Here is a 138,181-nt window from a genome sequence, read left to right as displayed (position 1 = left end):
AGCCAAAATGTTGCAAAACAGAGTTTTAACACTAGAAAATTGCCAACTCCAGAGCCAGTAGTTTCCCACTCGTATTGATATTCCTAATGAGTAAAGGTCCGATAGGGTTGATGAAACCTTAGAATCTGAGCTTTAATTGGTAAGTGGGAATGGAAATACCAGCCGGTAACTAAAATAGAAGGCAAACTCAGATTTAGTAACTTAGCGAGTAAAGACTACACCAACTGGCAGAATCTGTTCAAGTTTTTTGATTGAGTGGAGGAGATAGTGAGGGCTTGTATACTCCACATATCAGCCAAGTCAGATGGCTTGTTTGAGTTATGATCTTCACAACTTGCAGCAGAAAAACTGGATCATAGGAGCTGTAGCAGTAGCAGCCTTTTGTTGATGATCATGGATGCGTGCTGGCCTTCACAGAGGTAGAACAATGGCAGGTTTACCATTCACGGTGATGGTAGTATCAAAGGATGGACTGGAAGAAGCGGAAATAGAAGGTAAAGGGGGATAAGGAAACCCTCAGCCTACGGGTTTTGGCTCTCAGCAGCAAGGCCTCTCAGCCATTCATCCACACAAGGAATGACCAATCTTATTCATCTCATAAAGTTTTCTTTCCCCGGGGGAGGGGGATTGAGCAGTGTTGTGACCCGGGGAGGGGATTGAACAGTGCGGTGACCTCTTTTTCTTCGTGTAATCCTAAATCACAGAAATATATCCCACATAACTTCAGAACTTGTGCATGGGACATTTTCATTTATGCATTCTCAACTTCTTGGTGTTATTCTATTTGAATCTCTCTATCAATGTATTGATTCATTATCGTCTTTTGATTGCAGAGCAAGTGGCTGGTCACTGCTGTTTTTGGTACTGTCATCCTTGTTAGGCATGATGCTGAAGCCCTGTGGGCTGCAATGGGGAGTATTGTGAATGTTGTGATCTGTGTTGCTCTTAAGCGAATTCTTAACCAAAAGCGACCTGTTCCCACCTTGAAGTCGGACCCCGGGATGCCATCTTCACATGCTCAATCTATCTTCTTTGCTGTCTTTTTTATAATCTTATCATGTCAGTTCTTCTAATCTCTTCTTGCTTTGCCATTTTAATATGACTTGAATGTTGTGCAATGCTTTGGTTATGCAAGTTAGTGAAGTGCCTTTGTTGAATGTCCATGTGCATTGTTTGTATGTAAGTTAATACCTTACGTTTTTATTTTTTTTTGAGTTTACCTTTCTCAAGATGAATGTGGAAATTGATGAAGGATACGTAGGGATTAGGGCATCTTGGCTTTATGAAATAGAAAAAGATTGGGGAGTGAAGACTAGTGCACGGAAAGACATGTCATAAGATTAATGGAAGAGGAAACAATTTATGCAAACCAGCAAGGATATGAAGGGTTTTTCTATCGTCAATAGGATAGGAAAATATACCTATCTCACTATCTGCTTGATGGTGTAAACTTGGTTGATTGAAGGGTAAAAGTAAATAAAGAACAGAATGGAACGCATGAAGAATGACTGAAGAACTAGGCTTCTGCTTTAAATAAATATGCTAAGACATTGCCAAAAACCAGATTTAAAACCATAAAATAAAGGTATAGAATGCAAATAATGGTTCAACAAAATACAAAGGTTAAAAGAAAATTCAAACTTTGATTTTTTTTCACCCTCTTCCTCCACCTTGGTACAAGAATTAGGCTCAAAACAAACTTGGGTGTGCAATTGTATCAAAACAGGACAGCTTACGTGAATTTTTATTGCTATTTAAATGCATGTTCTCTTCGGGGACAACTTAGCCTGTCTTACTTTGGTGGAACTCTTCAAAATCATAAACTAAAGACTTAAGATGGCCAATCCTCCAAATGATTTGTAACACTAATGGATTTTAAAGCCAAAGAGTTATTTGGTAGTATAGGAAAGCATCCAAAGTATTCTAACCACTTAGGACTATTTCCCTTTGATCATGCTGGTCCTTTCCAATAATCCACAGGGTTCCATTATACCACAGTTTATAGTTTATTTGTGGCAGACTGTTGAAAAAAAACCCAGATTCTTAAATATTTGAATTTTGACTCAGCCACAGATTACAGAGAAACCATTTAAGTTTTTCACTTCAGTAAGGACTTATCCTCTTTGGCCGTTGGGGCACTAGGTTCTTCAGAATGCTATCGACCAGTCAATTTATTTCCTTAAATAAGAGTTGAACATTTCATTTAGTAGCTCTTGGGCTCTCATATTGATAATCTGAGTGAATGTTAAACAGATATCTTCATAATACAATCAGCAGATTTATATAGTTTGACATTTCATACCAGAGCTCTTAAGCTCTCGTGCTCACATGCTGCTAATCTGAGATAATGAGAAAAAAGTATACTTCCCAAGAAAATGTTTAGATATGGTTTCATAAAGCTTGTGTATGAGAACTGCTTAAATTTCATTAAATCTTGACGATTTTCAGATATTCCTAGTTAAATATCCTGAAGCTTTATTTTTTCTCCTGGGGTGTTGGGAGTGAGCGACTGTGGAGCCCAATGAGTTCCCACATCCTAATCGGTTAATCTGGGTCACCTATTATAAGTTCGTTTTGCAATGTCACCAGGGCCATGTATTCTATAGATTGTAAGTACTCGTATTTTGTCTCTCTAAATTCAACCTTTGACCCAATTCCTTGAATTATGTTATCATCTTATAATGTCTTATTTAGTTAACTGTAAGAGGTTCCAATGGGTTCTTTATAGTTAATAAGATAGTTGTCAAAGCATTGAAGCGACCTAGGATGATGGAGGGGGTGTGGACGCCAACAAGTCATTTGACAAACATGCTTAATATCTGTTATCCTTGCATTAGGTAGACCAAATGGTTTCAACCTAGTAACAAAACTAACAATCAAATTGGAAATGTTGTAAGGGCTTTAGTATAAAACTTGGAATAAGTTGTTTATTACCCTAGTTGTATTAGTTTTGAATTAATGAATAGAGAGTTCTGAGGTATTCAATGTGTTGATACACCATTTTTTCTTATCATTTTTTATTAGTGCCACAACTTGGCATCATTTACTTCAGCATTTTTGCTACACTATGATATATTGATTCTGGTCATTTCTCTGTATGGTGTTCTTTGAACGTAATATCTTTGATTACTTTGTTTGGTGTTGGAAGGAGAGCTTTGATGCTGTTTTATTAATTAAACATCATTACTGGCAAGTGCACTTCTCAGATTTGATGCTTGGTTCCTACTTTTTCTGTGGCAGTGGTTGAATGGCTGGGGGTCAATGAAGTCTCAATAATAGTTGGAACATTTGTTTTGGCTTGTGGCTCATACCTTGTAAGTGCCTAACATGTGTCTTTTTATTTCTCTTGACAAGTCAATCTAATTGGCTTGGCTGATGGGTTAGCTTTCAGACCTTTTTGTTTGAGCATTTTTGGGGTGTATAATTTCATAGAAGCTGTCTGGGCCAATCTCTCTGCTGCAATTTGATCAAAATAGAGTTGTTTCCCTACTCTTTTATTTATTTTGACAAAGGGGAAGGGGTTTAGAATAAATGCAGTAACGTACATATGAGTAGCTGAGAACATCTAAAATATTTTCGGATAGGTGGCTGAAAATGAATCATATTCATAATACAAGGATTGGGCTTTTCTCACTGGCTCTGAAAGCAGGATAATAAGTATGAAAAATTAAGATGAAATGTGACTGATACTATTCCTTTTATTGTTATCTGTGTTGGCAGTCCTGGATTCGTGTGTCGCAACAATATCATACCCTCAGTCAAGTCCTTGTTGGTGCCTTCTTGGGGTCTGTTTGCTGCGTCTTGTGGTTTTGGTTATGGGATGAATTTGTTCTCAGAGCATTTGATTCTCTTTTGTGGGTTCGGTTGGTTGTTTTGATACTGGCTTCTGGATGTTGTTTAGCCTTCTCTGTATATACAGTTCTATTCTGGTTTAGACGAGAACAATAAGCTTGTTTTTATGATTCAAAAACTATAAATTGATATATATCACCTCCATTATGGTGTTGATATTTCCAGGAGATGCATTAAAAAGTTGGAAAAGGGTGGTTTCACTTCACCAATCCAAAAATCGTAGATGAAAACTAAGATTTGCCTTGTGGGGAAGTGTAGAGAAAGTTCTGTTTGATATGTTGCTCTTTGGGAAATTCAAATCATGTGAGCCCAAGAGTTTTAACATTTAATGCATTTCTCCTATCTCATACCAAAAAAAAAAAAAAAAAAATGCATTTCTCCTATCCTGAGTTAATTTACACATCCATCATAAAAGAAATCATCTTGAAGATATAGCCATCGTTCAATTGCTGCAAAAACCTGTAAACCTTCGGGAGGAAACAATCTATTTTCCAGAACCAGGGTGGGGCTGGGCTGCTCTTTTCAAGGATATGCCAATTCCTGTGTTATTAAAAAGATGATTAAGGTGTTCTGGGCGTAATTATAACTTCGACTATCCCAAATGCCTCAGCTCCAGAGGAGAACGAGTCTGCAATGGACTCGTAGAGAAGTGCACCCAGGATTGCATTTACATAGGCATCCAAGACATCGGTGATCTTTGTACCCTTAACATTGCTAACATTGTTTCATTAAAAATTTCCAAATTGACCAAATCTGAATACCAACTTTTACTTCATCTTGCAGAGAAATCCCTTTGATTTATATGAAAAGTAAATTGTATGGGAAAGTATCCCTGTGTTAGTGTGTTGGTTGAGGATGGATGGATTACTTTAATGGCTCAATTCAAGTTAAAAGACTCTGAAATTTTGGATAATTGACAAGCAGGTTTTAGGGCTCATGGTAATGGTACAGACTTTCGAAATTATAGAAAGTGAAAAGGCTAGAAAGAAGCCCTAATTCTATAAACTTGACCAGTTATTTCTTCTTCCCCTTTCCGGCACCAGATTTGGAGCGCTTCGAGGGTAAGACGATCTCACCATACTTGAGGACAGGGATCTCCATCATCTTGGAGAGCTCGCCGTACTTCTTCCGGAACTTCTCGACCTGGTCTGCATCGACGACAACACCAGACCGATTGCCCAAGTAAAAGGGGTGGTTGCCGGACCACACGTCCACCGCATACTCCTTCTGGGTACCTCCGGTGGTCATCACCAACTCCCCATTGCAATACACCTTGGCGTCCTCGTAGAATTCTGGATGAATGTCCTTCTTCCTGCAACTCCACTGCGGCCGCACCTTCATCTCCTTCTTCACCTGCCACCACGCAATTACCATATCACCTCTCCCAAAACAAAATTTCAAGTTTTCGATTTAATAAAGATTACCTTCACCGGAGCGGCGATGCAGGGAGAGGGTTTTCTCTGGAGGAACGTGTTGGTTAGGCTTAGCGCCATAATTTTTCAATCTTTCTGTAGCCTCTCAGAAATCACTAGTGCGAGACCAAGGCTCTTATCCTTCCACAGTTCCAAAACGACTAGAATAACAATTTTCAGAAGCGAGGGAGGTATCAGTAATTTTATAAAAAATAAGATCTTTTTAATAATTAAATTATAGTATAAGGAGCAAAACTGATAATCCTTTTTTCTTAAATCTCTTTTATCTCTCTTTTCTTTTCTTGGGGTAAAATCTCTTTTATCTCCTTGATTGATGATTTGTGAATTGTGATTGTGATTGAAATTTCGAAACTTACCCAAGGATTATATATAAATTCTTTATCCACAAAAATAAATAAACACAAAATAAGTATCTTAAAGGTCCCTAGGGTTTCCCTGTGCGCTTCTGATCTTTTGCTTATTCTTCTTCGCCGGGGTAGGCAGTTCTACTTCTACTTCCCTCGCTAGAGACTTCAGAGCTCGCGTCGCTTGAATCAGATGGTAAATTTTGCATTTTCCCCCCTGATACAACTAGGTTTGCCGTGATGATTGGTTTAAACGAGTAATGGGAACTACCTTGTGTTTGTTTTCAGGCGCCAAAAAAGGACAAGGCTCCTCCTCCGTCTTCCAAGCCCGCTAAATCTGGTGGTGGTAAACAAAAGAAGAAGGTCGGTAGAAATCCATTATATCCTTCTCCCTGTTCCCATGATTTCTTTCGCTTTGTTTCTCACTTTTCAAAATTTGTTTATGCTGTCTCTTTTGATTGGTTTATGAACCTCAATATGTATTCTTAATCACCGAGTATTAGAGTGTTTTTTAGTGGTTATGGATTCATTGGTCGAATCCTTGTTTCCCATTCTTTGCCCTGCTTGGATCTTGACTAAGCTCAATATTACCCCATTGATTTGGTTTTCGTCTTATTTAATGTTTTATTTTTGTGTTCTGCAGAAGTGGAGCAAGGGAAAACAGAAGGAGAAGGTGAACAACATGGTGTTGTTTGACCAGGCTTCCTACGACAAGCTTCTTTCTGAAGCACCTAAATACAAGCTCATCACTCCTTCCATTTTGTCTGACAGATTGAGGGTAATGCTTAATATTGGCAATTCTTTGTTTACTTTATCTGATTATAAAGATCCAGTTTTTCATTACATAAAAAATTGAGGGTACATGCATGCCAAAAATCAATGGAGAATGAGACGTTTTTTTTTGAGGGTAAGCTCCATAGAAATTTTATTTAAGCAACTTAATAGAAATTCATCATAATTTCTAAATCATAGCAGAGGAGTTAAAAACAGCACCGATTTCTTAAAAGCATCTAAAGTTGTAACTCACTGGAGATCCAGTAAATACCATTAAAATTCATGCTATTGATAGTTAGGTGTCAAGTCATTGGTGATAAACTGTGATTTCTCTTGCTTTCTTACAAATGTAAGGTTGTACCAGGCTTCTGCTTTCAATATTTAACAGATAAGAGGTCCTAGGTTCTATTGTTGGTGATGATTATGGTGCTATACAAGTAGCCGGTGAAATGCAAAGTGATGATTGAATTATAAACTTCCCTTTGATCCAGATCTACTTTCTACCATCTCTGGTATATCATATCTATAGCATAAAAATGCTACAACTGTTCATAAAACACTTAATTTTCTTAATGAAGGCAAAAAATGAAAAGATCTAAAACTACTGCTTTTGGTTAGGCTTACACATGGTTGCTGGGGCCAATGGTTTGACAGAGAGGTATAGTTACATAGGTAAAGTGTGATTGATATTGTTGTGGTAGAAAATTGATAACTAAATTTGGTTTTCATCCTGGGAACACTTGGTAGGCTTATAATGTTGTGTTTCTGGGATGGTGTTACTATCTTTTCACCCCACTTGGTGAGGTTATATATAATGGTTCATTGTGTGGATCAGTAATTCAAACTTTTTCGGGTGGTTAATCAATAATCAATTTTACAGAGTTTAGTGAAGCCTTTAATGTTATGCTGGGTAAAAGTTGATAAAGCTTTCCATTTGTCTTTTAGCTTGTGCAGCCCACTTTTTCTTTGCTCCTTTGATAGTAAACTGATACCCCTTAGCTAATTTTTCTACACGGTAAAGAGATGGTTTTGTTTAGTTTTTGGCATGCATGTACCCTCAGAAAAAACATGTCCATTATCCATTGGCTTCATGAAGGACTAATATTTATTTTGGCTTTGCGCATGAAGCAAGGGAAGCATTCTCATCTCCTATTTGCAAACAAAGGATGTTTGAAATTCTTTCTAAGGATTAGTCGATTTTGTTGAATGACCTGATCATAGGGAATTAGATACAAAATGTTATTATTGCATGTTGATTTTCTTTCTTCTGTGTTGTGTCCTACAACGTAGTTGACCTTGTTAAATGTACTCACATGGGTTTGGGTTGTGTTTTTATTTTACTTTACTTTTGCATAGTTTTTGACTGTTTAGATCACTGTTTTCTGCTATCCCAACCAAAATATTTTGAAATATTTTTACGAACTTGTTTTGTTGTAAGCCTTTTTAACAGCAAGATTGTTGATATTATATTAGCCTTCACTTGAGAGATAGGTAGTCAACATTACACAATGGAATGGCTTTTATCCTGATATATTGTCTATTTCTAAATCACACTACATGACATTTCTATAATGTTACTGGTTGAAATAAAAAGAATATTCTTTGGCTTGTACGGTTTGTGCCATATTTTGGCAATAAGACTCATTTTATGTAGTTGTTGGTTCTGCTTGAAATTTTAATGATTGAGCTGCATTTTCTTTAATGATATATATTTTCATTAAACTGTGCAGAAGCAAATATCATGGTGTTTGATTACTTATCTGTTGTGTTTGTCAGGTTAATGGATCACTTGCCCGGCGAGCTATCAAGGACCTGATGGCAAGAGGCTCAATAAGGATGATATCTGCTCATTCAAGTCAGCAGATATACACCAGAGCAACCAACACTTAGATTTTCGATTTGTTGTCCTTTTTGAGGCATCAAATTTTGCTTTAGATTTTGTTATCATTGTTCTTTTAAGACTTCAAATTTTAGTTTACCTTCAGTGTCTTCCCTTTTTCATGGCTACAAAAAGGTGATAACCGGCTTACATAGTGTTGGGGGGAACAAGAGCTTCTTTGGATTGAATCGGATCATTGTGTTTGGAACCTAGGTATTGAACTTATTTTGATTAAACCGACGTTTCGCTGGTTGAAACTTAGCTTGCATCAATGTTTTATTTTGTTTCCATGGTCTTACTTTCTTCTGTTACCACTCCTTTGATCTCGCCAATGAGATGAATTTGTTGACAAGAAGAACTTGGGTACGCGCCCAGTAAATTCAAGATCTTGGATCTTATCAATAAAGAACTCAATGTTTGGGATTTAGGTTAAGGGCATGTTTGGGTTGATTCCTGCTGGTTTTCTTATTGATCATAGTCAGTTCTGTTCCAAAGATATACGATAATCTGAATTCTGAACGGGGGAGCTCCAAATGCAGAGTTGAATTTGGATTCTCTTTAACTTTGCCTTGTCTTTCTTTGTACCCTTTCTAAAGGGAAAGGAGGTGAGGATGTCCTAGGACCGGACCCATATGCTAAGTAAATTTGAGTTGTTTTATTTTTTGATGAGTTTTGTTTGGGGTATTGGTCTGTTGGTGGGGTTGGAGGAATCATGGTTGTGTTGGTTGTCGCAATGGTCCCATGTCATATGATTCTGCAAAATTTGAAATGAGATAATGGGACATGGGATAGAGTTGGTAGTCTATCCCTATGGGGACCATAGACTGGTATTCTATGCAGGCTTAGGATTTAGAATATACTGGTACCCATTGCCATTGGGTTTATAGTTATGTATTTGATCATACCATAAATAATTGTTGAGACCAGGACACGAAAAGGCTTATGGGGAAAAGAAAAGCTTCATCTTTCAATATTCTTTCACTGGTAGCCTGCTGTGTCTTAATCTCATGAAAGGGAGGGAACCAGATCCATCATCCACGCTTGAGAAAATCTGGTTTCTGACAGACGAGGTGATACTAAATGCAATCATATTTCAATTCTGCGAGATTTACAATCGTCAGATCGCATAGAAATTTTGATTTTTTGTTTCTTAAATGTAGAGATCAAAATCTCAATCTAACGGTCCACTCCTCCTTAAGCAGTTCAGTGCATTAATCTGAAAAGTGATAACTATATCTCAAAATAAGTGCTAGTAAGAGAATATCCAGATGTTCTGGACTCATGTGTAGAGAAATTTTTACAACGTAAAAATTCAAATTTTCTTCCCAGTGTAAAATGTAAGATGTAAGGCCTAAGACAAACACCAGTTATTAAAAGAAGAAAAAAATTATTTTAAAATTGTTTTACTATTTAAATATGTAGGTAAATTTTCAATTGTGGCCTTGTGGGGGGCGGAAAAAAAATATTTTAAAATTGTTTTACTATTTAAATATGTAGGTTGAAAATTTTCAATTGTGGCCTTGTGGGGGGCGTAAGAGGAAGAATCTAGTCTTTTGACGCATTTTTCTTTTATTGACAGTGATCGCCATGTGAGCCATAGGCTGTAGCTCATCGTCGATCAACAGGCACGTTTCAAATCCCCATACAGACAAGTTGAATAATTAATGCAGTTTTCTAAGGTTTGGGAACGGAATACAGATTTATCCTAACACAGTAACACCATAAACTACAGAGTTTTTAAAAAAAAAAAAAATGGGGATTTCAGATTTTAATTTTCTGCGACAGAAGTTTCTCCACAATTGGGTTACCTTCCCCAAATCCGAAGTGGCCAAGTGCCATCGTTGTCTCTGGTGGAACTCTCACACTGGGACTAGTTTCATTGCAGCTTAGACTTCACTGACTCGGCACCAGCAAACGTTGAAAGTTACAGAAAACGAGTTCTCGTGACTACTCAGTTTTATATTCCACCTCATTTGGTTACTCTTGATCTGCACTATGCCGTAAAGCGAAGTCATCCACTCCGATCACGTTCCTCATATAGTCATATACCCATTTCTCCTCAGGTCCTCGTGATTCCAATCATATGTGATTTCTTTTCTCTTTCTTTGTGTTTATAACATCCGTTTGCCCTGTGATCTCGTCCCTCTATCTCCGGCTCCTTTTCTATTTACGGGTCTCTGTTTTCTTCTCAGTATCATTTTAAGTGACATCTGGAATCTGTGTGTGGAGATCCTACTTTACTGGGCTGCTTCTATTTTCTTACTTTGATTACCTCCTCCAGGCTTCTTGTTTCCCAGGATCGTAAAACAGTGAATCTGCTGCAACAATGGATCCTTGCTGTGCAACCTTGAAGGCCAATGTTCCTGTGGTGCGAGCTGGCAAAGGGGTTTTTAATGATGGACGTCATGGATTCTTGGGTGAGAAAATTAGAGGGAGTTTTAAGAACGGATTTTTGGGCATCAAGTTGACGAAGAGTTTGGGGACCGAAGATGCTCGTAGAGAGAGAAAATCTGGTGTTGTCTACTCTGTCCTTACAAGTGATGTCCACAAAGAGGCTCTGGTAATTGATCCTATTATCCTGCTTCAATAAGCCCAAATGTTGTTTTTCCCCGTGAATTGTTACTAATAAGCAATCATTAACAAACTCTAGTCAAGCTTCAAAAATTCCCACTAGGCGGTTCGATTTTTGATTTCCCATTTTATTGGAATACTTGTTTGATACTGTCACACTACTTTTTTTTTCCTTCCTTCCCCATGTCAGACCTTTCAAGCACCTGCAATCGTGAGGACCAAAGGAGACCCCAAGAACGTAGCTTCGATTATATTGGGTGGAGGGGCTGGGACTCGCCTTTTTCCTCTAACCAGCAGAAGAGCCAAACCAGCTGTAAGAAACATATCTCTACATGTTTCTATCCTCCAAATAGTTTGATCCATTGTGTTTGATTTAGTTCAACATATTAAATGAGTTGTAGTAAGTGTCTGTAATCTCGGTGACACAAGCTTGATGGGCGACCTGCGCATCCTGAGTCACAAGTCTTTGTTCAAAAGATTGTAGATTGTATCCTTTCATTATAAAGGTTGTTACTGATGAACTTAATTTCTGAAGAAATCATATATTTTCTGATTTATTTCCAGGTTCCCATTGGGGGCTGCTACAGGCTTATAGATATCCCTATGAGCAATTGCATAAACAGTGGCATCAACAAAATTTTCATCATGACCCAGTTCAACTCTGCCTCCCTCAATCGTCATATAGCTCGCACATATAATTTTGGGAATGGTGTGAACTTTGGGGATGGTTTTGTGGAGGTATTGATCTCTTGCTTTGTGCTCAATTCTGAAAATGAAATAGTGATCTACTTTTTCATGCTATTTTGGTGTAGGCACACGTTACTGGATCAAAAGGATAAAGTAAAGCTAAATTTGTTTAAAAAGGCTATAACTGGATGGGCCCTTATTGCCTGGAATCGTTCTCTTAGGAAATTTTATATATCACTTCCTAAGAATATAAAGATAGTAATTGTCATCTGATTTTCGTATTCCCACTGTTGGTGAACTAAACTCATTCTTTCGCCCTCCTGAGAACAGGTCCTGGCCGCTACTCAAACGCCAGGAGAAACAGGAAAGAGATGGTTTCAGGGAACAGCTGATGCTGTTAGGCAATTTATGTGGGTGTTTGAGGTTGGTTCCTGGAATTTGAATTGATACCTACAAAGTCTGATGGAAGATAACTTATAAAAGAATCTTTTTTTTCTTTTTTTAATGAATAACTTATAAAGAAATTTGTCTTAAGTGAATACTTCTAATACAGTTTGATTGCTTCATGTAGGATGCTAAGAACAAGAATGTTGAGCATATTCTGATATTGTCTGGTGATCATCTTTATAGGATGGACTACATGGACTTTGTGCAGGTATCTCTTTCTTTTCATCAGAGTGAAAATATCTTTGTGATACTTCTTCTGCTGGATCTGGAAAGTTTTTTTAATCTTATATATTTGAATTTGCAGAAGCATATTGACACAAATGCTGATATTACAGTTTCTTGTGTACCCATGGATGACAGGTAAAGCTTTAGTACTCGTTTTCTTTCCAAACCAGGCTTTGAAGTGTATTACCTCTTTATGTGAATCCATAGATAATAATGTCAAGTTTGTTTGCTTGTGATTGTTCACATCAACAATCATATTCAAGTAAACCCAGTATGTTGGATAATTAAAAGAAAGATGTTGACCCATCATATTATCAGATAATGTATTTAGCTTATAGGGAAACTGGAAGGTGAAGGTTTAGAGTAAATGCTCCTTCCCTAATTCTTTTTCCCCAGAAGTTCATCTCAGTTTGGTCTATCATGCTGCAGCCGTGCATCAGACTATGGGTTGATGAAGATCAATAACAAGGGACGCATCATCCAATTTGCTGAGAAACCCAAGGGTTCTGACCTAAAAGCAATGGTGATTTTCTTCAGCCTTCTTTTCCTTTCATGAAAATTAACAAGTTTATTAACACAATAAGAAAAGGTGAGAAGCCAATTAGTATAATAGTCTCACACGTGCAATACCTATATTACATCCTAGTTGAACATTAAACGGATTCTTTTTCCCACAGTAAGTGCCAGATAATTTGTTTTCATTCTTTATCCAGGAACGGTTTGTCAAGTGTTAAGAACTATAATACTTGCTTTGAATTTTCTTTGAACATTTCCTAGGAAATACCAGTTTCACCAATAAATGTGTTTCTGTACAACGATGCTGCTGTCAAAATTTTTACAGCAGTTCATCGGCCATAATTTGAAGACTCATCATCATCCCACCTTGCACTAAATGGGTTTAATCTAATTATTAACTTTCTTGGGGGTGTGCAGCAAGTCGACACCACTATTCTTGGGTTGTCTCAGCAAGAAGCCATGAAATCCCCCTACATTGCATCAATGGGAGTCTATGTATTTAGAACAGAGGTTCTGCTGAAGCTTCTGGCATTGAAATACCCCACCTGCAATGACTTCGGATCTGAAATCATTCCATCTGCTGTGAAGGAGCACAGTGTCCAAGTGAGTTCTCCTCCGAATATTAGTAGGTCATACTATTTTGTGATTAAGCTGTCGTATGCAAACTTTACACCCTCTTCCAAGCAACTGCCAAGGTGCGCAAGTATAAGTAATAAATGAGAAAATTTAGGTCTCGTGATCATAATATTTGGGTACTTTTTATTGAAGCTTAATTGTGTTTTAAGCCATTGCGTGCTCCTTATGCATTTATTTTTGGTTTTGTGTTCTTCTTTTCCTAACACTCCTGCATGCATATACCAAAGTCCAATGTTCAGGAATGAATCTCATGAATCTTTGAATGCCTTGTCCTGACAGGCATATTTATTCAACGACTACTGGGAGGACATTGGAACAATAAAATCATTCTTTGATGCTAACCTAGCCCTCACAGAGCAGGTCCTAGTTTTTTTCCTTTCACTTCTTTTGTTGGGGTCTGATGCTTCTGTGGAAACACCAAAATATTGCATATTGTACAACTTGTATTTGAAGTAGAGAACACACAATTTTGATGCCCACTATTTATCCTTTTCTGCATCGCTTCATTGGATCAGAATCTTACACTTTATCTTTGATGCAGCCTCCTAAGTTTGAGTTCTATGATCCAAAGACACCTTTCTTCACGTCTCCTCGATTCTTGCCACCTTCCAAAGTTGACAGCTGTCGGGTATGATGATGTATGTCCTAGCTGTTTAATGAATCAACTCTAGCTCATGCTTCTTATGGTTCGGTTGGTTCATGCAGATTGTGAACTCAATTATTTCTCACGGGTGCTTCTTGAGGGAAGGTAGTATCCTGAACTCCATAGTGGGTGTTCGCTCACGTCTAGAGTATGGCGTTGAGCTTCAGGTAATAGTTCATTCACTTCTCTTTTCTGTGCCTGTCAAGGCTAATAAGATAAACTATAAGTGCAAAGGTATTTCATTCAGTTCTATTTTTGATGAAAGGCTCAATCCAACAGTACTGGATGAGATAAAATCTATTCATAACAGGACAAACTAGTGTTGCTGTTTATGTTGAATCATCAATATGGAGATGATATGCAGGATGGAAGAACACTTCTAACAATTTTTTGCCCCTCGGGTGGGGGTCATGGAAAATCCATTGCTTCATGTTCAGGATACCATGATGATGGGTGCAGACTATTACCAAACTGAATCTGAAATTTCATCTCTTCTGGCAGAGGGAAAAGTTCCAATTGGTGTTGGACAGAATACCAAGATTAGGTAAGAATCTACACACCTGCAAACTTCTTTACTTAAATTACTCAATCAGGGATTACCAATTGGAAGTTTGGTGTTATATTTGCACTATGGATTTGTGGAGGTCCCCATATCGTGTGGGGAACATTTGGTTGTTTGTTAATATGACACTTCCCCAGGAAAAAAAGATGCAGAGGAATTAGTATTTCCTCCTAACCCAACAAATGATATCTAATTGTCCCAACTATATGTGTAACGTGTATGGTAATGGACACTTTTATTTTTACTGGTTCCAGATGCATACATTTTTTTGGGGTGAATATCCTTATGCACACATACTAGATTTAGGAGTTTCGATTTTTCTAGTACTTTCTACCCAAAGAATTTTCTAATACCATCCCTTTTGCTTTTTTGTTTCTTTTTTTTTTTTGGGGTAAAGGAATTGCATAATCGATAAGAATACCAAGATAGGAAGAGATGTGGTCATTGCGAACAAAGATGTAAGTATTGCTTTCTCAACAAGAATTCTCTTTTTATTTTTATATATTTAAATCTTAGGCTCTATTTGGTCCAATGGAAAGTATTTTAGAGGAGTTGTCTGAAAAGCAAAGGTATTATTGAGGCCTAAAGCAACTACAGGTATCTTGCTGCAATGCAATGTAAATATTTCGAATATATCTAGTTACTTTGTAGATGTTAATTTTCACCACTAAACCCTTCCACCCTCACCCCACCCTTCCACAACACAACCCCCTCCCCGTCTTTTTCTTCTTCCTTCCTTCCCCTTAAACTCATCTACCTACCAACCCTCTAATGGAAGAAGCAAAATAAAAATTTGTTGCATCTTGATCAATATGATTACTGCTTAGGGAGGAGGACACCACCCCACCCCCATCATACAGATGGGTTCTCTTCTTCACTCAAGTATACCCTAGTAGGCCATGTTGTCATGAACAATTGAATAGCAAATAAATATGAAATAAGTTTTATAATAAAAGCTGAATTTTTAAGAAAATTTCCTGTCAAATGAATCAAGACTTGAGAAACATTTAGTTGAGATCTTGTGTGTAACAGCTATCCAGTTTTGTTTGTTCATATATGTTATTCGTTTTGTATGTCTATATACCATTTCTTAGGATGTTCAAGAAGCAGATAAGCCAAATGAAGGATTCTACATAAGATCTGGAATCACTGTTCTATTGAAGAACGCAACCATTAAAGATGGCACAATCATTTAAAGTCTTCAAAAACCTCCCTGGGTTTCCTCATTGAAGATGAGCTTGGAGTATATGGAGAGAGCTGTCGGCAGGAAGCTTGGGGGTTTCAACTCTATGCTACATAAAATAAGATGGACGCTGGGCCACTCTTTGAGTCTTTTCTGTATATAAAGAGATCCCTTTCACTGGAAGAGCTATCCGTGATTCTAATAGATTGGCTGTGTTACTGAATAAGAACAAGGCCTGCTGCTGCATGCTTGTTTTATTATTTATAAAGTTATATCTTGTAGTGCTAGGGCCTTCGGCACTTAATCATTAAATTGTAGTGACAGCTTCTGATAATTTATAGCTTATTCTCGATGCTTCTGATCATTTATAGCTTATTGTCGACTCAGTTAACTCAAAAGAATTAAGACATGTTAGTTAGTTACATACCCTATTTTATAGCTAACCAGTAACCACTAATCAATCTGAAGGCCTTTGCCTTAGAACATCCCTTGGTCTGTATGTCCATTCTCCAGCCATGAGCTGAAGCTTGCTGAAACGTTGTGGTGATTCTCCAGCCATCAGTCAGTGGACATTGAAGCCTTTAGCTTATTAATGAGGACCGACTCCCAACAGAAAAATGTGCTCCTCAGGATTCTGATGAAACCGTCCCCTGTTTGCTTCAACTTGAAAGGAATCCTGTGTTCCGGGACTCTCTTGCTGAATCAATAGCGCATAAACACGAAGGCCTCCCAGAGCAAGTGAGAACCTGATCAAGTGGGGATGCTTTTGATTTTCTGCTCGAGAATGGAAATATTAATAGTCCATGTATCATCGTCGAAGGATTCACTTCTGAATATTTGTAGATTGGAATAGAGAAAGAGGGCCTGTACTGTCCACAAACAGTCTCATCACTCATGGTTGAAGATTATGTAAACGGACGTGTTTTGATGTTTTCTTATTGAGACCGTGTCCCTAGATCTCCTTGGTGGGATTCAACATACTACTCCAGGTGATCCTTTTGCCCTTTCAGAATCCATATTCCTGCTGTTCTAGCATCGCAAGTGTTTCTTCTACTCCATTTTCTGGGCAGTAAATACTGGTGGCTTAATCCTTCTTTTGTTTTTGGCGGGGGCAGTAATCTAATCCTTCTGTTTTAGATAGAAATGCAAGAATTTCCAGAAACAAAAGATGATATATCAGTATGACTTAAAGCTACCGTGAAATGAACATGAGGAGTGGACTCATCTTCGAGAATGTAGGGAAGACTTGTCAGAGAATGAATCAGATGTGAAAGGAATTGAATCCAAAAAATATATAGGTCGATGTGACCACTCTTATTCCAGTATGTACATTATACCAACTCCCTGAAGTATAGATCCCAAAGTAGTGGATTTCCATTGGGGTAGGCATACCACCTTGGAAAGAATTTCATTGCATTAGATATTGGTAGAAAACAAGCAGCCAAGACAATATCATACTTATTCCGTTACATCTTTAGGATATTCACACATCACAACAGTTAATTTCGCAGCTCAGTCAGACAATAAAACTCAAATCTGGCCCCCAAGCCATAATATTTCGGCAGAGCTTCATCTTGCCGCCGGTTCTCTTTAACCTTCAACCTGTTCATTTGAAAATTTCATCTGTTTAATAGCAACAAGTCAAATGTGCACTGGCATGCCATTGTACTGATGCAGATCTCAGAATGCATTTTAACAAGTTGCATCTAAGCACAGAATCTACACTCCTGGATGGAGTCTTTTTCCCCTTCTGATTTCTAATCTGCTTCCTCCCCCCCTATTTCATCTAGTTTTTCTTGGTTTGCCTAAAATCTGATTTCCAAATCCCACCACCTTGCAAAAGAACCTAAATAGAGATACAACAGTTGTCACCAGTTAATTCACAAAAAAGGAAAACCTTAACTCCTATCCCATCACCCATCTGGTAATGCTGAAATGAGTAGACTTTAAGAGTTGTAGATTACAAGCCCGACAAGAAATATGAATATAATCATTGCAAACAGAATAAGAAAGAGATCAGATGCTAGTTCATCATGAGCAAAGTGAAAGTTTGACTTTCAAACAACTTCATGGAAAGCCATACGTAACACTCCAAAATAATAAACTATTCCACTCAAGACATGCTCTGTACAATTTTTAAATAGTTGATCAGTACATTCATCAATTAGATCCTCTGACTCTCAACTATAATTGTAGATAAGGGCTCTTAATATGATTCAAGTTATGATTTAGCAGCCACCATAAGTGCTTTGCCTGGGCATCCATGTTTTTGGGCACCTGGCACCTTGATTTTTGAACCCTCTCCAATGACATGGTATCTTGGCCATCTTGATAATTATGGCCTTAATCTTTTTCCTAGATAGATAATGACACTAGTTTAGTAGATGGAATCTAGCTAGAAGTAATCCAATTAGACTTTCTGCAGTAGAAATGGCCACAGATGACACTCTATTGCTCATAATTGAAGGTATTGAATAAGCTTCCGTAAAACAGATAAGAGAGATCAGTTGTGTGTGGCCAGTTGCCAATCCCATAAATACCACTGACTCTGTGTCTCCACATGAATTGCCAAATATTTCCCAAGTTAATTTGGAATCAGCCAGGACTAACCCAATACCAAGTACCAAACCTAAATCCTTCTACATACAGCATTAAGGTCACACTAAATGGATGAATATGATCTCTCAATCCAAGGACTTTAAAAACCCTAGTACATATATGAAATTTTTATTATACTCGAACATGTGGGAAAAAAATGCACATAGCCTGATTCATCACTTCATTAATATTGTTGCATGTATTAGGCTAGTGAAGCTTAGTTGCCTCTATTCATGACTGAATGAGTTATATAATTATTAGCCTACTTTTAATGTAATTCTCCTTATTTGCATCCAACTTACTCAATCACATTTAATTAATTTAGCATAAATTGCCAATGTCAGGTTACGCATATTATTCATAGAATAGTTCCAAAATCCTCTTGCTTTATCCGGAAACCCTAGCTGACACCCCAAGGAACAGGCTCATTGTTGTTACAAGCTCCTGTCAGAAAACAAATGCGCATAAACTTGACTTACACTTCCTAAAGTTGACAAATGGGAATAAACTTGAATGCTTATATCTAAAATTGAGGTGTTCAAGAAGCCAGATAAGTAATTTGACAGAGGACTTTGGTCGTTAGAAGTAATATGTCCCTCTTTTACGCAAACATCATTCTTGTTTTAGACATCCTATACTTGCACTTTTATAATAAGATATCTCACAAGGACAAAGATTTTGAAGAGAAAATGTATTTATTAATGAAATGACAAAGAAGAAAAAAATTAAAGAATGCATCTGCACATAAAACAGAAGCCCTAAGAATACCTTTGGATAGTAAGCTGGTCCAGCAGGGAGTTTCGACAGTATCCATTCCTTCAGATCATCCACTCCTTGGCTATACTTAACACTCACAGGTACTCATCAACATTGGCGAATTTCTTGTACCACTGTAGTTACACTATTACTTTTCATTTCTTCTCTAAATATGTGAAGTCTACCAAATGATAAAGATGAGACTTAATTAACAATCATGCTAATGCTAATGCAAATCAGCAAACAGTACAATATGCGCAAGGATAAGATCCATCAGCCAATGATTCCTGAGAAAACCTTCACTAAAACCCTTCAGAAAATGATCTCTGCTAGACTACAGTTGTTTCCCCACCCAACAGTTTTGGATACCCCAATGAATATACTGATTGTTGTTACCTGGGATCTTGCTCTCCATTACTGCCACCAAGTTGCTTGAAGCCCCAATCCCCACCCCCCATATTTTTCTACATTCTTTTCCTCATCCCCTTTCTGGAGTTCCTTGATAATGAAAATTATTCATTCATCCAAAAGGGGAAGGAAAGAAAGAAGAAGAAGAAGAAAGATGCACACTGGACCCAATACATTTCTTCTGCCAACAACTAACATCTTGGAAGACCACCCAACTTTGATGATTCTCATATTGCATGTGTCAGATTAAGTACATACCTTAATTTATTTTTTATTTATTTATTTATTTTTTTTTTGGTGAACTCCATACCTTAAAGTTCTTAAAAGGAAAAAGGAAAGAGAAAAATCAACTCTGTTTGCACTCTAGAAATATATAACATACCTCCGAATGTCAGAATAATGATATGGGGTACTAACCTCTTCTTTGTTTGTGACTTCACCCAGCTTAATCATATCCATCTTATTCAATACCAACAGAGTAGGTACCTCATCTTGGATACTAACAACACCTTCTTTGAATACCTTGTCAAGCTAGAAACAAATGAGAATAATTTAGAAAAAGGCAAAAGAGATCCAAAAATAACTCACCCAAAGAAACATACCTCTTGGGGCATTTTACATGCATCAACAACAAGAAGTACACAGTCTGCATTAATAGCTGCTCTTCGAACATTGTCCATCATCATATTGTCCAACTTGTGCATTTTTTTCCCTATAAATCCAGGTGTGTCATAGAGTACCATCTGCACACTAACCCATAACTCAGATGAATATTAAGAATCTACCATAGATAAGAGTTCATTTGATTTATTTGCATGTAATTGAAGCCCTAAGTTCTAGATAAGGGAATGATTTAGAACCATTGAAATGAATTACACTTTAAAAATGAAAAGACTTCTTCTTCATATTAAAAGGAAAGACAAATGCATATGATTATTATAAACATTAAGAAAACAATAAATTCCACATAGGTGACACTAAATAGTTGGAATAAGACACCCATTTACTGATTCTTCCTCATACTCCATACCTGCATTAGCTGTTACAATTATCTAAAAAATGTTCAAGTAAGATCTTGTCTAATATGATTCATGCTAATCACCTCTCCCCACCCTCCCACCCTCAACTTTGTGCATTATGTATGCAAAACTTGTGCTAGTTGACATACCAAGCTGTCTGAAGCGGGTCATAAGGGAGTGAAAAATATTCTTTTAGCCATTGCAACCTCAGAATTTGGTGGGAAAGTAAAATAGTATCTCAAATGTTAAATTTCCAGTTGACCCCTAACTAACTAGGATGATCCCACAGTCACTAAGGCACTGTTAGTTCTGGACCTCAATATATATTATCAGTATTATTGTCAGCCTCCAGGCTTGTAAAGTCAGCTTGTTCCATTATTGTTATCTCTATATCAGGTCCTCATATCCTCCCACTCTTAAACTTTATAAACTAATTATATATATATTGCAGCTGCATCTATCTAGTTCACAATTTATATAATGTAGTCTTCAGATTCTTTCCAGTCAGACCTCTGGTCCAAGTGTAACATGAAACAATAATACCCTATATTCTTTTCAAGGTAACAGATTCCATGAGATAGTAATTATTTTCATAAGCAATGCACCTGATAATCAGGGCAAGAACATATACCAAGGATTCAGTGCATTGTGGTTTGAGGTTTATCTGCAACAACTGAAATCTTTTGACCTATCATTTGGTTTGAGAGTGTACTCTTCCGAACATTACGCTTGCCCAGCACATCCATAGCCTGCAATTATTCTCCAAATTTATGGAAACTTTGAGGAGAAACCCCAAGCTTCATAAAAATCAAGCATGAAGTTCAAAAACACCTGCAACTGAAACTCTCAGAAGAAAATTGTCATAAAGAATGAATATTGTAACGAACTAGGGGAAAAACATATTTGCTGCGGTGTCACATTGTATCCTGATAATAGTGAGGTGTGACAGGAAGAAGAAAAAAAAAAGAAAGAGAATCCAGTGGCATAGCAAACCACCACCAAAAGCTTTGGCAGTACAAACCTAATATACCCTAGTTTCATCGAAGTTTTCAACCGAAGATTGACTCCTCCATTTGATCTTCACTTGAAGCAAAACTTATGTTGTGCAGCAAAAAACGATATAAAGAGAAGGAGCTCTGAGGATTATAAATAAGTACGCTAGCTATGTGGTAAGAGTTCTAGTGGATTTAAAATTTTAAATGTTCCTTACACGTTGAAAACATTGAGATTGGATACTCGAATCACAGTGTGTTTCTCACTGATAGACTCGCAAAAATGACATGTAAAACCTAGCAAATGACAGGAAACAAAAACAAAATATAGTGAAAAACACGACTAACCGGTTCGATGATTAAGGTCAGTATCAAGGTTGAGGGCTTCCATGCTGTAGTCGTCGGACAAACTCAAGTTCCTTTCTGGTTTATCACTCGGAGACAACAACGGAAGTTCGTCGGCGGAGCTTGTCCTAGCTCGGTATCCCATTTCTTCCTTCAAGTTTCCCATCCTCGAAATCCGCTACTCCCATACAACCCCTCGATTTCGCGCCATCAACCGCGGAAATAGTATCTTATCTTGTGTTGAGGAAATTGAGATGAATTACAAAAAACTTCGGATCGCCAAACGTTCCATTATCTGTTCGAATTTAATCATCATTCACCACATTGGACCCACCCCCTAAGCCCTTATTTTATTATCTAGGACCATTAAATTTTGGGATAATACTATGCCCCCCCTTTGATTTTATTACTAATAAACCCGTTCTTTACAAAATTACTGTGCCCCCCATACGGGAAGGCTAGTTGAATATGTATGTCCCTTGCCTTCATTAAAATTAAGAAATCAAAGCGATACTCCCCATTATAAAACCGTTAAATGTCATTTTACCCTAACTTCATTTATTTTGAATTAAAAATATTGGTTTTCCCCTTCACTAACTTATTATTTTGAATTAAAGATTGGCAAATTCATTCGTTGTTTCCACCTTCTCCTCTGCTCGTGGGGGCCCATTTTTTTTTTTTTTTGGGGGACGGTGCTTTTTAATATTGCGACGTCCTCCCTGGGAGTTTGCTTTCGCTTTCTACCCCCTTGCGACCACTCTTGCCGGAGGGTTCGTTTCCAAATTTGGTAGTTCTATCTTCCTCCTCTTTGGTTCTATTTTAATTTTATTCAATTATTATTTCTTTATTTTGGTTTTTTTTAGGTAAGATTATGATTATTTTTTCTCTACAATTAATTAAGGTATTATCGTAACTTGACAAGGGTAAATAGTAAAGAGATAAGTAAAGGGTATTTTGGGATTTTAAAATATGGAATGCTACATCATCAGAACTACGAACTTCGGGGGCATTAGTATTATAGACAAGTTAAGGTTGGATTAGTAATTTGCAAATACGGGGATATATTAGTTAAATCAGTATGGGGGCTGTAATTATCCCTTAAATTTTTTATTTTTTTTGGAATCTTTGAACATTAACACTCTGTTTGGTTTGACTGATTCTTTAGACTATTCTCTAATTAAAACCTTTTTAGTTTTCAAAATTTTAATTCTTTAATAAAGTAATTAAATTTCTTTTTTACACAAAAATCATGATTTAGAATCAAGATCAATCCTAACCAAACGAGTACCGTATCCTACTAACCAATCTATAGTGCAATTCAACAGAGAAACTATTCATATTGATTATAAATCTTATACAGATAATCTACAAGTATGGCATTGTATCGTAGAACACTCTCAATTTTGGTTTAAATCAAAAAACTAAACCAAGTTGATTAACCATTTGTCATAATCTATGGCTTTAAATCATGAGACGGCGGAGTTGTTGCAGAAAGGTTTAGACAATCTATCGTCGTATACAAATAATCCGGAGAGTATTTCTACCTTTTTTTCTTTTCATTATCTGACAAATGAAATTATTGTTTTTAAATCTCAAGGATAAACAAGCAGATTACTCCAAAGAGCACATAAAATCAAGATATATAGACTAAGGATACAAAGACTAATGCAAATGCCTGCGTTCTTGCAGATTGCTTAGGGAGAAGGAGATAGCTACTTGTACTCAACCGCCTATACACAAATTCTGTGCTTCCACATAGCATCCAGCAATATGGAAAATAGTGTTAGGAAATGCTTACAAAAAGGGCCAGTCGACCTTTCCTTCACTTCTTGAAGCCTCACAGAGAAACGCCATCATCATCATAAGCTCATCGCTTGGTTGCATCATCGCTATGAGGAGCTTGAAATGGCCTGGAGTGAGATGATTCTCTACCTGTTGGGAAAAAAGACCATGCCAGGGCCACAGCACCAACTGCTACTGCAGTGCCTATTGAGCTCCAAACATACTTGCTCATTCTTTTCCTTCTTTGCCTTTGACGCCGAGCCACCTCTGTAGATACATCAAAAGAGAAATGAAGTAAATCAATAATACCATGGTAAAAAACAGAGGAAAATAAAATGGATGCAAGACCAGAACAGCTACTGTCCTGAATAATCATTTAAGTTTTTCATGTACTGAATCTGCAAATAGGCACTTACAGAATAACAAGATAGCATTTTTAATAATATTCATTCTTGCAGAAGATTTGGCAGAGTGTAATTTGAAAGGAGAACTTACCAATAGCTTCTTGGTTCCTCTGAGACATCTCATGATTCACTGTTTCATAATAATGTAGTCGGTCAAACAACCGAGCGATTTCAAAGTTCTTTGACTCAATTTGCGATTCCATCTCCGCCTCAACCTCCGCCCTTGCAATACCTCTCCCTATAGAGTTAGAAACCATCCGTGCAATATAGATCTGTTGCAACAGCTCTTCTCCAGGAGTAAGATCGAAATTTTCATCTTCTGTAGCAATGTTTGAAGCTGCAGGAATTGTCACCCCCAAAAGAGAGAATTGTTCTCTAATCCTCTGCCACTGTTTTTGCATACTATCGAGGGTCTCCTCGGCTTGCTTCCGCTTTTCAATCTCTGTTAATAAATTCAATCTTATCTCACGCAGTTCAGCTTCCATGTCACGAAGAAAGGCCAGTGGTCCACCCTCACTTGAGAGGTCTGGAATGACAAAAATGTTAAGCTTGATCATGATGTGTAAAACACAAATGTTCTCTTATTAAAGATAACTTGTCATACCATTGATGAATCGATAATTAAGAAATCAACTGAAGGCTTCAGAACCTCAATCAGTGAACTCGATCAAAACCACCCCATCTCAATGAGCAAACTGTTTACTATTGGATATCTTACCCCCAAAAAAAATGTTTACTATTGGAAACCTCAAAATAACCCCATAAAACTTGAAAATATAAGGAACTACCACATCTTCATTAAATTCATGACAACATGTATTTATGATGTAGGCAGATGTAACCAAATGAGTCTCCCATGTACGCATGATATTTTGCAGAAATGATAGCCAAGTGATGCAACAAAGAATGTCCAAAAGGGTCAACTGGTGTTTGAAATGCTTAATTTTTTGTCCATGCATGGGTTATATAGACGTTAAGCTTCTTATTTTCGAGTTTATTGATGTAATTGGCCTAATTCATAAGTGTATAAAGTGGGGGTAATTAAGGTACACGGGATTAGATGTAAAATTCAATATATTTTTTTTTTTGGGTACAAAGGGGCTTATTAAGCTGGGGAATGGGGATATTAATATGCCTTAGCAAGAGTGGAACCCACGACCTCCCTCCTCTTCACTAGGAGGTGTTGGTTTCACCACTAAAACAGCTCTGCATTGGCTTAAATTCAATATTTAGGATACTAAAATCTTAGATAGATTTTATTTACCTTATTAAATCTTCTAGATGATTAGGAGTCCTTTATGAGTCAAATTAGGAATTTTAGAAAGTCTATATAGTATGCAATCCCCACCAATCAGATGATGAATGGATAAAACTGAATTTCGAATTTTTTTTATGCTGCCTGTGCGGTACAATAACATAGCATCTACCCAGCATAGCACCTCCCCTTCCACCTTCATATGTGATTTCTTATATGTCTCTTTTCTTCTGCCAAGAATATATTTTCCCATCAACTTGATGTTCTAGAATATCTTCAAGAAAATTAAATTGATTTATCTCAACCCCATTTTTTTCCAACTTACATGTAGACCTATCTAACCATTAGAATGGTCCCAAACTTTAGGGATCATCCATATATACCATTACCTGAGTTTTCTCCAAGTTCCCCCCCCCCCCCCCCCCATTTCATCAACTTTTCATCCCATTTATCAAGAACCTGTCACATCCATCCATATACACCACACTCTATATATCTCTAGAGCTATCCAACTACCATAATGCATCCCAATCAACTACCCCAAAATCCTAAAACCCTTAAATTTTTTTATTAAAGATCTTATAAAGCTGGCCCATAGTTGGACCTCTTAGATCTTGGGCTACATCACCAAGTCTTGTCTAAGCATGATATAGGGCAGAGTCCCAACTTTTTATAAAGGAAAAGTATCTCCAAGCTGGTCAGCACCTTCCTCTTTCTCATTTGATGAAATCGTTGTCACTCCAAGAGATCTCTCTTTAATTGATGAAACAGTAGTGCTATTCCAAAACATGGCACTTATTTAAGGCCCAGTATTTATTGCCTGTTTTTGTAATGTTCACCTCCCTACCTGCTCCATGCACTTAATTTCTTTCTACCTGGAAATTCTTGACATATTCTCTTCCAGTGGAGTTATGTTGATGTCAGTTCACAGATCAGGTAATTTTTGCCATATCATTCAGGAAGGAATTCCTGCCAGTCATAACGAAGTTACTAAGAACTGCTGCATTAACTACACTTACTGGTTACAGCAGTGCACTGCCGAAGCATATCTAATCCAGTCTGCAAAACCTAAATCTTCCCCTGTACAAGTCTACGACCCTAACATTTCACAACAACATCTTACCAATGGTCTAAAGCTTTACCAGAGAACGTTATAGCATGTACTTAAATACATCTTACAAAAATCAGGCGACTCAGCATTATGACCTAACCACTTGGCATGGGCAATAAGATTTCAACCATGCATCATAGACCAACTTTTCATAAGCAGGCTGGTACTGGAAACATTGATATACTTGTATGCAATATTTATTTATTTTGGATGACTATATTTGTCATACATAAGTATGGAAACAAACTAGAGTTTACAGAAAATGTATCAAAACCTTCACCTGGTACTTTCTGTGCAGTTCCACCTATTTGCTCTTAAAAAGGGGATCACAACCAATACTGAGATGGATAACCCCAGTTGTGATTATCATTATGAAAGAGAATAATAAGAAAACTTTAAATGACAAAATATAGCATAGATTCATAACATCAATAAAGAGCATAGCTAAGATGCAAATGTTCGAGATAAATGAGCAGCAAGAGAATAGAGGGATAAAAAAAATCCAGAATTGGATGCATGTATAAAATTAGTTATGAACCTAGGGTACTGCCAAAACAATTCGATATGAGTAAAGGCGCACTGAGATGATTAGCTAATGTCCAAATGACCAACGAATGTACCCAGCAATGAATGTAAATTGGGCTAGTTGAGGCAATAAAGGGGAAAGGGTATAGGAAAAATATTTTCGGGTTGGATATAGCACTTATATGACACCAATGGAATGGTGGAAAAGAGTTGATAACACAACTCAAAATATATTAACCCAAATTTTTTTGTTTTGGGATATCTCTGGGCGCTTAATTTTTGACAAAGAAGACCTAGCCAGGCATTATGAATAACAGGCAAAGATGAAGGACTTTACAGAAGTATAGGCAAACAGATGAAGTGCAACGATATAATATAAATATAAAGAAGATACACAAAGGCATTCTTACCATCCGGAGCATCATAAAATTCCCCCATTGGAGTAGTCGACTTGAGCGAACGCTCAACCCCACTGCTGTTGTCCTCCGCATCATTATTGCTGCAGAAACTCATGGATTCCTGAGGATCATAGAAATCTTCACCCTCACAGTCTCTTTCCAAATTGAACGTTACGGACTTTGGATAATCCTGGGTCCTAATCAAACTGCCATCCAAACCGCTATCGACAAAATCGTCGTCATGGGAACCGTTCCGACCCGTCTCCTCCTCAATAGGGGTGGGAGCAGTAACAACAGCAGAAGGGAGGACATTCTGAGCCGAACCAACAATTGTACAGTGTGCATCTCTTCCATTCTCACCTGCGGTGGAACCTCCTTCTATAGTTGTTGGTGTAGCTCGTTCGTTCAAGGAGATGTCGTCCTGAGAAACGCTCTTAAGAAGACGAGGACCACGGCGTTTGTGATTGACGATGTAAGGGGAGGGAGGGTAGGACCCTGACGTGGAAGTCGGAGAATCGGGCAGAGGGGTTACCTCAGGGGTGGCGTAGAGCGCCGGAGATAGCTGTGGCAAATGCTTTTGTTCGTTTCCCGCCAATGAATGTCGTCTAGTCAACCTTGAAGGGGGAGGTTTAGCGATGGATTTCGAAGCTCCAGGATTTCTTGGTTCAAGCAACCTATCCAGGGTGACCGTTGTTATTGTTGAGGGCATGGCTTCTTGGCAAGATAATGCAATTTGAACCGGCGAAACCCTAAATTCGAAATTTTAGGGCTCAAATACAATCGAAATCACAAAGTGCTCAGAAAGGAAACACATAAGAACACAGGTGACAGGTTTCCTCTGTAACTTCTTGATAGCTCAGCAAGATCGAATTGAATACCGGTAAAAGACGATGGTCATGGAGCTATAAGAGGAGGAAAGCTATCGAGGATAAGAAGAAAAAGCATCTAAAAGAGGTGCCGCATATCAAACTTGATTCCGTTTAGGGATGTGAAGATAAGAACGGAAGAAATTTATACAAATACTGGGGAAGATAAGCAGATTAATTGTCATTTGATGATGAAGAGGCCAGGAAATAATGTGGTGTCGTTGTTGTGCGTTGTAGGGAGTGCAAAAAACTAACAGAACAAACCGTTCCTAATTCCTTACCCGCAAAATTTTGAAAAACACCGCAATTTAAGACAACGTACAGGGAAGGTGAAGGAGTCGCTGGAAGTTTGAACGAGCTTTTTATTTTTATTTTTTATTTTTTATTTTATGTTTTGGTAGAGAGTTTGGGCGAGCTTTGATGTTATTGCTGCGAGGAGGAGCCATGCACATGACTAACTACATGACTTGGGTCGTTCACAGTGGCCACGTGGCACGCTCCAACGTCAGGATTCATAGCACATTAGCACCAAGCATAGCGCCCTCATCTTTAGTGCGGATAAAACGTCATCACCCAAAAATATTCCTTCAGTGGGATTTGGAGATTCGGATCCCTGAGATAGGAGATTCGGTCGACTTCATTTTCTCCCTAAACTGAGAAAGAAACCTTTTTTGTAAATTTAATTAATTCAATGGAGGGTGAATTTTTTTGTTTAAAAAAGCTTATTAATTTAATATGTTTAATTACCTAAATGCCTCCAATATTTTAGCCAATAGATAGTCTAATAATGATAAGTGGTAACAAATCATGCCTACACGAACGATATCCACACAACTAAAATCCGTCATTTATCAACCTCTTAAAGAGAATCTACAAAGTAACTATGAAAGATGTTTCTTAAAAACAAGAGACTGATACTCTTCTAAATTATCTACTTTTTCCTATTCAGTGTCTTTGTTTTTTTTGGAAACATCATCTAAAATAAACTTTTCAATAAAATTATAAAATCTGGATTTGTTCAGATTCTCCGTGAATTAAGAATTTTGTCGGCAAATTTTCCCACTCCATTTCTCTTTAAAAGTCCTATCATTTTATCTTTCTAGTTTTCTATTTCTTTTGCAAACAAATGGTCAATAATGAGCTAACCTTGTAACAGTAGAAGATGTAAATCCATTCTCCTCATCATATGGTTTTTTTTTATTTATTTTAATAAATCGGCCAATTAGACGTCAAGCTTACAAGGATGGGGAAAATCCCCCATATGAGAGTTGAAGAACAAAAAAAATAATTCCCCACATCAGACCAGCTGAAGATCAAAGTTACACCATACATTAGATCAGCATTCCTTCTCCATTCCAGTAATTCTCATGAAATTTTACTAAAATTGAATTATAAATTTTGCAAAATTCGCCCTCCCACATTCATGCATAGTTATAGACTGCCACCACAAATGGTACAGTCACCAGTTATGATACAATTCTTAGCAAAAACTGGTGAACAAATAACCCTCAACTGGATACTCTTAGAAACTAAAGACTAATGGTTGAATTTCTGAGCAAATTAAGAAAAACAACAATATATTCGACTGAAAATTGAGATAAGGCTTTAGATCTTTTTTGAGGCATGAATCTAAAGAATAACAACCAAATATGAAAACAATCGATCGTAAATGGGAAGATAATGTGTTTTTACCTGGAAATACAAGTCCAGTGACTACAAAGCCTCAGTTCTTGAAGCCCAATACAATGAAAACAGACAGGATCATCAAGAAACAAAAAAACATAAAAGGCTAGCAGGTTTTTCAAGCTACCAATAACCCTTGATATCTTCTTCTTCAGAGTTGAAAACAGGATAAGAAGATGCTAAAATACAAGTAATTTTTGCCTTACTAATAGTACCCCAAAGAAGAAAAACATGCGGAAGTCGGTCACATTTCCTCACCTACGAAACGAAGATTGCATCTCCTACGGCATATACTAGTCACCTATGAAACAATCGCATCAACTACCATATAATATACAACTTGGAATATTTCAGTACCCATTATTATTCCAGACTACAAATGAACCCCTTCTCCTGAACACACATGGCCGGACACAATTCATAGCCTTCCCCATCAAGGCCATTGCACCAATGCTTGGAAATTGCTTCCTTTCAAGTTCATGTAAAGCTTCCTTGGAGCGCTGAGGCTTCACCAGTTGTGCTGCTGCCTTGTTATGGCACCATCTCCGAACCCAAGAATATGTAAGCTCTGCACATTCCTCCTCCAGATCAGTAGAAGGGGAATTTCCGTTACTTCCTAACAATGTCATCTTGTTGTCCGTCTTTTCCCTTCCAAAATTTTTAACTCTCATGTCCTGTGAGAAATTAGTTTTGTGATTCAGAATTTTGCTGAAACTATTTGCTCTTCTGCTTGAGGATGCTTCACCAATTTTCAAATACTTGGTACCATGTGGAAGAGAATCTGAGGGATTTAGCTTAAGCCTCTTTACCCATCTTCTGTCTGGCTCAAGGCATTGGTGGTCCTGTCGAGGACTGAAGGCTGAACCACCAGGCTGCTTTCCAAGCAAAACAAGGCGCTCCGCCTCCAAACTTTCAGTTCTTGATGAGCTCAATTTCCTATCATCCATACCATCTCCTTTGGCTGAAGCAGGTGACTCTTGGTTCATATCAGGTAAATCACCTACTACTGCTGCTTTTCCTTTTTCTATCTTTTTTCCAAGTGAAGCCACTACTTCTTTGGGATTGTCATATTTTTGGCATATATCCTGTGAAAACAGGTATTTTAAAACAACTGAGAATTAATATTTCCAATTTTCACGACACAAAATCCACTGCTACATCAACAAATTCAAAGCACCAAATGGAAATCAACCAACTTAAAAATGGAAATCTGGTGAGAAAGGGGGTCCGTTCACCCAATGGCTATGCCAACCATCAGCAGAGGATGACAACAATCCTCAGAAATTATTCTAGTAGGATAGGAAAAGAATGACTAAATGTACTTTATTGACTACATACACATGGTATAACGCAAACAATGGATACAAAAGAGAGGGAGACTTCAGAATCCAGATGCAGAGGCATCTAATAGCACATGTTCAAGAGTTAAGAATTCAAATCCAGTGAACATGTAACAGAAGATCAACACACCCTTAAAGTACAGGATAACCAGAAAGGGTAAATTGGTTGCAGACAAGGTTTTAGGGATCAGGATCCAGGGTTGGATCTGGATACGCCAATCCCCCATGACATATCTTCAAGAAAAATAACCCATGATCTGTGGTACCTAAGATCAGATTGGCCAGATCCTTAAGGGAAGCATTGCCTTTACCTAGATGATCCAATCTGGCCAATCTGTGACTACCTCCATGGATCATTGAATCCTTGATGGCCAATGAAGTACAAATCAGATTGCCCTACTGAGATGCATCTGATGAAATTCTTATATCAAGCAACTCAGGGAAAATATGCTTAGCATCATCAGCTGAGACATTAAAGAAGAATCAAGAAGGGAACACAAACAAGTTGGAGACTGATGATTGTGGGTGCATCACAATTGTGCAAGTGTCAATTGTACCTCTTTTGACGGATAAGACACGGCACCTGCATAACAAAGATGAAAACCAACGCATCAAGTCAGAAAAACCATAACAAGGGCGAAAGATTACGGTGCCATGTCTCACTTGTATACATCAGCAAATATTACAAGGACCCAGCATTCGACAATATACACTGTATCTATAGGTGCATTTAATATGTACCTGTGAGCAAATCACTTGCACGAAGAACATCAACATCCATGACATCAGTTTCAGCTGATGATTCATTCTCTGAGCCTTCTAAACCTGGTTTGGCATTCCAAACATCATCTGCTTCTTCAGTTGCTCCAGAGTTCCTGTGAGATCGCAGCTTAGCTCCTAGGTTAGTATCATGACAAAAATCAGAAGGCAAGGTCAGAATTTCATAAAGTGCAACTCCTTTGAGTCTGGTTGATGGTGTCGACTCTCTGAGCATTTTACAACCCTCAGACAAGTTGACTTCAAACTTTTCTGTCACTGGCAAATGATGACTTGTCCAGGAAACCTTTGGAGGACTTCCAGGCAGGGCTTCCCCAGATTCCACATTCATTGATCTTCTCAATGCTTTTCCATCATGAAGGGAACATTTAGGCATATGGTGCAGTGAATGACTACCATAATTCAACTCTCGTGATTTGGTGACCACTGGAGCAGAGATGGGGCTTGGTAAGATCTCAGAACCAGGAAGGTTGCACCTTTTACCTTGTTTGCCAACAAAAATTGGGAATCTCACTTCACTGGTTAAAGGATCACATATTTTCTGCCTCACATATTTCTCCTCCAGGGATGGACTTCCAGAATATGTATCAGTTAGTCGGTCACTCATCTTCTCATCATGAAAAGAAAATGTAGAAAAAGCATGGTAATTGCAGTTTTTTTGTTCCGTGGTAGCAAAATTGAATTTTGTGGTACACTCATTGGAAATGAGAGTGTTGTTTTTTCCATTTCTGCCCACCAAAGACTGTAGCGGTAATCCTTGGGTCTCAAACCCATACAGACGAAAATTGGAAATTAAGGCTGAATGATTGTCCTGCAAAGTCCTTAAAACAGGGAAGTTTTTCTTCTCCAGAGATTCAAGTGGTTCCACCAAAACCCCACTACACCTTTGTGACACACCTTCAGCTGGATGATGTGCTTCCGATAAAGATTTTACTCCAGTTGGAGCTGATGCAAGCACTCTTGAAGAAAGGTGAGCCTCATTCTCAAGCACCAAATTAGTACCAAATTCAGACCTGTTATCAATCTGAGATATTAGTTGATGTCCTCCATAGAAAGATAAGTCATTCTTAGATGTGAAAATACAATTTTTTCCATCATCAAACTTAGTAATTGGAAAGGATTGCCCTTTTTTGAAATTGTTGAAGTTTAATGACTTCATTGATAATGCCTCATTTCTCACTTCGACTCTTTCAGTTTCATTTACTGCTCCAAATTTGGCAGATTTGGGACCATCAGATTGTATCTGCAAGCCCCCTGGAGGTCTCCGCCCACTACCATGCTTAGAGAAGTTGCTTGGACTGGCCTTTTCTATGTCTAATCTAGAATACTTCCTAGGTTCATCAACTCGAACCAGCAGAGATGCTTGCTTATTATCATGACCATATTTCTTTTTCTCGCCATTGAATGAGAAATGGTTACGAACCCCTGCTGACTCACAGTTTGGTTGCCCCCAATGAGCCATCCACATGGCATGATAAACATGCGTACATTCTTCAGATCTTGCATCCTTGTTATCACAGTTCAGCATCTTAAATTGGACGACCCTCTGATTGATTGAGAACCAAAGGTTCCTTTTAAAGGATCTCAGGTTCCAACCAAGGGTTTGTATTGTTCTACATAGAGAAAAAGGATGGGGAGGGGGAAGAATACTTCAATTATCACATTACATTGATGGACAAAGGATAACCATACATTACATCAAAATAGCAACAAGTCTATTTAAGGACTTCATACTGATTTAAGTTAAGGAATCTTGACCACTGTCACTATTGCTAGTATAAATATGCAAGTTACTTCATGTTTGGCTGTGATTGTATGATTTTCTATATTTGCAAATGCATTGTCTAAAATAACAGTATATGAAGTTTGAGTTCAACCATTTAGGTTTGTTATGCATCCTTAATGGAGGTTATTCCTCCTCAATTTCCAAATATATCAATTTAAGAATTTATCTATATTGAGGAAATCATCCTCCAGTTGTTAGCTTGCAATCTATTTAATAATAAACTCTTTTCTGATATTCATGTAGAAAGGGGACTGGGTGCTACTATGATTGATAATCATGGTTATCAATTACCTGTGGGATCTAGTATTTGCAAACACTTGAAACAAACAACAAACTCAGCTTTATCCCAACTTAATGGGATCAACTACATGGATCCAGACAAAACAAACGGTAAGGAAGACTGAGATCTAACCTAAAAAGAGAAAGAGGGATGGAGAAAAAGGATAGAAACGAAAAACTGAATATGACAAATGAAAGATATAAAATAATAAGAAACAACCACTGCATGGAAGGAGAACGTCAGCTTAATGGGGCTGCTACCAGTTGGCTCTATCCAAAGAAATACCTGGTACAAGATCTAGGCGATACATGTCCTTCCTCACAAGTTCTCCACTGGTTATTTTAGGCAACTCTTTTAGCTCCTTCAATAGGAATCATATGACTCCTCGACTGGGGCATCCTTTCTCCTCCCTTCAATATTTTCATTCCACCTCAAACTACCCTCTCGGAGCTTGTAATTGATTGGAGCAACCCCTAAATTTGATTGGTTACATTCATCCAAACCTTATCCTTTCTTGCTTTCTTAACACGTCCTCATCTCTGTTACACATAGCTTACCCATATTGACATTTCTTAACTTCATACCATTCTACACCATATCTGGTTGAGCAACAGCTCTACAGAGCTTTCACCTAAGCTTTAAAGTAATACTTTGGTCAGGCACTCTGAAGCATCCCTCCACTTCATCCACCCACTTTAATTCGATATAAAATATCATCTTATATGTCTCCATTTTACCTGTAACTGTCCCTGGATATCTAAAACAGTGACAAAACCACGAAACTTAGGTAACAATTTAACAGAAAATGGAAGTGTAATAACTCATAACCCGCTAATTCCAATAGTAGCATAGAGCTAGCAAGAGAAAGGGAAAGAAATTTTTCAAAACCGCGAATTTCAATAGTGTCGCATAGCACCAATCACCACATCGAGAGAATTTCTAAGACTCGGTCAAGAAAATAGGCAAAATAAAACAAAACAAGCATTCGAGGAAAGACGTAAACTTAAAGAGGAGTTTTGGTAACTATCGTTTCGGAAACCCGTTCTTAAAATGACAAAAAAAATGACAAGAAACTCTGCCATGGATCCGAGAAAGAAAGAGATTCATCTCAAGAATTGGTGACATCCAGCTGAAAGTAAAGTTCAAAACAGGAAAAGAAAAAAAAAGAGAAAGAACAAAGACGATTGACTATCAAAATTCACGAGACCGACTGAACCAGAGTATTTGGTCTAACTAACCTGCGCCGAAGTAGCTCGGCAGGACAAACACAACCACCACTACGGTCACAATCAGTAGCTCGAGCAATCCCTAATGCTGAAAAAGAGAAGAAGGAAAAGAACAGGGCAACGAAAGGAAGGAGACTGGGCTTGTCCTTCTTGTCTACTTCTTCTGCAAATTAACACAATGCAGACGAGTATTATATAATATAATAGATATTTATCTGGACACAGTGGAAAGGGTTTTGCCGGGAATTGGCGGTTCTTTATTTTTCTTTTTTCCTCGAAGGCAGCAGATGAGAGGTAAGGGAGAAGCGAACGACACCTCAAAAAGCCGAAGCTCCTCTTCAACCACGTAATCATACATTCGCTTCAAACCAAAGTAGTCCCTTTGGCTCTTTCCTGCCCATTTTCGGATGGGAATATTTCCATTTTCCTTTTTTTTAAGAGGCAATTTTTATATATAAGGAAAATGGAGGTAGTATTTTTTTTTTTTTCCGATACTTATTTTTACTATTTTTTTTTTTTTTTTCTCTTTTTAATAAAAAATCCATTTATGAAAAAGAAGCCAAGGGCCCAAGGCAACCAAGATACAAGTAGAAAGCGGCCTAAAAATGATAGTAGGATGCACATATGTGATTTGTTGAGATAAAAAGATTAATTTTAAATTTTAAAAATCTTCAATAGTCTTGTATTTACTTTGTTTTCTCAATTAATCATTGCTCTACAAATCATATAAATGTGCTTATATGCACAATAAAGAATATTTTCCCATGGTACCCTCAACCAACCAAGCCTTCTTTGTTTGAACATCTATCAAAGAATTGTTGGTCGTTCTAGACTTCTAGTAACAAAAGAAAAATGATAATCCTCAAAATACAAAGTAAATTGACAAATGTCTTGGCATGTGATATGTACTTCTAAAAAGGAGGGTGCGTTGGGTCTCTATAACTTTTTTTTTTTTTGTAAGAAATTAAAGACTTCATTCATAACTAAATAAAGACACACAAAAAAAAGGAAAAATACAAAATATAGATGCATGAAAACACAAGGTTGATTCGAACCAAAAAGCGAAAATTGGGTTGGGTCTCTATAACTTATATGCATGGAATCAAGAGACAGACTTTGATAGCAAATAAAAAGTCTTACTAGATTGAGATCATCAAGAAAATATGGTTAAAAAATCATTCAATTTGATATCTTCCCTCATCTTCAAATTGCACCTCTTTGGTTAAGGCCATTATCAACCTTCAGAGCGTGGCGGTTAATTGCATTCATTACTTAATTCATGATGGATCTTCAACGCTCTTATGGGCATGGTTGTCGGGTGGTGTTCTTGAAGGAGAGAACAATGTGCTTACTTCTGATGTTGGCAGAGACCCATTTATAAAGGTTTGTGACTTAATCAGGGCAAACAATGCGTGGGAGAACCCCCTTAATGAATAATCTAATTTTGTCGCGATGGGAAGATATTTCTCATCGTTTGCAGAGAATTAATAGTGATCGAGTTGTGTGGATTGCAACTCCGAGTTGGGAGTTCTCTTTGAAAATTCTGTTGCATGTAGTGTGTGGCTCTAAACCAATGGCTTCCTGGGCTCAAGTGGTGTGGGCAACAAAGGGTCAAAATCGCTTTTATTTGAATTCGTGGTTAGCTTTTCTCAAAAGACTCAACTAAGGACCAGGTTGGGGTATTCAAGTGGACCCCACCTGTATCCTTTGCAAGGTTGGTAATAAGAGTTGTGATCACTCGTTCTCTGAAATGTGGGTTCTCCAAAAAGGTTTGGTCCAACATAGTGATTTTAAATGGTCATCCTAGTTCTCATATTAGTTGGTGGAGTGAAGAATTAAAGTGGGTTACATCTCATGTTTTGGGTGACTCAATTATGAAGTCTGTGAAATGTCTCAGTTATAATGCCACTGTATATTGCATTTGGAAGGAAAGAAATGACCATCTCCACAACCAAGGTGAGTAATTGGCAAAGCAGGTGACTCGCTGGATCGTGAGGGTGGTTCAGTTACAATTCATGGAAAAACAATCCATAGTGAAGGATTCAATTAAGTTTTTTTTATTAAAAATCTATATTAAGTTTCAAAATTAGTTTTTTGCATTTCTTTTATTTAATTATTTTGTTAATGTGTGGGACCCATGAGGTAAAAAGGTGATAATGAGGCATCATGAGTAAAGGAGGCCCTTCATGACCTTGGTTATGAGGCTCTTCATGACATTGGTCATGGGTCTTAAAGGTCTTGATCATGGTGATGAGGTGGGTTTACTTGAATGATGGAATTGACCTTCATTTCTCATTTCAACTTCATGACCATTCATGACCATTACCATGAGTGGGGTTAAGGTCTTTGAATGGATTAAATCCATTTCATTCCAAAGAAGTGAATATGAGAGTTACTTCTACAAGTAGTGGGGAGGTTAGGTCAATGTGGTTTATTCTCATTAGTGGATGAGGGACAAGCTATTGATTATCCAATTCATTGCCTTAAGAATCCTAAGGGGTGTAAGGTGAGGTTTGGGCCTATATAAACCCAACCTTTCCTTGCATATGGTGTGTAATTGAGACATTCATCACTCTCACATTATTTGTGTTACAAAGTTAATTTGTTTCTTTGAATTTGTCTAAGTGTTGTGCTCTAACTTTTGGCTCTTTAAAGTGACTAGAAGAACTACCTCATCTTCTAGTTGGTGGTTGCTTTATCTTGGAGGTGGTGGTGCGAAGAACATCAATTACCTTAAAGACAGCACTCAAGGTGTGATTCAACCTCATTGATCGGTGGTTCGTTCGGTTGCAACTTCAAGCTCTCCGGATCGGCTAAAGATCTTCATCTCTCAATTGTATTGCAATTTCATTTTTGTGTGTTTGAAGAATTTGTAATACAATTACCCCCAACAATTTAGTTGCCAATCAGGCGTTCTTTGACATATGGAATATTGGTTGAATCTTTGTGTTGGCCACGACCTCAATGCATCATTGGTTGAGACCTCAAGAGGAATGGTTGGTAGTTAATAGTGATGGTTCAATGGCTACTGGAAAAGGCGGGTACGGGGCGATTGGGAGAGATCATGAAGGGAATGTCATATTTGCTATTGTTGCTGATTCATTGGAGGATAATATTAACATTTGTGAGTTACTTGGCATCCGAGCTGGGCTATCAAGAAGCAATACGAAGCGGGTTCCGTAGAGTGGAGGTTCGATCTAACTCTCTCAATGCTGTCCAAATTGTGAATGCTGAGCTCGAGCTTCCGTGGTATGTTATGGGTGTTGTTGAGGATATTTGGGAGTTGAAGGGCTCATTGGTTCAATTTCGCGTGATCCACCAAGTCTGTGAAACTAATCAGTGCATTGACCATTTGGTGAGCTTAATTTTGGTGTTTTTTGAGATTCAATTGTGTTAAGGATAAAATCCATCATTTTGTACATTCCGGTCTAAGCTCATGATTGCACGATCCGACTAGAATTGCTACTTAATATGGTTTGACCATACGGTTCATGGTAGGACCGACCACAACGTCAAGCGTATCCGACTAACATGCTTAGGGAACCTGACAAAGGTAAAATTCCTATCATCTATCATCTTCAAGGAAAGACGAGTATGGTAAAGAACTCTTGGTAGAGTTACTTTCCTAGAACAACTCATCTAAGAGTCATATTCCGAATCTAACTCTACCATCTTATACTATATAAACACCTCAGGTAAACATAATAAAAAAAAAACATTTATATTATGGGTGATCAATTACTTGAATTCTCTATTGAGTAGTTGAGATCAAATCATTGGTGCTGACTTGCTTGTTGGAGACGTACCTCGACCCCCAACGTCGAGCATGTATTTTGCAGGTTCGTGACAGAAAGGACGAGCGAGATTCCGTATCAACAAGTTGGATATTCACGATTTACCTTACAAGCTTTGTAGCTTGGTTTGTGAAGAGATGCAAGTTAGACGGTTCTTCCGCCACTAATATTGTAATTATTTGATTATTATATTTATATTATGCTCGCATTGATCAACTAAAAAAAAAAAAAAAAAACCTTGTGGACATATTCTTTTATAGACACTCAACTATGTGTTTTAGTAGCATGCTTAAGTGTGAAAAAAGTGTGCTCGCTATTTTCATTTTATAAAAATGTATCTCCTAAATTTTGGGCACTTTTAAATGTATCTTGTAATTTTATCAAAAAGAAAAATCATGCAATAAGTAACATGTCAATTTTTTTTCAATAAGAAGATGATCATCAAAAGGACTCGCAGTTGCTAATGAACAACCATTTAAAAAAAAAAGAAAAGAGGACGGAGAGGGTATTAGGAAGCTAATTTTTCTTTTTTTAGGTAAAAGTTTAAGAAGTTAATGAATGCACCAAAAAAAGGCACTATAGCACCAGTATCTACTCCTTCACTCACTCCTTGGTTTCAGATATTCTTCAGTTTCAAACCGGTGGACCAATTTGGCAAAGTACTATCATATTGTTGGACCAACCAGAACCAGTCCCATGAACCGGAATTGGAATCCACCATTTCCGTCGGACTTGAGCTGAACAACACTACTACAGTCTGATTTCCATTCGCCAAAGATCAAATAATGATGCATAAGAGGGAGAAAAATAAATATTTTATTTTATTCTGTGGGACCAACAATGATAATGGTTAGGCATCGTCTAGCTAACTACTTCAGTTCTTGGATTGGAGTCAACTTTTAGACGGACATTGAAGGGTAGCTCTAAATCCCACGTTCTAACAAACCATGTCTGAAGGGTTAGATCAGGATCTGAAATATATATACAACGGGCCCGAAACAATCGACCACAACAACTCCGAGAAGAAGACCTAGGAGAGAGACCTACAGAGTCCTCAGTTGGGAGATAAATACACACAGAGAGAATGGGCAGTGCCGGTGAATTGAAGGGTCCGGTAGCAGTTACTGGAGCTGCTGGTTATGTCGGATCATGGCTTATCATGCGCCTTCTCGAAAAGGGTTATACAGTCAGGGCCACCGTTCGTGATCCCAGTTCAGTATCTATCTCCATCTTTTAAAGTTATTCTTTCTCGTTTCATTTCTCCCCGGAGAAACTCTTCTGTTGTTTAAGCTATCGCTGTTCTAGTTCTTTAACTGACGAGGTATAGTCCCTTCTAAGTCTTTTCAGTGTTTGCGTATTGAGTATACTAATTTCTACGATAATGGAATTTCGCAGCCAATCTAAAGAAGACACAGCACTTGTTAGACCTACCGGAGGCAAGCGAGAGACTGACACTCTGGAAGGCTGACTTGGATGACGAAGGAAGCTTCGATGAGGCATTCAGTGGATGCACTGGGGTTTTCCATGTTGCTACGCCGATGGACTTCGAATCAACTGACCCTGAGGTACCACTCGAAACAAGAAATCTCCCTTTCAAATTTCATCGATTAAAAAATGTTTTTCTCATTCAATCCTATTTTAACTTTGATTTTTAGAGGGGAAATCATTCAAAATAGGTTCAAATTACGGCGGAATTCAACTTGTTTAAGAGAGTATACCGAAGTTCCCAAATGCATATCACCTCGATTAGTGATTCTCTAGCAGATTCCCTGAGTCCAGAGTTGGAAACTTTGAAAATCCAATATAAAATTATTGGGGCTGTTCTTTAGTCTCTGCATTTGACATCGAAATTTACTAGACGCGATTTTTTCTTCTTTTTTATAATATATATAATATAATTTTTGGTGGGAGTGGGGTTATGTTGTTTCTGGAAATAAATAATACTTTTTGATTGGTTAATCGACCTATTATTGCCCAGAAAAGTCCAAAGAAAATGGGTACCAAGCTTTATCAATAGCATTTCCTGACTCTGTTCTTCAATGTAGAACGAAGTAATTAAGCCTTGCATCAATGGAGTCCTGAACGTAATGAGGTCTTGCAAGAAAGCAGAGAGTGTGAAGCGTGTCGTCTTCACATCTTCCGCTGGAACCGTCGATATCCAAGAACATCAGCAGCCGCAATATGATGAGACGTGGTGGAGCAATGTGGAATTCTGTAGGCGAGTCAAGATGACTGGATGGGTTAGTCTCCTGTCATATATACACTCTGTTCATACGTTCCCAGTTACATCTTCTTTAAGCATTTGGAATGAAATTTGCTAAATTGGTGGTTGTTTCTGTTGCATGAGGCTTTATTTTGTATGCATTCTAGGTCTATAATACATGATGAAGCCAGAAAATTGAGAACAACAGGGGTTCAAAATGCTTTCTAATCCAGCATTTATTCGAGAATGCATACTTAAGTTCGTACACTTTTACCTGATGATTTACTCGTTTGGGTTTTTCAGTGCTATTTCGTTTCGAAAACATTGGCAGAGCAAGCTGCATGGGACTTTGCAAAGGAGAACAACATGGACTTCATCAGTGTCATCCCAACACTTGTTGTTGGTCCGTTTATCATGTCAAGCATGCCTCCAAGCATGCTCACTGCCTTGGCTCTGATTCTGGGTAATTCTTATTTATGAAAAGTTGGGAGACACGAACTCTGCAATTCCAATTTTCGTCTGCTCTAACTTATGATTGTGTGTTTCTAATGAAATTCCTCCCCGCTATTGGATCTATTACAGGAAACGAACCCCACTATTCAATTTTGAAGCAGCACCAACTAATTCACTTGGATGACTTGTGCATGGCTCATATCTTCGTGTTGGAGAACCCCAAAGCTGAGGGAAGATTCATTTGCTCTTCCAGGGATACCACCATTTATGAGCTTGCAAAAATGTTGAAAGAAAGATACCCTGAATATGACATCCCCACCACGTACTGCATTGCTCTGCCTCTATAATAATGGCTTTCCGTTGTTCATTACCTTAACTTTGGCTAATTGGCTCAGCTAATTTTATCTTTACCATGAACCGTCTATTTTGCAGGTTTAAGGGTATTGACGACTCAATCAAGCCTGTACATTTCTCTTCAAAGAAACTCACAGACCTGGGCTTCGAATTCAAGTACACCATGGAGGATATGTTTGATGGAGCCATCAAGTCATGCAGGGAGAAAAACTTGATCCCACTGAGAACAGTAGAGAATGTAGAGGGAGTTGAAAACAAGATCTCGGCAGTTGGGGAGAACCAACCCATCAAGGCATAGACATGGGCTGTCCCTGACCTGTTAGAAACGTTGCTTGTACGCTTTTGCAGTCTGTTTTTGATGTGATTTCTATTTTGTGCTGAATGAAATAAATGCCAAGGGTTCTTTCAAATTTTCATTTCCATGTTCCCATACCAAACTGGGTTTGTTTCTGGAATTAAAACTACACAACCTCAATTACCCTGAAAGAAGAAAAAAGTTGTTTCTGGAATTAAGACTACACAACCTCAGTTACCCCGAAAGAATAAAAAAAAGCTACGCAGCCTCTCCAAGACAAATCCGGATCATCACCCGTCTGTGCTCCCTCACCGGTTTACCATCACAAATTCGGTGGGACCCATCAGTAAAAAATAAAAAATATATAAAAACCCTCTCCCATCACCGAGTCCGGATCAGCGACCCGTACGGGAGCACAAAATGCTCCCCCTTGTGCTCCCCCCACGCTTCCTGACCACAAACATCAGTGGGGCCCACTGGTGAATAACACTTTTTAAAAAAAATAATAAAAAGTTTTTTTTTCACCAGTGGGACCCACTGATGTTTGTGGTCAGAAAGCCATGGGGGAGAATATCTGGATTCCCCATCACCCAACCCCTGGGTCCCTGTATTTTGGTGGTAAAGCTGTCGGGGTAGCACAAACAAAGTGCTACCCCGACGGGTACTGATCAGACTCCTCTAAGACTGCAAGTTTGACTCAACAAACCAGAGGCTGCAAAACCAGAATTGAAATTCATGGGGCCAAAGCCCAGCACCCCTAGAAAGTAACAAGGCTTGGCATGGGCCGGCTGAAATATCTTAGCCCGACTAAAGCCAGGCTGGGTTGACTGAGATCTGATGACCATTTGGGCCTCTATGTTTAAAAGCCCAGCCTGAAATATCCGGATATCCCTTTATTTTTTGGGTGAAAAGAATATCCGGAATTTTACTTTTGGTGGTAAACCAACTTTCATTTCAAAGACTAAAAAAAGACAAGATGAAAGAATTACATAAGTTTTTTTTTTTTTGGTAGAAAAGAATTACATAAGTTCAACAACCAATCAAGCAGTGGAATTTGGCGAGCTGTTTTCTCAACAACTGTGTTGCATCCCTAACAAATAAAGTGAAAAATTACAATTCAAAAAATAAAAATAACGTTTCTACGATCAGAACGTAATAAGTGAATTCATATGATACGTGTTGTATGTTTGGATTTGAACGTCCTTGTGATTTCATGGCATTAAAGTTGTATACATGGAACATCGAACGGCTGGAAGCTAGTCTTGAAATGGGTGCCAATATAGTTTACTATTAGGCGTGATAAAGATAATTTATTTTTGCATTGCATAATGGATTTTGCTTGGGAGCAGTGCCTACGTGGCACTGCTCCGAGCAGCTCACGGCTGGATTTAAATCTTGCCCAGATCCTTGAATCCTCACCATTGTATTCTTCCACATGCAAAATTCAGTCACTTAAATGACTCCTGGGTGGTTTTACAAGGTAAATCAAATGATGAACGAACCAGCGAACTGACCAAACCAATTCAAACGATGCTTCAAAACCCCTTTGCCTTTCGTCTTCCTCCTTCGATCTTGAACGGGAAGAAACGATAGCAAGCGACACAGAGCTCCGACTGTTCCTCTTCAAATCTTTGTACCAAGCAAAATCCTAGAAATCATGAATTTAATTAGATGGAGTTTGAAAATGGTATTAGGACTTTGTACCACAGATCATAATCCTCAAACGTCGTCTAAATCTGAACCTGAATGTGAAACCTCGAAGCCTCCGAATTGCAATTTTTGGTGATATCCTGTATGACTTTTTCATCCTTAACCTTTGATTTCTTGTACTATAAGAAGAAACAAATCCTTGCATGAAACTACTCCCACTTCAGTTCTCCCTCTTTGAATTGGTAGAGCTCCTAATCAGAAAAATCCTTCCGCGATCTGCAATTAAATCTGCAAACTCACCTGCTAGTGGTGGTAATGAAAAACCCATGTTGCACAATGACCCAGCTTTTCTTCCTCATGCTTATGGTTCTCTCTCTGGTGACTAGCTCTCTCGCTGCTGGAGTCGCCATTTACTGGGGCAAGAACGCACTGGCCGTTCCGGCGACTAAGATGTTTTGTTCCGAAGACGTTTTGATTTCTCCAGATATTGCCGGTGGCGAAGACTTCTCCAAACTATGGAGGTGTGATGCTCTGGTCCAAGTACTCAAATGATCGGAGTGGATATGGTTCTTCCATTAAGAGCAGTGTGGAAGATGTTAACTATCTAGTTTGGAGCATCGGGCTTGTATTGCCATCGCAGCAACAGTAGGTAATGTTAGGGTTAGGGTTAGGGTTTAAGCATGAGGTTGCTTAAAGCATTACACCCTGAGTATCTAGTTTGGAATACCCAGACCCCTGCTTCCAATTAGTATTTATAGTATAAATACTGAATTCTATTGGTAATTGGACTATCCTACAAAGGCCTATTACACCGTTAGATCGTAACTAATCTGATGGCTCATATTAGAACATAAGTTGAGTATGATTCAAATACCTCAACAATAAGTTGGGTATAACTTGAGTACCTTAACACAAGTTGGGTGTGACTCAAATACTTCAACAATCTCCTCTCATGTTATACATGTCTCTATCATTAGTCCCATAAATGTGATGTTCAAAATCAATATAGAATTATTCATAACTTTCCAAAAGAGAATAGTATTCAATAAAATCCAAAAGAACACTTTGAATCAAAACATTGGTTTTAGAACAAATCTAAACCCAATCTAATTAGAAGTTCTTCTTAGATTGAATTACTTATTCTCACAAAGAACAATACAATTGTTCCTTGCATCCTTGAACGATTTACTCTTAAAGTGAATATTTCCTATCTAGATCCATCCTGATAGCTTTGAGTGATTTTACTTGTCAAGTAAATCTTTCCATCAAGCCAGAGGATTGGATTCACTCCTCCATTTTCCCCATCCATTGCAAATTTACCAAAAATATGAATTTCATAATATATGAATTCAATCATTTGCATAAGTATCTAGCTCAATCAAAAGAACTTAGTACAACCCACATGATGACTAAAAAATCATTCGCATTCTCATAGAGTTTCTATACAAAAACAAGATCTAAACGGTTTATTTTACCAGAACCATTCCATGTTTCTATTTGAAATCATATTCAACAAAAAATTCACAAAAAAAATCCTAATGCTTTAAGATTGTTAGAGTTAGGGTTTAAGCACGAGGTTGCTTAAAGCATTACACCCTGAGTATCTAATTTGGAATACCCAGACCGCTGCTTCCAGCTAGTATTTATAGTATAAATACTGAATTCTATTGGTAATTGGACTCTCTTACAAAGACCCATTACACCGTTAGATCGTAACTAATCTGATGGCTCCTATTAGAACATAAGTTGAGTATGACTCAAATACCTCAGCAATAAGTTGGGTATAACTTGAGTACCTCAACACAAGTTGGGTATGACTTAAATACCTCAACAGGTAATTCATAAAATGACTATAATTTTTGTTTCTTCCCTGCTCGTCGAACCTTTCCAAAGGTTGAAGATGGAATCCACCTCTCGAATGATTATTTGGTTCATTAACATGGGTTTGAATTGCTTGAACCATTTGAGTTAGATGAAAAATCGATTTAGTATCACTTAAGTTGGTATTTATTACACATGCCTATAATTGACGGTGAAGATTTAATTTAAGCATAAAAATTTAAATCTAACCGTTGATTGCTTGGAGTGCCACATAGGCATTGCTCCCAAGCAAAATCCTTGCAGAATACTGCCCCGTCAATGTGCTGAGGTCCTCAACTCCTTTGATGTTGTCAGAAAATGCTTGAGAGCAGTACTGTTCCGAACAGTCCACGGCACAATTCAAAGTTGTGCCACCAGGGAGGATGTGACGGTACGAACGAGGCTGTATGGAGCCAGTACCCATTACAAAAAAAAATGCGGGACCCAGTATACTGATTCTCTGATGACTGTTCATTTGATATGATAATGACCTGGTAAAACTCACGGGTAGGGGTGTCAATTTTCAACCTAAACCGTTAAAACGGGATCGAACCGGCCTGTTATAGCCCGAACCGATCCTTAATGGGCCGTAATTGGGTTGAGGGTCCTCAGCCGGAACGGTTTCAGGCTGGCCCGGCCCAGCCCATGTGCAGCCCCGTCAGCTCGCTAATCTTTTACATAAATAAAATTAAAATATTAAATGTAATAATTTTTTTTTAAGAATTGTTTAAATGTAATTAATGATCCATGAATTTCAATGTTTGAGACGTTGAGACTCGAGTTTGAGTAGTTGAGAGGAGGGTTAACACGTTTAACGGCTTAAGTTTTAAGTTTTAACTTTTGGGTAATTTTCATCTGGACCCCCTGAGGTTTGGTCCATGTCATTTTTAGTCCAAAAAAGTAGACACTTTGCATCTGCCACCTTTAAGGTATCCAATAAAATCAATTAAAGACAAATTGTGATCTTTATGACCAAAATACCCTCACATTTATTCTACCTTAAGATTTGCATTAATGTTTTATCAAAAAAATGGGTATTTACCCCCATTAAATACGAAACGTCAAATTCCATAATTTGATTTTCGATTAAATCAATCGGTCGCAAAAATAAGAAGACGAAAGATGAAGAATCTGTGAGTTCACAGGAAAATAATAATAATAATGACATTGAATTGAAACCTAGAAAGGAGAAAAGGAAGAAGATATAAGAGGAAAACGCATTAACGCATTTCCTGTCGATTATCTTCTATCGCTCTCTGCTTCTTGTCTGACTCGTATTACTCTCTGTGTTCTGAATCTTCTGATCATCTCAAACTACTTCCGTTCTATTACTGAGATTTAGGGATAAGGACAAAATGCTTTCTTTGGAAGGTAAACAATGGAGCTTAGTTTGTAAGTTTATCCATTCGCCTCGATTGCAGGAAATTGAGAGAAAAAAAATAGAAGATTACTAATACAACCTAACCCAGAAAACAAACTGCAAAAAAAAAACAATACCCATTTCAACCACCACGTCTCTTTATCATCATCGTCTTCCTTTTCTCGTTTCTGGGTTTCAGGCTTTCAGCTCTTTTCTCCTTTTTGGGTTTCAATTCAATGTAATTATTATTATTATTCTTTCCGGTAAACTAACAGATTCTTCATCTTTCGCATTCTTATTTTTTCTTCGGGTTATAGAGGGTTATGGAGTATGTGCGGCCGATTGGTTTAATAGAAACCAAGTTATGGAATTTGAGGTATTGTGTTTAATACTCTCACTCTTTTGATTTTCACCGTCGGATTTAATTGTGAAGATATGATGTAAATTTAGGGTAGAATAGAGTGAGGGTATTTTAGTCATAAAAATCATAATTTGTCCTTAATTAATCTTATTGGATATCTTAAGGGAGGCATATGCAAAGTGTTCATTTATTTGGACTAAAAATAAAATGGACCAAACCTCAAGGGGTCCAGATGAAAATTACCCTTAACTTTTTATTTTCAAATTTCATTTAGTTTTATTATTTTAAAATTTAAAAGTCTTAATTGATAACTCTTAACTCTTAAGTCTTAATCTTAATCGATAACTTTTTAACTTTCAAATTTCATTTAGTTTTATTATTTTAAAATTTAAAAATCTTAATTGATAACTCTTAAGTTTTAATATTAATCGTTAACTTTTTAATTTTCAAATTTCATTTAGTTTTATTATTTTAAAATTTAAAAGTCTTAATTGATAACTCTTAACTCTTAAGTTTTAATATTAACCGTTAACTTTTTAATTTTCAAATTCCATTTAGTTTTATTATTTTAAAATTTAAAAGTCTTAATTGATAACTCTTAACTCTTAAGTCTTAATCTTAATTGTTAAAGCTATTTTAGTTTCAGACTTTAGTCTTTCACATTTTCACTTTTGTGAAATCAAGGTTTCAAATTTCATTTTTACCGTATTATTTCCAAACCGTTAGTCAACCCGAATCCAAACTGCACCAACCCGAAACCGTACCAAAACCGTTATCTTTTAAAAGTGCTGGTTTGGGCTGGGTATTTTTTAGTTATCTTTTAAAAGGGCTGGTTTGGGCTGGGTGTTTTTCAGTCCGAAATCGTTAGGCCCGCCTGAAACCGTTCCAAACCGCACCGTTGACACCCCTACTCACGGGGTGCGCTCATCAAAAGTGGGCGAGGGAGATGGTATTGTGTGTGAAATGGGGGTTACTGAATTTTACACTCACGAGTGTGATCCACTGTTTCGGCTGAAAGAGAAAACAAACAAGATTTGAGATCGAAGATGAGTTGGGAAGATTTGGGGCATTTCTGTAAATCACAGTAGTTTGCCTCGGTAATTCGGTATTTCGCTAAGGAAGAAGGGAAAAAGGGAAAAACCGGAAAAGCGGCCGTTACGTTATAAGTTCCTACTATTAATAAGTCCATGATTAAAACCAGAATTTGAGCAGATCCGGCGACCACAATGGCGATGGCGGCTCTCTCTTGCAGCCTTTCTGTGGCACAATTTGATACATCTTATGTCACTTCCTCTCCCCAGATTTCACTGCAACCGCGATTTTTACCGGCAAGGTTTCCCGGTGTATCTGTGTCATCTCCAGCGAGATTCCCTCTTCTCCGTCGCCACCAGATTTCCTGCCAGAGCTCCGCCTCTCTATCTACAATCTCAACCTCTGTTGATGGAAAAGGTCTGCTACTTTTCTGTGTGCTCTCTTCTCTTTAGAGCTATATAGATGGACATGCACTTACGTACCTCTCATTATTCAAAATCCCGTGGTACACTATAATATATGTAGGGTTCTTCATAAATACTTGTAACTATCTGATTTTATTTGTTCTACCCCCAAAAAATCTGATTTTTATTTTGAATGAATCGTAATATAAATGAAAGACGACGGACTAATTATTTCTAATGGTTAAGCTGTTTGCGTTTCGTGCTCCATGCTTCCTTGTCTGGTCTCTGGTGCCTCGACATGATGTGTAGTATCTGGTGAAAACTAGGATCCATGTAGCAGATCGACCATGTCTGAACGAACTGTAAGTTTGCCGTTGGTTAACCGTACCTGGAAACTTTACATGAACAATGTCTGGTTTTTGGGAGTGATAGTGGAAAAGCTGAGTGATAGTGTTTTGGGTCTGCTACTCGGAGATTTTTCTTCCGCTTCAGAGCATACCATTTTAATCAGAATTGGGATTATTTTCTTTTACAACCCTCTCTTTAAGATTTGCATCCCGTCCAAGTAAAGGAATCAAGGCATATATGTTTCGAACAGATTTATTAATTTGTTTATTTTTTTGCGAGAGATTTGAAAAAAAAAAAAAACTATATAATTGAAAGGTTATATTCATCTGCCTTTTCTCCATGCATGTCTTCAGACAATGTTTTAAATATCAGAAGTCTATCTCTTAAGCTAAATCCCTCTGCAAATGTAGCGAATTTAATAACTGGGTACTTTACTTTTCTTTTCTCCTCACCAAATTGAAGCATCTTTGTTAGGATTATACCTTAGAGACTTTGTATGAACTGCTTTGTTTGGAAGAATGCCTGTAGAAATTCATTTGTAATCAACCATTCATGCTCAGTATCCTAAGGAGAAGATGATTTTATGAATAATTTAAGCTCAGTGTATCTTTGCCTCGCTTATGGTACTCTATCAAGAGATTAATATTTGTTTTTCGTTCTCTCTTTTTTTTTTTTTTTTTTTTTTTTTGGGGGGGAGGGGGGTCAGTTGTTTTCATGCTCTCAAACTGGTGTATTCTGTGTTCTCTAATACTTTTCTCTTCATCTTTGTATTTCCTCTCTTTCATAAAGCATTCATTTGAGAGGTGAAAAATTGGAATCACAACACAACTGGGTTGTAACTTGTAATTTGGTTTCTATTGCTGGAAACACCTTGTTATTTAAAAGGTATCTGTAGCATCAATTTTTTCATGTTACTTTTTGCGTACTTCCTTTTGTGAATATGTTGCGTAGATATTAGGTCTCAGGTTTGTCCCACTTTAATGTTCTCTTATTGTAAAAGTTTACTTAAATTCCAAACACAGAAAGAGTAGATGGAAAATAACTAACTTAAATTTGCATGTGGAAATAGTAACTAATAGACAGTCATAGACAGTGAGAACAATTCATGCTGTTGAGTTCATTTGAGTGATTGTGATTAAATTAAAGGCGCATTGCACAAGGCATATTAAAAAAAGGTTTACCCAGTGCACGAGGCTTTCACCACTGCAGGTCAAGGGAATTTCATAATATATGCTGCATTTCCCCTGCTTTTAGAGTGGCTGTTTTCAACTTGAACCCATGACCACTAGTCACTGTGGAACAACATCAGCATAATTGTTTATCTATTTAACTATGGTGATTTCATATGAGTAAGTTTGTTAATTAACCCCCACCCTCCCCAAAAAATAAAAAAGAGGGAGATAGTAGGATGAATTGCTCATACGATCCCATTTATTGCTACTGTGGAGGTGGATTCAAGAGTTCCTATGTACTCAAATGTGTAAGTGGAACCCAAAGGTCCTTAATGATTGGTCTAAATACCATGCATGCATTGCAGGTTTTATATAAGTTTTAGCTATGTTAGAAGCGTATTGCAGGACTTCTTTCTTTCCTTTTTTTTTGAAACTGAAATTAAATGCAAGTATTGAACCAGCTCTAGTCTATTATCCTGTCCAAGAGTTCCATTAAGGAATCAAGGAATGTAGGTCAGTCTTTACCTTTGTACCCTGATGTCCTCTTCCTTTTCCTTCCCCAGCAAAAGCAGATCTCAAGGATTTTCTGCACATAAGTGATTTTGACAAGGACACTATTATGAACATCCTTGATCGTGCCGCTGAGGTCAAAGCACTGATAAAATCAGGGGATCGGACATATCTTCCATTTAAAGGGAAAACAATGGCAATGATTTTTGCAAAGCCATCCATGAGAACTCGGGTTTCATTTGAAACTGGGTTCTTTCTACTTGGTGGCCATGCCATATATTTGGGACCAGATGACATACAAATGGGGAAGCGAGAGGAAACCCGTGATGTTGCACGTGTGCTCTCTGGCTATAATGATATCATTATGGCTCGAGTGTTTGCTCATCAGGTAATATGGTGAGTCTCTTTGGTTGTTATTACTACTGTCTTCATGATCATTTTAGTACCCTATTTTAAATTATTACAATTAGTGTATTTGAATTTCTTCTTTGAAAATCCTTTTCACCAATACCCTCTCTGCATGTGTGGTCAAACTCTTTAGTAAGTTTTACAACTTTAAGACAGTTGATCTTTTTGTCAATTCTGCAGTTGAAATTTGGAATTAAATGAATTTATTGTAAAAGAAAACCAGAGCTTCATTGCTTTTCTTACTGACAAAGAATCTTGTATGGCTCATTTCTGCCTTTAAAAACCTCAGAACGTCATTTCTGCATTGTTTTTTAATACTTTTTATGAAGCATGCGTGGAATTCTCTTTTGGTTGGTGTTCCTCCTCCCATCTCTAAAAAGTTTATTATGTGTGGAAGGAAAAACATAGTTTTTGGTAAATCCTATGGTTTTATTCCATACATATGAAAACAATCCAACTTAACACCCAGTACAAAACCATTCAACTGTATGTGAGTCCCGTATAGAATACTGGTCACAGTCCCATTATGTTGTTCAAGCTCCAGCCTCCAAATAATTCCAGTGGGTAAACCCAGGTTTAGGTCTGGTGAAGTCCAGAAATAAAAGGCATGGATGTGAAGCAATCGAGCCAATGGAATGGAATCGTGTTTAGGTGCAAACAGCAGTAGATAACTCTCCAATTTCAATCAATTCTGACCAACGGTTGTGAGTTATGATCTTCACATGCTGCAGCAACAAGACTAAATCACTGGAACAACAACAGCCCTCAATAATGGGTTACAGCACTAGCAGTCTTTGGAATCAATTGTGGAAGGATTTTGATTATTGGTTTGAGACCTTAATGAATTGTTGTAGACTCAAACAGTAAGAGCAGCAAGAAAAGATAAGAAGGGGATAAGAAGATAGAAAAGAAAGGTAGGGGGATGGGCTATCCCACCCTTGGATTCCTCCATAAGCAATGCCAACATGGCCAGCAAATTTGATTATTGTATACTCTGATCTTACTGCAATGGAAGGCTTTATTTACAGCTTGACTAAAGCTTTTGAATGAATAGAAACATGGTAGACTGAAAAAAAAAACTAATAATCTAGTAACTAGTAAAAGTAGAATCTTATAGAAACAACAACAAGAAGCCTTGTCCCAACTAGATGGGGCCGGCTACATGGATTCTTGCCTTCTAATCAGCTCTGTTTGCAGCCATACTAGATACAAGGATAAGCTATGCATATCCTTCCTCACCACTTCTCTTAAGGTTATCTTAGGTCTACCTTACATCTTCTAATTCTTTCAATCTAAATTAAATCACTTTTCCATACAAGGGCATTTATAGGCCTCCATTAAACATGGTTATGCCACCTCAAACGACTTTCTCGCAGCTTATTACTTATTGGAGTTACTCCCAGACCAACTCTAATATGATCATTATTATCTTATCCTTCTTGTTTCTCCACACTTCCAACTTAGCACCCTCATTTTTGTTATAGTGATTTTATCTCTATGATGTTTCTTAACAGTCTAGCACTTTGCACCATATATCATAGCTGGTTGTACGATAGTCCCATAGAATTTTCCTTTGAGTTTTAAAGGCATACATCGGTCACACTAGACCTCGAATTCACCTCTTCACTTCATCCACCCTATTTTAATTATTTGGGAAACATCATCCTCTATATCACATTTTTTTTATTTCTGATTGAGCCAAAGTACCTAAAATAATAAATTTGAGGAGTCTCCTTCTCATCAAGTTTCATCTCCTCATCATTTTCCGATCATGACCAAAGTTACAACTAGATATTCCATTTTTCATTCTACTTGGTTTAAAACCTTTAAAGTATATCTCCATGAATCTGACTTGGTATAATGGTATTAATCCCTACTTATTTCTCATCTACATGGAATCTTATAGAAAATAGAATTTGATTAAAATTAGAAACCTTTAGGCTTAAAATTCAGCCACATGCATAAAAAACTAAAATAGAAACTAAAACTAAACTTCTAGATCTCCCAAGGATAGTCTTCATGTACTTTGATCTTGGGCCCCACAAATCCTCTATGAGTATTCTTGCTAGCCAAATAGGTTATGGCACTGTTCACATGAACAGTTTTTGGCTCCATTTCTTTATGTATTATCCTATTGCAGCAGTCCAAATTGACTGGTCAAAATTGTGGGGCAAGGGAACCTTCTACTTGGACTAGCTGGCTGGTTTGAGTTGGCCTCTAGTGCTTTTGCATTGGTCCTAGCTGGTTCAAACCTGTCCAGTTTGTACATTGTTGTCACTGTAACTTTGTTGTAGTTGTCCCCAACACTCTATTCCACCAAGAAGTGTAGATGATTAGCAAAAAATATAAAATCTAGGATTTAGTGGAATTTTTCCCCTCACTTGAAACCGAATTTTTGAATGAAAACGGTACTTTCACATGTATCATTTTGTATCAAAACTGAGTTGAAACTGAATTTTTGTTTCAACTCGCTTCCCTACTCAGTTGTGTCCAATTCTATTTTTGAACTTCATTGAAATAAAATATTCAAAATATTTTACAAAATCTTGATGGCATTGAGCAAGATTTTGAAGTATGTTTTCTCTTATGTTTAAGCTGTTTTGGGTTCACTCTATTGATCAAGCCAAGGTTACATGTTTCTTTATGTAATGAAAGCTTCTTCATATGATATGTATTTTCGGTCAACTTCTATCAGAAAGGGCATACCTAATGCATGAGGTACACCTCCCCCCGTTGTTTCCCACCTTTTACCGCCCATGCTTTGTAGAGAGGCTATTCTAGACTTGAGCCCATGACCATTTGGTTAAAATAGAGCAGCCTTACCTTTTTTGGTCAACTTAGTATGACCCTATTTTCACTTCTTTGTTTTGTTGTTTCTTTTTTGTTTGTCATTGGGGGAGGGGTTGGCCTAACAGTTATGATGATGATATTGATGGTTGTTTGATCCAACAAGTTCTGTACATTCATCTAAAATGAATTGGTTGATTGCTGGATAAAGACCGTTAATTTGGCCAGCTTCAAAAAATTCACATGCAAAGTAGTGCTTGATTTGGTACCAGGTATAAGAATCTCCACTCACCAGTTACCAGTAAACTATGACTCTAATGACAACAGAAGACATTTTGCAAAATCTTCTCTTCTGCTTATATGTATGTTCTTTTATGATATTCATTTGTTTGTTAGGTTCTATTTTACCTAGTGACAATTACTGTTGCAGGACATTCTTGATCTGGCTAAATATGCTACTGTCCCTGTGATCAATGGCCTCACTGACTACAATCACCCTTGCCAAATTATGGCCGATGCACTCACCATAATTGAACATATTGGACATTTGGAAGGGACCAAGGTTAGTTAATTACAGTTGTGTCTTTGCTTCCATGTCTTGTGCAGAAACACCTCCACACCCATTTGTATGTCGTGTCCGATGAAATCTATGATTGTCACGAGTCTAGTTGAATGAGCCTTCATTTATCATTTTTTGAGTTCCAGGTTGTCTATGTTGGAGATGGAAACAACATTGTGCATTCCTGGCTCCTGTTGGCATCTGTGATTCCTTTCCATTTTGTCTGTGCCTGCCCCAAAGGATTTGAACCTGACAAGGAGACAGTTGAGAAGGCCAGAAGTACAGCTATTAGCAAGATAGAGATAACCGATGATGCAAAGGAAGCTGTCAGGGGAGCAGATGTTGTGTACTCAGATGTGTGGGCTAGCATGGGACAAAAGGAGGAGGCTGCATATCGCAGACAAGTTTTCCAGGGATTTCAGGTAGCTTCTCTCTCTCTCTCTTGGATTGGGTATGGGATGGGGTTGAACAGGGATCTCTTTTATTATCTTCTTCATTAAAGAGGCGTAGCCATACTTATCAAAGCATCACCAAGGTGACAAGGCATGTCTTGAGACCCGACATGACTTTGCCTTTTGTTTAAGGTGCCCAAAATTCAGACCCAGTGGATGAAGGGAAACTATCTATTACATGGAAAAATATGCCTGGAAAATGGCAATTGCCTTGCGCATGGTGATGCCTTTGATGTGTTGTTTTGCTAGGGTTGCCACAACAGGTTAGTTGGAAAATTCCATGTGGCAGCTCAATTTGAAACCCTAAAATTTTCGCATGTAAGATCCTCCATACACTACTCACCTGTGGATTTTAACCCAATTGGAGTCATCCATGTGGCAGATTGACAGAAACTATGTAAAAAGATGGGTTGGATCACAAAATTCTGTAGCCTATCCAAGGGACTAAGGGAAGGTTCAGATGGGATCCTGGCATAGTGCTTATTTTCTTACACTTGTTTTATGTCATTTTCTTCCCTATTTTTAGAGTTCATGATTTGAAAATAACACAGGCACTGTGATCTTAAGTTGCCAACTATGGGATTGTGATTGAAAGGCAACGATCACCTAATTAGTTGCTCTTGGTTGATCAGCATAGTTCTTGCCACTCAGTGACACACCGAGTTCAAATTGCTTGATAAATGCTGTTCTGGTAGGATTTTTATCAGCTCCATTTCTGACATGCTGAATGTTCACCCTTGGATTAGTGACAGGTGTATTATTCTGATCCAAGGGTCAATAATTTCCAAACCCTTAACTATAGTATTTGTTTTCTTTCTCTCATTTAACTCATCTTCTTCTCTCACATCCTTTATTTTTTGCTGTCTCCCTCCTTCCTCTGGCTCTGGGATCAGCAGTGGTTATGCTGCCCCCGATAACAAGAACCTCCTTTTTGCTTCTTCCCTGCTGCCCTTCTTTCTCTCTAATTTGCTTGCTCCTTAGGTTTTGCATCTGTTGCTTCTAAGGGAGGCATTGGAAAGTATTTCCATTCTTGACTTTTGACATTTTGTCCCAGATTAAGCTATTAGATTTTACCAAAAGGAAAAAGAAGATGAAAAACCAAAACATGAGGTCATCGGATATCAAAATTCCATCGATGATAAAGCCTCGGTTGATAGGAATGTTTGTTGCAACATCTGATTCCGTGGCCATCTAATTCTTCCCTAATCTGATTGCAACATCTGATTACAACTCTTGTTGGACCGTATGCTGTAATATCCATTTGACCCTTAGTTGATAGGCATGTTCATTGCAACATGCGATTCCATGACCGTCTAATTCTTCCCTAATCTCTCATGGATTCTGATTATGGTTTTTTTTTTCCCTCATCGTTTATTTATTTATTTATTTTCCTTATCAAGGATTGGATGACTGTGAACCTTACAATTAGAGTAATGCACATGTCAAACATCCAATGATCACTTGAGCAAACTTGAGCATGCCAAAACTGGAGCTGATAAAAATCCGTTTTGGTATCACACACCCAAAACTGCTGCTCATGGAAAAGGCCTCTTGCGTGCTTGGGAAAGTGTCAGGACCAGAAACTTCTCTGTTAGCACATTAAATAAAAAAGAAACCGATCAGTACAGGTGGCCGGCCCCCATGGTGTGGACAAAACAGTGATTTTGAACATTTAACACCTTTTCCATTATAAAAGCTATTATTTTTTTTTGGTAAATAAAAAAAATATTCCAAGAAGTATGATTGTATACAAAGTGCATTGCTTCATAACCATTTTCCCTGATGTGCTTCTTTGTTTGGGTCATGGTTGCTGCCGAAATCATCTGCAGGTGGATGAAGCCCTAATGAAACTGGCGGGGGACAAGGCTTATTTCATGCATTGCCTACCAGCAGAAAGAGGGGTGGAGGTAACTGATGGAGTGATTGAAGGTCCTAGATCTATTGTGTTTCCACAGGCCGAGAACCGTATGCATGCTCAGAATGCAATAATGCTTCATTCACTCGGCCTTTGATGATTGAGGCCAATCTTGGTCTTGCTGAGACCAGGCCAAGTTGCAGGGTTTAACTTTCTGTTTTAGTTGTTTGAATTAGTTATGGTTTGCAGGATTTTATTTTCCCCCCCCTTTTTTATTGAGAGTCAATCTTGTAGGTTTTATGTTTTGAAGAATTTTTGTAGTGATTTTGTAGGTGCTCTTTCCATTAGATATCTTGAGGGTAATCTGTTGACTGTATTTCTAGTGACTGTCATAAGAGCAATCTTCTAGTAAAGCCTTTCGGTTCTGAACATGAAAGAATGGTTGGGCCAGTATAACTTTTACTTATGCGGGGTTGTTTTTCTGCTGAGCATATTGTTCTTGAAAGTATACTTGTTAATTGTTTTCTTTAATTAATCTTCAACTGTGGACAAAATGGTAGTTTTCTGATTGGGTTTGCTCATGGGTTTCTTTTCTATTTTTCCCACCATGGTTACAATAGATACCCAGGCCAGTTCATATGGCAATAACTATAGGTTATAGGGTTTATAGGAATCATTTAAAATTCCACCAAACACTATGACGAGCATTAACCGCCTGGTGTGTGTAACCCTAAGATATGAGGAATCTAATTCGGTACATATTTCCTTGGGTGGTGTTTCATTAACACTCGATAACTTCTTAGGAGTCGCTCAGGCACCTTGGCTGAAAAGTAACAAATTCTGTTTCACTTTGCCTGCTCTAAATATTTTATAGCCAGATTTTGGCGAAGATAGGCTTGAGCCTCGTAGTACTGATGGTAGTCGACTCGGTAGTAGAGAGTCGACGCCTGGTATTGATCTTACCATTAGCAAGGGACGTCGATGGTGTCCTAATGACCTTATCAATTTTGCCATTAGCGCAAGAAGCACTCTGGTAGAGGATCTCCTCCAGATATAAAAAATTGGGAATCGGAAAGTTGAATTGGCTAGTTCATAGCAGAATACGATTCCAAAAATTCCTAATTTCCACTTATCTAATAGTAGCAAATTGGAAACTAATCAGCAGTTCCTTTCCCGAAGGCAACGATAAAAAGGAAGAGAGGGCTATTGAGCTCGCAAGACACTTTGCCTTTTGGCGTCTCCATATTCTCCACGTTTTTGTTTTGGTAAACGCATATTCTCCACTTTGATGCTTGCTGACTTGAGACAGATTGCCATGAGAATTAAAATTCTTTGTTTGTGCACAGCTCATCTGCTCTATGATCCTCAACTCAACACACTCATCTGTCTTTTCCTCATCTCCTTTGGATTTTATGAGCGAGCACCCGGAACAGCCATCAGATTGCTGCCACATGTGTTTTTTTTTTTAAAGTAAAAAGGCGCTTTTATACATATAAGGTGTTGAGATAGATATGCTATTGACAAGAATCGCACGGCATCTTCACACATACATTTTTTCACATCTTTACATGTGCACTTTCAGTCCATGAGAACTAGAACTATAGGGTTTGAAGTACGGAAGAAGCCGTTTACCAAAAAAAAAAAAAAAAAGGAAGAAGCCAAATTAAAGTGGAATGCCTGTGGACCAAGCCCATAACGGCGTCCGTGGACGTTTTGTAAAGGCGTTCCTTGAAAGTTTTTTTTTTTTGGTAGAGGCGTTTCGTGAAAGTTGAAACCACATTTTACTGAGGCGTCTCATTAAAAACCGCAAAAATTCGAAAAGCTGTTCAAAGAAACAACCCCACCCAGTGAAAGCAGTTACTTAATCACCAGAGTTGCCCACAGCAAACATTTCAAGCAGGCTTCCAAGGATCGATATACAAGTGAAAGTATAAAAGAGTGGATGAGATTTGAATCGAAAGGGAAAAAAAACTTCTCAGATTGATTCCTTGGCCAAGCGTCAAGGTCGTGATGGAATGATCAAAGGTGAAACTATCAGTCAAGATCCCAAAGCTTCTGATGCTTTAGTTTTGCAAGAAAAAAATCATCTGCTGTGTATAACACTTTTGTACCAAATAGAAGGCTGAGATTAAAAGCTTAATTTAAAATTTTAAAATCTTCAATAGTCTTGTATTTGTTTTGTTTTCTCAGTCAACCATTTGGTACAAAAGTGCATTGCAGTGCACAATATTTTCCCGAGAAAAAAAGGGATGGGATCAAGCCACCACGGGAAGGCCCAGAAAACCCTTGATCATTAAACGGAAGAGCAAAAGTAGGGTTTTGTGATGGCAGTGAGTTGGGCAGAGAGATGTGTGGATGTGGTCAGCCGTAACCGCAACTTAATGTGAAATTACAACCCTGCACAACCAACACGCCCCCTCCCTACCTCTCCACAAAACCCCACCTAACAGAGGGAAAAAAAAAGAAAAATCAAAATGAAGAATCCCAAACCTTTGGAACTTGTATGGCTAAAAGAAGACTAAAGCCCAGCAATGGAACAGTACATATATTACAAAAACGCACATTTGCCGATAAACATACGACCCACAATTCGACCAAAGGAAAAAGGAAAAAAACGAGGACGGACGGTCCGAAGAAGAATGCTACCTTTCTTCGGAATTGAATCTGTTCCAAGCATCCTGCAAATTTCAAAAACCAAAAAATTGGCAATACCCAGAAAAGATATACTAGCATGCATAATTCTGAACCATTAAGGATGATGATAACACTTGAAACAAAACATAACCTAGATCCAGGATTCAACCCAAAAAGGGTGTCCAATCATATTGTTTAATACATCCCAGCCCCACAAGTAATGAAAATCAGAACCCTTGAATCAGTCAATGCCGATTGGAATCAGTCTTAGAGAAACTAGATTTGGCACCTAAAGCTGAAAACGGATCCGCTAGGATAGTTATATTACCAAATTCATGTCAGATTCTATCCACGTCAAATATGAATTCTTTCTATCCCTTGACATCTTTAATGTTTTGTTGATGAGGGATAGGGTTGAGATTCGAGAATTCAATAAGTGTGTAGTTTTCTACTCTTATTAGTGTTTGATTTTCTTTAGTCTTGATTAGATATAAAAGCAATCAATAATAAACAACTTCATTACTACTTGAACGCAAAAAGATAGTTGGACACTAAATGAATCTAACAATAGACGGTCAAATATGGGGATAACCATGTCCGTATTCCATTAGTTGCGGACGAGTTTTGATTCTCCTAACCAGATACAAATGCAGATTTGAAAACAGATATTGACTATCCATCTATGTCCCTATAACAAAACCCCGATTTTCATTTCACTATAACCAGCCCCTGATGTCTGATATCCCAGTGATCCAGTGAGGAAAAAACCCCTTCAACCTGTGCTAGATTGGAATGTACAGAATCAGGATAGGTAACTGATTCAAGCGATCCGATTTTGATTTTTGACACAGTGTCAACCCTTTTGAGGCAAACAGCTCAAAGCCCTACTACTTGACTCCCCAGCTCCCACCCCCAAGCAGAGTGGGATAACTGACCTTATGCCTAACCCTATTAGGACCAGAGGCTGATGTTATAAAGAATATAAAAAAATGCATATTCAGATTTTTTCTGGACCATTCAAGAAAAAGCGTCAGCATGCAATTGCAAACCAAATCGATGGTCCTTAAACACTGAAACCAACAACATCTATACCTTAGAAGGGAATCATTTGGTAAACAGCAAACTGATGACTTTAAGACTTATGTCAAATTGTTTATAGGGGGACAAGGAATCTAAAACTGTGTTTTTGAATGCATTCTTTCAACAGACTCTGGATCTAAAACACATTCTGAAATACGATTCTTCTCTGCTTTCTCACTTCCCTTGATGACTCAAAGATGTTTTGTAAGACTTGAAAATATTCTAGGTACAAAGATTGAAAACCATTAAATACAGATATTTGGCTCTGATTATTGAAAATCTAAAGCCATAAACTGTAAATTTAAATTATAATGCTGGAGGCATGATCCCCAGGGATATTTGTTGCCAGAAATAGATCATGTTTTAGTAAATAGGAATCATGGTGAAAAAGGAAGCTAGGAACATACCTTTAGAAGATCAAAAACTTTCTCGCATATGTACTTCTGTTGAATGCTTGCACGCCTTTGCTGCAGCTTATCAGGATGAACACTAAGTGTGGCTTTTTTATAAGCTTTCTTTACTGCAACAGCCGTAATAACTTCTGTCAGGGGAATTGGCTGCCAACCACTATCAGGCCCAAGGATCTGCCAAAAAAACAGCTACTTATAACAGCAGCTATTGGTGCTTGATAACACAAGTTTTTATCACTAGCTAATGCATATTTAACATAGAAGAAGATTAAAAACATGCAACAACCTCATATTCCATGATCATCCAAATAAATTTAAGAAAAAATGAGATTAAATTAGAATATGAATAATAAAAATATGCAACAAAAACAGATTCCATGATCATCCCAAACAAATTTAAGAAAAAATGAGATTAAATTAGAATATGAATATTAAAAATATGCAACAAAAACAGATTCCATGATCATCCCAAACAAATTTAAGAAAAAATGAGATTAAATTAGAATATGAATATAAATATATGCAACAAAAACAGATTCCATGATCATCCCAAATAAATTTAAGAAAAATGAGATTAAATTAGAATATGAATATTAAAAATATGCAACAAAAACAGATTCCATGATCATCCCAAACATTTAAGAAGGATTAAATTAGAATATGAATATTAAATATATGCAACAAAAACATATTCCATGGTCATCCCAAACAAATTTAGGAAAAAAGAGTCAAATCAGGAGAAGAGCAACTTTTAACAAGTACATTTATTTCAAAAGACATTTATCTTTTATAAGAATGAGGATTTGGGAAAGCATATTACTTTCACCCATCCTCACCACTGACTACTCATTAAGTATATCTAAGTAGAAAAAACATGAGGATTTACGATAGTAACCTACACTTGCAATTTATTGCCATTTACCACAATGCCACCCACACAAATAAATAAACAAATAAGTTCTGCAAGTACATATTACATTCCCTAAGTCTTCATGCCACAATAAATTCCAATTAACAACGTAAATGTCATCTTGCCAGATGCAGCATATGGTCGATGCGAGTGTTTGCTGAACCCACAAGATCATAACAAATACACCCATAGCTCTATGAAGGTAATTTTAGTTCCATAGTTTGGAACGATGAGCATCTAATCCACATTCAACCCTCGTAAAAGAAGGGGGGGGGGACAAGAGCAAGCCAACAGAATCCAAGGTCCTTACCACAGGGCAAGCAGCATCTTTCCGGTAATCACCATGGTTAGACTGTAAAATAAGGGGAGCCCACGCATGTCCATAAGTTTGAATTAGGAGGTTATGATATTCTATGGGAGTTGGGTGTGGCACTGATGCCATCCCAAGGATGACGTCCACAGAAGCAAGTTTTTGAAATGATGTATTTTCAATTAATGAGTCTAAACCATGTCATGAATATGATAAGCAGGATGGTAGCTCAATAAAGCCAAATGTCAAATGCAGACCCAAATCTCAATCCTTTGTCCCACCATTGGATTGACTCCTTCCCTGGTATATATTATCCAAATTTTACCTTTCAAGGAAAAATTGCCAACAGAGGAGCTTCACAACAAACTGCAGTTATTTGAAATTAACATAAGTAGAAAGAATGGCCACCATGTTTGGCATGTGCCAATATGCCATATAGGCACAATCCTGCTAACCTCCATACTACAGAAATAACAAGAGAAAGATATAAAAGTTTGACTTACATATTGTAGGGTTGAAAGCAATGCACGCAAATTCCCTTCTTTCCCACTGGACCACCTTCTAACCTCAGCATCCAAAGTTTCTGCCAATCTCTGCACTCAGCAAATATTTAAATTTTGTAAGAGAAACCAAGACACCAGTTAATCATTGTCAATCCAAGAATAAAAGCCAAGCCAGAAGCAAATATCTTTCAATTTGAGGAAAATAAACTAACATTTCTCTCTGCTTGCTCTCTCTGTGCAATAAGATCGCGCATGTTCTTCTCTACAAGAGCTTTTGCCTGAAATTGAAAAAGAATAGTTCACCTTTATTTTAGTCAAAGAAAAATCAAGTCTCCAATTTATTCTCCTAAAAGAACACCTACCGCTCGCTCAACAATTCGTCGGTGCCTCTCTAGCCTTGCTTTACACCTCTGAGCTGATTCACCTTCTGTTCCTAGAAACTTGGCTGTAGTATAGGAGGCTTCATGGTGAAAGAGCATTCTACTTATAAGCAATGCAATAAATGATGGCAGACAGATGCCACATTCAAGAAAAATCCGGTAGAAATATATGAATCACATACCATCATGAACTGAGGAATTTGCATATCTTGAACTACTGTCACAGCTCATGTTTTGAAGTTGTGGGTCTCGCAGGTCCTGCAATCTACCATGTAACTAACATGCAAAGAAAGAAAATGCAATAAATAGAAGATTTAAAGAGGAGGTATCATGTAACCAGAAGTCATTATACTCACAGAAAAGGAAGAGCTCTGCCTCATTCCACTATCTCTGGAGTTTGTTACAGAGAATTTCTCAGCAGCAAATCTTTCTGCTGATTCACTAGATTTTTCTACCCGTTCTCTTGCGTCCAGAACTGCTTTTTCTGCAGCACGCTCCCGAGCCTCTGCAATTGCTCGTTCAACCGCAGCATGCTCTGACCTCAGCCTGGCTTCAGTTAAAGCTTTCTCAGCTAATGATTTCTCCCTAGCCTCTGCTGATGTCTTCTCCAGTTTTTCTCGGGCCTCCGCCATTGCTCTTTGACGTGCTTCAGCAGTTGCCCTATCTACAGCAGCTCTTTCTGCCCTTTCACGGGCTTCATGGGTTGCTCTTTCCACAGCCATCATATTTTTTTCTCTTTCCCTTTCATGTTCTTTCTCTTCTTTACTCTCCAGTTTTTCGTTTTTTCCTATTTCTACATTAGAACATGTTTTGTGGTAATACTTCTCTTTTATTTCCGTACAATGGCTCTTGTCAACTTCCTGATCCATCTTCTGCATGTTCCCCATTGCTTCCACTGACATAACGGACGGAAGAGACGCACCCTGATCCATACAGTTTTTCATCCCTTCAGCTACTTCATTGCTATTCTGGTAAGCTCCTCGATCATTGGCAACTTGACAATTACCAGCAGTTTCCTGGTTCTTAGACACTTGTGATGTTCTGTGATCCTTTTTGTTTGGCTCCAGATCATCTACAATTTCAAATTCTCCTAGTTTACCCTCCAATCCATCCAACGAGAGGTCTTCCATGGAATTTTTGATCCCTTCAACGCTATCTTGTTCTGGAGCACATTGCACCAAATCAGCAGGTCTGGATCTCCCACTCTCATCTTTTTCATCTCCTGCTTTAGGAATTTTCAATTCCTTTTCATCACCTTCACATTCACAAGCATCATTAGCTGCTTCAGTCATTCCACCACTCACTTCAGGTTCAGTTGCTTCAGGAGCCAGCTTTAGTTTCCTACTGTTCTCTATAGGGTCTTCTTGAATTCCTTCAAAGTTATTATCAACTACAGGCTTAAATGACCCAGTAGCTGTCACAAAATTCTTGTCAACTTTAAGATCAAGGGACTCTTGATTCACTTTTACTTTATTTTCCTCCCATTCACAAGCCTGATTTTCTCTATTTTCATTTGTTCCCTCCTCATTAGACTCTCTCTGTTTCTGCGCATCTTCCACGGGCTCAAAAATGACTTTTACTTGCTTCTTATTCTCTTCCGCCTTATAGACTTCCTTTAATCTTATTTCATTTTCTTTCAGCTCACAAACTTCTTTTAGTCTCCTCTCATTTTCTTCTTCCTTAAATGCTTGTTTTAGTCGTTTTTCATTTTCCTTGTGATCATGAGCCTCTTGCTGTCTCTTATCATTTTTTTCTTGTTCACAAGCCTCTAGTAATTGTTTGTTGGTATGTTCTTGCTCCTCAGCATCATTTTGTCTATTGTTATTTTCCATCTCATGAACTTCCGGTAGTCTTCTCCCATTAAACTCCAACTCGTAAACCTCTTTTAGTTTCTTCTCATTTTCTTCCCGTTGACAAGAATCTTTCAATTTCTTCTCATTTTCTTCTCTCTTGGAACAATCTTTTGGCTTCTTCCCATTGTCTTCCTTTTCAATAGCATCTTTTGATCTTCTCTCACTAAGTCCACTACAAGAGGCCTCCCTTTGTCTCTCTTCATCTTCTTCCCATTCACTAGCCCGTTCTAGTTTTTTCTGATCTTCTTCAAGCTCCCAAGTCTCACGTGCCATTTTTAATTTCTCCTCACTTCCTTCACATTGACTCGTATCTTCTGCCACCATTAGTTTCTTCTCAACCCTTTTCAGTTCAGATGCCTCTTTGGCTGCTTGTGTCATATCTTCTGCCACAGTCAGTTTCTTTTCAACTGTTTTCAGTTCAGATGCCTCTATAGCTGCTTCTGATATTCTCGAGTTCTCCTCTACACAAGCCTCTTTTGATGCTTTTGATTTCTCAACATTTTCTTCTAGCTGTTGACAGACTTGTTTCACTGCTACCTTCTGACTTTTTTCATGTTTCTGGACTATTATCGGTGCCATCAATTTTTTCTCATTTTTGGCCTCCTCGAAGACTTCAAGGGGTGCTTTGGACTTAACTGTTTTTGCCAGCTCATAGAATTGTTTCTCTACTCTCCACTCTCCTGCTTCTTTGTCAATATGAGAATGGGAAGAACTAGGTCCCTTGGTAACTTTTTGTTCTACAAATTCTTTACCTCCATTCAGACCCTTTTTGCTACCTTCAAAATTGGGAGCTACCTGAGTTGTCCTAATGTCTTTAAGCCCTTCCAGCCTTCCAAACCCTTCCATTACAATATCCTCTGTTTCAGATTTCCCCTGAGTTCCATTTCCTCTAAATCTGAGGGTTTCATGGTTACCTTTATTATCCTCTTTTCTGGCTTTACCACTTACCCTTTTTCTCTCCATCAATTCTTTTGCACTTTTTAGTCTGGCTAGGGCTTTCTCCATTGCTTCTTTCATAGCAGCTGCCGAGGCTGCAGCAGATGAATTTGCATCTACTTCCACATCAAAAAAATCTGGTGACCCATCACCTGCAGCACCCTCCAGACCAAAATTTTCAGAAGCTATCTTAGACTCTCCCTGTTTGGTAAATAATTTTGGTGGTGGACGCATTGGTGGTGGCACTTGGGAAGGCTGCGTCTTGAGGCTTATCTCAGATACAGATACTAATATCTCACCAGAATAAGATCCATTCCCATGAGATCTTCTTTGAAGTTCATAATCACTTCCAAAAGTGTTTGTGATGGAACCATACATGGGAGGGAGAGACGTGGTTTTCTTATATAAAATTTCTTCAAATATGGCCTCATTGTCCATATTGCCACCAATATCATTCATTCCACCGGATGACACATTAATAATTTCAGTCTTATAAGGTGGTGTGCTTCCATCAACCCCAAGAGCAACCCCTGGAACAGTGTTCGTTTTATCATTTGTCCCATTTTCTTCACTTCTTGGCATATCCTCATAATTAGGAACATTCAATTGCTTGATACCATCAAGTGTGTTATGAGTGACTCCGTCTGACTTAGACTGGTTATTCTCTGAACAAGCCAAAGTATCACCACTGGAGCCTTCTGAAGGAGAACGTGTTCCAGCTGGGGTCCTACAAATGCAATAAAGAAGAAAGAGATAAATACTCAAAATAGGTCTTCACCAGACCAAATCACAAACCTCTAGCTGTTATTTTCCATGAATATGACAAAACATGTGAACCATAGAGAAATAAATATTAAGATAGTAATTCAAATGAGTTAATGTTGGGACTGTAAGAACAGATTTTCTGTCACCTTAAATACTAGCATGGAGTGATCTAACAGAGAAATTCCAGAAGTTCCCTATCTTCTTGTAGAAGTGTATATCTTTTCATAGGACCACTAGCTAATGTCTAACACGGTCGAAAAATTCAAGGAATCTCTTTATTTAACCGTATCAAGATTCAAGGCACTATAAAGAATGGTTTGAAAACTCAGCAGACCTCCCGAAATTTCAGAAATTTTGGTTATTTCAATGCGGCCAAAATTGAAATACCATACAAATTAGAGAGTCGTCACTGATTTTTTTTTGGGAGTATTTACGCAATCTGCTTGAGACAGAACTATGAAAACTGGTTCTGTCCTCAGCCAAGCCAATCTGATCTGAGTTTTAAATCCCTACTCAGCTGTCACAATTTTTTTTTCGCACGGTCTAGTGTAGTCCGAACAGTGATACGTTAGTCCTGTATATACACAGCAGTGCATAAAATCTTTCTCCGGACTCTGCAGTAGGAAACATGACCCAAACCAGCTAATTATAATGACTAATCTTAAACAGAAACTCGGTTGGAGCTGAAAGTCAATAGACCAACAAGAACGGCCCATAGGTAAATACTGAAGAAAGGAAAACAAAGTCAAGTAGTCTCAAGCATGCATACTCTGCTTGTAATTGTTCATTAGGAACGAACTAGAAAGGATTAGCAGAGAAACAACTGAGGAAGTACGTACCAGGCTTCCTCGGAGGAGCTTTCTCCTTTGGATGCACCAAAGAGCTCTTCTCCTTCCTTGGATGCACCAAACAGCTCTTCGTAAGAATCGAAGAAATCAACCCCATTAAAGCCACCGAAAATTTCTGAATAATTAAACTTGGAGGCGTGGACTTCAATAGAAACATCGCAATCATGGGGAACGGGAAGATCTAGAACCGGAATGGAAAAACCAGGTAAAGAATGAAATCTACCAAATATTTCCGAGTAATCTTCAACCTGAACCGAGAAGGTTGGAACTCCGAACTTCGGAGGACCACCAAAAACGTCATCGTAGACAGTTTTGGGAGCGAGGTCACTACCATTTGCATTTTTAGAGATTTTCTTCGAAAGAGTAGAAGCAGACGCTTTGTTCCTACGCGGAGCTTGAAAATAATCCTCCATGGCATGACACAAAGGAGGCGTAAAGCTTTTTAGGGTTCCTCACTATTTATTCTCGTTATTCTTTCCGATGAATTACTCTTGCAAAGCACCACCCGTCTCAGTCTCACTCTCTCGGGGTAATCAGAAAGGAAAAGAGAGGACAGAGGTGACTGGGCGAGCAACTGCGAATGCATGATGTGGCAGCAGTAACACTGCGCACTGCCCGCTGCCGGGGAAACCAATTCGTAAATTTGTATTGGAGGGACGCAGTCACGCCAAATCACCTAACTACTCAGTTGGTGTATGGGCCCCGTAGCCCACAAAAACCACCAAACTAACCCAGAAAATGTTTGCGGAGCTGCCGTGTGGGCCATAGTGACACGCTAACCCCTCTTATTGTAAACTTTTACGGATGTAAATGGAAATGGAAATGCGAAATTAAAATTAAAATCAACTTTTAGGTTTTCTTTCTCCAGTAATAAATCAACTTTTATAATCGAGACTAGAAATAGTGAAAAAACTGACGACTTATTTCAATTCGCAATTTTCTTCCACATTGAACAATGGGTTTTTTCTGCAACTAAAATGTCAGTATCTCCTCTTTATCGGTAAGAGTCTTGGGGGCCAAGAAAACTTTCTTTTTCCATTTTATGATTTTGAGTCTTGAGATAGAGTGAGGGGGGAGTTTGTCTCTCGAGAAGAACTGGAAGAGCTTGGGGAAGTCATCTGAGTGTTGGGTTGGAAAGATGTTCAGAAACCAGTACGATACAGACGTGACCACATGGAGCCCGGCCGGGCGGCTCTTTCAGGTGGAATACGCAATGGAGGCCGTGAAGCAAGGGTCAGCCGCCATTGGCCTCCGATCAAAAACCCATGTGGTGTTGGCTAGCGTCAACAAAGCCAATTCGGAGCTCTCCTCTCACCAGAAGAAGATCTTCAAGATCGATGATCACATCGGTGTTGCCATCGCCGGGCTCACCGCCGATGGGAGAGTCCTCTCTAGGTACCTTCGATCCGAATGCATCAATTACAGCTTTGCTTACGAGTCTCCTCTTCCCGTGGGAAGATTGGTTGTTCAACTTGCCGACAAGGCCCAGGTGCAAATCAAAACCCTATACTGTTCTCTTCTCTTCTATCTCTAAACCAGTTCAGTTGTTATATTTTCACTGTACGTGTACGTGCCTTTGGTTCGTTCAGCAGAGGGCATAGGGTTTGCTTCTGAAGATGGAAACACGTTTTTAACCGTTAGGGTTTTTGATTTGTGTTAATTGGTAATTGGATGGATAATGACCAAATAATTGAATTTTTAGTGCTTTACACTATGATTTTCACATCGTTCTCTCTTTGTTTGTTAGATTATGTGATGTTGATATTACATCTACTGTGTGGTGAGTGGTGTTAAGGTCTTCTTTGAAATGCTGAAAAATCAAATATATAAGGGATTTGGTTTTGTTCAAGAACTAGGTGGGAGGATGTAATTCAGTTTCGACTGTTAGTGGACTCAGGGCTGAAAATTTGTTTCAAATTACTGATTTTTCCGCTTCATTTTTTTTTTTGATGGCCTCATATTTGTTTCTTTTCTGGTTTAACTTTGTAGGTTTTTCCTAGTTTATTCAAAGTTCCAAAAAAGTAGGTCAGTGGTTGCGGTGAACTGGAAAATCTTCTTCAGAAGGTGTTGACTGTTTAATCCTTAATTTACTCTGTGTACTCTGCCATTCTATTGAGGTGTTTCTTCTCTATATTGCATCCAGTTTGTGGTGCTGCAATTGCTTTGGACTTCCTTTTCCTAGCCTTCATGCAACTGGTCATGGGTTTGAGACAACATGCGTATATCATACCCTGATACACAGTGTACGCCCCAGGTGCATGTGATTAGGTATGTTGCAGGGCAGGACAATAGGAGGAGCAGGGGAGTCATTTTGATGCAGGCTCAAATTGTAAGGATAAATTAGGGGCCAGTTACACAGTATCTTGTATGAACTAGGCAATTCGGTTAGGTTAAAACTGGGTATAAGGTCCACTAAGGGTAAGATCAGGTTAGTAGGTGATGGGGAATCTAACAGGGGGAGTGTGGAGTTTCACGGAAATGCTTTGAATTCTTATTTTGACATGTCAGCAAATCAGGGTTAAGGTTTTGTGTGTTGAAAAGTGAGTGATGGAAATTCCAGGTTTTGACTGGCTAAATTGGGTACTAGCTTGGTATTGACTGGGTAGTCTGTCAGAAAACTAGGGTTCCAAAAATGAAAATAGAAAATACGGCGTTCAGTGTTGGGAATTTGAAGGTTTGGAAATACCAATTGGGGATGGGGATCAATACAAAATTGCTACATCCCTACAAGGTAAACCCTAGAATTTTGGTTTAGATTAAGAAGAGCTAGGGGTAATACCTAAAATAACCTTAAGAGAAGTGGTGAGAAATTATATGCATGGCTTAGGCCTTCCATCTAGTGTAGTCCCAATAGAGCTGATTGGAAGGCAAGCCTATAGTTGGAACAATGCTTCTTCTTGTTGTCATCGTTTTACAATAAAAAGAAACTCAATCACTGGCTGCATTCTGCATTTTTTTTTATATAAATCCTTACTGGCTGATTGGCGATGTGGTATTCTATTATCGTTGTAAATTGAATCTAAAATCCAAGTAAACTATGGCATTTTAGAATCAAAATTTCAATTAAATTGGGTATGCATTTTAAGGCCAAAGGTGGTCATAAATCGTTAGTCTTAAATTAGGGCCTTCTGAGATCAAAGTTATAATTAAACTACTTCAGCTGTTTCTCTATCATTCAGAGCACAAAACAAGTACCCATATATTATAAATAAGAACTAAAACCAATTAAAGACATTCTTGCACCAATGCATAACTTTCATGTCTACAATTCTAATTTGGAATGTCTAAGTAAAATTTAAAATAGGCTGTTTTTAAGAGAAAACATAAAAAATGTGAAGATACATATACTGATTTTTATACGACATAATGTATTAAAATATGTTTTTAACCTTATTAGTTGTTGATCATGAATGATGCTTCCAATGATGTGGAGTATCTATTATTCCCTTCTTACAATTGATTTTCTATATTAGATTTGCTAAGGCTAGGGCTAGGGGACAAGGATAGGGTCAACCCATCTGACCAGGCCCAATCAAGGCGCAATTGCACTCGGCTTGGCTCATCAAGGCATAGCGTCAAGGGCAAGAAATTTAGGTCCCGAGTCAGGGTCAAGGGGAGCATTGGCTTAACTAAGAACTTTTGGGGTTGGATTGTGTCCCGTTCCTGTTGCAGCTGAAGCGGTATATGAAAGAACAGTTGTAGTTCGCTGTGGGAAGCCCCTTAGAATTACTTGTATAGTTGTATCTATTATTGTCAAATTACGCAGGTACTCTGATTTATCTGGTCCCTGTTATTTCCTTGATTATTATTTGACTCTTTAACCAAAAGAACCTGTGTAGTTGTACATAATGTTCGCTTGTTTGCAGGTTTGCACACAGCGGTCTTGGAAACGGCCATATGGGGTCGGTCTGCTGGTTGCTGGTTTGGATGAATCTGGGGCGCACCTATACTACAACTGCCCAAGTGGAAACTATTTTGAATATCAGGCTTTTGCCATTGGATCCCGCTCTCAAGCTGCAAAAACTTACTTGGAGCGCAAGTTCGGGACTTTCATGGACTCTTCTAGGGACGACCTGATCAAGGATGCGCTATTCGCAATCAAGGAAACATTACAAGGTGAGAAGCTTACCAGCGCTATCTGCACTGTTGCTGTGCTTGGGGTTGGTGAACCCTTCCATATAATAGATCAGAAAATTATACAAGAGTTGATTGAATCGTCTGAAGTGAAGGAGGATGAACCTGTACCTGACCAGGGCGCAGGTATGCAAGAAGACCAGAGCCCAGAAGCAGCACCTATGGATATTTAATAATGCAGTATAGTAGCATTGTGGCCTATGCTCTAAATTGGGTAGTCCAAAGACACTTTTAATGAGATGATGTCATTGAATTTAGTGCAACTGATTCTGTTGATGCATTTTGTTGCTCTTACCTTTTGTGGCAAAAACTTCCAACCCATGATCGGTTGAAATACTATTTTGCATTTTGACATTCAGTGCGGTTCAATCCTAATCTATTCATCCCAGGTTATTGTTGTGTAGAAATTTGACTACAGTTTGGCTCGTAGACGAGTCATCCCCCTTAGCAGTGCATCTGTATGTGAGAGCACTCTTGTAAAGCGATGATTGGAACTCTGCCTTCATGTAACCTACACCACTAATTTTTGTGGGGTAGATAAGTGTGTGCTAGGCATGATAATGTGATAGATTTTAATCCTTTACTGGAAGAGGCTAGGTCACCCATCTTGAAGCGAGGCTTTTCAATCATATGCTGAAGAAGAATGAGTGATATATATTTCTCTTTACTGTTACTGTATCTGAATTAACTTCGAAATGCATCCTTTAAGGGATCCGGGTTCAGCTTCAGAATTGAAAATGTGATATATCCATTGGGTTTTGTTTCCGGCATTTTTGGCCAATGTTTATCACTTGAAGTCGATGTTAGAGGACTTATGACTCGACATATCCAAAATCATGGAACGGCGCTCACCCAGGGTTCCCAATAGATCAACCAACTTCACCAGAAGGGGCCTTCCACCAACCTGAGTAAAATAGATATGAGCAGAGCAGGGACGCAGGCAAAAGAGAAAATTCTCGCGTCTGCTTGTAAGGCTAGCAAATTAAGTAACTAAAGTGGAAAAATAGAACAAGCAGTTGGCCTACCTAAGCATATGCTGGTGCCGGGTGTTAAAATTCAGGCTTTTGATATGTTTCATTCTTACGCAGGTCGAACCGATTGTTTTGGAAAATACTCGCTTTTCTCAGCGGCAATGCCAAACGTGGTCAAACTCGGCCTAAGACGGAATTGGTTAGAGTCTGCAACAACACAAGACAACCCCACAACCGATACAACAAATGCCATATGCTTCTTTTCTTACACAGAAAGTTCCGTGAAGTGCACTTAATTATTCAAATAATTCCCAAATGATCACTAATTATGAGTACAGACAAAAAGGACTTTCGGTAAAGAAAAAAAACTCTTGGGTACAGAGAGGAACCGTCGCATCAATTTTTTTCTGGAGACAGGAAGTGTGGTTCTGAATAAACACAGAGAACAAAAAATAAATCTAGAAGCCCGAACACCACAACTGATGCTAAAACATGCCAGGGTTCCAAATATTATTTAAAAGATAGGAAACCCATATTCAATAAATCTGCACTTCCAAGGTAAATTTCCCTTCGCGGAAAATTTATGGGACTGCATCTTAAAAGCTGAATCCTCCCTCCTCACGCAGCCTTGGGCGATTTATCCGGCAAGATATTATCAGGAAGGATAAGCTGCGGAGGTACCTCACGAACAACTCCAAGCATGGAATCATACTCCTCATCTCGACGAGCAAATTTCTTGCGAAGCAGCTTCTCAACCTCTATCTCATCAAAGGTCTTTGCGTTCTCAGCTGCATGGACCTGAGCTAAATTGGTATAATTGGTGGCCGACTTGGAGATGAACGCTATCTCTTCCTCCGTCAGCTTCCTCAAGAACTTTGCTGGATTACCTCCCCAAACCTGCGCAGCACAAATTACAGGAGATTTTAAGTCTTTAACCCTGCAATAAAGCCTAAGCCAGCGGAGTTGGTTTGTTCTAGTTGAACTACAAAAATTTCAATTCACTCAAAAGTCAATACTAGATGTACAGTAATAAAGAACAATCAGGGGGACAAGGTCTATGAGACCATGAACTCCATGAAAGGATTCCCTTCCAAAGATTATCCACCATGACTTAGCATACCAGATATAACACCAACATTGCATATTATTCCAGGCTAGCGGGATGAAACTTGACAGTTCGGTATAAAGAGATTCACATTATCCTGTTCACTTAGTAGGGGTCAACTTGCCAAAAGGAACTCCATGATGGCGAACATGGACCTTCCTGTACGCTACAACCAAACACCCCAGAGAAAAGGATAAGAAAAGGAAAGACCCTAGATCATACCCCATAAGAATGAGTAACAACAGAAACACATCGATGGGTGCTTTTATCAGGGAAGGAAGGTGCATCACCTGGCAAGGTTTCACTTGGGTTACATCCGGTTGTATGTAAAAAATTTTAAGGTTGTGGGAGGACTTTAGCATGAACCCAAAACTAATTGCAAAACTACTCATGGCCTTGCTAATTACCAAAACCGAATGGTGGAGGGTCAGTTAGGAAAACCTGTGAAGAATCAAACTAGCCGGGTGGGAAAGACGAGGGGACACGCGCACTAACTCTTTTGAGCATACTGTCACTTCACCTTTCGATATTCAACTCTTTACTCTTCTACCATATTTACATCAATTTAAAGGAAACACCCTTGCTTAGAGCAGAAACTAGCTTTAGAAAAACCACAAAATAAGCCATATCTCAGAGAAAGTATCTATAAATTCAAAATAAAATAAAAGATTGCATCCAAAGTACTACCAGTCCTTTACCGTCCAGAAAACCAGATTAGGACCAACACTTGGTTTGGGCCTCCAAGATTCTATTTCAGTGAGCCCAGGCTAAGAGCAACTGCTTCACCAAAATTTGACCAACTTCCTTAGAAAAGCATGAACCAGTTACACAGTTAGGCTCTCTTTGGTATCAATTATCATTCTCAATTATGAGAATTTTTCATTACTTTAATTTGTTTGGCATCTATTATCAGTTTTGTTTTTATTTAAAATAATAGAAAAACCTCCAAAATCCATTCTAGACAGAAAATCTATTATGGATTATGGTGAGAATTTCATTCTCTTCATTTATGCAAAGGTTTACTTAAAAATTTTATAGTTAAGAATCTTAAGATGAGGGTAAAATAGTCAATACAGATTATTTTATCTTATACCATACTTTTTTTCTCTTTTCTCTTTTCTCACTTGCTCACTATCATTTTCTAACAATTTTTTTATTTTGACATACCAAACTTATTTTTCACTCCATAATTAATTTTTGACAAAATTCACACCATTTTTCATTCTTGACCAATAATGAATTCTTGTACTCATTTCTTTTAAATAGGCATAATAGAGAATGAGAATTGACACCAAAAAGAGCCTTTAGTGTTGACATTTTCCTCAAAAGTTTCTATTCTATTTTTGTTTTAAGTTTTTAAAATTCTATCATCCAACCGGAAGGAACCTAGATGAAACACGATAATTGGCTCAAGTAATGACCTTAACCCCAAATTTTCTGTATAAGGACTATCATTTACAAGACCACAATTTGAAATGTGGTGTATAAGACGACAATGGCCTGTTAGACAGGACATTGATGTGGCGTAGAACTTCATTGTTTGTGGGAAGAACATTACAAAATTTTTAATCACACCATATAACAGTTAAAATCTACAAAGATCCAAGGTGATGGACAAACCTCCCCACATGGAATTCTCGTATTCTGCCTCACGAGGGCTCCTGCTGCAACCATGCCATGCTTCTCAACCACCACCCCATCAAGTAGGGTTGCACCCATACCAACAAAAGCCTCATCCTCAACAGTACATCCATGTAAGACAGCACTGTGACCTGCCAGTTGAAACTTCCAATCACAACATGACTCAACAGACAAAATTGCTCACTTAACACAGGCATTTATAGAAATACTCACCTACAGTAACATTGTCTCCAATGATCGTTGGTAAGACCTTCCCACTGAGATTAGTCTTTGCTACATGCACAAGGGAGTTGTCTTGTATGTTAGTTCCAGACCCAACACTGATGCTGTTAACATCACCTACACAAAAAGGCAATTTTATGATGAGAAAAGCAGCTACCATTAAGAGGTACACTTCAAAATCACCTACCAAACATATAAAATTAGCACATTCCCCAATTCTTGCCAAATCTAATTACCATGAACGGTATTAGTATGACAAGCATCTCATTTTGGAGAAAAGTATGCGTAAACCAGACAATAGCTTCAAGCTCACAAGACAAGCATATAAATTGGGATTAAAATGGACAGCTAAAATCCAGAATTTGATTAACAGAACACCATTCACATGGCTTAATTTTAAATGGTCAAAACTCGTTTGTTTTGAACGACATTGATGCATTTTGAGAGCTTTTCAAGTAAGACCAAGAACTTGCAATATGAAGTTGAACTGTAAAGTATTACTAATTCCTAATTACTGATAGATAAACGTAAATCCGAGTTCTTAAATATACTAACCGGATTAAGAGTTCTACCTCAGTATATTTCTTAACCAATAGTTCTAGCTGTTCAAGGGGTAAATCAGTCATCAGACTAGCAACACTAAAACAGGAATTTATTAATTGGTTATTTTTGGACTTTATGTTAGAAGCCAAAGTCAAGTATTTTATTTGGAAAAGGTCACCTAATAAAAGACTCGAAACAGCTTTATTTGGTGGATGTTGAATTGATAAAAATTGAGCCTTATGGTAACAGTTCTGGCATTGAGTAATAATCAACCCACTAATTTGGCCTACTGTCTCAAACTTTGGTTTCCAGATATATTTTCCACACATGGACAACATTGATAAGCATGATCACTTTGAAATCTGGCAGGTCTGAAGCATTGAAAAGCTAACTAATTGATCACCTAATAGAATTTCGGCTTGTTTAGATTCTGCAAGTGCACAAGACATACTAGGTGACTTAAATTAGCAACCTGACATTTTAAAAAAAGCATCAATAAATTAAAATGGAGAAGATAGAATGGTAGATGGATATTATATTATTCTCCAAATTAAATAACAAAATTTCACAATTCAAGTCACTCTAACAATTTGTTCACTCTAGAGGGAATTTTAAATATCACAGAAATTGAAAGCAACAGGGATTCAGGCAGACACTATGCAGCCAAGGTCCATAACACTTGGATCTATTCATTTACTGGCATAAATCACCTTCAATTGCAAACAACGGTCAAATGAAAGATGGCATCAACTAACTGTTTCCCATGAGACTAGAGAGAACAAGTAGTTTTTGTCATCTAAAGATGGAATGCAACAAAACAAACACATGCTCAAGTGATCTTAAGGCAACATACCTCTCAAAACGCATCCATACCAAATAGAGGATCCTCTTCCCACTTGAACATCTCCAATGATAGATGCACTTGGGGCCACAAATGCATCTTTATCAACAGCAGGAGATTTATCGAATATATTCATGAGTGTTCGATGCCTGGACACTATAAAAACATTGAGAAAAGTGATCATTAGATGATATTAAGAATGGCTCTCATCAAAAACTTAGTACAGACAACATGTACATTAACAAGACAGAGATAAACTTAACTACATTCTGCGAAAAGAAACATGAAGAATGACTTTCTCGTGTATAATCAGATAATAAGTCCAAAATAAAGCATTTCAAATAATCAATACATTCTGTGAAAAGAACACAATTGGTGCTTGAATTGTGACCAAGCATTTTTCTCACCCCCTCTTTCAAATGGAGCTCTCACCTCTTTGGCACACATATCTTATACCAAGTGGATTGAGAACTAATCAAGTCAATGGAAATTTAACCAGGCATTGCATGCTAACAAAGAAGACACCCGTTGAGCAGTTTTTTGCTATACGATACTCAACGATGTCCAAACACGTGTAACCATGCCAAATGTGCATGTCCAGCATCAAATGCTACACTTGTTCCTATTAACCCCAAAAAGCAATTAATTAAAGCAATAACCTGATGACATCACCCCAGACCTTCTCCATTAATTCTGTATCATCATCTCATCCAATTGTTAGCAGAAATAACGGCTGATCTTTTAACAAAATACTTTTATGTCTTGGTCTCTGCCTAGGCATCACTTTGCCTATGTGGTAGGAATATAAATGAATTAGACAATCAAAACCATACTGCAAGTAACTACGGAGTAAATAGGTGTTGAGTAGAGTAAAGAAGAATGTTTGTTATTCATCTAATTCTTGCTGCTCAGTTATAGTACAATTAGGGGGCTTATACATCTGCAACTCCAGCTGATTCATTAAAAGGCTAGAGCATTGAATTTTTATGGTTGTGAACATGAAGATGAGCTTCAGAGACTAGAGTTTGGTGCATTAGAATTAATGCAAAGCAAGCACATAGAAAAAAGTGCACCAATGATATGAAACATTAAGTAGCTAATTATACCTAATCTCATCATGGTTGAAAAACTGGCATAAAATTTAGCAACAGGTATACCATTAAACCATTTAACCAAATGCACACAGATTGAAAAGAGGGCAAGCAGTTAACAAGCCCACGTGCGGAGTATAGGGTCTATTGTTTGATAAAGCAATTATGAACCTTACAATTGTTTTTAATTGGCACTAATATGTCCAGCATTTAACAGTAAAAACGTTAGTACTAGGAAGGGAGGGGCTATAACCCACAAAAGATGGCACTCTCCATCTATAGAATAGTTACCATAGACCAACTTGTAATTTGATCTTTTTTTCCTTCTAAGAAACAACTATTACAAATTTTAATCATTGCAGGTTCATGAAAAATGCACTTTCATCAACAATTGAACATACAACAAAAACATCTAGTTGGAATGACTTCAATACCAAGAATGTTAACATCGAGAAGAACTGGAGGACGTAATTAATACAATTCTAAAATGCTGCTCGCTTCTAACACATTTAAATGGAGGCAAATCATGCGTACAGGAAACACCTAAACTCACATGTCTATACCCATTAACGGAGCACAATTCTTCTTCCTTTTGGTCATCACCAGAGCACAATTCTAATGGCAATTGGATGGTAATTATAAATAGACATACACCATCTAATGACATCTTCAAAGCTGAACTCAAGTTTAAGGAACTGTCAATTAGTAACGCAGGAAAAAACTTAGGAACAGATCCCTTCCCTCAAAATGCGCTGCAATTATCAGATTATATCTATCAAGTGTTGGCGTGGGAAAACCCTAAGCTATCCGACAACTAACATATACGTAGAATTCTATGAAGATCAACATTTTAAAATATACGAATCAAATCACAAGTTGTCTCAATGACATTAAATACATCCATCCCAGTGGTTTGTTCGTGAGAAAATAAAAGAAATTTGAAGGATAAACGAAAGTGGATGAGTTGCAAGTGCGAGATACCCGAAATAGAATTATTAAATGGAAAGAGAGAGAGAGAGAGAGAGACAGAGACAGAGACAGAGATGATAACTATGGGTGGAGCGAGAAAGAGAAGCCTACGTTGCTCTTGGAAGTAGTAGTTGCCCTGGAGGCGGCAGCCGAGACGATCAAGAGCTTGGCCAGACTCACGAATCCAGAATCCGACAGTGTAAATCGCTTTCCCTAATGTTCCCATCTTCTGTGTGGATGATCTGATCTACCTGTCCTTGCACTTCCTTGCTCGGACCTGAATTTGCAGACGACGATATGACTGAGAAGCTCAGACCAGATGGAGTCGGAAACGAGAGAAATGTCAATAAAGCTAAGGAAGATCCGAATGCGTATATCCCACAAAAACTGGAGCCCAAATTTACCAAAAAAAAAAAAAAACTGGAGCCCAAACTCGGCCAGCCACACGCCCGTTGCTTTCTGGCCTCAGCTGGAAATATCCTAGCCGTGGCTGGGCGAGGGTTCACACGTCCCTCGTTCCAAGTCTAACGGATCTTGGTCTCCTTCCTGCCTAGGATTTTGTGCTCCTCTCCTGTTCGTTGCGGCCATGTGGCCATTCACATGTGTTCAAAACGAATAATCCAATGGTTATTCAAAAATTGATCATCAAATCAAGCATGTAATTTGTGATATTGAGTCATTAACTAAGGAGGGTTTAACTTGAGAGTTGCTCAATTGGTAATAGGTATGGGTTTTTAATTTGCTGGGAGCAGCCTGAACCAACAATCAAACGTTTTTATTTGCCAACCGTATGAAAAATAATCCAACGGTTGGAAGAAAAAATTGGGGGTATAAATATAAATACAATTTTTTTAATTCAAAATTTTTTATTTAAAAATTTACAAATTAAAATCTCGCTACTACCAAGGGTTATGATTTGACTATGTAGTCAAAGATAAAATTTTATTTTTACATCTAAAAATTTAAAAATTTTGGAATTTATAAAATCAAGTCCCGAATTCTATTAGACTCAATCCCAAAATTCACAAACCCTTTGTGCTCATCCGCTCCACCTGCATCACCACTTGCAGACTTTCGCATGTGCACCAAGTGCATGTATGCAATTTAAGATTTTTAGTAGGTGGGATTTAACCGAATCTAATGGACCATCACCAATTTTTTTTTGTCTCAAATACCCTTTTCATCCTCAAGGTTTCCTTTCACTTTTCCCTTTAGACCTTTTTGGCCTCAAGATTGGAATTGAAAGCCCAATTGATAGTGTCGCCCACAAGGATACTAATGTTTTGACTGAAAATATAAATAATGAAGAAGTAATTGGCAGTGTTGAGAACAAAATCAGAACAGAATAAGCCATCAATAAAGCTTTGCCATGACCGTTGCTTTCATCATTTGATATTAAACTTAGGGAGTTTTTTGAGAAAATATATAAGAACATTTAGGTTATGATACATTTTAAAGTTTGAAAGCATAAGTTTTTTTTGTAATATTTAAAGTTCATCAGATTAGACAAATTGAAATATTGACCACTAGTGGGTAAGTGGGTAATGAAGAATTTATGCCAATTTAAAGTGAGCATAATGGTAAAAAAAACTCAAAATAATAATAAAAAATAAATAAATAAATAAATGTGATTCTGTTTCCGAGAAAAAAAGTCAGCCGTGGGATACGGTTGTTGTAACTTTTTACTCCGCGCACGTACACGCATCCATTGGAAGTGAATTGTATTCGTTTTTTTTCGTTGGGTAAAGAATTGTATTCGTTTTCTACGATTGGAAAAAACTCTCACGTGTATTCATACCCAAAAAGAGCGTGCATTGTCATTCAGAAGGCAAATAAGGGTAATATTGGTAATGCAGGTTATTTGGTCACTCGCGGACGCCAGATTATCTCCTCATGGGCGCTTCCTTATGGACTGATGGATGTCTAGCGGATTTATTTTACAGAAGCCAATAGAAATGACATGGAGTCGGAAAGATCTCCTCCATTTCCCTGCGTAGATCAGCACCGAAACTTTACGGTGAACTTCATTTTGAGTTGAATTGGTATCCTCTCACCTCTTTATCAAACTTTTCTTTTTTCTTCCTATGTTTCCTCGTAGATCTGCTTCCATAGATAAAGCTTGAATTGATTTGCGTAAAGATTTTATATGTGGACTGATTTCCTGATCTATTTAGCTTTTCGGCTTGCTCAGGCCTTTATCGTCGCGTAGAACGTTTTAAGTTTTATTCAAATCGAACATATATGTTGAAAAGGCTGTACTTCGGACCTTACCGTCGTGTAGAACGTTTAAGTTTCATTCAAATCGAACGCACATGTTGAAGTTTTAGGGTTTATGTTTTTGGCTTCCCCCATCTATCTGGTCTAGATCTGATTTTTTGAACTTGTATTTTCACGGAACAGGTGCTGTTAGGTTAGCTAGCTGATTTCGAGGACCAGTTACTGCATTTGCTGACAATATATTTTAGGGTTACTTGGGTTCTGACGTGTACTCCTGGAGAGATCTGCAACTCAAGAATTGGTATCGTTTCACGAGGAACAGGTACACAGTCTCTTTTGCTACTACTGATTCTGGATTAATCTCCTCGTTAAAGATATGATTCAACCTGTCCGTCGTATTGTTAATTTCCCCCCCCCCAATAATCAGTTTTCTGTTTCATTAGAGTCAGAACCTGTTTTTGTTGAACCATCTGTTCAATATATGTTGCCTTTTCTCTTTCTTGAACCTCCAATGCGTAATTTTACTATTATTTTTTCTATTAGATCGTCAACACGGGTAAATCCTGATTTTCATGGAGGGAATTGGGGGCGATGCTGCATCATCAGCCGTGGCGCCTCTGGCTAAATGGAGAAATGACTTCTCGAGGACTTTTCAGTACTATTTGGATAGATCTACTCCGCTCCCAGTTCAGAGGTGGCTGGGAACTCTTGCTGTCGCTGCCATTTACGTTTTGCGTGTTTATTTTGTTCAAGGGTTTTACATTGTCTCCTACGGCCTGGGAATATATATTTTGAATCTCTTGATTGGGTTTCTTTCGCCAAAGATTGATCCAGAGCTGGAAGGTTTGGATGGGGCTTCATTGCCTACAAAAGGTTCTGATGAATTCAAGCCCTTCATTCGCCGCCTCCCTGAGTTCAAGTTCTGGTAATTGAAGATTTCCTTAGTCTGATAGTCACTGTCACTCCCTATTTCACTTAGTTTTTACATTTTATCTACTAGTTTTTGTGGTCAAAAGACTCAAAACCCCTTCACTGTCTACTTCACTTAGATTGAGATGCAGTTGCAATGTGTTATCTTTCTCTGTTGGTGGGTGAACAATGGTCTGCGTTTACTGTCAATGTTGTATAACATTTGCATGGTTGCAAAAAAATGTAAGGTCAAAGGTGTCTGACAGAAACCATTTGTTTTTTGTTTCTATAAGAAGGAAAAAAATTATTCCACACTAGTGTCAAATGCAAGTAACATATTGAGAAATATAATTGTTGACATTTATTTGTCATTCTTCACGGCTAGTTTTTTTACCTATTGATGTACTGTTATCTGGCTTTTTGGTTTACTTTATTGTTAAGATGGTCTCTTGGAAATTGATCTTTTATGGTAGCTTGGTTCATGATTTGTTATTGGAGCTGGAACTGTTGAGAAGTGGTTGTATCTTGTATCCTATGGTAGGGTAGGGGTTGGGAGTCAAAAGTAGTAGATAAAAGATTTCTGTTCAATGTTCTTTAGTCTTTATATCTGTCAGGATTTTTTGTTTTGCATGGGAAGTGGTTCTTTCTTGTAGAGAAAACCTGGAAATTCCAAAAGCTATACTAAGGCCTCTGAATCATAGCTGTTTCAGTTGGAAGGGTTGAAAGTAATCAAAGTGCTATGTTAGTCAAAATATTAAACTACTGGAAGACTGGTGGAGTTTTGGGGGTTAGCTTTCGTTGTGTTCTAATTCATGGAAAGACAATTCCAATTGACATATTAGAACAGGGAAATAAATATATTTTTTCAAGCCAATATGTCAATTATAAAGCATTAGTGTATTGTTGAAGGACCTGGATTTAAATTATTTTTCACAATCAAAACATGTATGTATTTATTTCAAGGGAACAAGCAGTAAGACTAGTGCATAAGATATTGCATATTGGCTGTGGAACAGCAGTGGTTGGAGTTCTCTAATTCCTATTTTTGTTCAATGTCTATGTAATTTTACAATTTTTTTATGGTAAGATTCTTGATTAATCCATTAACTCTTTAAATTTTGATTTTCAGAAGATTGGTTCTAATACTTATGTTATTTGGAGGAGAAAGTGTGGAAACAAGTTAATGGGTATTAAGTGTAGTTGTCTGGGGCATAATCCCCCTAAGATTTGTCCCTCATGCATTTATGGAAAAATGGAAGTTTTGTAGATTCATCACCAACTGGGCCGCTTTTCTTGGGTTGGGTTCCATACATGTTAGGCCTCTGAATCCATGGCTTTTATATGGAAGTGGCCGCTGCTTTAATTGGCCAAAACTATAGGTAATTAGGTCGCAAGGGAAACTAACCTTTTCCTCCCTGCCCAATACTAAGTTTTTTTTTTTTTTTTTTGGGGGGGGGGGGGGGGATGAATATGATTTCATTACAAAACCCCGAGGAGGGGAAGAAAGAATGTACAGGAGGGAGAAGTGTGGGGGGGGGGAGGGATGTGGGAAGGAAACGGCCTTTAGCTACTAGACCGGAAAGTGGAATCTAAACCCCAGGTAACAACAATATGCCTGTTCGTCTTATTTTTTATTTTATCTTTAAATTGAACCAGCTTCACTGGTCTGAACCGATGGTTCAGTTCAACTTATTTTGATAAACTTACTCTTGGGGTAAATGAACATTCTCCTTAAGTTGTAGGTGACTCTGTTCCTAGTCTAGTTTACTGACCTAGTCTGTTAAAGTTACCTAATAGGTTAAGGATTGGATTAGGTCATTCCTTTTTAATGTCATTCCTATTTCTGAGTCTTTGTATAAGATTGTAAGAGGGAAAAAAATGAAAATATTAAAAACAAATTGATGATAGAATCTTGAATTGTGTTAATTGCTACTGGTGTGGTCCATGGCAATATTGAAGTATCCACAAGCCCATGTAATTCTTCTTCTAATCCTCTGATCTCCAAATCCTAACTTCTTTTTTTTTTTTTCTTTTCTACTAACCTTGTTAAAAACCACCGGCTGATATATTATCTCTATTGAAACAATTATAATTTAACTCACAGCCTCTCAACATGAAACCCTACACTTGGCCCCCTTGCCTTCCATTCCCTTGGTCGAAATCCTAGATTCCATAAATGCTAACCTGAGTCAGATCTTAATTTTCTTTCCAGTCCTAACCAGTCATCCAATTTGTATTAAGTACAGATTAAATACAGTCCATGAGCCCTTCATCATTTGATCCAAGCCCCATCTTTTGAATCCAATTGTTAAACCCCGTTTCACCCAAAGTTTCCTATTTTAAAGCTTGAAACCTATCCCCCATATTTGCTGAAAACTTAAAATTCAGCACCCAAAACACTTCTGTGAACCTTCATTGATAGGCTATCCTACCTCATTCTTCATGACCCTAGTGCCTCTTATGAAATCCTAACTTCAGCTCATCCCTAGACTTTCTAGTGGACCCACACCTAATTCTTACCTACTTGAACCTGGCTGATTTATACATGATTCTGGTTTATTGGCTGCTAGTGGATCTCCTACAAATCTAGGACTACATTAGTATAAGTGGACATTTTATTTCCTCTCTTCATATCTTGATGACTTAGCAATATAATGAATAAAATTTGTAGTTGTCCGCTAGCATGAGCTCCCAGCATCCCACCATATGTGATCTTTGTTGTCATTTTTGTTTTCTCATTATTCATTGTATTGGGGACTTGCCTGGGATGATTATAAGGAGTATACTTACGGGGGAAGGACTTTCTGTGGTATCGACTCTGTTTTTGTATTAACTTCTTTTGGATGGCTTTATGACTAGTTGATGTGTGTCTCCAGTATCATATTTTGTTATTTATGAGCTTTTGATTCCTTAAGCAGAAGTTTGGTCTATTCATCTATTCATTGCTCAAGAGATTTTACTGACTGAACAATTTTAAGAGGTTTTTTGGGAAAGACCATAAGAGTTCATTTTCAACAATTTGTATGGTGTTCTTGGGCTGTATCCTGGGAATGTGATGGTGTAATTTCTCCAAACCCATGCAAAGTATAAACTTGGACTTCAAATTTCTTCTAGCTATGCCATATATCTGTTTTTATGAATAGTTTTTGGGTACAAACCATTCAAGTTAAGCACTTTGTACCTAAATAGCATTAATTGGCCCATCCAAGCCAAATTCAAGGTTTTTAAACACCTTCTGGCGATCACTTGGAAATGTAGATTTCTTCTTCTTTTTTCAATTAGTCCTTGGTCTTGTAGGAAATTGAGTCACTACTGACTTCCTTTGGATTCACCTTCTTTTTATTGTAGTTTTGGTGTAAGTTGGAGGATTAGTGCAGTTATGTGTTGGATTTAGCACGGTATGTGTTCATTAAGTTTTAATCCAAAAAAGCTTTCACATTTGGAAAACATTCCCATTGTATGTCAACTAGAATCCCCTACTGCAGTTTTTTGGCCAACATTTTTTGCTGTGTATGTTCAGTGGTATATATTCCAATTCAAAGTTGGTGGATACTTCCATCATCGTTGTGTTTTGCACTTTGCTTTCTTTGTGAGATTTAGTGAACAATCATGGGCAATTTTATATTATGAGCATATTAATGTCTTAATCCCAGACTGCAAAGTTGTGGTATAGAATGTTCTAGCATTTCTTCAAAGTTTGATCTCTCTGTCACTGTGCACGTTCTAATGATAGATGGTCCAATACTCTCTCTTATGGTGCTTAGGTATTCTATCACAAAGGCATTCTTGATAGCCTTCGGTATGACTTTCTTCTCAATGTTTGATGTCCCGGTCTTTTGGCCAATCTTGCTTTGCTACTGGATTGTTCTATTTGTTCTCACGATGAAGCGACAAATTCTACACATGATCAAGTATAAGTACGTCCCGATCAGCCTAGGCAAACAGGTGAGTTTGCAGTACTTGAAATTTTGTTGTTACTTTGAATCCCAATTCCGAACCCAAAAAGGGAGATTTCCTTGTTGGCTTGTTCCAAATTTTCTTATATAATTCTGTTCTTTATTTTTTGCAGAAATACTCTGGGAAGAAGCCTTCTCCTAGTGGAAGTGGTTTACCCAGGGACTGAAGTTTGGTGAATCCATAAACATGAATTGGCAACGAGGAAGTTATATGGACCATTTGAAATTTCTTGGCCTCAGATGATCCCAATAGAAATTAGAACTGTATTTCGTGTCAGTATGTGTGTTCAGTGTTAAATTCACTTATGCCCTTGGCTTTATTAGTATCAAGCAAAAATTCAGTTCAGATTTTCTGTGCATACATATGTCGGAAGAATTTTTTTTTTCCGTTTCCTGTTGCCACATTCAAATTTCAGGGAATGTATTTTGCACGACTTTGAAGTTCCATCCAACCAGTTAGATTTGGTGTGTACTTTTCCATTTTTATTTATTTATTTTCATTTCCCCCCCCCCCCTTCTGTGGGGTTTTTTTTTGTGGGGGTTGGGGTGTTGCTTGTTTCTCATTTTCTAACCCTATCCCATAGCTGATGTAGGGTTTTTTTTTCTGATCGAAGTAGGTGCTGTAGTTTGGTTTCTTGAGATTGAAACCCTGACTATTAATTTTTTTTTTGGGGTAATCCTGACTATTAATTTCTGGGTCTAGTGCCACGATAGGATGGTCGTTGATATCAATCGGTCCCTGATGTGTTTTCATAAATATCGTGCTTTTGGTTGCCGGGAATTGGAAAGTCTATAAAGATGCCTTCGGCCTTTGGTTACGTCATGGTAGAATGCAGGGAGGCAAATGAGTTTTCGCTTGATGAGAAACAATGAAGGCCTAACGACTCAGGAAAGTAGAATTCGAAGCACAATCAAGGTCAAGGGTACAGGTTTGCTGATCCATCTTGCTGTCTCTGATTTGAGTGATTTCCCTTTTGGCCCGTGACTGTGGAGGCGTTTTGGCCGTTTTATATGGTGCCTCTTATAGTGGCCATCCATCTAAGGAAGACAACTTTATCTTTTTGAATTCATCTTGCCAGTTGTACCTCAAGAAGCCATCTCATAGGTGACTTTACTGTCACTTTGGTTAACGATATTTCCTTTTCTTTTTCACATAAAAAATCACATCATTTTATTCCGAGTTTTTTTCTTCATTCGGTGAAAAGGATTTCTATTTGGAAAATATCACACTATACTCGAGCCACCTGGCTACACACAGATCTTGGATCCAACTATCCAAGCATTACATGTGGTTCACGTCATTTAGCACAACAAAAATGTGACCCTCCTAGTCAAGGCATTCAGCAACTAAATCGCGATTCCTGTCTACAAATTCCACCTTACAACGAGAGAACATTTTGTGCTGTGTACCACACCCTTGTGCAGTCTCAAATATTTTTGTTGTTGGCCAGTTGCTGACGTTATCCAAGAGGCCCCATCATTCGGTCTGGTCTGTTTTTACAACTGGATGAAAGTATGAACCCATTCAACCAATGATATATCTGGGCTATTAGAAAGGTTAACAGAGATTGAAGAAGCATGCCATACAGCTCTTGCAAATGGGCACTTAAGAAGCACATGCTCTTCGGACTCAACCTGATATCCACATCTGTGACAAAAAGGATCAATGTTGACATGCCTCTTCATAAAATTAACACCAGAAGCCAAGCCCCCAGCACACACTTTCCACATAAACTTCTTGACTTTCGGAGCTGCAATCCCATTCCAGATAGCCTTCCATGTCACCCGAGGAACATTAGCATAGGAGGGAACATCTGAAGAAGATGCTGCTTGATCCTCCACTAATTTCTGTTGATTACATAAATGATGATAGGAGCTCGTAACAGGGAAAACCCCTGTTCTGTTTGCACCCCACAACAGTCTATTTGCATTAGGGAAAAGAGGCAGCTGAATATGAAGGATGGCACTCACCTCAACTGAAGAAAAAAATTGCTCTAAGAGAGATCTATTCCAGGATCTAGATTCCTCATGAATGAGCCGAGAAACCTTTAATATATCACACCCCAAAGACTTTATCGACTGAATTTTAAACCCAGGTAAACCCGCAACCCACTTGTCATGCCAATTATCAACTTGATCACCACTTCCAATTGACCATAGCATAGCTGACTGACTAACAACCCTCCCTTTCAAAATGCCTCTCCATGCCCATGATGGCCTAGATCCTAATTTTGCATTCAAAAAATCACAAGAGGGAAAATAATTTGCTTCATAAACTTGCCCCAGTGATTATTAGGATTACTCCATAACTTCCAAGCAATTATAGAAAGCAAAGCAAGATTGTGCAACTTAGGATCCCTCAACCCAAGATCCCCAGACTCCTAAGACATACACAATCGTTTCCACGATATCCACTTAACTTTCTTTTTTTGAATCTGAACTCTCCCAGAAGAAATCAGAACATAATTTCCTTACAACTGCATGATGATAGCAGACAAAGCAAAGTGAGAAGCAGCATATAAATATATATCAGTTGAAAGAGCCATATATTTTAATAAAACCTCTTTCCCAGCTTGAGATAACAGTAGATTCTTCCAACCTTGCAACCTACCAGCAATCCTTTCCTCTGTTTCTGTAAAGAGCCGATTCTTAGCAAGTCCACATTCGGTAGCCAAACCTAAATACTTCTTAAGGCCCTGTCCACATCTAATATGGAACAACTTAGAGAACCAGCGTCTAATTTTTGAAGGCACATTAGGACTAAATGTAATCGCCGACTTATTATAATTGATTGCCTGCCCACTTGCTGCACAATACATATCTAAATGCTGCTTCAAATCCATAAACTCCTGAAGACTAACTTTAGCAAACAAAATACAGAAATGAAATTCAACAAAACCAAAATCCTCCCAGTACAAGATAGTAGGCGATGCGGTTTGGGAGTGATCAGGATGAGTAGTTGGTATGCTGTGAAACGGATAACCTCTTCAATTACTGGATATTTTGAACTTCTGATCTCATGAAACGAATTCAAGGGGAGAAAATAGGATGAACGGAGTCATCGGCATGTTATCAATGATATTGTCTTAGTTTATTCTCCAGAAAGGCACAAACATCGTTTCACAAATAGAATGATTTTGAGTTCAGCTGTGCTCAATCTGTTGGTATCTCCGAATGAAAAAGAGGCACCGAATTTTGAGTTGATGCCTTTCCTAAATTAGAAATGCAGTTAGACTTGAACGAAAGCAATCTTGGTGTGGATTGTTCGACCATCAGAACTAATACAATCAGAGTTGCAGCAAGATTAAAAATGAGTGTCGCAGCCCATTTGAAACGGGAGACTGACCAGGCTTCAATTTGTTCTGTAATCCAGATTCATCCTCCATTTTATAATATAAGTAGATGTTTTTCTTCACCCACTTAAATACAAAATCACACACACCAAAAAAAAAAAAAAAAAAAAAGAACTGAAACGAAGCATTCCTTTCCCCAACACGCAACAGAGTCAGGAAACATATTATGTGTTTTATTATTGGCTAATCTTATTATTGACAACCCTTTCTATGGCAATGGTCGACTACAGTCGATCCGGCCATCAGAAAAAATGTCTTGGATCATGGGTGTGTGAATATGCATGTCTCCATATACTCATACTTTCAAATAGACAACCAGGGCCTCAGCAAGGGTAGAAATTCACAAATTATTTCACATTCACACCAATGGCTATTTCAGGTTTTGACCTGTCTTCAGAATGTTTTTCACCTTTTCATTTGCAGCAACTAGTTCAGCAGCTATCCCTGGTTCATTGGCTGAATGCCCTGCATCTGGGATGACCTGTCAATCAGCAGCAGATTTCTTATTAATTAAGCTACTCAAAAAGTACCAAAAGCACGAGGGCAACTAGAATATTTTCTACACAAAGGATCAGCTCAAGATGACCACTACATGAGTCTCCTTGAAGGAGAGTTCCCTCCATATAATCTATCCACTGAAACAATAATCCAATATACTGGTCTACACCGACCAGATAGAATTTAGTTGTGACTTGGTGAAACCTCCTATATTTATACTTACCATCTGGATCATGATGCCTACATCAATATGAAGACCAACAGGAGATGATAACCACACAAAGAGGTCATGTGTTTGAAGCAATATAAAAAAAATTTAATGCAAACCATTTCAGTTCATGGCTGATGCCTGAACAAGAAACATCAATTACTTTTTCTCATGCAGCAGCCTGGGCCTTCTGCTTTGTGTGGAACAGTAGGTACTTGGAGTAGATGAGACACAAGTAAAAATTAATACCAAGTTAGAACTACGAAGAACAAATTTGGGATTAAAAGGTTTAAGGTAAGTAAATGAAGACGTATCTAGTGTGTAACATTGGCCGTGATTGGATGGATAATGAGGTAGTAAACCTTGATTAGAAGAAGATTCCACAAAACGATTAATTTAAGTACCTTAGCTCAATCATAAATAAAGGTGATAATAGAAGATGATGTCTTCCAAAGAATTAAATTAGGGTGACTGAAGTGGAGAGATGCAGCTGGGATATTGAAATCTTCCTATAGAACTCAAAAAAAAAATTATGTAGGATTGTTGTACGACCAACTATGATTTATGGTGTAGAATGTAGGTTTATTAAGAAGCATCATATAGACAAATTCAGTATGGATGAGTGGCACACCTAGGAAGGATAAAGTAAGGAATGGCCAATACTATATCTGGTTTGGGAGTGGCTCTAATAAACGATAAGCTACGAAAAAATCATTTGTGGTGCCACGACCAAATTCAACGAAGGCCTTTAAACACCCCTATACAAATGAGTGATTTAATCTAGATCAAAGGAACTAAAACAGCTAAGGGCATACCTATTATAACCTTGGGAGGAGAAAGAAATGCATGGCTAAGGGGTTGTGGTGGTATAACCTCAAACGAAGCTGACTGGAAGGCAAGGATCCATGTAGTTGACCCCATTTAGTTGGGATAAAGCTGGGATAAGGCTCGTTGTTGTTGAATTTGTATACATACATTGATATTTCAACTGATCACTGAAACAATAAAGGGAACATAGGCTTGAAATGTCCACAAGAATCTCATTGAACATTGTCACAACTCACAACACTGTGTAATTGACTTCACAAAGATGACCAAGTCACCAAACAACCCAAACAGCAATTCTCATTGAACATTATCACAACTCACAGCACCGCATAATGTGACTTCACCAAGATAACCAAGTACATAACTTAAAAGTGAAAGTCAGAAACAAATCCAATATCAATTTCCAGTAATTTCGAAATAGGCATACGGCAATTTGCAGAATTAATTGTAAGCATCACATCTGTCACTACATCTACCACTTGTGATATTAGCTTGTCCAAACAAGGACCTCTTGTGGGCATACTGTATGGTCTAAAGAGTCGACTTGTTTTGATGACATGTTTCTTCTTACCTTTAATTCAGCTTCGGGCCATGCTTTGTGAAGATCCCATGCTGACATCATTGGGCAACAAACATCATATCTTCCCTGTCAAGTCAACATGCTAAATTTGTTCAACATCATTCTGTAACACTTCCATATCATGCCAACCCCGCCATAGTGTGCCAAAAAGAAGAAATTATCAAAGATAAAAAAATCAGGCATCTCGATCTTTATGAGCATTAGAAACTAACTTAAAAAATAATGGGGAGTTTTTAAAGTAAAATCTCTAGACCACTTGGATTACTTTTAGGAAGCAAAATTTCTAGTCTCCTCAGTTTGATGTAATTATGGGTATTAATTTTGGGTCTACACTCATCTGCTAGGATGTAAAATCTTTTCCACAATCAATGGAACTTCCAGAAGCTTTTGGAGGATCCTCAGCTCTGCCAAATATAATAATATAAGTGATAAATGAATCATACAGCAAAAAATCAGTAATAAATAACCTGTACAATTATAGTTGTAATATGCCTTATCTTCTCAATGTTATCCAACAGGAATGACTCTGAAGGAAAAAATCCTTTGTTCAGAAAGTAATGGTTTTCAATTCTTGCGAATGCCTGTATACAGAAAAAGCACTATAAGGCATAAAACAACACAATAAATTGAATTTAACTCAACTAAGCATTATTCCTACCTGACTGAAAACATAATAATTACAACAAAAGGGAAAAACTTGTCCTAATTCCAATTAAATGGAGGAGGGACCTTGGCGTATACATGACCCTCCCAGATCCTGTACTGGGAGGTAAGGCTGTATACATGACCCTCCTAGACCCTGCACTGGCGAGAGCCTAATTGATCCTATCATGACATTCAAAGTTATACTTCTCAACCTCAACCCGCACATGCCTTTTCTCACCATTTCTCCTGAAGCCATAACTTGCATAGTAGTTCTTATTAATATTATGAAAATATTGCTCTCCACTGTCCATCAGCAAAGAGCTTGCAATAATGCAATCTCTGCTATAGGTGCCCATCCTACCATGCACGTAGTAAAAATTGTATACTAACAAATAGCAAATACAAGTATTACAAATAATATAACATTAAACTAACTTACCAGTGAAAACATGTCATCATCACCTTTTTTTATGTTTTCTTCATTTGGGTGAAGATGGGCAGTCATCATTTCCCATTTGGTCCAGGCTCGAGCTGCTGCAATCTAATAATGGATGGCACAAAGAAATGAAAAGCTAATTGTGAATGATGTAACAGTAAATTCTAAATAAAAAATGATCATGCCAAGCAAGAGATAAACGACGAAAGGCATGCAGATAGGACCAGTGAAAATGCTGAAAAAATCTATGGTAATAGGCAGGGTTAAACATGCCGAGGATAGGCCCAAATTCAAAGGCAATGTTGCTCCACTGTGACCCAATGGTCACAGCTTTCAGTCTGACAAAAGCCTCTCTGTGTAAGCAGGGGTAAAACTACATACATTATGACCAACCTGGACATGCAATGACGGAAGCCTCATGTACTGGGTACACCAAAGTTCATGATAATCTTTAATTCATTGGCTCAAACATGAAGATCTTTACTTATCCCACAAATTCATATATTTCTACAGGAATTAAAAGGTATTGAGCCATTAAAAATGTCAAATTAAAGTGGCAGATATCCTAATTCCTCAAAGCAACACATAAAATGATGAAATAAAGATCCTATAGGGAGGCCATAGCAGCATAGCTCAAAGTTGGTCCTGAGTAAAAAAATTGGATCTTCCAGTTGGTTACTCAGGTCCATAACATACTTGCAGTGAATAAGTAATCTTCTTGCATTAATTTACTGAAACAATGCTGAAACTCCATTTGCAGAACATTGCACAGAAAATTTTAGATGCATCAGGTTTATCAAATGCATGAAGAGCTTGCTCATAATTTGTGGCCAAATGCCTGCATTCATTAAGAAGCTAGAAAGCAATTACTGGTAACGCTTACTTGTGTTTGTGTATCCTCAGAGTTCAATCTCTTGCTGTAGGCACTGATGAAGCAGCCTCTTTCATTTTCTGGAATAAGATCTCTAAAGGGCTCCCAAGCTGAACATTGAGAAGAGACGTCAAAAGAAACAATAATACTCATACAGAGTCAACAGTTTGGCCAATATATATATATATATATATATAGAAAGTGAGTCTGTCTGACCTTCATAGTTTTTTTCTTTCTTTGGGGGGGGGGGGGGGGAAGGGAGATGGGGGTTTGTAAGGGGTGTGATTATACTGCACAATTTATAACACCCTCGATCTGCTTATTTTCAGCATAATATGATATTATGATTGAAGCAACTTCCATTCTTCTTTGCACATCACTTATCTTTAAAGTGCGTGGAATTTTTCTATGCTTCCTTTAGCAAGCTCAACAGCATGTGGCCATTTGACATCTAAACCTTGGCTGCTGGGAGATTCAAAAAGAAGACCTCACGAGGCAATTGTGGGAATTCTTCATGCTCTAGAGTGCCTAGAGCTATTAATGCCATCGTCATTACTTCAATCCCTAAAACAGAGGACCCTGCTCCTTTAGGATGGCAAAGCCTTAAAGTTACACGAAAGGTTCAACAAGGAAAGACTTACAGTGGACAACTAGCCAACTAGAGCATCATATAAAGTGCAAGCATCTAGCCTCTATTCTAAAGGGAAACCCAATACTTTAGTCTATCAAGATTTCAACTGCAAAAAAGAAAAAACTAGTAGGTCTTGTAATTGTTAGTCCTACAGTAGGCTTGTCTCTTATTATTTCCTTAATTATGTTTCTTCTCCTTCAAAAATCTTCCACTTTCATACTATTACTGCTCAAATCTTATCCACTCTTCCTCTAACCTACTAACTTCAATATAACACCAAAACCTTCTCTTCTCTTTATCCAATTACCATTACGCTTTGAATCTTCACTTCTTTCTCAAGATTCTAATATATGCAGGAACCAGTTGGAAGAAAGACCCATCTAATAAGAGCAGCAGGATAACCAACCTATCTTTTATTAGCCCTATCTAAAAACTATCTTTAGGGAAACCAATCCAATTAGAGTTCTAGATATACTTTGTGACATGTGACAAACTATCAGTGGCTCAAACCCATAGAACAATCTTGAGGCTCAAGATATTATGTTGAACACTAGTTTCTATATAAAATAGAAAAGAAGATGATAACAAGACAAGAAGCAGAGCAGCAAACCGTAGCACTACTAATTCAAGTAGTAATTAGAAACATACCATCAGGGAATATAGCTGCAGCACCACCCTCATAAAACCAATCCAGTTCCTTCTTCCGTAATAGAAAGATGCCTCGAAGAACCAATCCAGTCACCTTTGGACAAGATTGAAGGAAAAAATGTAAGCAGCTGAAGGACAAACTAATCTGCTAGAGGATCACAATTTATTGGAAAGCTAGCTATAAATTGCTATAAAGAAACACTAATAAGCAAAAAGAAGACATGCACCTTGTCAGGGTGTGATTGGCTGTAAGCAAGAGCCAATGTGCTTCCCCATGACCCACCAAAAACCTGCACAGTGTGTCTGAAGAATGAAAGTTGAAATCACATCCAGTTTATAAAAGGGCCATTATAGGACCTCAAAAGATGTCAGCTATTAACATTATAATAACCAGCCCTGCTTATTTATCATATAATTGTATATTATTAATTACAAGTTCACTGGTCAATTTTGAAATCACATCCAGTTTATAAAAGGGCCATTACAGGACCTCAAAAGATGTCAGCTATTAAGATTATAATAACCAGCCCTGCTTATTTTTCATATAATGTATATTATTAATTACAAAGTTCACTGATTCAAACTGACCAAAAATAGAGGGGGCAAGCAGAGGGGGGGGGGATTTCACAGAAAACCCTGCCTTTTGGCCTAATGAGATGCCCCAAAAACTTTCAATATATGAACCTTCCCCTTGACAGTTAGCATGTTTTAATTATTATTTTTTTGGGGGGCCAAAGTTTGCACGTTTAATTTCAAAATTAGAATGTCCACTGAACCCTTTCTTACAGACTCAGTTAATATTCTGTTTTATATGAAGCACAACTACTGGCCATTTTTTCTCCTTCAGAAAAACCTGCAATTCATCTCCTCCTTGCAGTAAGCCCCTCTCCCGCGCTACACAACTTTCTCCCACATTGCAATCCTCCACATATCCTCCCTTTTCTCTCTCTCCATTAATGCCCCATCCCTCCTATGCAATCCCATTCTTCCACATAGCTAGACCATTTCTTTCTTCTACATTAAAATACTGCTTTATTCAAAGCATTAAAGTAAAATGAAAGTGGTGACTACGGTTCCCTAATCTGGAGTTCGGTTACCATTAAAATTTAAAGATAAGCCCACAAGGTATAGTTCCAATTTAGTTTCTCAAAGTAGGAATGATCTCTGAAGACGAGACCAAGGAGAAGGTAAGCCTTCAGATGGGGAATTTATGCCCAAAACATTAAATATAATAGATCTGGAAGGACCAGAAGAACTTTTTTTTCCCCCATTCAGTCCAACAGTTTCGCCTAGCAGAGTCTTGAGAATAAAGTATGGCATCATAAGAATAAGATCAAGGGATTCAATATGAAAATAAACAAACAGAGGAAGCAAGTGAGAGAAAAAGTTAGAACAAAGTATTATTTATGTTTTTCTTCTTCCTCATAGCTCTCATACCATGTGATAAAACCAAATACCATGAACCAGAATCTGTGAAGAAGATGGAGAAGCAAAGAGAGGATAAGTGCAATAGGAATGGACAAGCAACCAACTCTTAGCAAAGAACCGTGGAGTAATTAAAGTGAATAACAATTACTAACTTACACTATGACTCAGCTTAGACTTTGTCCACTCTCAACTTAACACTAACTTCCCTCCTCATGGATTACAGGTATAATATTCAACAACTATTACGTTCTAACAAGAACCCACAAAAAAAAAAAAGGTGAATACGACTGTCTAGAACAATAATTGAGATCTTAGCATGATGAGTGGTACCAAACTAGAACCCCAAGTTATAACCCTGTTTTGGTTCTCCTCTTGCATTTGTACTAAACACCCAATCAGCCGGGCCCTTCTTTTGCGATACTTAATGAGGTCTCTTATGGGCCAATTATCATTATAATGTTCTCTACCATAGAATGTGGCATTTGGGGTCAACCTGGAGAGTGTACAGCTTCAGCATCATGGTGACCAAAAAGAATTTCTAGAACAATCATTACATCTCTCCAATACCTTTTGAAGCAAACAACAACAGAATAATTAGATATCTAAATAATAATAAACCTGCCATTCTGGAATTTGCAAATGTTCTCTTAGCTTTTCAATATCATCAATGAGGTCCCATGTTGTATTGTTCTCCAAGCAGGCATGTGGGGTACTCCTACCAGCCCCTCTCTGTGAAAAGACCAAGTTCTGTTAAATAACAACAGATACACTTCATATATCAAGTTGAAAGATATATACCTGATCAAATAAAACAATTCGATAGAATTCGGGGTCAAAGAATTTTCTGTTATTGGGAGAAGTTCCTCCCCCTGGCCCTCCATGAAGAAACACCACTGGCTGCCAAGGCAACAACAATGTTAATGAAACATATTGTTGGATCAATCGGTCAAAACACACATATAAGTATGTAACAGGGGAACTTTAACAGGCAGCATAAAGAGTGTAGTGATTTTGTATCAGGAGAAAACAGTTTTTTGACTTTCCGACGATAAGAAAACCCTCCCAGATCATACTGAGAAAAACCTGGCAAAGATTGAGATACCAAAGAAACTAAATTTTAGATCCGATCGGTGTCAGAGAGCAAAAGGTCAAAACAGCAAGTATTCACCTTTTGATCATTTTTTTAATGAGGCTATACCGTTAAAGGAAATATAAGATATTTATTGAAGTGTCAAGGTGAAGAGGATTCAAGAATTAGAGGTTATGAATCCATTGATAGACTGTAGGAAACACAGCACGTATTCACCTTCTGAGAGAGTAATATAATGGAGTTGTCTCGAAAAGCAATAAGAAAAATGAAGCAGTTCAAAAGAGAAACAGTAACTACACCACATCGGTGAAGCAGAATCTAATTTCAGCAATCACAGCAATTAATTCTTGTGAAAGAGAAGCATAGGCTAGAGGTACAATAATGGTAGAGTGCCTACTCACATGTCCATTAGGATTCCCTGACTGCTCCCAATAGATGGAATGGAGATCCGAAACCTTCAAAAGACCTGAAGCGTAAGGCTCGATATCAGGATAAAGTTGTCTATTCAGTTCTGAAGGTTCCTTGCCCAAGGCCATGGTTGCGTCAACTTGAGGAGGGGTTGCAGGTGATATGTTTATTCCTGCAGGAAACCCAACCAAAATCCAATTTAGTAATTCCCATCAAAATTGATCAAATGGCACAAGCGGTTTCCTGTTAGGCCCAGCAATAACCAGCAAAAAACAACAAGTCAGTAGGTTGCTTTGAACCCGCAAATCGATGGAAGAACGAAAGAGTAGATCAATTTTATTTTATTTTAAACGTTGATGAATCATCCGAAGAATTTCACCCATCATATTGCAGAATAGCAGCAACAATCTTGTGAAAAAAAGTTCAGTATCATAGGATAATCAATCACATCAAACAAGAAAGACGAAAAGGAACCAATTTTAAGAAACTGGGTGGATCTTTCAGTCTAATTACCTGTTGAGTGGAGCTTCAGATGGGTAGAGAATGAATGAATAGAGTATTTATAAAGAGAACGAGAGCAGAAAGGGAAACGTCCACTTAACTGAGGAGGGAGGAGATGTAGACGGTCATGGTGCAGGGGCATACAATGCGGCGCAATTTGATAAACCCCTAACATCATCGTTACGGCCATGCTCATTTTTTCGTCAAATTCTATTACAAATTTACAACTGAAGCGATTTCTTTGTGTGATCTTACCGAAAAAAAAAAAGATTTCTTTGTGTGATGAATCCAATTATTGCCCAAAAAAATTAAAAAAATCCGATTATTGGATTTTTTTTTATAAAACAAATTATTGGATTCACATGTTGAGTGTTTTCAAATAAATTTACTTAAATAACAAAAATTACTCTAATATGAAAATAAAAATAAGTTATACGTACCCATATCAATTGTCCCGATTGTCCCTAGGTTGTCTCACATATTTCAATCAGGTTTTGAAGTTTTGTTTTCCCCTCTTTTTTTACACGCACATTTTTTTTATCGTTTTTTTTCTTTCAATAAATGGTTAATTGACATGCTCATAATAACGAATGAGATATTTTACAAGCTATGAGGTTCATTGAATATAGTTTTTCTTCTTATTGGCATCATTCTTGATTTGTGGTTTTCCTACCCAAAAAAATTAGTTGAATTTGGGAGTTTTGCGAATAAGCACTAAATATTAAATCTAGGGTTAGATTTGGTTGGGTTGTTCAAGAGAGACAGATAGGCTGGTGGTAGAAAATTTTCCTGAGTTAGTTGGAACAAACAACCAAGTATTAGCTTGATGGGTGATTTTGGTGTTTAAGATTGCTAATGGAATGTGGACAGGGATGTTGGAAAACCTAGGGAGTTGGAGATTCCAGTCATTATGACTGAAATATTGACCAATAGTCAAGGATTTGAAATGATGGGCTATGGAATAAAGGAGGTGAGTAGGTACGTAGTTTATCCAAGGATCAAATTGCAAATGAAGCTTCACTGCATTGATCAATTTGACAGAGCACCTTGGATTTAAGGGAGGAGATAGAATCTCGGATTCCCATCCAAATTCTGGATCCTTATTTTTTGGAGACAAGAGGGTGAAACAGGGGAGTGTGAGGGTAATGCTTGGATTCCCATACTGATGAAATATGCATGAGATCAGACATTTAGGAATAGAAGAACTGAGCAACATACTTTTGTAATAATACAGTACCAAGCACCCATCCATTTCTGCATTTGGGTATCAAATTCTCTTACCTGCAACACACATAATAATGATTCAATAACAGTAATAGAATATGATTTTGGTTGATATAATCATTAAAGAAGCAAATGCATCACTTTCACAGGGGCCCTCCACTCAAATGATTCTCAGATAGAGGCAAGAGATTTATTGGCCACATTTATTTGTGATCTATCCAATTGAGTTTCCAAGCTCTTCATCAGACAATGCTTCTTCAAGAGCTACTGTGGTTTTCTCCACAAGATCCATCCCTTCACCACCTCCCATCAACAACACAGCAGGTAATGCTAGGTCCATATCCAACTCTTTCCCTTAACTCATATTCCTGTATAATGGGAAGGGAAAACAAACAAAGAGTATCTAAAATCATTACTGCACCTGACTTCCATATTGGATTTCTTCCCATTAGGGGGGAGAAAAGGGGGAAAATTCGGAATAAAACCCTCTTGCCTACCTCCTCTGAGGGACAGTAGCATCTGGTCACACTTGTATGAAACCTCTATAAAATAAGAAATTTTCAGCTTTAAAATCTGGGTAAGTTAGGTGAATATGCAATCTAAATGGAATTCTAGAAACCCTATTACTTACGAAGGCCAATGATAAGTATTAAGGTCTGTAATGATTGTAACGAATGCCACTGTCTTTTGAAGGCCTTGCCATTTAAGTACCCACAGAGGAATATGTTGCATGAGAGGACGAACACTAATGACAGTGTCTGGTCTGTATTCCATCAAACCAGCTTCTACCTCTCTTCAATTGCAGATAATGTGTAAGTTAGAGACACAGTAAGATACAATAAAAGCAGTCAAGGTTGGTATGTTTCAAACTTAAAATGTGATTCACATTTATCCAAACTCCAGTTCATACCACTTCGACTTTCAGTATTCACATTGTTGATGAATGGGGAATACATGTGGAATTGAAATGTCAGATAAGAAAGAAACAACTTAGAGCCTTTAATGCTGACGATAGGGAAATTGTGTAATACCCAAATGTAGAGAATACAAGAAATCTTCAAATAGAGAGAGTTTAAAAACTGGAAGAGAAGAGGTTACCTCACCATAGAAGGCAGCCATGGCGGCAAAATGCCAAAGTGAATCCACCAAGGGGATGTATTGTGGAATGCAAACTTCTAGAGTCTCCCATGTTTCAACATGAATTTATATTATCTCTCCATGTTGTATAAAGGACATCCAATATACTCTTTCCACACATCCTTAATAATAATCTGAAACAAATATGATTTGCTTTAATAAGAAACAACCACCATGAAAACTATCCATATAGATCCAAAAGTCCATGACATTATAGGTACTTAAAATAACATGAATAGTATATCAGTGTCAAAAATTAAGGAAATTCAATTCAAATCTGAAAAGTCCATTACCCTGTACTCATCTCCAAATTCCAATCTAAATGCATCCCCCATTGCTTCCGCATAAGCTCGATGCCCACCACCAGTATCACTCATTAAAATCAATACATTAATGGTTATTTTAGCTCCAATCTGTACAAGCTCTGTGGTTCTTTCGTTATCATAACAACCATGAGAACATTTCTTCTGTTGGTGATAATGACCGTCGACACTTTCTTAATTGATTCCATCTTCATTTTGGCTTCCAGGATCTTTTTGTATCACTGATTCAGAAAGTCTTCGAAAAATTTGAAACCATTAAAAAATCAAGATCAAAGGCTTCCATTGTTGATTTCGACAAAGTTGAAGTGATTCAAGAAAAAGCCTTAAGCAAATTGTGGAATGTACTCAGTTTCATTATTTTTTTCCTACAATATAAACAAGAATAATAAATGTTGAATATCGACAATATTAACTTTTGGTAGATTATACTTTTCTTATTTATTTTTGCATTGAATGTAAATTACTTTATGATCTTAAGTTATACTCTCAAATTTATAAGTGATGATTTAGTCACAAGATGAAATAGTATTGAGTATAATTGTACTATTTATTCTCTAGGTAAATGGTCTAAAAGAACATATTTCATCTTATTTTGAGAATTTTGTAGTATTGTATTAATCATTATCTTATTAATTATTGTATAATTGAAGGGATGCATCGAAAAGAATTTGATTAACTCCTTATATAAGCAAGTATTGTTTTTTTTTCTTTTTTTTAGGGGTATATAAAGAAGTATTGTTGATCTCAACCCATAATTAATTATTTCAAAAAAAAAAAAAATTTAACTCCTCATATATATTTTTTGAGTTATCCTCTCATCTCTTAATGTCCTCTTCGCAAAACTTCCAAATTCAATGTTTCTCTCTTTTTTGTTTCTTATATAGTGATATAGTGATACGTGCCTTCGCACCTGTCAGCATGTACTAATTTCTTGAAAGGCATTTTAGACACAAGATTGATGAAGCAGGCTTCTCCTTCCTTTCTTTCGCAAATAAAAGCAACAGATGAAATGGCACTATCATTCATTGAAAGCATTTGAATTATTTCAGTCATTAATTGTACAGCACTGCACTGAAGTCAAATCCGTAGTACTAATCAATCTGTCGATTCCATTAATACCACGAGTCTCCCACAGTGGAAGTCTTCATTCTGGGCCGTATAAGTCATGCTGAATGGTTTTCTCTCTTCTCTTCTCTTCTCTTCTCTTCTCTTCCTCAGTTTATGGCCCTGCCGCGTCTGCCTTGTGGTTTTGTTTTTTTCTTAACACAAAACTGCATATACGGAAAAGAGAACAGCCCTAGCTAGGGCTTGGTGCGATCACCAGCTATAAGCGCTTAATTTCAAACGGATGGATGTTTGGGTCGCATTACAATTAATATGGGAGATGGCTTATGAAGATTTTGTAAATCTTCACATGAGAAAATCTTTACTTTGATAGCTAGCTTATAAATGAGTTAATACCTGATTCCTAGCTTTCTACCAAAAATGAAGAAAAACTCGATTCCAATTAGTTAGAGCGTCAGTGTTGAAGGATTCCTCTTCTTAAATGGTCACAAGAATCAACGTTTACTACTAAAAGATCACCTGGTATATGTGGTGAAGGATGGCACGGAAGGTCACAACTCACAAGAATGGGCATTTACTACTAAATTCTTATAAAGAAACACACCACATCACCATCTGGTTTCTGATTCTGTTTGATAATGTGCAATCAATCACTTGACAACGGTTTTACAGTTCTGAAAACACATACCACATGCGCACACAGAAACATACACGGTGACCGTTAAAGTATCTAGATTTTGGAGAGAGGATAGAGGAGATCAGAAGTAAATTTCTTCTTTACAATGTTCACAAACTAACTTTGACAGCACAAGTACAACATATCTCAATGTTTAAACACCTATCCTTCCCCGGAAAGAAGAAAATAGCCCGAGAAAGAGCTGTCTCCCAGAAGACCAAGATTTCAGAAAACCCAAATCCTATCTTTGCCTAAGACTCAATCAAACCGGCAAGTTGGGAATAAGCAAAAACTTCCCCTTGTGAAGTTTTAATGGGGAAAATTTTAATATGGAAGCGATTCCAAATCATACCTGAACGGTCGAGAAATCTGCATATGAACAATGTAATATATATATATCCGATTCAATAATCGGGCATGAGCTGACTGATCTTACCCTCTTCAGCAGCCATTTTCTGCTCCGTAACCCGCAACCAAATACAGACGGCTGTGAAGCTGAGAACTAGGCTCAGAAGCCCACTTCCCAAACCGATCCCGACGATGGCCATCACAGACAACTCTTTAGGCTTCAAAGGGGCCAAGGGGTAGCCGTAGAGGTCCTTGTTCCCCACGAAAGAGCTGGCATTAAACCTGGGCAAAGTAGTGCCCGTACGATTGCCGAGAGACGTCGGAATCGCACCGGAGAGGCGGTTGTTGGATACATCGAAGGCGGATAGCCTGACGAGTAGACCCAGCTGCTGAGGGATTGAGCCCGTTAACAGGTTGTCGTGAAGATCGATGACGTTGAGGTAGGCACAGCTAGCGAGTTCAGGGGGTATGGAGCCAGTGAGGCTGTTGGAAGAGAGATTGAGGACGGCGAGGTTAACAAGCAATTGGAGATCGGAAGGGATGGAGCCGGAGAGGGAGTTGGAGGAGAGATCGAGCGCCTGGAGATTTGTGCAATTGGAGAGGTAAGGGGAGATGGATCCCTCTAGGGAAAAACTGGTGAGAGAGAGCTTGTAGATGCGTCCATTGTTGCAGGTTGCCCCTTCCAGGTAGGAGGTGAAGCCGTTACATGGGTTGGCGAAGGTGGTTCTAGTCCAGTTCCTGAGGCTGTTGCTTGGGTCTCGCAGTGATGCTTTCAGATTGGTCAGACAAGTTTCGTCGTTCGGATCCGATGACGATGGTGGCAGACTGCCGGACATTAGCAATAGCATCACGATAAGGTGCCAATCCCCCATTAGACCACTCTACTATACGATTCTTCTGCTGTGATAAAGAGCCTCAGAAATTTAGATTGAGAAATTAAGGAGGTCCGAGCTGTATGTGTCGTGTGGATTCTTCTTTTTATCGGGTACTGTTCTTCTTCTTCTTGTTGGTTTTCGTTTCACTTGAACTACTCCTTCACTTTTAATGTTTCACTTCTTCTTCTTCGTCGTCGTGCTCTCTTTCTTTCTTTCTTTCTTTCTTTCTTTTGGGTATCTCTTGCAGAGTTATGATTTCTTTCCTTACTGTCCCCTCTGCTACTCTGAGATGAGCGGACTTCGGCAAAAGAGGTGCAGCGGCCCTGGAAGTGGCCAAGGGTGACTTTTTGAGTATGAGAACGAGAAAAAGGTAATGGGGGTTTGAGCTTATTGGGCGACTGCGGGTGGGCTTTGGGTGGGCATGAGTTGTCTCCTTGCCCGTTTATTTATTATTATTATTTTTTATTTTTACCCTTTTTACTGATTTTCTTTTTCCAGTAGATATAAACCATATCAAATTCAAGATCTCTACGTATTTTTATTTCTTAAAAAACAAACATAAAAAATACTTCGTATACGATCCTTTCACAACATGTTTTTTAACAACGTGGTCGCAACATTAACAAGTACAAGAGAGAAAAATCCCCTCTCACAATCACAACGTGGTTGAGACTTGATAGTGAAACTTGTTTCTATAAAACTCGTGGTGCTCCTCTCATCGCAAGCTGAGTTACATGGTATGTTCTTATTAAGTAAACGACTATGTAAATCAAAGGTATAAAAAATATATGTATGTATTTATATTTTTAATCAGGTAACCGAGTATGGTGGGGGTTATAGAAATAGCAATGCTGTGATGTAACGTAACCAAGAGCGTGATGCACAGTCTCTCTCTCTCTCTCTCTCTCTCTCTCTCTCTCATATGCATACACTCAAGTACTCAACTTTGTGATTGGATTCTAGAACACTGTGTTTCATCATTAATTTTCGTCTTCCATTAGTAAAATTTTAAGAAACTATTTTGTTAAGTGATTAAAGAGCTAGATCGTGCGGTTGAAGAGAGAACTTCATTGTTGACTTGAGCAACTCTTGCTGCCAGGGGACATGATGTGAAAACTTGAATGAGACCATCATATCATTTGGGTATTCTTGGAAGGAAATAAAGAAGGCAATTGATGGCTTGAGGAAAGATGGTGGGAGAAGCAACGGGAAAGGCCGAAAGGTAATCGAGAAAGTAGAGAAGAGAAAAAGGGCGCACAGCATGGAAGATCATTGAGCATTGCTAAAGTGGGTTTTGTCCTAATTCTTTTTGATTTCTTTTCCTTAGGAGGTGAACTAGCATAGCCGCGCATAGGGAGTAGGAAACGCAACCATGTATGTAGTCAAAGTAGTCGACGAAAAGCTCAGAAGAGCCTCGCTAGTTAAGACTTAGGAAGCACAGAACATTGCAATGTCTGTCAGGTCAGGTCATCAATTCTTCCATCAAACCCGAAAGAAATAATTTAAAAAACTAAAAAAGCGACAAACAAAACTGAATCAAGTCATATAAAAAGGCCAGGAGTGGGGCCAATTTGATTATGTGATGCAAACCAGTATGCAATGTGTGGTGATATACGTTAGTCTTTACTGGTCAGAATCGCTCTCTCTCATCCATCAACGTCCCAATCAACTGGCATCGTCCCAAACAAATGTCACTTCCTTGAGATGTTAGAGCCTTAGAGGGTAGGTGGGTGTATATAGTAATCAAGTGTTGCGAACTCTGTCTGGCTTGGATTTAAAAATGAGGGCAGTTGGAATTAGGCATTCTAAACCAGTATATCATCCATCAATCCATCTATGTTATATATATATATATATATATATATATATAATATATATAAGAGAGAGAGAGAGAGAGAGAGAGAGAGAGAGAGAGAGAAAAGTAGGTCCGATCCTGAGATAAGGTGGAAATTTTAGGGAAGGTCGGACATAGTGTCTGTCTTAATGGCAGATTCTTGGAAGGCCGCGAACAGAATCAATAGCTCCCCATCCATCCCCGTGCTATCAGTTGTTCCCACTCGTACCATCTCCTTAGAATTATTTAAAAAGGACTGTCATAATTAATCTAATAAAATGAACTACTGTTACCATCAATCCATCAAAGGTTGATTCCACCACCCCTAAAATCCCCCTAATCTGGGGACAACCCAGCTGAAAATGTGGGATTGGCAGGCGTGTCACCATTGATTGTTATCTGACTCCTGTTGGTTATGATTTATGAATGGGTGGTCTACAGATCCAATGTCTGTTGATAGTTGGAGGCTTTAAGGCTGTCCATAAGTCCGCAGACATTGCTATATCAATTGGGGTTTGTCAAAAGCGTTTTTAATTATAAAAGCAGGAGATGATTTGAGGAGCAAAAGAACAACCGGATGGGATGGCATGGGATGATACATTGATACCAGTCATAACACTCCTTCCAGCTTCAGAAATGAGAAGAATAAGGTGTTTTGTAGCAAAGCCATGATTCCTTTCTATCTCCGGTTTTGAGTCCCTACTTAGAACCCAAAAAATAGGCTCCAGCATGAGAAAAGCAGATAAGCTGCTATGCTAAATAGCATCCTCTGAAGTTACACAAACCGGCACAACTTTCACTCAATTCCCCTCTTTCTTTCTTTCTTTCTTTCTTCTTCTTCTTCTTCTTCTTCTTCATAGAACACAAATCCCCTGATTTTCTTACTGCTAAAGGACCTACACCCCTGCCCCATCCTCTTCGTGCATTAATTTAAACCTATTCAGGCTTAGTAGGAATGGCAACAGGTACTAGGGAGCATGGAGGACCAATCCCAGCCGGACATCAGGTGTAGGCCCCACCTCTTGGGTGTGGGATCCATTTCCCACGGACAGCTGGGATAGGTTCCCCTCACCCCCAAGTGCCTAGCAGATTGGACTCAAAAATTCAATTGCCCAGCTTGGTACCTGAACCTCTATGAATACAGATTTGATACAACTCAAACACACTCACCCTTGTCCTTACCTTAAAAGACTAGATCTCATACACTGATACACCACAACAGCAAGGCGCCATGGCCTGTAAATCTCTGCAATTGCTCCTACTGACTAGGCCTCAAATTGAAGTCCTGCAAGAGAGTAGTAAGTTTTGCAAAAAGAGCCAGAGACACCCTCGTTATCTAAATCCACTCAATTCATTCAGCTCAATCAGTCCAAATAGAACAGGGCATAACCATTGCATGAGACTCCTGCCACCGCAGGGCCTAGGGGAGAGTCATAACGTATGTCGCCTTACCCTTGCTGCAAGACTGTTTCCAGACTCTCAATCATTCCCAATAATTACCATTTATTCATCACTAATTACTCTAATCTGACTCTGGGTTGAAGAAAACTAAAACCATCAAGTGTAATACATTTGAACTGAAAGAAGCACCAGCAAATGTGTCTTAACAAGTGGGAGATGACTCTAGTATGCTACTGTCAACACAAACAATCACAGAACAAAGATCCAAGGAGCACTTAAACCAAGCATATTATACAGTAAGTGCAAGAATGAAAACAAACCTGACTTGATCTACCCCTCCTTTGATAAATAGAAGCCAAATAAGATCCTTGACATTTACAAGAAACTCATGTTTTCTTTAATACATCATGAATTCATACTTTTATTCGTATGTTGGATAAGTCAAAAATGAAAGTAGCTTGTTTCAAGTTTCTTCATTAAAATCAACCTCAATTTTCTACATCAGCAACTATCATCAAGACAGTTTTCTCTGTAGTTGGTACCTTAGTTTTCTTTCTATGCACCTACAAAAATACACAAACTTCTACAGGTGTGATGACTGTCATTCTAGATCATCCTCTATACATCTTTCTGGCTCCAGAAGTTTATCCAGTTAAGTATCAAACTAAGTCACAGGTTGTGCACCTGTCCATAATTGGGACTGGTCATCAATACTGCTAGAGTTAAGGTTGTGATTTTCCCGTAAATAGGATAATCCAGACCAAATCCCACGAATAAGTAAGATGCTTATAAAAACAATGCTTCCAAGTGTACAGACCACCTGAAACCACAAAGTAAATGACAAGTAATCAATATGTTCTTGAAAAATAATTCATAGAAATGGTAAAGGTGCACGTCCACCGAATGCCAACAAGACATTTCTCTCTGTTTCCATTTTCCAATTTGATCAATGAAAACAGATGGCCATTGCTCCAGATTCCCCCCCCCCCCCCTTCCACAGAATAAGAATAACCATAATAGGTTTGCACTCGGTTATCTACCGCATGCCAAACAATGGTGAAGACATGTTTCAAGACATGCCACCATGCCAGGGTTGCATACTTACGTCTTCATTTTCAAGTTAAACGTGGGTTCTAAAATCAGCTAACTGTTTTCCTTTTCCAAGTTATGTGGCTGATTTTGTACATAAGATTATAACATTACTTTTAAACTCATTTCTAGGTCACTGCAATGGTCATGCATGAAAAATAAGAAGATCTAATCATTGACTTCTTCATGCATATTAAATGAAAATGGTAGACTGGAAGCCGTCCCTCTTCAGCACAAACTCAACAATAGCCAGGGTTGGATACTTGGATACTGAATGAAAATGGTGGACTGGAAGTCGTCCCTCTTCGCCACAAACTCAACAATGCTACCATGCCAGGGTTGCATACTTATGTCTTGATTTTCAAGTTAAATGTGGGTTCTAAAATCAGCTTACTGTTTTACTTTTCCAAGTTATGTGGCTGATTTTGTTCATAAGAGTATGAAATTACTGTTAAACTCATGTTTAGGTCACTGAAATGGTCATGCATGAAAAATAAGAATATCTAATCAGTGATTTCTTCATGCATATTAAATGAATATGGTGGACTGGAAGTCATCCCTCTTCACCACGAACTCAACAATAGCATACTTTAGGAGTAATGTAATGCAACCCTTTGATGAGAAGCTTGAGGGGAGAAACAGGCTATTCATCAGAAATCAGGTTCTAAGTAATTATCTACAAGCCAAAGTCAAATATGGATGCAGGGTATTATGCACTGTATATACCACTTTGAATCTGAGTAATTGGCAATCATTTTGCATCAGTTGTGCACTGAACCATGGTCTACTAGGGCAAAAGGTAGGATTTTCTCTTTTTCCTTCTTTCTTTTGGCAGGCAGGTCTAATGTGGGGATGATCTCCCAGTACATGCAGGCAAAGCTTGACCAAGCATACTTTCCTAATTAAGATTAGAGGTCAACAACAAATGAAGCAACCTAACCTGACTCCCACCTATTTGAAAACTTACCTAAGTTTGTTTTTTAAAAGTGATCGTCCCAACACTGCACCCCTCAACCCTTCCCCCCCCCCCCTCCTTTTTCATTTTATTTAGTTATTTATTATTTATTTAATGTGGGGTGAGGAGCTGGGGGGAGGGGGAGGGGATCTCATCCCAATATGAGGGATTTCCAACAAAAAAGGGGAAAAAATCATATACAACTTGGCTGAATTGACTTTGGAAACAAACAAGGCTTATAATACATTACAATGGTGATAAGGCACTTGTGTCACAGAAAAAATAGTAGAGACAAAGCTTCATTGAGTAGGAGGGAATATTTGAGATTGAATATCATTATTTGAAAAGAGAGAGGAGCATTTAATTACCTTCAAAAGTGGACATCATAGAAGCCAAATAGATTTCTTCCTAAATAGAAGGACTAATAGATTGTTATACAAGGCTTGCAAGGTGATATCAGAGGAAAGCTTAATTGTACAACATAAACTTGAGGTCTTGGATATGTGTCTAACCCCAAAAACTGATAAATGCACAAGGTTAACTATCCCAGGATAAGATGGTGGAACTTGAAAGGAGATTGCTTGAAATCCTTCTCTAATGAAGTAGTCAAACAAGGAAAGTGAGATTTTGAGGAGACACCAATGCGATGTGTAATGAGATGGCTATGTGTATCAAGAAAGTGGCTAAAGGTGTCCAAGGTGAATCAAAAGGAAAATTCCATTTTTATAGAGAGACTTGGTGGTGGGGTAGTGAGGTTCAAGCTACCATTAGGAATAAGAAAGATAGTTTTAAGACATGGCAAAGAACAAAGGATGTTGAGGATCTTCAAAGGCATAGGTTGGCTATAAATGGAGCTAAGAAAATTGCGGAAAAAGAAAGGGAGAAGAAGTTTGAAGAGTTATATAATAAGTTGGGCATGAAGGAAGGGGAAAATCTATTTATAAGATGGCTAAAATAAGGGATAGGAAGAGTAAAGATCTTGACCATGTTAGATGTATTAAAAATGGAGATGGTAAAGTACTAGTATGTGATGAGGACATTAAGAAAGATGGGAAATCTATTTCTCTAGTCTGCTAAACGAGCAAACTTCAAGCAGCTGTGATTCAGACGATTACACCATTTACCAAGGCACCAATTTTCGAACATATATACGGAGAATTTCGATGTCCGAAGTAAAGAAGCACTAAAGAGGATGAAACTAAGCAAGCCACAAGGTCTTGATGAAATCCCAATAGAAGTATGGAAGAGCGTAGGAACCCATGGGCTAGTTTGGTTGACTAAGTTGTTTAATAAGATTATGAGCACAAGGAAAATGCCAGATGAATGAAGGAGAAGCATCATGGTTTCAATTTACGAAAATAAAAGAGATATTCAAAGCTGTAATAACTTTAGGGGCATTAAACTGATGAGCCATACTACGAAATTATGGGAGAGAGTAATTAAAAACCGTTTGAGACACTCAACCATAGTTACAGAGAATTAATTGGGTTTATGTTGGGAAGATCTACAACGGAGGCTATTTACCTAGTTAGCAGACATATGAAAAGGTATAGAGAGTGTAGGAAAGACCTTCATATGGTATTTATTGACCTAGAAAAAACTTATGATAGAGTTCCTACGGAGTTAATTTGGCAAGTACTAAAGAAAACAAGTGTTGCAAGTAAATTTGTGGAAATAGTTAAAGATATATATGATGGTTCAGTGACAAGTGTAAGAACAGTGGGGGGGATAAAGTAATGAATTCACAATTACAGTTGGATTACATCAAAGATCAACTTTAAGTCCATATTTATTTGCACTAGTAATAGATGAATTAACTAAAAGACATTAAGATGAGGTCCTTTGGTGTATGCTTTTTGCTGATCATATTGTGTTGATAGATAAGACTCAAGTGGGGATTAATAAGAAGTTAGAATCACGGAGAGCAGCTTTGGGATCAAAGAGGCTTTAAACTAAGTAGAACAAAGACAAAATACCTAGTTTGCAACTTCATTCATGATCGGGCAGACAATGAGGTGGTGAAACTTGACGATAAGGAAATTTGTCAAAGAGTGATTGTTTTAACTACCTAGGTTCAATCATAAATAAAAGACGTGAAGAAGATGATGTTTCCCAAAAAATTAATAGGGTGGATGAAGTGGAGAGGTGCGTCCGGGGTCTTGTGTGATCGACGTATTCCATTAAAGCTTAAGGACAAATTTTATAGGACCGTTGTTTGACCAGCTATGATGTACGGTGCAAAGTATGAGCTGTTAAAAAGAATCATATAAATAAACTTAGTGTAGAAAAAATTGAGGATGCTAAGATGGATGATGGCAGAATTAAGAAGGATAAGATAAAGAATGATCCTATTAGAGTTGGTCTGGGAGTTGCTCCCATAAGTGATAAGCTTCAAGAAATTTGTTTAAGGCGGCAAAACCACGTTCAACGGAGACCTATAAATGCTCTTGATGGAGAAGTGATATAATCCAGATTGAAGGAACTAGAAGAGTCAGGGGCAGACCTAAGATAACCTTAAGAGAAGTAGTGAGAAAGGATATGCATAGCTTAGGCCTTGTATCTAACATGGCCTCAAATAGAACTGATTGGAAGGCAAGAATCCATGTAACCAACCCCATTTAGTTGGGACAAGGCTTATTATTGTTGAATATCATTACTTGGAAAGGATTTTTTGGCGCAGCGATAGAGCAGGAGCATCCTGAAGGCCAAGATGAGCCAATTGTGCATCGCTCATACAAAATTGTGGAAGAAGGTAAATACATCATTATTTCACCTTTCTAGGTCAAATCAGAAGACATTAGTTAGGGATAAAGTGCATTTTATTTTATTGCCTGGAAGGTCCAGCAGGAGAAGCCATGTAAGGAGTTTTCATTGACGTTCACACTCAAGTTTCGAGTCGAGTAATTTCACAAGTTGACTACTGTTATAACTATTTAGAGTTTCAATAAAAGTAGGAAAGTTGTCTTCTTATATACAAGTATGTATTCGCTGATTTCTCTGAATTGAGATTGGCTTAATTTAACAACTCACTAGTTACTCGGAAAGAAAATTTGAGTTTCCAAGAGGATTGATTACTCAAGGTTCATTTATTAGATGTGGCTGAAATGTAAGTTGTCTTGTCTTCTTCTCCATCTCTCTTCTTGCTAATCTTTTATGTTCTAGTTGTGCTTTTGATACTTATAAGAAACTATCATCTCCCTTTAACTTCTCATCTTTTCTTTATCTGGAATTCCATGTTTTTCAATCTCTGAATTCTGATCTCTCTGCTGCAGTTTGTGTTCTTAAATATACATCCCTCTTATCACATCTTCTATTCTCAGTAGACTGAACAGGTTTTATCCAAGCCTGTCACAGATAGCAGGACCTTGGAAAATACTATCTTTGCTTCGACAAGGTTCTTCCATGGACCTTGAAACCAAATCTTAGACAAATGTAGTCTCTCTGAGATATCAATTTTCTTATATAGAAACATAATATGCTCTCAGAGCATCTTTCAAAGTTTCGGGTATATTCCATTTTTACAGCTTTTTCCTTATGAACCACTCCAATTGTAACTTTGGTTTAAGGCAGATTAGCAGCTTAAAATTATGGTTTTTTTGTCCCTTGTGCCTCAACTTATGGACCTTGAAACAAAATCTCAAACAAACACAGTCATTCTTCTCCAAGATATCAATTTTCTTGTACAGAAACCTAATATGTTTCAGAGCATTTCAAAGTTTTCTAGTATATTCCATTTCAAGAAGTTCTTCGTTATGAACCAATCCAATTGTAATTTTTGTGTAAGGCAGATTAGTGGCCCAGATTATGTATTTGTTGTCCCCACTCGCACCACTTATTTCCAACCAGGTACCTGTAGAACTGAGCTGTGCTTTAAGCCACTCAGATATTTTACATGTAGTGGTATGCTTCCATTCTGCACCTATGCAATGGACAATTTCTCATACTTCACTGTCTTTAATTATAAATATCTTGTGCTGACCAAAATTAACATAAAACAATGAATTATTTTTTTGGGATAAATAAGCTATCATCACCAAGTTCCCAAAGGGGGAAAGAAAGAATATACAAAAGGGGGGCTGGGGGAACCAATATTCAAGTAGAAGACGGATGGTAGAGGCAACACCCTAGTAAACAACGAGTTTGTTCCTTAGGGAATCAACAACAGGAGGATGGGGAACTAATTGAAGTCTAGAAGAGACATCAAAATAGATGACTTTCCCACCACAAGAAGGAAAAGGTGGCTTTGGGTCATCTTGTTGCTTGCTATGTCTCGTCTCAGCATCAACTTGCAGATTTGTTCACCAAGCCTTTATCTCGATAAGAGTTTGCAGGTCTTTCATCCAAACTTGGTCTTATACCATGACCAAATTTGTGGGGAGTACCAGAGTATCTCATGCATGACACTTCATGTGTAGTGTATGGTGTCATCACATGACATGTCTATCTATTGTATAAATACCCATTTGTACTATTCATTTTACACATGGTGGAATACACGTTTCTTACAAGTAGCACCAAAGACCATTTTACCAATCGATCATAGATAGAAGTGCCTGAAAAGGATCTCAAGATCCAAAGCCAAACCCAAGTAAAACCGAAGGATCACCAAGAGCGGGGGCAAATGGAGGGAAGGGCTTTCCCCCAAAGGGAGCAGGCCAAGGGGCAGAAGAAGAACAGATGATCAACATCTGCTGAACCATTCCAACACAAAATGCAACTCGCGTTGGGGATCTGGCAGGTAATGAGAAAAGACTGAGTAGGGACTCCAAAGGGTAAGGGCACAGCATCTCTAACAATAACAGAAGTTTTCTTATGAAAATGAAAGCAGTTCTTGAAAATGCCATGTTACCTCAACGAATGCCTTCAAAAACCACAAGAATGACAATATTATGATCCCATTAACAGCAAAACCCACCTGTATTGAGCAAAGATTGAATTGTCAAAGTTTGGAAGAGAAGCATGTTACAAATATCATCATCATCCTCAAACCCATGAGTTCAGTAGTACTATCAACAGGCATTGTGATAATAGTAATAATTTTAAAAGGAAAATGTAAGAATACATTTATACAAAAATTGTGAGAACAGAGAAGGCAGTTGTTTTCTTGGTTTCACAAGGGCATATTAGATTACATGCTTGCTTAAATAAGTCTTTAGGTGGGTGATTCAATGCAAGGATATGTCAGTATTCCAAGGAACTACAGCTATAACTGAATAAATTATTACCTGGGCATTTCCAATGACATAAACCACACAAATTCAGTTTCCGACACTGACACAGCACAGAATGCCCACTGCTACTCGTAATACTATTCCTATTCATAGAAAATATCATACGAACAGGGTGAAACAGAAAAAGGAAAAGGTGCACTAGGAATATATACAGCACAAAAGATTTGCCCAACTGATATACCAATGAGGAAAAAAATCTAACTGCTTTAGTGTACTCCTAGATCACTGGAAACCGGTTGGAAACTGCTTGAATGAGATTCCTTCCAAATGTAGCACCAGAAAGTAATCAAATCTAAGTATCCCTTATTAATTTCATAGTCTGCATCCTTGAATGCATCCTGATTTTCTTTCCTCCTATGTAAACCAAGTCAGCACGTGATTACTGAGTCAGTGAAGATCCAGCTGTTGCTCTTGACTGGAGAGAAGAGGGTCTCCAAAAAACCAATGCACCATGGAAGAGGCCCCAATTGATAGGAAACAACTATGAAGCGCATGTTAGAGGACAATGTTTTGGTTTCTGTAACCATCAACATAACTAATGTACACAGCCATAGCTTAGTCAAACCCTGAATTTGTGGACCATGACACCATCTTTGACTTACGAGCTAAGTTTTAACCAAGAAGCATCATTAGATGGCACAACCACGTGGTCAATTTGATTGATACTTGAACAGAAAAGGTTCAATGCACACCTAGCCCAATGATTGTGTATGGCTGCAGTTTTGACAAAGGGCCAATCTGCATAGTTACTGTCCATTTTAATTAGAGTTACCACATCAGGGATCCACAGGTTTGATAGCTAAAAATATGTAGAAAAAAAATGGAATTTGACATGTCAATGGTACAAGTGGCTCTTCAGAGCCTTTATCCCCACTAGTAGGTAGTTATGAACCCAGATATCACAATTGGGCTTCAGCCTCAACTGAAACCAAACCTCCACTGAACAAAATATGCCAAGGCAATAGGAACAGCTTAGTAGAAGAAATGCTCACGTAAGTAATTGAGTTATCAATAAAAGAGATTCCTTGTTAAGCAAAACAAATAATTGTGGACCACCTATATTTATTTATTTATTTTTATTTTTGTGTCTGTGTGGGGGGGGGGGGGTTTACTTAGATGATTAGTTTATTAAGAAAATCCAATCACTTCCAGAACACTTCTGTAATTATGGCACAGAATTAATTAAAAAAACTTAGCCATGAGTATGGCATATACCTGTTGAGTCCTCAAAACTATATATTTTAAGGGCTTTGCTGATCCTCATGTCCAATATTAAGACAGGTAACACTTCTCAAGCGCTATAATGATGTTGTTACATCAGACATGTCACCCCCAAAGGCAAATATAAGGATGCAGTGGAAGGAAATCTATCAGTTACCTGAAATGTTATGCCAAAGAATCTTCCGAGTTGCATCAGGTGTCTTAAATTTCAAAATGGAACTCGATTATCTCTAACTCTCTTAACTCGTTGATAACAGTTAAGGAAGATTTGCTTTATTTTCTGAGGAACAGGATGACTTTAAGCATAGGGAAGACATGGTGTCATATACAGATCACTACTTCACCAAAAAGCTAAAGAAACCAGACACCCAGACCAAGTGATCGGTGCCCACACAAGTAAGTCTCTCAAGTTTGGTGGAGCCGCATTCAGGTTGGCACATGGATATTACACAAGCATGGCGGGTCAATGTTTTCTGATTTCATAAAAGGATATTTGATGTATGATAATTGATATCTCTGATTACTAATTAATGCTATCAATGCAAATATAGAATGGAGACGAGCAGGAATGGAAGTTAAATGCAGCAGTAGTAATGAGAGGGAAGGCCGATGGGCTAACCAATTTGGTGGAGATTGAAAGAGGAAGGACAGATCGGATGGTCTTCCTGGCTCGCCTGGAGGTCTTGCGGAACATGTTTTGAACAAACCGAACAAGTAAATCCAAACCAGGTTCTTCTTCGTCATCATCATCGTTGGAATCATGGTCGTGCATATAGTAGTTGGGGACGACGGCAGTGGCGCTCCAGCGGCGCGGAGCGGCGACTAAATTATCAGTTTCCTGTGAGAAGTTGGAGAATTCAGAGGAAGCCTGGAAACGGCAACGGTTTTGAGAGTTCTGAGAGCGAAGAGAGGGAAGGGGACGATGGTACTGAAAATTGGCGAAACGACTCACGCGACGGCAACGAGAGAGGAACAAGGATGAAGAGATGGTCAGAGAGGATGCCATGGGCGGCGTGACAGTATGTCGTAAGCTCTTCCGATACCGGGACGAATTCGAAGCAATTCGGAGATGCAGTACTGAGGCTATGTTTGGAAGCCAAGAAAGAATAGAAAAGGTCTCTTCCTCCTCTTTTGAATAGTATTCTGTAATTTGCTTTGCTTCTGGGAATGGCGAGGCTGGTAACTCTGATCTCTCTGTTTGACCTTTTTTTTAAAAAAAATTTAGGGTGTGTATGGTATATACTTAGAAATAGATTCTGCACTCAAAAGCTTCACTTCTAAACGCATTCTATGCCCGAAATCCATCCAGAGACGCTTCACTTTTTGGGTTTCAAGGGACCAATGACCTTTAAACCTCTCAAATAAGGACTAGATGTGGACATTGGGCCAAATTTCGGGAACAGGGCCAGGTCCGCTACAAATGAAGGTTTGGCTGGACCATGCTCACCAAGGCACCAATCCATATGGGCATATGGTGCTTTCTTGAGATAAAAATTTGAAGGCTGAAGAAAAAGATAAAAGCTCAGATCAGATATGAGTATTTTCAGTAATCAGTATTGCACACCAACAGTCAGCCGTGTCTTTTCAATGTCATAAGACAAGAAATCAAACGAGTTACAACATCTAACCAGACACCAACCAACTCAACACCATGCTCTACATTCAGAAAGTAAAAACCAATCTGCCATTTGCTAGCTTAGGGATGCGACTTGGTATTTCCAAATGCGATGTGAGTATTGATAATTCCACCAAAACAAATCCCAGAGCAGAGCAGACAGCTTCAGTCAAATTACCAAAACAAAATGAAAAGTGCTTTGGTCCCATCTTCCGCAACTTCATGCACCACACTGCAATCAATCTCTCAGTTACAGCTCCCAAACAACTCAGTAATAGAGCTTCTTACATACACAAATCTGATCTGTATCAAACGCTAAAACAATCATCTCTCCCACTTCCGTCAACTATACAGTGTCTCAGATATCAAAGCCATCTTCTTCTGCTAAAATTCGAAGAACAAACCGTTAGGAGCTATGGACTATGCAAGCTTCTGAAGAGTTCTTCTACACACCCGCTTTCCTAGTTACACCAATTCTTTGAATGAAAAGCAAAAAGAAGAAAAATTAGATGCTTAATAAGCTAATGTTCCATATCAGGATCTGTTAGAACGGCTGAGCCTTTTCACCGGACATCTATAGTTCAACCTTCCTGCACCCTGCAAAATGCAGAGAAATTTTCAGACTACAAATTACAGGAATGATTTGTAAGTTATGATGACCCAAAACCAGCTTCATAGTGTTACCATTCTGCCCCACACCATCAATATTTTGATCTGAGACCAAACCCAACTGGAAAACTCTTTGAAGCTCATCATCCCACACATTGGGCATCTGTAAGTGACAACATAAGTTAAAAGCGTTTCACAAGAAAAGTTGTCCAATTTATAAGTAGACCCATTTGACTTAACCTGAAGCATAGAGTGCAACTGGGGGTTCACACTCTGAATCGCAGGTAAGATACCCTGAGGAGTCATCTGGGGACGAGGCACGTGGGAGCTCATTCGTGGGCCAAATCCAAGAACAGCTGAACCTCCACCTTGAATCTATATTTCAGTGAACTGAGATAGAATTCATAACTTTAAAATAAAGAGCACCATGTAAAATGTGCTGAGATAGAATTCATGACTTTAAAACAAAGAGCACCGTGTAAAATGTATAATCCTTGTAACACTACATCAGTCTTACATCTTTGCATAGAATCCTATCAACATCGATGTTCATCTCTGGGTTGACAGTAGCAAGTTTCATTGACAGAAACTGCAAAAGGTTAAAAGAAAAAAATAGTATCAACAAATCTTAATCCCTGGAATTATGATCATAAGCCTTGCTTACTTCTTAAAACACAGTAAACTTGAAGAATTACAAATGCAAAACAGTGTCTTTTTGGAAGACTATGAGAAAAAAAACCGTACATGCTAACAAAGCAAGATCTCTGGCAGTCTTAAGGGGATGAATTTCCATAAACACAACAATGAAAAATCCTTAAAAAAGCTCATCCAATCTCAAAACACCAGACTCAATGAAGCATAAAATCAGTGAGTGATCTCTGGCTCCTCTCCTTGGAAAAATCTCTCAATGAGTGATAGGATTCAACCACATGTAAATATTCTAATCAAGGGCACTCATTGGATTTACCCTAACCCTTGGATTTAAATATTCCACATGATTGAATCATGTCACTAATTGGGCACTCATTTGGAAATTTCTACAGGGATTCAAACTTATTAACAAGAAGTTACCAAGAGAGTTGATTCCTTCCATTATTTGAGGGCACGGTTATTTGTTTTGCAAAACAACTTCCTTCATGAGGAATTGGATGAGAGACAATCAAGTCTGAGAGTATTCCAGATACTTTGTGCTACAAAAAAATCATGTTGTTCCAGCCACAGGATCTTTACGTGGTCGGTGGAACAGAGACCTTTTCACCTAAGTTGAAAACGAAGTAGAAACACAACAATTTTGGAACCCATGTGTTGATTACTAACAGCAAGCCTGGAAGCCAAAGTCCAATGAAAAGTTGTTTGCTTGGAGTTTGGGATGTCTGGATGCTGTGTTCTACCAAACAAACAGTCATAAATTTTTGTGTTACTTGTAGAGGGCGGCCCTTGGTGCAACAATAAGGTTACTAAATTGTGACCAAGCAGTCCAAGTTGAGTCTCAAACAGCCGATCCATGAAAGGCAAGGGTTAAGGCCTCTTACAATATGACTATCCCTCAATGGCAGAAGCCATGAGCACAGGGTACATTATATTATACTTCAATTTCCTTTTCTAACAGTAACTTATGTCAACATTTAGTTTCAGAATACCATACCTCAACCTGTCGCTGCAGTGCTTGCACATAGTTGATAATCTCATCAAGCATTACTGCCTTGCCAGTAATCTTTAATGATACAACAACCAATATAATTAGAAATAGCTCATAACATTGAGTAATATCTGAGAATTTAAACCATCAAACTTTCTTCAGATACCTTATTGCATCCTGGAACAAGATCCTGTAGAAATCTCATCCTCTCACTTATCTTTTCTCTTCTCACCTGCACGTTGAATGAGAGCTACAAGTTCAAAACCACGGGAAGACTACAAGGGAGCTTTGTTATCACACAAGCGAACAATGAATCACAAATACAGACTCACCCTCTCGGCAAGGCTGTGGCTATTAGTGGCCTGGCCACGTCTGGCTCTGACATGAATGTAGTCTTCTTTGGGACCTTCTAAACGGTCTTTACCTTGTTTGCCGATTAGCTTACCGCGAAAATTCACATCTGGACTCTGTTCAGCCTTCTGTTTCTTCTCATCCTGTTCTTTGGGACCTTCTGAGGACTCCATAGAAACTTCGGTTTTCTGCTCCCCTTCGCCAGCCTGTCAAAGTATCAAGGATGGAGAGTGAACCAGCATTCTGGAAGAGGAAATTTGGTTGTGGTGTGGTTAAAACTGACGATATAATCAGCTTATAGTTTACCTGGACAGAATCGAAGTGGGAATGTGTTTCAGACGCCCTTTTCCTTTTCTTAGTAGATAAAACCCCAGCACCCTCATCGGCAATATGGGTATCTTCAGAAAAACTAGAGGCTTGAACGGACGCATTTGTTGAAGCAAGCGAGGTTTTCTCCTCTCGATTGACGAACTGACCATTTTCAGGCACGGCAACAAAGGAAGTAACAATCTCCGAGAAGCTCCCACTGCCATAGTGTGTTAGGCCGACGAGACTATGATGATCAGGCGGATACCGGAAAAGGTGAGAGCTGCCACTGACTCCCTCAGTCTCCAGCATACCAACACCATAGGGAGAAGAAGATAGCTGATGGGAATGGGAGGAAGCCACTGAAGAAACCTTGAATTCCCCGTTCTGTGTCTGTGATGCGAATGGATCCCAACCAGAACCAACAAATGATTCGACCACACCAGAGGATTTGGTCATGGAGATTGAAGGCACTGAACCTACTGTCATTCCATCAGCGTTCTCAGACTGCTGCTGACTGGTATAAATACTCGTCGGGAGACAACTGAAGATGTTCCCACCATCACCACCTCCCTGTTGGAACCCCAAATCGCGATCATCGTCAGCACCCATGTCCAACAAGCGACAAGGTAAGAGTAGTTTTCCCAAATCTATAAATCGTCCTCTCCAATCCAACAAGGGAAGTAACGAACTTCCAATTTCACATTCCCCGAATCAGGCAATGCAAGTAAAACCGGGTGGGTTATGGGTAGGTAACTTGAATGAGAAGAAGTCCCCAAACTAAAGCCAAAGTGAGTTTGACTATATTCTAGCAGGTAATTTCTTGCAGGAGTAAACAAGGAACAAGTAACCTCTGCAGCTTTATGGGGCCAACCGGTAGTTAAAGCTAAATAAAACCCCACCTCATTTGCAGCGTTTAACACACAAATGCAAACAAAGCAAAAGAAGAAAACTCTAAAGCAAGCACCAACTAAGTATATAATGTATTCACCAACAGCAGCTTAACCTCTGGTCTCTAAAACCCTAACATCCCCAATAAGAATTACAAAGTGTTTAAAAGAAGGGAAAATTTGCCCCACAGACAAGAAAGTGAACCTTTCAGAGCATAAAGGAGACCGAGGAGAAAAGAATGGCATTCGTTAACACTCAACAGCTCACCATGGTAATAAAAAAACAAAGGAGATACCCTTTTTCTTTAAAACACCTAAAACAAATCTCAGCATACACTCTGCAAAGTATTAAGCAGGCATTTAATATCGAACAGACCTTAACGTCTACGAACCAAGCCGATTGGAGGATAAACTGAACCTCGGAGCGACAACATTTGGCTCATAAAACGGGGTGCAGAAAATTCTACATAAAGAGCAGTGATTAGGGTTGGTGAAGCTCTAGAGATGAAATTCAATACACAAACACTAGTCCTCCTAGATAAGTGGGCAGTCGAAACACAAAAGCATAAAATTCTAATTGGATCAGATACAAATTGAAATGGGCAGAGTAGCAGAATAGACTCTTTCCCAGGAATAAGGCGTTTGATGGAATCCTGAGGGAATCAAATGCTGGTTCAAATCTGGAAATCTGGAAAAGAGTAAAGATGGGAAAACAACCCAATCACCAACTAGGGTCTTCTGCAGAAACGGATGTATTCTACAGTCGTAGTAGGGTCGCAGCGGCTCGTAGGTTAGGGAGAGTGAGAGGCTTGGCTTACCTTACCTGTTAAACAGGTGAAGTGATGATTCTAAATGACAGACCAACCACTGCACCCCAACTGCTCTGCTCTTGGAGGTAAAATATCCTCAAAACCCAATTTCAATTCTCCTGTCCTCATGATTTCATCCCCAAACTCTGCTTCCTCGCTTTCTTTTTCCTGTTCTTTATCATTTTCCTACAAGATTGTAAATATAATATACATATTGCTTCAGAGATAATTTTGGTTTTATCCCAAAACAAGTTCATTATATCATATCATAATTATAATATATCTTAACCAAAAAAAAAATTTATAATATATCTTAAGAGACCCAAGGTTCCTCTCTTGGCTCCCAAGCTTGGTTGATTTCTTTTACTGACACACTTGCCAACTGTTTTTAAGTTCTTCACAGACCCTTGATGATTTTCCCTTCTTCAACTCAACTCAAATTTTCCTGGTTGCCAACTAACCCTTTTGTGTCTCTTCTTTTGGGTTCTGGGCCATTGGAGAGTGTACCTATGTTGAATGTGAGGTCCATGACCCCTGATGTACTGTCTGTATGTGATTGTGACTGAGACCATCTAGTTAAAAATTGATTAGATACATTAATAACATATCGGGCAAAGATGTTCCTCTTCCTCTTCTCTTCTGATGATCACCGTCAATGCATTAAAATATTTTCAGTCAAATCATGGTAGTTGTAATCTTGCTGGAAGATGCAAATCCTCCAGGCTCCGGGTCTGACGGCCAATTTGCCTCGAAGAAGGCACTGGATCATTAGACACGCATCAATGTATTTAGCGTGAATATTTTATATATTTTCTACCCAAACAAACGGAATTTCCACTACTAAGCTTGAGCTTGGAACCACTGCCATGGAAAATTATAAACCCTTAAATTGATAGTTTATTAGTGTCTTCATTGCAACAGGTAAATATCATATCTCTTTCTGACAGGATCAACAAACAGTGATGAGACTTGTCAAACGCGACCTACAATCTATCTACCGGAATGATGTTTAGATAAGGATTTTCTTCCATCAATCTTTGTGTATACCAAACATATAGCAGGAAAGGTCGACAGTAATCTTCACCGATTTCAATTGATTTGTATACACACCAACAGATTTCCAATCTCACCAAAAATAGTTAGATAATTGAAAGGCCCACCTGAGACCATCTGCTTTCCGGCCTCCTGGATCATCCATGAGCCAATAAACTCATTACACATTTACACATCAAAATACTGCCCACCTCTAGCTCTAAGCACTCAATCGGGAAAGCATTGGAATCCACTTTATTTTTGCTCAACTTTTACCCTTCAAAAAGCCCTGTTTACATGATTTACATCTGAAATTACTCGATTTTTGCTTTTCTTCAAATATTCTTCGATTGCACTCTCTCTAGGAAAACCAATTTTCTGCGGAAGGAAATCCTCCCATCAGTCCGTAATGGTAAACCAGCCGTGCTAAAAAATGATTGACTACACATAAATATTGGGGTAGACACTTGACGAACCAGTACAGAGATGTGCTGCTGGTTCCTGTTGGGGTTGTTAGCCCCTACAGCAACCATAAATAAAATTCCTATTGCCATGAGTGAAAGTAGAAACGTATCCACTCTATAACAATTAGAAGAAGTCTTGTCCCACCTAAATGGGATCAACTACATTAATTCTTGTATTCCAAATTTCCAAACATAGTTTTATGCCAACCGTTTTTAAGACTTCCGAACCGATACGAACCCCACAAATTAGTGTCAACTGAGCTTCCCTTAGTTAAGCACCACAATAGGAACTCTTTTGAAAATAATCTTAGTAAATTGCCACGCACAAGCACTCCTTGGAACGTGGTCTTCAAACTAGCCGCTTGACACCTCATCGAAGAATGGTTATTTGCCCAACCCCTTGGCGGCAGCTTCATTCCAGAAACGCACTCATTATACAACGGGATGCGTGCCATGGCATTAAATGCTTTGCACCTATGATATACTTCTTATATAAGAACAAATAAATATACCTTCTTCTACTATGCTAAGCCAAGCCCAGCTAAAAAGAAACTAAAGCAAGTTCAAATTGGAATAAACTTCTACACCTACTCAAAATAACTTCATCTCTTTGAACATCTATTTCTTTCTGAATGGAACTATGTTGTCCAAAAATCTAAACTTTATCATCAGAGGTAGCTTCCCGTCCACAGTGGTAATTCGCTCTCACAAGTTTCTTTATTTACAGATACCTGATTCAACACACTTCTAGTTCTTGGCTAAACCAAAGGAGGAAAAACCATTCTAGAAATTGAGAAAATCCACTCTACTTTAATCCCTCTAAGATGAGAAATTAAGATAATTACCCCTTTCCCTTCATAATCTACGCTTGAAAGATCCTCACCTGTACCTCTCCAAAGTACCCGTAAGCTTCTCGATAATATTATGAAGGCATGATATTAGTCGCATGACCTTGACTTCGACCCCTGAGGCAAGCTCTTAAAGTCACCGCCATCCCTTGTCGATTTACCCCCAAACCCCTCAAAACAAAGCAAACAAAATAAAATAAGATAACCAAAAAAAAAAAAATCATCCCGTCATTTAGATAAAGTTGTCACCACTTTAATTACTAATTGGCACAACAGATTCATGGCATATATGATTTTGCCCATACATTTGAAGAATATAATGGTATAACATGAATTATACTCATCATGTATACACGCTTATCTACAGATCTCCCCTGAAAAATGGTGGGCTAAAAAACGAGCTAGAGAATGTGCCTCCACCATTGGGGAAAAGTGTCAAAAAACAGATGATGGCCAGGACCAAGCCCCATGCATATCTATCATCTCCCAAGGGGGTGATCTCATCCTTGGCGGGTATTTCTTCCCCACCTCGGAAGAAAGTTGCAAATAAACCCCATGCTAAGCACAGGACACTTCCGCTTAGCCCACCAATCCCAAGCAAAATAGACGTACCAAAAGAAAGTAGTGTGGCAGTGTTTCTTCCAAGCATAGCCTGAGCAATGCGACCTCCTTCAAGTCTTCCACATGGCAATAGATTCAAAGAGGTCACCACCATACCTGTTTGTATGGTTGTAGCAAATTCATCAGTCACACCACACTCATGAAAACTAAGGAAGGAGATGGGGAAAGGAGAAAAGGACGAGAGAAAAAAAAGAAAAAAAAGGGAGGGGGGGGGGAGGACAGTTCCATAACCAGGAAGTTTTCATAATGAAATTAGCCTACACATCTTGACTCCTGAAAAGAAAGGACACGATGAGATAACTGCATGCTACCAATATGGTTTCCGACGGAAAATTGCTAACGAAGAACTGTATAAACTGTTCAGGATATCTGTTTAATCAGACTTTGGGTCATAACTACTTGAGAGAGCAAGGCATGGCCGTCCTATATACAATGCTGATTATTGGGGGCACCCGGTTTCGAAGGAAGCTGCCTACCACATGTTCCTTCTTCATTCTATCAGAAAACTGCTGTAAGCACACAAGATTACAAGAATTCTAAGGTTTAACAAACCTACCTAGAAGTCCAGCAAAAGCAAGGGGGTCAACTGGGACCCCAACTCCTTCCACTGCATAAGGCAGTACATTTCCAAGATCATCTGCATAAGGTCCAATTACAAATTGTATGAAAGAAAGTAGTGGGTTATTATAGAAGAACTGAGGCCTTATATACCTGCAACACAAAGAAAGGAGTATCACAATGAGCAAAAGATAAGTCTTGAAGAATTTAGTGGAAAACCAAGGTAGCGGACTGCTGCCTTGGCTCACACGAAGCAAGGAAAAGGGAGGAAAGCCAATCAACAGTTTCTTTTCTTGACCATAAACCGATTTTATTTTACTAGCAGTGTAACTTGAGTAAGTCTCATAATTTTTTCCAAATCTTAGAGTTAATAACCCAAGCCAAGACTTCCATTTGATTCCCAATGCATGGTTTCTACCAGAAACTATTACTAAGCATATTCTTGCCAGAAAATACCATTTCTGATGAACATACAAATATTAGTAATCTTTGACCAGATCATTTTGGATTAGCCATGGTTAAAGAGTTAGAGAAAACGAGTCTACAACAGAAGGCAACTTTTAGAGATAACATGACTTACAGGGCATTGTCACCTCCATTAAAGCTGCCATCAGCCACAAAAGCTGAAACAGCAAGCACTAACGATGTCAAGTATGCACTGGCAGTGCGTGCCACAGGAATGTCGAAAAGAGCTTTCTTATTAGGCAGCAATGATTCATAGTTATTTATCACCCCTAGGCATCCTGTCCAATTGGATGGAACAAGAAAAGACGGGCTAAGTTTAACACCATACCGAGCTGCCATTACCCTGGTAGCAATCTGCACAATAAAGAAAACAATTATGAGTATCATACAGTGGGGGGAATCCATAGGAACAGGCCAAAAGATGTACAAGCAATCTTTCAGTAGAACATTGTGCTATTGTTCACTTGAGATTAACAACATTAATAATCCCAAGCCCTATGTATCTAGATCAATTATGATTCTTTTATGCAAAAACACATGTCATACACTGACCGCCAACTAAAAGCATCAGGTGCAAATCAAACACAAACAATGAATTATAAGAAATGATACTCTTTGATCGTTCTTTTCTCTTTTTTCCCCCATTTGGTGTTTTGGGGTGGGGGGATAGGCAGGGATAATGTAACAAAACGTAAGATCAAATACCATTATCTCATCTCACAAAGTTAATTTGATGCTAAACAAAATTCTCCCACTCTCATTATGTGGGCAAAGAAAATTAACAGTATCACTTTGTGTTTTGTAGAACTTCTATTGGATAGTTTTACTGTATAAGCACTTATAATTAACAAGTCTGCAACCCCTCTATAAAAGGCAATGGCCTTTGTCCTTGAGATATGCTGGCTGCTTCTTAGTTGATACAGTAGATGTCTTTATCCATTCAAACTAGTTTTTGTTATAGGAAGCGCATTAGTACCGTAGGGACCAATCTTCCGAAATTCTACTTCTATTACAACTAAAGAGATGAACCAATTTGAAGGGGAATATACCTCAGAAACTCCAAGAATGGTGAGGAAGCCTCCAAATAAAGGCACAACATCATCAATATAGTCCCCAAACGTGGCATCCGGTTTAAGAAAGAAGCCACTCATCAGAGCAATTGTCCCAAAAGTTGCCACACATAAGACTATTGCGCTGACATAACCCCATGGAGTGCTCAATTTAGAAATCTCTAATTGAAGATCCATCTCGGATTTAGGTTGCACCATACAAACCTAGCAGTTCCAAACAACAAACAATGTTACGGTGGCATCTCAATCACAATCAAATTCCAGACTTAAAATTTTGAATTGTAAGGGAAAGTTTGTTGCTACCAATTACTATTAGGTATCACATAAACATATGACCTTTCTTTGAATGAATTTGCTAGTTAATCAGTTTTTCAAAATTCTAAGTTTACTAGCTGTTCAATGCAAATTGATTGTAAGGTTAACAGGTAGAATAGGGATCAATCTGAGACTGTGGTTACCAGGTAGCACCCATCCATGCGTTGTATGAGTGATGCTACTTGTTCCCCGAGGCACCCCTTGGACTTAGTGAGACTTGCACAAATTTACAGTGAAATAAAGATCCAAGGAAGCCGCTTCGAAAATTCTAAGCAAACAATGTCAGCATAGATATACATTTCTTTTTCACTTTCGTCTTTCATAAATTGTACCTGCTTTGTAATGTCGTTTGTCTTTTCCTCCATGAACCATAGAATGACTTCTCGTCCAGCCGCTTCAGATAGCTTTCTCTCCAATTTGGGCATCACTTCCTCAATCGGTCTCCTTAAATTCCCAATAAAGATCCCTCCATCCCCAAACCTTCGAACATCGGTGGCAAAGAATGTATCGAACCCAAAGCAACTCTTCAGCTGCCTAGTTCAAGAGCTGAATGTTATTACAAACATTTATAATGCATACAGTAATATATTCGTCCCTTCACATAAAACTATGAAAATGATGTAAATTAAGGAATTCAAAACAAGTGAAATAAACTGACCTTGTTGAGGTCTAGCGCCTTGAAGGCTTCCTCTGCTTTCTCCAACCTTTCCCTCTCTCTGGACAAGTTGTCACGAACTAGTCTGTTAAAGAATCCAACGATTGGGTTACTGCTAGGTTCTCCGTCGAGCTCCCTGAGTTTTCTATCGGCTCGCTTCTTCTCCAGTTTAATTGCCGCTTCAATAGAAGGGTTTCCCATGAACTTTTTGAACTCTTCGTCTGCTTTCCAATCCATTTCCTGCTGTTTGTTCTGTTCTTCTCGACCAGCTTCTTCACCCAACTGGGTATCGACGGACGAGTCACCGTTCCGGGTTTCATCCCCATCAGGCGTATCCGAAACTACGGCAACAGAAGATGACGAGGATTGTTCCTTCTCCTGTTCATCTCTAGCAGAGAACTTAATCCCTTTTCCTGTAGGATGTCTGAAAGAAAGTGACAAGGAGAATGAGGGGAGCGTTTTCCGCTGGAATATTGGGTGCTTGGAGAGAGAAGAGCGCGGGGAATTTGGGTTCCTTCCGAATCTGAAAGAACATAAACAAGAAGAATTGAAGTGCAGAGAGGCCATCGGACGAACAGATGCAAGATGCAGTGATAATGAATAGAAGTCAAGGCGTGGTGGCAGATTTTGAAAGAAGAGAGTGTCGGAGAATGGATATATCTAGAAAGATGGAGAAGTGGAGGAAGAGGTACAGGTGGATAGAATGATAGAGGCATTCCAGTGGCGACAAGAAGATCTCTGCCTCTGGGGCCCCGAGGGTCTAGACGCATCAGGGGATTTTTATTTGCGGCAGCGGCTGCTGCCAGCTGCCGATGGTAGGGATCTTGCCACGTCTGCAAAAGGAAATCCAACGGTGTTGAGCTAAAAGACAGGGGGTTTAATTGTAAATGTCATTTTTTATTTTTACATTGATGGGTTTTAAAAGTTCGTAAATTTACAAAATGAAACCCTCATTCTACCCAACTCCAATGCCTTTTCTCGTCTCCGGCGACTGACATCATCCGGCAATGGAGCCCTAAAAACAACGACCTTCCCAAAGTTTCTTATCCACCACTTTCTGGCGTAAAACCACTCTCTTCCTCCTAAGTCGGCAGGGTGCCTTCCCAGGTTGCCACTCCCAATGTACGACAAGCTTGAAATCTCTGTGTTCAACCATTCTTTTCGGCCAGAAGACAAACGTTGCTTCCCAGGCAGAATCAGACGACCTGTGAGGCTTCGTTGAGATTCTCTAGAGACTTGATGGCACCTTCGCTGGGATTTCAAGCATCCAATGAAAGGCAATAAAAACTATTGCTACTTTCGCTAGCCATCAAGCTTTGGCTAGAATTAAGAGTTTCAAAACCAATCTCAAAGTTCCAAAGCTGTTGAAAACTTCAACACATTTATAAATTCTGAAAGCACTATAACTACATAGCATTTCCCAAAGCTTATTTGATAAACAATTAGACAAAATAGAAGATATTCTAAGCAAAAAGGCTAGACAACAAGAGATTAGAGAAGACGAACCAAAGAACATTCATAAACAGAGGATAACACTGGATTTTATTGTTTCCTCCGCTTGTTCTTGAACCAGATACGAAGCAATCAGGAAAACCCCCAAAAGATCGTGACAGCACAAGAAGGGCAAAAGCCAAAGAAAATACTAGGATTCTTCAAAGAAGCGAACAACCGTTCCTTTTGAATTGGAAATTCTCATCTCCACCAATGAAACCTAATCAAGATCCGTTCCGAAATGAACCGTCAAATACTCGAAACCAAGTCATTTTCTCAATCAAGAACATTGAAATTCCACGAACATCGTCTACATCTCCATTAGAACCACCTTCTCCACATCGTCTTAGCCAAGAATCGCAGCTTTTCTCTGCAACACTTCCTCTCACACAGAGTCACACTTTGCTTTTGAAATCAGTCACATGGAACCCAAGAGCCAAAACGTGTTTTTTAAAGATAAAGAGATTGTAGCAACGCGTAAAAGCCTCCAAGATCTTCTCACTGGTTTTCTGCTAGTAAATGAGGGGTTGTTGTTTTTAGGGCTCCGTTGGGGATGATTTTAATCGCCGGAGACAAGAGTAGAAATTGAAGTTGGGTGGAATGAGGTCATTTTGTAAATTTACGAAACTTTAAAACCTTTCAATGTAAAATTAAAAACTTTCATTTACAATTAAACCCTTGTCTTTCAATCCCACACCATTGAATTTCCTCTTGCAAACGTGGCAAGATCCCTACCATCGGCAGCCGGCAGCAGCCGCTGCCGCAAATAAAAATCCCGCATCAGGTTCCTTCGGCGCAGAACGAAGACATCATAGGCGTTGGGAGATGCCTCGTTCCGTCACTTTTTGAGGCGCGGCGCAGCAGCATGGTCACGGAACAGGAGAATCCTGAGATACTCGGACCCCGTTCTCCATGGGTACGATTTTGTTGGGTTTCACAGGGCAAGAAGAGCGACCATGAGACCATTACAAGCTTTGCTGGAATGGAGCGGACTCGTCATCCCCTAGTTCTTCACGCCTTGAGGCCCTTCACGGCTTCGCATTACATGTCTGTTTATATGGCCCAGGCCCAGGCCCAGGCCCAACCCCAAGCCCAAGCCACCAAGTGTAAGCCGAACCCAAACCCTTGAATGAGGCCTAAATTCCTTACCCACCTTGTCAAAGGGTTTGGGCTTGGCTTTGACTAGGTCTAGGGCCATATACACAGAAATGTCATGTCAATGGCATCCATCAGACGTCCAGCTGCACGGTGGAGCTCTCCTACCCGGTTGTTTCCACTTTCCAGTGCGTCCCACACCAACTGACCCCACCCATTTGAAACCTGAGTAGTAAAAAACTAAAAACGAAGGGGCGGGTGAAGAAGTCAGGTCTGACGAGGGGGCAGGGAGAGCAGCAACCCCAGGGGGATTCAGGAAGATAATACGGTGGTGAGAGCTAGCTAGGACTGGTCACTGGTGGACCCACTGCTGACCCACATCATTCATTGGGATCCGTTTAAATTTGAAATTTACCCAATTCCAATTTGATCATTTTGGTTTTGTCAATTAGATGATCCACAAGTACGGGCAGAGCAGGGACCCCTATTCCTTTCTCACTCTTATCATTCACGTGACGTTTGAAGAAGGAAGGAAGGAACCATCTCACATATCACGTGAGTGAAAGAAGGTAAAGTAAAACCGTAAAAGTAAAAGAGAGCATCCATCCGGATCCAGGTAAAACGAAAAGCAAAAGGAAGATTGATGTGAATCCATCATTTGGTGACTACTAGTACTGGCTAGTGGTTCTTTTACCCAAAAACAAGAAAGAATGAACAAAAAAACAAAGAAAGTGGTTTGACGTGGACAGGTCCCGCGCCATTTGTCCCATCGACGCCCTATAGGGGAGACAAGATTGGACCTACCTACGTAGCTAGTGACGTCCCTACGGAGAGAGTTCCATGCCATGCAGTGATGCTGGCTCCCTTCTCCTATAATAAATACATATATCGGATTCACATTTCACACGAAAATTTCTTACCAAAGAGAAAAGAAAAAGGCATTTCGATTTCGTACAAAAAAATGACATATGCGAATTTAAAATTGCATTGCAAGTATTCTTAGAGCACGTAGATGTTACATGCATGAAAGTACACATAATCTATCAGACAATGAAAATTATGATATCATCACATTCCCAAATTCTCTTCATCACTTTCCTCCTAAGTCCTAACCATGTGTCCTTCACGCTTTGTGACCTTTCTCCCAACAGAGAAATCAGCTTTTCAACTAGGGTTTGGCTCTTCTTAGAGAATATCTCTCAACGACTGCCCTGCAGTGAACCACCATATTCTACTACATGTGAGATGCTCATCTAACGGCTATGATAAAAACACTCTATTTCTTAATTAAGGTAACTAAAACCCATTTATAGAAACCGGGTAAAGCTTCGTTTAAACCGGATGAGACCCCATAGTTCCCCTTCCCCCCCATCGTTTTCGAGATGTTCTTCTTGATTCGAACCCTCCCAAGTCCCAACTAACTCTCTCTCTCGATCGCTTTTAAAACATGTGGCCACACATTCGCGTATCTAGTTCTGTATCTCTTTAAATTCGCCAGCAGGCTGGCTATTCCCCTTTTGCTGGTCACTTTAATTAGCTTTTTGTAAGCAGCAATCTTTTCCACAATAGTTGCAAACTTTTGTTGACCTTAATTCCTTCACAACCTGCTGTTGGTGGGTGTTGTTTTGTTCCCCATTTAGATGTGTCTGTTTCTTACATCTTTGTCTAATCATGCCAAGAATTTCTTCCTCAGTTTTGGATTCTTTCGGACAAAAGGGATCCATCAAAATCTTCGAGCTGTAGAGCAATTCATCAACTGATCGATGATTTGCATATATATATATATATATATATATGAGTTGCTGCCACCACATACATTATACACAGATAGCCGATACGCTCCTTTGGGAACATTGCCCTCTGCCGATGATCCATCCCAATGGGGCCGAAATGATACCAATAAGTATGAGACGATAAGATTTTCTGGCGACATAAAATACAAATTTACGTGATCGAATCAGTGTGGAATAAGCAGGCTGAAGTGTCGTCCCACATCCATGGAGCAGCCGATCGAGCAGGTGGTAGTGTACGAATTACAGGGTAAGCAACTTTTGGAATGGGGCAGACATCCATCATTTTGTCTTCCAGTTCCACTCAATTAAGGACCTGCAACTTACTTTTAATGCAAGATAGAATCAAAGATGGGCCGATCAAAGATCTAAACCTACTCTAAAACAAAGTCCATACTCCATACATAAAAGGTATATGAAACCCCTCTTTTTGAATAACAAGACGTCAGTGATCAATGTCTCGCTTTGGGGAAAGCAGAGAAGGAAAAAGAGAATGGTAATGATGCATGCATCTATGTGCATTAGGAATTAATTAACGAGTGGGTCAAAGCAAAGCCAGAGACTCGCCCTTGCCTCGCCCTTGCCTTGCCTCACTTCTACATTCCGTCACTGGCAGGCCAAAAGAGAGAACGGTTTTGAAGGTCGAATGGGTCACCATCAACCCCCGACGTCCCCCCATATTACCAAACTTCACATTCCTTTCAAATTCAATCATTAATTGCTGGCTTCAACTAATTCTGGAAAATCTTCACTCCAACATGGCCCAGTAAGGGCCTCCCACAGGTACCTGAAAATTTTTCTTTCCTTTAAAAATTTCTCCCCCTCTCTCTCTCTCTATAAAGTCTCAAAAGTAATATCAAGCTGGCTTTTGTTTTGCAGATTAATATATGGTCCCACTTGACCTTCATTTAAATCCTTCTATCTTCTTCCTTGTTCGCTTTGTTGCACTCACTGCCTTAACCCTTTTTCCTTTTGGGGGCTTCCACCACTTCCGTAAACAAAACTTTAAACAAGGAAAGACGGATCTTTCAAACAAAGCAAAGCCGCAGAATAAGGCAATATAAGATTTTTAAGTATCTGTCCAGGCGGCAAAGAGAGGCAAGTGAGCCATGCCGATTGAGGAAGACCTCAGCTGGGCAGACGGATTAATCCAAGGGTTTATGGTGGCTGCAGCAGCAGCAGCAGCAGACCCAACCAGCTTCCTTTCCGGGTTTGATTTCGCAAATAGCGAGTTCGAGAGACCACTTTTATCTGGGCTACCCTCTCTTGAACTGCTCAAGCTGGTCACCAGAGATGATGCATTGGACAAGTGAGCCCCTTGCTTGGCCGAGTCTTCCGCTCCTTGAACCGATTTTGTTCCATCTGATTCCATCCCCCCAATTAGACCCTGTAGTGACTCTCCTGAGAAAGTGGGGTACCTGTAATTCATGGGTTTTTGATCCACTGGTTGGACGTAAATGGCTGGTTGTTCCGTGTTCTGGTACATGGCCACCCTCCAATCTGTGCATCCCTGATCTCCATTCTCTTCACGGACGCCGGCGGCTTCTGCATTAATGGTTATATGATCAGCTGAGGCAGAGTGATCAACAAACTCGCTCGATTCTGTGTCCCTGCTTCGCTTAGCAACTTCTCCAGCAAGCAAAGTATTGCTCGCAATGATCCGTTCCACATCATATCTCGTTATATCAAAGTTGGTCACCGCATTCACCCCTCGAAACTTGATTGCTGCAATGTCATAGGCTTCGGCTGCCTCTTCTTGGGTGCCTGAACATTAAATTTGCAGAGCAGTAATTATCATTAACATTATTATTATCCAAAAAAGACCATCTTTATGAGTTAATATCGGTCAGCCTTGTAAAATCCCAAAGTGAGAAACGAACATCAGCTTTTGTTAAAGCATCAAAAACGGCTGAAAAGTCGGTCTACAAAGACTTTTGTAGTCAAAATATGCTTCTTTTACTTAACGCGTGCTTCCTTCCCTTCAAGCATCACCTTCACCTACTCCTCTCTCAACTTTGAATTTGAGACGAGGAAGGTGAAGAATTACAAGCATCACTAAGCAGTCAAGCGAATGATAAACAAAGAATCAAAGGATTTCAACTTAATTTCAACCACTTACTAAATGTCCCAAGATAAAGATCCTTGTTTCCTGCAACCCTGCCAATCCTTGCTTGCCATCTTCCATGCTGATGATGTCTGAAAAATATAGAAAATCAAAACCAACGTTTGAGGAAATGGACTTCTATTCAAGTATTCACTGAAACTCCGAAGGGAGTTTAAAGAAATTAAAACAAAGCCTGACCTTGTCACCCCTCTATACATCGAAGCGCCCCTAGAGAAACCACTACTTTTCCTGCAAGTTTTGAGATCGCAAAGGAAATGAATTCATGAAATCTACCACTATAAAATGGAATGTAAGATGCAGAGGCAAGTGTTACGTACCTCCTTAGATGAGCAACGTATTCTTGCCGGCTCATGTTTTTCATTTCTTCAAGTTCTACCTGATAATTTTCCAACTGCCGAAGCAAGAGAGAAACAAATTTCAATGATCAAAGACATTATTATTCCACTGATATCCTTACTCATAAGTTCCAGTGTGTAGATACTGAGTCATACAGGAAAATTGATGTGGGTAGAAGGACCCCAATACTTAAGCGCCGCTAGATCGTAAGCCCTGGCAGCTCTCTCTTCCATATCATAACCCCCTGCATTCCCACAGGAAGAAAGAACCAAAGTCTCAGGTCAAAAATAGGTGCATTGATCTAAGTTCCATTGGCACATTAAGAAAGGGGCTTACCGAGATAAACTGAGAGGGAATCATTTGGTATGCATTGGCAACCCAACAATCAACATGACATGAGAAAATTTATATCAGTAGTGAGGCTAAGAATCACAGGTCTAAGAATGAAAAACCAATTAATTAAGAGATGGCTTTTGTTTTCTAATCTTACTAACCTTGCCTCCCTTTCCTGCTCTGTCCTTCCTTCTTGCAACTATTATCCCATAGATGGGCTTCATATCTACCGGTCCATCTATGCCTGAAAATGACACATAAACAAGGCACAGTAAGACACACAGAAGAATAAAACACAGAGGGAAAAATAACCAGGACAAACGAAACCCGGATGCTCCAATAAAGAAATGTTTTAAACAAACCTTGTGACTCCTCTATACTGAGAGGTTCTCTGTCCAAATGTATCAATGGACTTCCGATGAACAGGTTGCTTCTGACCAACCTTTCCCGACCCTCTCTTCTTTGTTTCCAAGGCCATAGATTCAGTTGCAGTGGGAGAAATCTGTTGTGCGGCCGTCACACAGCTTGACTGAGATGCGGGGCTCATGGACAAGCTTAAAGAATGCAGATCCCCATAGCCCATTTGTCCAACAGAGGTATTCCCAGCTCCATCTTCACTAATGCAACCAGTCATTTTCTGTTCAAATGTTTGGTCGGTTGAATATTGCCTAGAAACCCAGTTCTTCAGCCCTGGAATTGCTTCTTCAGTCACTGGTGGAAGCTGAAGACTACAGCCTGCAAGATGAGAGTCCTTAGAATCCTCCTCCAGGGGTGCCTGAAACATCTCTTGGCCTGTTAATCCAGAGAAATATGGATGCTGTTGAACTTGTAGCTGCTGCTGTTGATGCCTAAATGGTTGTTGCGGAAAGTTGCTTCTGTTGTTCTCATGTTCTGAAGTTTGTTGGTAATACATGCTGTCCAAACTGAGAGCCATAGCTTCTCTTTCATTGTTTCCGTACTGATTGGTTCCCATGGATGCACCACTCAAGAAGTCTTCGAGTTTCGGTGATGAAATTTGCACCAACCCTTCACACGAAGAAATAAGTAAACAAAAGGGTTTAGGGGGTCACAAAACTAATATTCGAAATGAAATCAAGCATGGAATCCAGACGAAAGAGTAACTAAAAAGTAGAAGCAGACCTTCACTATGTGACCTGGTAAGAGCTTCCATGATACAAAGAGAGCCATCAGACTTCAGTGGCATGACAGACAAGTGAGAGTACAGCCCACCATTTTCTCCGTCAACCCCATAGCAGACTCCTGAGCTGTTTATATGAGAAGAAACGAAGTAACTAGTTCCGACTGCAGTAGAAACAGCCGCAGCAGGAGTCTGTGATGGATTAAGGTTTTGGTGATGATGATGATGATGAATGATGGGTTTCTGGACCAACTTCCATGTTCGTGTGGGGTGAGAGAGAGAAACCTAGCCAGTTATTGCTGTTGCTCTTATTATCATTATTCATGGACTTCATCTTCTTCTTCTTCTTCTTCTTCTTCTTCTTTTCTCTCTCTCTCTCTCTCTCTCTCTCTCTCTCTCTCTCTCTATCTCTATCTCCCCCCCCTCCTCCCTGGTTGATACTCTTAGCAGGATCTCGTGCTGCAAGGCAACTCAATCATTGGGAAACAAATAAACTAATCATTCCAAGATTTCTCGTTTCCCTCAATTTGAAAACTGGTTCTTTTGTTTTCTAGCTAGCAGCAGCACTCAGGGAAGAAATATTTCCATGTAAACAAACCCAAATTCCTGAACTTATCGCTACTCTCTCTCCCACTGAAAAGCTCTCTAAAGAAAACAAAACAAGACCCTTTAAACTAAACAAAAAGAATAAGTTTCAGGAAGCAATGTTGGGTAGGCCTCCTGCATTCCATAGGGATCTGTGTATATGAGAAAGACCATGTTTTTTCTTTATGCTTTCCTATCTTCTTCTATGTGTCTTCGACCTGCCCTTTTCTGTAAGCACCCTTAAATTCTTAAACCCTACTAAAATACTCAGGAACTAGAAGCAATAAGAGACCAAAACCTGCGCACCCAAGACAGTCAAAGTCTAAACCGAGCTCATTTCTCAAATTGGTCTGCTGGGCTTCCTCATTACCCATTTAAGTGCTCTGCAAACTTCCCTTTCTCCTTGCCTTAATGATACCTACAATCTCTACCCAAAAAAAACAAAATTTGTTACCTACAATCTAGTGGGTTTTGGTTGTGATGTTTTTACTGGCCTGGGTGAATCGTCAGAAAACTAAAACACGAGTTTTTTTTTTTCACAGAATCACAGCCTCATGGCCTTGGATAGATTTGACGACTGGGACACAGTCAATCCAGTCACTTCACAACAGTACAAGTTGTGTACCAGCCTGCAAGCAAAGGATCTAATAAAAACTATCGTTTTCATCGTGAGCTTAACACACACAATAACCCATCTAGAATTCAGGCAAAAGAAAAAAGAAAAATGAGAAAAACAAGATTTTATCGGTTAACGCTTTCCTTTTAACACCCTAATTAAAAAGAAATGTTTGAACTCTGGAAGATAATGATTGATGATGATTTTCTTTGGGTAAATGATATGAACTATTTAACGAGACATCGTGGGTTATAGGGTTGAGATTTCGAATCTTGACCTTTAAAAAAGAGCGGTTAGAGATCGAAATCTCGATTGAATTGCGCCCTTAAAATCTCGTTCAATCAATAAGGGTTTTGATCATAATTTATGAGGTGAACTAGAGATCAAGAAAATAAGATTTATCATTAGAAATAGGTTGAATTTGAATATGTCCCTTTTCTGTTTAGAATGGGGAATTTGGCATTTTGGCTGAATTACTAATACATAAAAATATACATAGAACACATGATTGAATTAAAATCTGATTTTTATTT

The 138,181-nt window shown here is 38.5% G+C and overlaps 18 protein-coding genes and 2 pseudogenes across 27 annotated transcripts in view; 7 read left to right on the top strand and 13 right to left on the bottom strand.

Annotated features, from left to right (window-relative positions):
- LOC149016928 (lipid phosphate phosphatase epsilon 2, chloroplastic-like) overlaps positions 1-5,211 on the top strand; it is a 6,860-nt gene extending 1,649 nt beyond the window's left edge. Inside the window, exons 2-4 of the mRNA XM_089151203.1 lie at positions 834-1,059; positions 3,241-3,314; positions 3,721-5,211. Coding sequence (XP_089007329.1) covers positions 834-1,059; positions 3,241-3,314; positions 3,721-3,948 — 528 coding nt within the window. The 3' untranslated portion in view covers positions 3,949-5,211. The remainder of the gene's footprint in view (positions 1-833; positions 1,060-3,240; positions 3,315-3,720) is intronic.
- On the bottom strand, positions 4,734-5,424 carry EMB2184 (Ribosomal protein L31). Its single transcript, XM_089151204.1, has 2 exons — positions 5,277-5,424; positions 4,734-5,205 (listed from the first exon to the last, which is right to left on the bottom strand). Exons 1-2 carry the CDS (start codon positions 5,343-5,345, stop codon positions 4,867-4,869), a joined length of 408 nt encoding a protein of 135 aa, XP_089007330.1. The 5' UTR covers positions 5,346-5,424; the 3' UTR covers positions 4,734-4,866.
- Positions 5,425-5,683: 259 nt separating this feature from the next.
- On the top strand, positions 5,684-8,550 carry LOC149016926 (small ribosomal subunit protein eS25x-like). Its single transcript, XM_089151205.1, has 4 exons — positions 5,684-5,825; positions 5,918-5,992; positions 6,273-6,407; positions 8,180-8,550. Exons 1-4 carry the CDS (start codon positions 5,823-5,825, stop codon positions 8,291-8,293), a joined length of 327 nt encoding a protein of 108 aa, XP_089007331.1. The 5' UTR covers positions 5,684-5,822; the 3' UTR covers positions 8,294-8,550.
- Positions 8,551-10,025: 1,475 nt separating this feature from the next.
- LOC149016925 (glucose-1-phosphate adenylyltransferase large subunit 1-like) lies at positions 10,026-16,093 on the top strand. Its single transcript, XM_089151202.1, has 15 exons — positions 10,026-10,345; positions 10,564-10,842; positions 11,044-11,166; positions 11,418-11,591; positions 11,871-11,963; positions 12,112-12,195; positions 12,292-12,347; positions 12,642-12,735; positions 13,146-13,331; positions 13,644-13,724; positions 13,906-13,992; positions 14,070-14,174; positions 14,445-14,551; positions 14,967-15,027; positions 15,664-16,093. Exons 2-15 carry the CDS (start codon positions 10,609-10,611, stop codon positions 15,763-15,765), a joined length of 1,587 nt encoding a protein of 528 aa, XP_089007328.1. The 5' UTR covers positions 10,026-10,345; positions 10,564-10,608; the 3' UTR covers positions 15,766-16,093.
- Positions 16,094-16,630: 537 nt separating this feature from the next.
- LOC149016924 (GTPase ERA-like, chloroplastic) lies at positions 16,631-22,226 on the bottom strand (annotated as a pseudogene). Its single transcript, XR_016172739.1, has 5 exons — positions 21,165-22,226; positions 20,117-20,264; positions 19,932-20,045; positions 19,119-19,240; positions 16,631-17,354 (listed from the first exon to the last, which is right to left on the bottom strand). The product of XR_016172739.1 is annotated as a GTPase ERA-like, chloroplastic (transcript).
- A 1,018-nt stretch (positions 22,227-23,244) lies between these two features.
- LOC149016923 (uncharacterized) lies at positions 23,245-28,582 on the bottom strand. The gene is made up of 3 exons (XM_089151201.1): positions 27,358-28,582; positions 24,148-24,582; positions 23,245-23,919 (listed from the first exon to the last, which is right to left on the bottom strand). Exons 1-3 carry the CDS (start codon positions 28,052-28,054, stop codon positions 23,738-23,740), a joined length of 1,314 nt encoding a protein of 437 aa, XP_089007327.1. The 5' UTR covers positions 28,055-28,582; the 3' UTR covers positions 23,245-23,737.
- A 1,284-nt stretch (positions 28,583-29,866) lies between these two features.
- LOC149016922 (uncharacterized) lies at positions 29,867-35,461 on the bottom strand. The gene is made up of 4 exons (XM_089151200.1): positions 35,316-35,461; positions 31,976-33,624; positions 31,792-31,817; positions 29,867-30,979 (listed from the first exon to the last, which is right to left on the bottom strand). The coding sequence occupies exons 2-4, from the start codon at positions 33,537-33,539 to the stop codon at positions 30,245-30,247; spliced, it is 2,325 nt and encodes a 774-aa protein (XP_089007326.1). The 5' UTR covers positions 33,540-33,624; positions 35,316-35,461; the 3' UTR covers positions 29,867-30,244.
- A 4,635-nt stretch (positions 35,462-40,096) lies between these two features.
- Positions 40,097-42,523, top strand: LOC149016921 (dihydroflavonol 4-reductase-like). Its single transcript, XM_089151199.1, has 6 exons — positions 40,097-40,308; positions 40,493-40,662; positions 41,143-41,337; positions 41,604-41,763; positions 41,883-42,075; positions 42,186-42,523. The coding sequence occupies exons 1-6, from the start codon at positions 40,182-40,184 to the stop codon at positions 42,403-42,405; spliced, it is 1,065 nt and encodes a 354-aa protein (XP_089007325.1). The 5' UTR covers positions 40,097-40,181; the 3' UTR covers positions 42,406-42,523.
- Positions 42,524-48,824: 6,301 nt separating this feature from the next.
- Positions 48,825-57,783, top strand: OTC (ornithine carbamoyltransferase). The gene is made up of 5 exons (XM_089151198.1): positions 48,825-49,082; positions 51,153-51,487; positions 54,725-54,856; positions 55,000-55,275; positions 57,135-57,783. Exons 1-5 carry the CDS (start codon positions 48,860-48,862, stop codon positions 57,315-57,317), a joined length of 1,149 nt encoding a protein of 382 aa, XP_089007324.1. The 5' UTR covers positions 48,825-48,859; the 3' UTR covers positions 57,318-57,783.
- Positions 57,784-58,977: 1,194 nt separating this feature from the next.
- Positions 58,978-68,414, bottom strand: LOC149016919 (uncharacterized). 4 transcript variants are annotated; one of them, XM_089151194.1, is made up of 8 exons: positions 67,781-68,414; positions 63,744-66,903; positions 63,570-63,663; positions 63,370-63,467; positions 63,220-63,285; positions 63,008-63,097; positions 61,282-61,458; positions 58,978-59,838 (listed from the first exon to the last, which is right to left on the bottom strand). In XM_089151194.1, exons 1-8 carry the CDS (start codon positions 68,200-68,202, stop codon positions 59,803-59,805), a joined length of 4,143 nt encoding a protein of 1,380 aa, XP_089007320.1. In that variant the 5' UTR covers positions 68,203-68,414; the 3' UTR covers positions 58,978-59,802. The 4 variants fall into 4 exon arrangements, with proteins under 4 accessions (XP_089007320.1, XP_089007321.1, XP_089007322.1 ...); XM_089151195.1 differs by having other exon boundaries at positions 58,979-59,838; positions 63,370-63,452; XM_089151196.1 differs by having other exon boundaries at positions 58,979-59,838; positions 63,570-63,645.
- A 283-nt stretch (positions 68,415-68,697) lies between these two features.
- On the top strand, positions 68,698-72,493 carry LOC149016918 (proteasome subunit alpha type-1-B-like). The gene is made up of 2 exons (XM_089151193.1): positions 68,698-69,278; positions 71,656-72,493. The coding sequence occupies exons 1-2, from the start codon at positions 68,928-68,930 to the stop codon at positions 72,094-72,096; spliced, it is 792 nt and encodes a 263-aa protein (XP_089007319.1). The 5' UTR covers positions 68,698-68,927; the 3' UTR covers positions 72,097-72,493.
- Positions 72,494-73,120: 627 nt separating this feature from the next.
- LOC149016917 (gamma carbonic anhydrase 1, mitochondrial) lies at positions 73,121-79,701 on the bottom strand. The gene is made up of 5 exons (XM_089151192.1): positions 79,418-79,701; positions 77,259-77,402; positions 75,854-75,979; positions 75,620-75,771; positions 73,121-73,791 (listed from the first exon to the last, which is right to left on the bottom strand). The coding sequence occupies exons 1-5, from the start codon at positions 79,530-79,532 to the stop codon at positions 73,513-73,515; spliced, it is 816 nt and encodes a 271-aa protein (XP_089007318.1). The 5' UTR covers positions 79,533-79,701; the 3' UTR covers positions 73,121-73,512.
- Positions 79,702-81,172: 1,471 nt separating this feature from the next.
- On the top strand, positions 81,173-86,911 carry LOC149016916 (protein RER1B-like). The gene is made up of 5 exons (XM_089151190.1): positions 81,173-81,348; positions 81,707-81,845; positions 82,067-82,448; positions 86,197-86,377; positions 86,502-86,911. The coding sequence occupies exons 3-5, from the start codon at positions 82,096-82,098 to the stop codon at positions 86,553-86,555; spliced, it is 588 nt and encodes a 195-aa protein (XP_089007316.1). The 5' UTR covers positions 81,173-81,348; positions 81,707-81,845; positions 82,067-82,095; the 3' UTR covers positions 86,556-86,911.
- A 2,833-nt stretch (positions 86,912-89,744) lies between these two features.
- On the bottom strand, positions 89,745-98,719 carry PIP (proline iminopeptidase). 2 transcript variants are annotated; one of them, XM_089151189.1, is made up of 11 exons: positions 98,615-98,719; positions 98,006-98,184; positions 97,313-97,411; positions 97,133-97,243; positions 95,314-95,376; positions 95,087-95,180; positions 93,820-93,917; positions 92,940-93,041; positions 92,323-92,436; positions 91,847-91,921; positions 89,745-90,222 (listed from the first exon to the last, which is right to left on the bottom strand). In XM_089151189.1, the coding sequence occupies exons 1-11, from the start codon at positions 98,640-98,642 to the stop codon at positions 90,112-90,114; spliced, it is 1,074 nt and encodes a 357-aa protein (XP_089007315.1). In that variant the 5' UTR covers positions 98,643-98,719; the 3' UTR covers positions 89,745-90,111. The 2 variants fall into 2 exon arrangements, with proteins under 2 accessions (XP_089007315.1, XP_089007314.1); XM_089151188.1 differs by having other exon boundaries at positions 98,526-98,712.
- Positions 98,720-99,695: 976 nt separating this feature from the next.
- On the bottom strand, positions 99,696-101,480 carry LOC149016914 (monogalactosyldiacylglycerol synthase 2, chloroplastic-like; annotated as a pseudogene).
- Positions 101,481-102,158: 678 nt separating this feature from the next.
- LOC149016913 (receptor-like protein 44) lies at positions 102,159-104,552 on the bottom strand. Its single transcript, XM_089151186.1, has one exon. The coding sequence runs from the start codon at positions 104,156-104,158 to the stop codon at positions 103,343-103,345; it is 816 nt and encodes a 271-aa protein (XP_089007312.1). The 5' UTR covers positions 104,159-104,552; the 3' UTR covers positions 102,159-103,342.
- A 3,040-nt stretch (positions 104,553-107,592) lies between these two features.
- Positions 107,593-117,185, bottom strand: LOC149016912 (protein SHORT HYPOCOTYL IN WHITE LIGHT 1-like). 3 transcript variants are annotated; one of them, XM_089151185.1, is made up of 4 exons: positions 116,845-117,184; positions 116,512-116,730; positions 114,290-114,355; positions 107,593-108,216 (listed from the first exon to the last, which is right to left on the bottom strand). In XM_089151185.1, the coding sequence occupies exons 1-4, from the start codon at positions 116,896-116,898 to the stop codon at positions 108,061-108,063; spliced, it is 495 nt and encodes a 164-aa protein (XP_089007311.1). In that variant the 5' UTR covers positions 116,899-117,184; the 3' UTR covers positions 107,593-108,060. The 3 variants fall into 3 exon arrangements, with proteins under 3 accessions (XP_089007311.1, XP_089007309.1, XP_089007310.1); XM_089151183.1 differs by having other exon boundaries at positions 116,512-117,184; XM_089151184.1 differs by lacking the exon at positions 107,593-108,216 and adding an exon at positions 109,543-114,171 and having other exon boundaries at positions 116,512-117,185.
- A 219-nt stretch (positions 117,186-117,404) lies between these two features.
- On the bottom strand, positions 117,405-122,291 carry LOC149016911 (uncharacterized). Of its 3 annotated transcripts, XM_089151181.1 has the most exons (8): positions 120,413-122,291; positions 120,088-120,312; positions 119,922-119,987; positions 119,762-119,830; positions 118,634-118,705; positions 118,357-118,491; positions 118,192-118,279; positions 117,407-118,104 (listed from the first exon to the last, which is right to left on the bottom strand). In XM_089151181.1, the coding sequence occupies exons 1-8, from the start codon at positions 121,022-121,024 to the stop codon at positions 118,082-118,084; spliced, it is 1,290 nt and encodes a 429-aa protein (XP_089007307.1). In that variant the 5' UTR covers positions 121,025-122,291; the 3' UTR covers positions 117,407-118,081. The 3 variants fall into 3 exon arrangements, with proteins under 3 accessions (XP_089007306.1, XP_089007307.1, XP_089007308.1); XM_089151180.1 differs by having other exon boundaries at positions 117,405-118,104; positions 118,192-118,491; XM_089151182.1 differs by lacking the exons at positions 117,407-118,104; positions 118,192-118,279 and having other exon boundaries at positions 118,432-118,506.
- Positions 122,292-124,659: 2,368 nt separating this feature from the next.
- EGY3 (ethylene-dependent gravitropism-deficient and yellow-green-like 3) lies at positions 124,660-128,898 on the bottom strand. The gene is made up of 6 exons (XM_089151179.1): positions 128,143-128,898; positions 127,817-128,014; positions 127,149-127,373; positions 126,215-126,453; positions 125,633-125,787; positions 124,660-125,172 (listed from the first exon to the last, which is right to left on the bottom strand). The coding sequence occupies exons 1-6, from the start codon at positions 128,704-128,706 to the stop codon at positions 124,817-124,819; spliced, it is 1,737 nt and encodes a 578-aa protein (XP_089007305.1). The 5' UTR covers positions 128,707-128,898; the 3' UTR covers positions 124,660-124,816.
- A 4,012-nt stretch (positions 128,899-132,910) lies between these two features.
- LOC149016909 (AP2-like ethylene-responsive transcription factor ANT) lies at positions 132,911-137,358 on the bottom strand. Its single transcript, XM_089151178.1, is given in 10 exon segments — positions 132,911-134,279; positions 134,635-134,711; positions 134,818-134,868; positions 134,958-135,031; positions 135,132-135,220; positions 135,313-135,321; positions 135,471-135,553; positions 135,672-136,335; positions 136,450-136,678; positions 136,680-137,358. Coding segments are annotated over 10 exon segments (2,073 nt in total). The 5' UTR covers positions 136,782-137,358; the 3' UTR covers positions 132,911-133,584.
- Between the last annotated feature and the right edge of the window lie 823 nt (positions 137,359-138,181).

Source organism: Hakea prostrata, chromosome 4 (assembly GCF_041222555.1).
Source record: "Hakea prostrata isolate BN-2017 chromosome 4, UWA_Hpros_2, whole genome shotgun sequence".
In the NCBI taxonomy this organism is placed as follows: Eukaryota; Viridiplantae; Streptophyta; class Magnoliopsida; order Proteales; family Proteaceae; genus Hakea; species Hakea prostrata.
This window is presented reverse-complemented; position numbering and strand designations above follow the sequence as displayed.

Excerpts from the sequence above, each read along its gene's own strand:
- LOC149016922 (XM_089151200.1), bottom strand. The coding sequence starts at position 33,539 with ATGCTGAACTGTGATAACAAGGATGCAAGATCTGAAGAATGTACGCAT. Across the intron at positions 31,818-31,975 it reads TGCAAGTGATTTGCTCACAG|GTGCCGTGTCTTATCCGTCA; the intron begins GTACATATTAAA and ends TTTGTTATGCAG. Across the intron at positions 30,980-31,791 it reads TGTCTTATCCGTCAAAAGAG|GATATATGCCAAAAATATGA; the intron begins GTACAATTGACA and ends CTGTTTTCACAG.
- LOC149016916 (XM_089151190.1), top strand. The coding sequence starts at position 82,096 with ATGGAGGGAATTGGGGGCGATGCTGCATCATCAGCCGTGGCGCCTCTG. Across the intron at positions 82,449-86,196 it reads CTCCCTGAGTTCAAGTTCTG|GTATTCTATCACAAAGGCAT; the intron begins GTAATTGAAGAT and ends TATGGTGCTTAG. Across the intron at positions 86,378-86,501 it reads CGATCAGCCTAGGCAAACAG|AAATACTCTGGGAAGAAGCC; the intron begins GTGAGTTTGCAG and ends TATTTTTTGCAG.
- LOC149016912 (XM_089151183.1), bottom strand. The coding sequence starts at position 116,898 with ATGGCATCCTCTCTGACCATCTCTTCATCCTTGTTCCTCTCTCGTTGC. Across the intron at positions 114,356-116,511 it reads TTTCAATCTCCACCAAATTG|GTGGGTTTTGCTGTTAATGG; the intron begins GTTAGCCCATCG and ends TGCTCAATACAG. Across the intron at positions 108,217-114,289 it reads TTTTGAAGGCATTCGTTGAG|GTGGTCTGTACACTTGGAAG; the intron begins GTAACATGGCAT and ends TTGTGGTTTCAG.
- LOC149016921 (XM_089151199.1), top strand. The coding sequence starts at position 40,182 with ATGGGCAGTGCCGGTGAATTGAAGGGTCCGGTAGCAGTTACTGGAGCT. Across the intron at positions 41,764-41,882 it reads TGCCTTGGCTCTGATTCTGG|GAAACGAACCCCACTATTCA; the intron begins GTAATTCTTATT and ends GATCTATTACAG. Across the intron at positions 42,076-42,185 it reads GAATATGACATCCCCACCAC|GTTTAAGGGTATTGACGACT; the intron begins GTACTGCATTGC and ends TCTATTTTGCAG.
- LOC149016911 (XM_089151180.1), bottom strand. The coding sequence starts at position 121,024 with ATGGGTGCTGACGATGATCGCGATTTGGGGTTCCAACAGGGAGGTGGT. Across the intron at positions 120,313-120,412 it reads CCCACTTCGATTCTGTCCAG|GCTGGCGAAGGGGAGCAGAA; the intron begins GTAAACTATAAG and ends ATACTTTGACAG. Across the intron at positions 119,988-120,087 it reads GCCACAGCCTTGCCGAGAGG|GTGAGAAGAGAAAAGATAAG; the intron begins GTGAGTCTGTAT and ends TTCAACGTGCAG.
- LOC149016919 (XM_089151194.1), bottom strand. The coding sequence starts at position 68,202 with ATGGAGGATTATTTTCAAGCTCCGCGTAGGAACAAAGCGTCTGCTTCT. Across the intron at positions 63,098-63,219 it reads GAGAGCAAGCAGAGAGAAAT|AGATTGGCAGAAACTTTGGA; the intron begins GTTAGTTTATTT and ends TGCTGAGTGCAG. Across the intron at positions 59,839-61,281 it reads AAGTTTTTGATCTTCTAAAG|GATGCTTGGAACAGATTCAA; the intron begins GTATGTTCCTAG and ends TGAAATTTGCAG.
- EGY3 (XM_089151179.1), bottom strand. The coding sequence starts at position 128,706 with ATGGCCTCTCTGCACTTCAATTCTTCTTGTTTATGTTCTTTCAGATTC. Across the intron at positions 128,015-128,142 it reads AGGCGCTAGACCTCAACAAG|CTGAAGAGTTGCTTTGGGTT; the intron begins GTCAGTTTATTT and ends TGAACTAGGCAG. Across the intron at positions 125,173-125,632 it reads TGCTTTTGCTGGACTTCTAG|GTATGGTGGTGACCTCTTTG; the intron begins GTAGGTTTGTTA and ends CCATACAAACAG.
- LOC149016925 (XM_089151202.1), top strand. The coding sequence starts at position 10,609 with ATGGATCCTTGCTGTGCAACCTTGAAGGCCAATGTTCCTGTGGTGCGA. Across the intron at positions 11,167-11,417 it reads GCAGAAGAGCCAAACCAGCT|GTTCCCATTGGGGGCTGCTA; the intron begins GTAAGAAACATA and ends ATTTATTTCCAG. Across the intron at positions 13,332-13,643 it reads TGAAGGAGCACAGTGTCCAA|GCATATTTATTCAACGACTA; the intron begins GTGAGTTCTCCT and ends TTGTCCTGACAG.
- LOC149016923 (XM_089151201.1), bottom strand. The coding sequence starts at position 28,054 with ATGCCCTCAACAATAACAACGGTCACCCTGGATAGGTTGCTTGAACCA. Across the intron at positions 24,583-27,357 it reads ATTTTATGATGCTCCGGATG|ACCTCTCAAGTGAGGGTGGA; the intron begins GTAAGAATGCCT and ends TTGTCATTCCAG. Across the intron at positions 23,920-24,147 it reads GAGGAACCAAGAAGCTATTG|AGGTGGCTCGGCGTCAAAGG; the intron begins GTAAGTTCTCCT and ends ATGTATCTACAG.
- PIP (XM_089151188.1), bottom strand. The coding sequence starts at position 98,709 with ATGAGCATGGCCGTAACGATGATGTTAGGGGTTTATCAAATTGCGCCG. Across the intron at positions 97,412-98,005 it reads CAGGGAATCCTAATGGACAT|CCAGTGGTGTTTCTTCATGG; the intron begins GTGAGTAGGCAC and ends TTGCCTTGGCAG. Across the intron at positions 91,922-92,322 it reads TTACAACTATAATTGTACAG|GGAAGATATGATGTTTGTTG; the intron begins GTTATTTATTAC and ends TTGACTTGACAG.
- OTC (XM_089151198.1), top strand. The coding sequence starts at position 48,860 with ATGGCGATGGCGGCTCTCTCTTGCAGCCTTTCTGTGGCACAATTTGAT. Across the intron at positions 51,488-54,724 it reads CTCGAGTGTTTGCTCATCAG|GACATTCTTGATCTGGCTAA; the intron begins GTAATATGGTGA and ends TTACTGTTGCAG. Across the intron at positions 55,276-57,134 it reads AAGTTTTCCAGGGATTTCAG|GTGGATGAAGCCCTAATGAA; the intron begins GTAGCTTCTCTC and ends AATCATCTGCAG.
- EMB2184 (XM_089151204.1), bottom strand. The coding sequence starts at position 5,345 with ATGGCGCTAAGCCTAACCAACACGTTCCTCCAGAGAAAACCCTCTCCC. Across the intron at positions 5,206-5,276 it reads GCATCGCCGCTCCGGTGAAG|GTGAAGAAGGAGATGAAGGT; the intron begins GTAATCTTTATT and ends GCGTGGTGGCAG.
- LOC149016917 (XM_089151192.1), bottom strand. The coding sequence starts at position 79,532 with ATGGGAACATTAGGGAAAGCGATTTACACTGTCGGATTCTGGATTCGT. Across the intron at positions 77,403-79,417 it reads CTACTACTTCCAAGAGCAAC|TGTCCAGGCATCGAACACTC; the intron begins GTAGGCTTCTCT and ends ATGTTTTTATAG. Across the intron at positions 75,980-77,258 it reads GTATGGATGCGTTTTGAGAG|GTGATGTTAACAGCATCAGT; the intron begins GTATGTTGCCTT and ends CTTTTTGTGTAG.
- LOC149016918 (XM_089151193.1), top strand. The coding sequence starts at position 68,928 with ATGTTCAGAAACCAGTACGATACAGACGTGACCACATGGAGCCCGGCC. Across the intron at positions 69,279-71,655 it reads AACTTGCCGACAAGGCCCAG|GTTTGCACACAGCGGTCTTG; the intron begins GTGCAAATCAAA and ends GCTTGTTTGCAG.
- LOC149016913 (XM_089151186.1), bottom strand. The coding sequence starts at position 104,158 with ATGGGGGATTGGCACCTTATCGTGATGCTATTGCTAATGTCCGGCAGT.
- LOC149016926 (XM_089151205.1), top strand. Across the intron at positions 5,993-6,272 it reads GTGGTAAACAAAAGAAGAAG|AAGTGGAGCAAGGGAAAACA; the intron begins GTCGGTAGAAAT and ends TGTGTTCTGCAG. Across the intron at positions 6,408-8,179 it reads TTTTGTCTGACAGATTGAGG|GTTAATGGATCACTTGCCCG; the intron begins GTAATGCTTAAT and ends TGTGTTTGTCAG.